The 144,179-nt window shown below is 42.8% G+C and overlaps 1 protein-coding gene across 5 annotated transcripts; it reads right to left on the bottom strand.

The window, feature by feature from the left end:
- Positions 1–25,978: 25,978 nt before the first annotated feature.
- On the bottom strand, positions 25,979–135,777 carry TTC7B (tetratricopeptide repeat domain 7B). Of its 5 annotated transcripts, XM_053376963.1 has the most exons (22): positions 135,590–135,777; positions 123,762–123,916; positions 121,855–122,023; positions 110,903–111,033; positions 106,624–106,745; positions 106,248–106,271; positions 89,775–89,853; positions 87,023–87,195; positions 82,490–82,553; positions 81,519–81,656; positions 77,295–77,378; positions 76,195–76,299; positions 74,210–74,327; positions 73,988–74,045; positions 71,315–71,387; positions 69,648–69,808; positions 65,562–65,678; positions 59,754–59,851; positions 56,080–56,247; positions 49,294–49,434; positions 42,863–43,065; positions 25,979–27,052 (listed from the first exon to the last, which is right to left on the bottom strand). In XM_053376963.1, the coding sequence occupies exons 1-22, from the start codon at positions 135,708–135,710 to the stop codon at positions 26,831–26,833; spliced, it is 2,724 nt and encodes a 907-aa protein (XP_053232938.1). In that variant the 5' UTR covers positions 135,711–135,777; the 3' UTR covers positions 25,979–26,830. The 5 variants fall into 5 exon arrangements, with proteins under 5 accessions (XP_053232938.1, XP_053232957.1, XP_053232948.1 ...); XM_053376982.1 differs by lacking the exon at positions 56,080–56,247; XM_053376973.1 differs by lacking the exon at positions 106,248–106,271.
- Between the last annotated feature and the right edge of the window lie 8,402 nt (positions 135,778–144,179).

Genomic DNA, 144,179 nt, shown 5'->3' with positions numbered 1-144,179 from the left:
GAGAGAGAACACAGAAAGGTTTAATTCTCTGGTTCACATAAAAGAGCTACGTTTGAAAAAAACAAGCTCTGAGAGCAAGCTTGCATACCAGGAATTCCTGTGGTAGATAAAGATTCCCGTCCCGAGAAAGGTTGCTAGGCAACGACAGCCAGAAGGCTTGGAAAGCAACTGGCTCAGTCAAAGAGCCTGGGAAGTGGAATTGTTTTGAATTCTGCGCAGCTGTGCAAGGATTTTGAAAACAGCCCAAAAGTTTGCCTGCCAGTGAAGCAGTAAACAGCCAAAAGACTTTTGGGTTTTACTGGCTTGAAAGTGAGAGCTGACCCTTGGATTCAGCATGAATGCCAGGAAGGGGGGAGCGTTACCTTGTCCACCTCCCCTGAATGCCGTGGTTCTGGATGAACACAGCTGGCATGCTGCACTGGAAGTAGAGGACAGGGGGAGGGAGGAACGGAGTTCTATTTCCCCCACCGATGAGGCTACTGGAGATGAAGCTGTAGCTTTGAACATTGTCCAATGTTACAATTGTGGACAGGCTGGGCATCTTCAGCGGAACTGTAAGAAGCCACGTCAGCCAAAAGGAGCGAAGGGCCGCTCAGCAAAGCCTGAGGCGTCAGGCAAAGGTCATACCAAGCCTTCGGTGAAACCTGGAAAGGCTTTGATGGCGAAAGGAACCACGCCAGATGTTGGGAACTCGTTTGTAATTGACACTGGATGCACGGTTCATATGTCCCCACACAGAGAACTCTTTTCAACGTTTAAGAAGCAAAGCTTCGCTGTGAAACAGGCCAACGGTCAGGAGCTGGAAGCGACCGGCGTAGGGACTGTCTATCTTAAGAGTCTGAACTTGACTATAAACAATGTTTATTTGGTTTCTGAACTGAAGTTCAATCTGCTGAGTGTTTCGCAGATTGCAAAGAAAGGACTGAGACTGTCCTATGATGCTGAGAGCTGCAAGATCTACAAAGATGGAGAGTTGTATCTTTCTGCCAAACAGAAAGATGGATTATATTTGTTGACTTTTGACAAAAGTGATTACATGGAATGTAATTCATCTGTGTCTAACCAAGTTTCTCTTGCAGGTGTTACCAAGAAGGTGACCGGGGTCAACAGAGCATTTCAGCGAGTGTATGCTGATGTGATTGGTCCTCTAGAACCATCTAGAGGCAATGCAAGATATTATCTTGTGTGTGTGGATCATTTCTCTAACTATGTCTGGATTTATGTGTTGAGAAAGCCACACGAAGCCTTGGAGAGGTTTCAGGAGTTTTGTGACAAGGTTAAGAATATGCATGATGCTAACATTGATTGTCTATTCACAGATGAGAAGCAGATTTTTCTTTTACAGGATTTCCAGAGGTTCCTGCAGAAGGGATAAGACACAAGATTGCTGTTTCAGAGGAAGCGTGGAACAGGGGTGTCTGTGTACGGGTGAACAGAGAATTGCAAAAGGGGATGAATGCGCAATTGCTTAGTTCACATCTGCCACATGAGTTCTGGGCCGAGTCTCTGATGTCGTATTGTTATACGAAGATGAGAAAGGTTTCAAAAGAGTTGGGAAGTTCTCCTTTTGAGAAACTGTTCCATAGAAAACCTTCTGTTGCCCATTTCAAGGTTTTTGGGTCTCATGTGAGGACAGAAGCTCCAGGTGGAGTAAAGAATGCCAGAGGCATTTTTGTGGGGTATGAAAAGGGTCTCTACAGAGTAATTTTGTCTGAATCTGGTCAGGTGACCGAGCAACGGGAGCCCACCCCATCGTGGGGATTTGAACAGCCGACCTTCTGATCGGCAAGTCCTAGGCTCTGTGGTTTAACCCACAGTGCCACCTGGGTTTACGGCGTTCGAAAACCAAAACGTTCGTCAACGGAAACGTTCGAAAACTGAGGTACCACTGTCTTTGCTATTAGAAGGAGTGGTTGTTGTAGGCTGCTGGGTAGACCCACAAAGCCCATCAGATTGGCCCACGGGTGTACCACAAATGTTGCACCCCTCATCCTATGGTAGAAAGAGGAATAACAAGGGGGAGGGATAAACAGGATTATCTTGGAGCTACTTACAGTTCTTATAGTATAATTCTGTGCACATTTCCTCACAGCTAAATCCAATCCCAGGAAAGTGTGACTAGGATTGCAGCCTAAATTATCTCCAGGTTACAGTAAAATGTCAGTCTGGCCTTGTTGTGTTCTACTGTGCTTTTTGTCAGTGAAATTATGAAATCAAGTCTTCTGGCCAAGCGACAGAGAGGAGGAGAGCAGCGATCATATCTATGAAAATAAAAAGAGATCGAGAGCACATGTTCAGTTGGAAGATGGCAGTTGTTTATTCTTCTTCGTGTTGTGGTTATGTTTTAATAACTGTAATTATAAGACACTGACATGGTAAAGCCACCGAGCTGCTAAGTTCCTCAACTGAATTTCATCACAACAATTAAAAGTTGGAGCATGTTCCTTAGTTCTAGGCTGCATGTTCTGTTCACCATGGAGACTTGGCATCTTCTTGGAGAGTATCCCACCCACCCTCACAGCTGCACGGCTCTGATTCCTGCTGCATGCCGATGGGGGTTACTAGGTGGGTGGTTGAGGAAATTATTTTCCAGGGAATTCGCTCTAGTTTATGCAGTGACTGGCATTGTGGCTGTGGGGAGGGAGGAACAAATCTGTCAACTGTGGGTTCTTCCAGTTTCTCACTTTTCCAATCATAAATGCAGTTTGCCACATTTCCACACAAAATAACAATCAGACATTCCTAGGGTGGGATTCATTTAATCACGCAAGTCCAATGGTTTTTCTAAACCATTTCCCCTAATATAATGTATTTTTATATGCTATTTTCACAAATATAGATTGTTTTTTAGGTATACTTTCCCCTAATATATACATTTGTTGTGCAGATTTTTGAGCTGGAGGCATGCTCTGAATAAACAGGAGAAGTGCAAATTTTGAAGGAGAGCTGCAGTTCCAAATGCCTATTCTTTTGGGAAATATTCATCTCAAAATATGAACCAAACCAAATCTCTTTCCTATCCCTATCTCTCTCTCTCCCCCCCCCCCTCTCTTTCTCTCTCTCTCTCTCTGTGTTGGAGGGAAAATTCATCCCAGAAATGTAACATGTAGCCTGGTCCTAACTAGTAGCTTTTGGAATTAGTAGCTTTTGCCCACAATTAATCCAGTTCTGTGTACACATTTTTGCACTGTTCCAGCAGAGCTGCTATATGAAGAAGAGTTCACAGTCTGACAGATGCGGAAGAAAGCCAAGCCATGTGTTTGGGACAGCGCAAATGGGTCTATTATTCATTGATACACTGAATGCGATTGTCCTTCGGAAAGCTCATTGTCCTTTGCCACAGTTCACTGCTGCTCACTGCTGCCACCTCTTCCAGTCTCAAAGCGCATCACGCTTATGTCTCTGTGTCGGAAGAAACTTACCTGGAGGTAAAGAAAACCAGAGTGTTTGTCAACCACAACTGCAGCTTACAATGTCCAGCATTCTTTTGTTTCAGGGCTTTCCAGAAAGTGGTTCAAAGCAATACAGTGGTACCTCGGGTTACAAACACTTCGGGTTACAGACTCTGCTAACCCAAAGCAGTAGCTTGGGTTGAGAACTTTACCTCAGGATGAGAACAGAAAATGCGCACCAGCAGCGCGGTGGCATCCGGAGGCCCCATTAGCTAAAGTGGTACCTCAGGCTAAGAATGGACTTCCAGAACGAATTAAGTTCATAACCAGAGGTACCACTGTACCTCATTCAGAATGGCTAGAAGCGATGGGAGAGTGGTTTGCCATAAAAGGAGTCTATGATAGCAGCTGCTTTCCCAGCCAAGTAACACAGAGGCAGGTGTGCATTGGGGACCCAACGTCACCATGATGCTGCAGCAAACCACATTGTGTTTGCAGTCCAAACAGACTGCCTCCATGTTTCCAGCTGGTCTTCCTTCCAGGCACTGAAGAGACAGGTCTGCTCAGTTTCAGAAAGGCTGATGCATTACATGCCTTCTGGTTCTTCTCTCCTATATTGTGCTTATATATACTGTATACATAAAGTTATAAGCACAGCAAACAGTCTTTGAATCCACTGTTTCCCTAGGACAATTTGAACACTTTCATGCATTTATATTTCACCTTTCTTCTCTCGTGGAACTCAAGGTGTCCCTAAATGGCCTTGGCCCAGTATACCTGAAGGAGCATCTCCACCCCCATCGTTCTGCCCGGACGCTGAGGTCCAGCACCGAGGGCCTTCTGGTGGTTCACTCACTGCAAGAAGTGAGGTTACAGGGAACCAGGCAGAGGGCCTTCTCGGTGGTGGCGCCCTCCCTGTGGAAAGGCCTCCCATCAGATGTCAAAGAAATAAACAACTATCTATTTGACTTTTAGAAGACATCTGTTTAGGGAAGTTTTTAATGTTTGATGTTTTATTGTGTTTTTAATATTCTGTTGGGAGCCATCCAGAGTGTCTGGGGAAACCCAGCCAGATGGGCAGCGTATTAATAATAATAATAATAATAATTATTATTATTATTATTATTATTATTATTATTATTATTATTCTACATGCCTCCAAAGTTGTTGAGCGTTGCTATTCAAATGGAGTGTCTGCACCATGCCCTGTGATCAATTATGCTGGGTGATGCTAGCCCCCCCCCCATATTCTCCCCCCCCTGCAATATTTTATTCAAGTTGGCACCCCTGGCAAGAGGGCTGTATTGCTGGTCCTTGGACTAGATTTTGGAATCAACATGAATACCAGTATATCCTTTGACCCTTCTTGTGCTTCTCAGTCTTTTCTTTATCAAAACCTTGAAATGATGCCCTAGTTTCTCAAAGTATAGACAACCCCATGTGAAGAAACCAAAGAGCTGCGCTTTCAACCCATCACTCTGCAGGTCCACACTATTCTGCTTTCACATCTCTCATCCTTTCAGCCTTGTTTTGCTTACTGCATCTTTCTGCCAGTTTGTGCCCTCTAGGTGCGTTGGACCACAACTCCCATCAGCGCCAGCCCACATGGTCAAAGATGATGGGTACCAGTTTGAGGGAGGCTGTCTTGTTGTCTGCAGTTTGGTTAATCCACGGTCTCTTGTCCTTCAATTGATTAGTTATGTGTCAGAGTCTATTAATAGATCTTCCATTGCCCTCAGCTGCTCAGCAAAACTACAAACTGGATAGTAGGCTATGGTAGTTCCGTTTTAATTTGCCAGTTGACACACAGCCCTTTTTGACATGCAAACACTGCTCCTTTTATTCTCTTCCCCCTCCCCCTCCTCCTGCACCTCATTGGTTGGGAGTGGGTGATGGTACAAGGAGTGACTAGAAATCAGGCGGAGCATGGTTCTGCTGGGATTTAAGAAATGGTGGGTCTTGTTTGCTGGGGGGTTTCCTAGCCTGCATGAAAAAGGATTATGTAGGTTTTACTGAGAGCAGAGACAAGAGAGGGAAAATGTGAGCTTACTGTTAATACCTTGCGAGATATTGGCTTTGCTTCTTTCCGAAACAATGGAAACAACTTCAAAGAACTTAGCCCAGAGCTTTGATGTGGAGGAGGAGCTGGGTTTGGCAGATTGTGCACTGATTCTGCTCCGGCTCTCTTACTTACTTACTTACTTACTTACTTACTTACTTACTTAGAAAGGAATCCTTTAGTGTAAGCCCTCGAGACCTTTCTTGCTGGGCCTCAGCAACATTTGATGCCCACCCAATGGCTAAACAGGGTGGTCCAGCTTTTCATACCAAGTGGCCACAAGAGTATTTCAACATGGAACAATGATGTCTTCTGCTGCTCCAGAGTGCAGGATCTGAACTAGTGAATGATGATGATGAATTAATTAATTTAATTTGTTTACTATACCCGCAAATCTCAGGGCAGTTACAGCATAAAATCATAATAGAAAAACACGGAATACATAATAGAAAAAAACAAAAAAACCAATAACCTAATATTAAATTATTCAAATTACAAGAAAAGAGATTCCAGCTAAACTTTAGGAAGACCTTTCTGACAGGAAGAGCTGTTCAGCAGTGGAACGGTCTCCCTTGGGAAGTTGTGGACTCTCCTTCCTTGGAGGTTTTTAAGCAGAGGTTGGGTGGCCATCTGTCATGGATGCTTTAGCTGAGATCCCTGCATTGCAGGGGGTTGGGCTAGATGACCCGTGGGTCCCTTCAACTCTTCAATTCTATGATTCCATGAAAGCATTAAAAAGAATAAATAAAATAAACAATAAGCTAAAAACCAAATTAAAACCCATGTCAACATTCTACATGGCTGGATAGCCTTGCCTAAAGAAAAACCCTTTAAGAAGGCACTGAAAATAGTACCGTGAAGGCGCCTAGACCACAAGTGGTGCCAATTCACACCAATGTCTTCTCACATGATCCCCACTTTTGATAGAAGCCACATGTGTGGTAATATCAGGAGGAGAGGGGTTTATATTAATGGTTAGCCAGTCCTATTTAGCATGCATGGAGCATGCAAACCAAACTGCTTGCAAGGATAAACGTACGGGATACTTTCCCCTTCTTAATAGAGATCTTTCAATACTTCTCAGTTCAGCAGCCAAAATCTTTTTTAGTCTTTTTTGTTGTTGTTCCCTAGAACTGTTGGAGCCCTTTTCCTCAGCTAATTTGTAATCCAGTTCAGTAGCCGCTTCTCGTTTCTTGCGCTTTCAGAATTTGTAAATGGTGCTGCTTGCTTGACTTGCATTCCTGACAAACTGGCTGTGCTGTTTCACCCCGAGGTGGTGTGGATCTGGGAGCTGAACAGCTTTGATCTCGCTTCTCTGGAAACTTCAAGCTGATGCTCTCCATCTAATTCATTAGAGGCAAAATATCAGATAATGCAATGTTTTCACTCCTACACTGACTAACAAAAAGAAAGGACATTTTATTTGAGGTTAAAAATTAAGAGTGGAGTCCAGTTGGTACTCTGGCACCCACAAAGGAGGTTTTTATTTTACTTTAATCCATTGGGTTCCTCCATTAGTAGAAGGAGTGGTGGAATCACTGTCTTCCTGCAGCCCAGAGAAATTGGCTCCGGAGAATGGCAGGGCCCTCCAAAACAGAATGATGGATGCCAACTTGAATTACTTTCAAAGAGGACTAGACAAATTCATGGAACATAAAGCTATCAATGGCTACTTGCTAGGATGGCTATGTTCTGTCTCCACTGTTGGAGGCAGTAATCTCTGAATACCAATTCCTGGGAATAACAAGTGGGAAGAGGGTTGTTGCATTCAGGTCCTTGTTGCAGACTTCCAGTTGGCCACTGTGAGAACTGGATGCTGGACTAGATGGGTCATTGCCTACATTGGCTCCCAGTACATTTCCAAGCACAATTCAAAGTGTTGGTGCTGACCTTTAAAGCCCTAAACAGCCTCAGCCCAGTATACCTGAAGGAGCGTCTCCACCCCCATCGTTCAGCCCAGACACTGAGGTCCTCCTCCAAGGGCCTTCTGGTGGTTCCCTCCCTGCGAGAAGTGAGGTTACAGGGAACCAGGCAGAGGGCCTTCTTGGTAGTGGCGCCTGCCCTGTGGAACGCCCTCCCATCAGATGTCAAGGAAATAAACAACTATCTATTTGACTTTTAGAAGACATCTGAAGGCAGCCCTGTTTAGGGAAGTTTTTAATGTTTGGTGTTTTATTGTGTTTTTAATATTCTGTTGGGAGCCGTCCAGAGTGGCTGGGGAAACATCATCATCATCATCATCAAGCAGCCTCTTAGAGGGTGCAAAGCTGCCATGGGGGGGATGCAAACATGAAATGGCAAAAATGGCATCTTCTTCTTCTCTTCTCTTAAGAGACATCAATGTACCCTCCCTCACCTTGGAGGATAATATCTAGTGATATCAAATGCCACATTTCTGGATATTCCGCCCTCAGTATTTTAAAACTTCCATCTTGACTACAGCACCCTTTGATTCACATCAGAGTACCTGAAGAAGGTTGGAAGCCTGTTTTTTTTTTTAATGCTTTAAAACTTTCTGTGTTTTGTTAGTCACTGTTATCTCAAGCGTGGAGAACTTCAGGCTGAGGAACCCATCACAGCATTCTAAGACTCTGCGTCTGGGACTCTCCCTTGGTTATCCACCCTGCCCCTGTCACACCTTTTATTGCCCCTGTTTCATGTTGTTTTTCATTGCTTTTGCTTGGCTGGAATGTATTCATCAACTCTGACAGTGCCTCCTGCTTCACTGGGATGGAGGACAGAGAGGTGTGTGTGTGTGCGCGTGCGCGCATGCGCGCGCTGTACAAAGGTAAAGGGCAATAAAATTGGGGGAGGAAATTTCAATGTGTGCAATGGAACCTCTCCCGCCCGTCCCATGACAACCCCAAATATTCCCAGAGGGTTGGAGGGTGTCCCCTAGGACAGTTATAGGGTCCCATAGAAGGGAAGAGAAGGGGGAAACATTCAGTTGCACTAGGATAAATCTTTGCACTGAGGGAATGCTTGTTATATTGAATTCCACCCAATATTTATATTAAGGACCACTTTTGCCTCAGACTCCACCTACCTCTGGCATGTGGTCTTCAGAAGGTTGCTAAGATGCTTCGGCCCTCAGACTGAGAAAGTTTCCACACTCCCGATAAATATGTTTGTGTGTGTTCACTAAATGGAGTTTTCCACAGTTCTTCATGGCAGTTCAGTTTTCTCCCTCCTCTGAGCAACATTTATGTTAACCAAGAACGCTTCACTCAGTCTCCTTTGGGCCAGCTGATACCGCAGGGGTTTGTTGCTGGGCCTCTTCTCTTCAGACGCCGAGTGATAGCAGCAGATCACTGGGGAATTTTCTTTCCCTCCTGTTTACAATGCTCTCGGTTCCTGTCACAGCCTGGCATGTTTATATCTGCTGCTCATTCTTCCAAAGCTTCCAGCCATCCTGTTTCCACATCATTCCCTATGTTCCACCCACCCAGGCACACGCTTTGGGTGGGCACATGAGGAGCAGTCCATTCTGCAGGCAACATTTCCTCTTAAATTCCAGCCAACCCTGGAATTTCTTTCTACACCTGTGATTTATACTACAATTATGGTTTGTCGGTTATTAATATTAATACAATTGAATTTATCAATAAACTGTTGGTTTATTAATTAGTTAGGCCCCTCAAAGAGTGAACAACATATCCATATAAATGAAAGATGCAATAAAAGTGAAATAAGTCAATCAAAACAATATAAAATAGCACACTTGCCAAATCTCATTGGTGAGCATCTGAAAGCAGCCCTGTTTAGGGAAGTTTTTAATGACTGATGTTTTAATGTATTTTTGTTGGAAGCCGCCCAGAGTGGATGGGGAAACCCAGCCAGATGGGTGGGGTAGAAATAATAAATGATGATGATGATGATGATGATGATGATGAGCTGCTCTCCAGCATTCACATTTTATTTGGAAACCAGGTATTCTCTCCCTGGCCCTCCTTCCCTTCCTCTCTCCCTCGCTTTGTCTCATAGAATTGTAGAGTTGGAAGGGACCCCAAGTGTCATCTAGTCCAACCCCCTGCAAAGCAGGAATCTCAACTAAAGTACCATGACAGATGGTCTCCTTGTCTCTCTCCCAACCACAACCAATTACCATGAAGGAATGCCCTTACCCACATTATAGCCCAAGGAGGTAATTCCCATTGACATTGTTCCCTTTGGAGCCAACCCATCAGTGGCAACCCATCACAAATCTTGGTCTCCAGATATATAGTGTCCCCTCTCCCCAGAAACCAGCCACAGTTGTGTCAAAGTTCTTACTCTACAGGGGCGGAGATAAATAGCCAACCCTTCTGATTCCTCCAACAGGCTGTTCTTCCGCAGTTGCAAGAGAAAAGGACAGAGGAAGCTAAGATGCTCTCCATCTGACAGCCAGCAAAACTTGTTCCCTTGCTTGTTCCCTGCTTCCTCTGTAATGACCACAGTATAACCACGATAGCAGGTGGTCTCTATGCTGCCAAGTTCAGCAAACTACAGTTCCCAGGATTCTTGGGGGGGGGGGAGCCACGTGCTTTAAATGTTTGGTATGCATTTGACAATTCTTTCCCTCCCTCTCTCTCCCCATGATAGTTCTCCTCTGCTTCCTCATTTTGTATCATCCTGTCTCCTTTTCATGTTAACCCTTCCCACCCACTGCAAAGCTGTCGCTCCTCCTGCAACAGCCGCCATGTTAAGATTGGTGGCGGTAACTAGCGTGGCATATAATAAATGGAGGGGGGGAATCATTCACAAATCTTCTCTTAATTTCCCCCCCCAGCGACTGCTTTAGATGTCAGGAAGAAAGACACTTCTGTTCACAAACAATCCCTTTGCATCATCCATCCTCCTCTGAGGGCAGCAGCCAAACTCCACAAGTTTCAGGGCATATTTTGCAAAGCAGAGTCCTCTCTGGAAAAAAACAAAACACAAAACGGTGCAGCAAAAGGATCAATCCGCATTATCGGCATCCCCTTCACTAATTAAAAGGTGCCATTTTTCTTCCGTTTGAAAAGCACCATCTCCCCATCACCTCTCTCTTTCTTGCTGGCGGCTTTGATCAGAATTGGGCTGTACTCCAGAAACTCATTAAAAAGAAAGTGCAGCCAACTCTTACTTTAAAAGAAAGTGTGTGTGTGTGTGTGTTGGCGGAGGTGGGGGGGGGAGAGAAGATTGCTCATCTGTCAGAAGAAAGACAAACAATGTCATACGATTGGCTGCTAATTTGCTGTCCCCCAGGAGCTCTCCTTTATTTTAACTTTTAAAAAATATATATATAAACACAGAAGGGAGCTGAGCTACTGAAAGATGCTGAGTCAACCTGGGATCTTACTCAGCTGAAAGCACTTTCCTTTCTTAGAATGGGCAGGGAAACGACATGCAAAACTCTCCACTGCAACACCATGTGGCCAAAGGTGCCAAACTCTCCTCCTCCTCCTTTAAAGCTTAGGAATGAGGAATTTTCCTGGATAACACCACTACCTAATGTCTCTTACAATATGCCACTGCAATGGAGTGTTTGGTGCATTCTGGGAAGTTTGAGGTCCAAGAGGCACAGCCAGTTCCCCTTATGAGCCAAGTGCGTGTTATGTATTCAGTGCTCTGTATTTGCCTAAGCTTGAATCTGGACTAAGGATTCTGAGCTCCTGTGTGCTGATTCGATACATGTTGTCCAATCACAGAACATTTCAGGATTTTAGCTTCTGCCATTGGCCCTTGAACTCTGAGTCGTGATTGGCAGCTTGGAAGTGGAGACAGCCAATCATGGTGGGAGTGGGAGTGGCTTTCAGAAATGCTTTGCCTCTGTTTCCCAGTTATGTAGTTCAATAAAGGCTTTTGCTTTTATCACTGTGTCTTGCCTCGTGGGAACCCACCCACACTGACCCAGAATCCTTCGCAAACACATTGGCATTCCATGGCTGTTGTGCGTGTCTACAGGGCTGGGGTCAAGAGTCAGCTTGGCTGGGTGCCTGCCAAGGACTCAGTCCCACTGGCACAAGCCTCCTGCTCCTCCTCTCCAACACTGCAACCTTGCTCTAGCCCAGGGGGGATGAACGACTAGGTCTGGGATGATGGCAACTACTGCTGAGTAACATCTAGAGGTCCACAGGTTCTCCCCACCTCTGCAGTGCCCACAAGGGAGTCCAAGCCTTTGTTCTTCCAACAGCTGCAAGGAATAGGGAAATTTGTCAAGTTTAATGTCTTATGTTATCACTCTGTAGGAGAGGCAAGCTGCCCCTGTGAGACTCCAGCTCCCATCAGACCAGCCAGCACGTCCAATGTTGGGGGATTGCAAAGGCTGGTCCATCAACATTTGTGTTTAGCGGGTGGTGCTGTGGGTTAAACCACAGAGCCTAGGGCTTGCCGATCAGAAGGTCGGCGGTTCGAATCCCCACAACGGGGTGAGCTCCAGTTGCTCGGTCCCTGCTCCTGCCAACCTATCAGTTTGAAAGCACGAAGGGAAGGTAATTGGCATTTCCGTGCACTGCTCTGGTTCGCCAGAAGTGGCTTACTCAAGCTGGCCACATGACCCAGAAGCTGTATGCCGGCTCCCTCGAACAATAAAATGAGATGAGCACCGCAATCCCAGAGTTGTCCATGACTGGACCTAACGGTCAGGGGTCCCTTTACCTTTACACCTTCAAATATCCCATGAAAGACTTTAGGACAGGGATGGATGGAACTGGGGTCCTCTGCTGCTTCCACTTCCATGCTATATAGGAGTGTTTGTTTTTGAAAAGGTTGGTGGGTGGGAGTGCCTTTTTATTAAAAGTCTTCTACATGCATGCATGCATATTGAAATCCTGTTAGTGAGGGAGCTTTTATTACTCATGCTCCTTCCACAGGCTGCAACTGAATAAGACAAATGCAAATTACAAAGTGTCAGCGACTTGGCCAAGGGTCAAAGGTAGCATAGAGGAGATGAGTCTGTGGTTTGTTATACATCGTTCCAGCGTACAAATAGTGTCAGGTGTTACATTAATGAAACAGATTCGTGAATCATTGAGTTTATTTGTTTGTTGAACAGGATTTCCATTTTGTGAAATTTAGCTAAACCAAGTAGTGCCCTTCCATCACTATTGCTATGTAGAAGGAGGAAGACACTTTTCAGGGCTAAACTGGGATATACACTCAGACCTTATAAATGTGGATGGGAAGGATAACCACGTAGCTCTTGGACTGCTGCTTTGGAAACCTGCCAGTGGGTGTAGCTTGCAGGAAATCTAGTTATCAGTTATATATCTGCAAGATTGCACCATCTGGCTGACTGCAGTGGGAAGCAGGATGCTAGAATTGCTGGACTATTGAACCTATGCAGCAAGGTTTTTCAGATGCTTTTATGACATGGCACTACTGAAGGTGTAGGTTTGCTGCGAGGAGTTAACAATTTTATTTTGTTTAAGTGTTTGCTAATGGATAAATCAAAAGGATCTAGACGTGGAACGAGAGAGGGCACAATGGTGCTTGGTTGACCTTGGGGATTCTAGCATGTGCTGAAGAGTGTGCTTAGGTAATCTGTGCTAGAACTAAATGGTACTCTTTGGCTAGTATTAGAGACATGATAGCTGAATAAATTATATCTTCCACTTAGGGAGAGCCACGTTCTTTGTAAACATTAATTGAAGACTAGAGACCTATACTGTGTATTTATCTACATTTACTGTAACTAAATGTATACATTAATTAATCAATGATAACGTCTTAGCGGTTTATTAAGTACAATCTAAAACGTTCATTAAAAATAACATGATCTGTCTATCTATCAGATCAACAATTTTAGACTGTTATAAAACAATGACACCTAATAAAAGTACATGTTAAAATTAATATCTCTCGTGAATCTCCCACTGTTTAGGTTCATTGGATGACGTGGGGTTCTGGTGTCACGAGCAAAACTTGCATGCCCTTTTCCCTTTCACATTCCCGCCCTCCCAAAAAAACTTAAAATAGACTACCTTCTTGAATTATCAATAGTCAAAACCCAAATAAGACATCTCTCCTCGTTTGTACATGCTCTTTCCATGCTGTATTTTTCTGCAAACTAGATATTCTCCTCTATTAGATATCAACGGTTATTGAACAGTGTGCAAATCAGAACTTTGTCCCTGAACTATGTATCTGTGCCCACACATTTCTAAGCCTTTTCCTCAAAACCATGAGGACTACAAATTCCTCTTTAAAGGGAAGAATGAAACCTCAGATTGGGACAGCAATAGTATTCTGTTATAGCATGCTCAAATGGCAAGCTGGAAAGCTTTGTGGTATATTCCAGGGTATGCATGGATATAGGATTGGGTAATCATCAACAGCTGTTGTAGGATATTAAAAATACAGAATTGTTGGAATATGAGCCTCAAATCACATGGTTTTTTTTGTGACTGCTTCTTAGTGTTTCTCCCTTAGTCCAAGGTTTCCTGCAGTTGTTTCCATGGAGATCAGGCCTAATGTGGCTGCTGACATGGAATATTCTTAGCCAGTTTACATCTGATAAAGAAAACTCCTCCCCCACACACTTCACTTTCTTCCCGAGTCCTTTGCAATGAGTTAAAGGCTGCTTGCTTGCTCTGAAAGTCACACAAAGTGGTGATAACTAAACTCAGAGAAAGAATGAGGAGGAAATCAATGTGAAGGGAGAAGATGGACACACTCTAAATTCACAAATTACACTATGCATATAAAATTCAAAGAATTTTTGGATTTCTTTGAATTCCTGGGCAGCGCTGGGCACTCCCCAATATTTGAGGGGCTGGGGTGTTGCTTTTGTTTGATACGAAGTTATGTATTTTTTGTGTTTTTATCTTGATCCTCGGATGGCGGGCAGAATAGGATTATGATTATGATTAAAATGATGCCTGGTTTCTGGAATGCTGGGGGAGGAGTTGCTTTAGTGAAAGTATTCTAGGTAGTTAGAAACCAGTCAAGAGGATCTGAGGGAGAGTGTGAGGCAAGGCCTTTTTTCAGCCGAAACTTGCCGGAACCCCTCAGGTGGGCGCCATTGTCATTCTAAGGGAATGAGGCAGGTGTTCACGGTGAGTTCCTGCGTCATCTCTTTTTTCTAGAAAAATAGCACTGGTGCAAATCCGAGCTAGTGTCATAGAAATCAGGAAATACAACTTGTGAGGATAAGGTCCAGTATAAAATGAAATTAGGGATTGACAAGGTTTATTTGTGTAAATAAATCTGTTGTTTATTTGTTTGTTGTAAATTTGTCTCACTAACTTGCACAGAAGGACTTGTCAATTTTGGTTCTTTTGGTTTCTCATTTTCTAATCTTAAATTCGGTTCTTCACATTTTGCTGCCCACTTGATCATTGGCTGAAACAAGAAAAGCAAAATTCCTTCCAGTAGCACCTTCAGATACCACACCTATCAGCCAATCACCCATTCCCACCACCCTTCTGAGTAATACCCCTCCCCACCCTCTCACTATATAGAAGGGTCTGGTGGCTTCTGTTTTAGTGTGCATGCACACAAAAGCTCATACCAATAACAAACTTAGTTGGTCTCTAAGGTGCTACTGGAAGGATTTTTTTTTTATCTTGTTTCGACTACAGCAGACCAACACGGCTACTTACCTGTAACTTGATCACTGGCTGTAGTTCAGTGGTTCTCCAACCAGAGCGAGGCTGCTGAGTCTAGACACTGTTTTAATTTCCCCCAATGCCAGTTGTGGGGGATATGTATTTTAAATATATGCAACTCTTTCCCTGGGGAGATCTGACAAACTCCCTCCCTCCCTGTTATTAGGTGGGTGTTGAAAACCTTTTTTTATTCATTCCAAAAGACATTTTATAATTGATTCTGCTGTTTTTATAGACCATCTGTTGTTGTTGTTTTTAACTGTTGGTTCCCACCCACCTCTACTTGTATGACTGCTCTGGTTATAGTTAATGCTCAGTGTGTTTTTGTTGTTATATTTTACAATGGTACCTCGGGTTAAGAACTTAATTTGTTCTGGAGGTCCATTCTTAACCTGAAACTGCTCTTAACCTGAGGTACTACTTTAGCTAATGGGGCCTCCCACTGCCACTGTGCCGCCGCCGTGCAGTTTCTGTTCTCATCCTGAAGCAAAGTTCTTAACCCGAGGTACTATTTCTGGGTTAGCGGAGTCAGTAACTTGAAGCATATGTAACCTGAGGTACCATTGTATTGTATGAAATTTAGAGAGCTGGTGTTAAAAATGAGATATTGATAACTAAATAAAAACATGTTGTTTGATACTGTCCTTTAGATTGCAATTCCCTTTCCTAAGTTTCTAGACATTAATATTTGAATGTGTGTGTATGTGCTTAGGGTATACATGCTCATTCATATTTATATTGTTCTACTGTCTTTTTTGGCTTTCCTCTTTGTGCTTCTCTGAGAGTCTCAGGTGAACGATTAGATGTTTTTATTAAATTCATAAAATACTAAGGGCTGCTCTCTTGCTTGCTCTGCTCACCAACGTCCCTGACATTCCCCCCTAGAGCTTTCCCTTACTAGCCCATGCAACTATTAAGCTTATTTTTCACCTTCCCAGCTCCATTTCTGAAGCCACTCTTCTCTTCTAGTCTTCTGACCATGTTCGCCTACCTTTTCACATACAGACCCCATTTTCCAGCAGTGTTTTGGGTAACTCAGGGATGGAGGGACACTGGAGTTTTGCTTTTGTTTTTTTAAGGAAAAATGAATTGACTAGTTTTAAGGAGAAATATCAGAGATGGTTGCAACACAGAAGCGAATATCAAAAAGCTAACACATAACAAAAATAACAAAAATAAAACAAAAATAACAAAAAGCTAACCTTCCCAAACTCCCTTCTCAATGTACTCAAATCTTGTTTTAAACTGCCACTTCCGCCCCTCCTTGTCACTCCCTGCTCACTCTACACGAACATCTGACATTGTTTTAAATCACTTTTCCCTGTCAGTGTCTCTTCTTCTGTGCTTTATTCAAATCTCTGTTGCTCTTCAAAGCGGCCACTTTCCCCTCTCAGCATGTATCCACCCCCCCCCTTTACTCAAACTTCTGACATGGTTTAAAACAGTTCATTTTCTCCCTTCCCATGTCCTGGCTACACTCAAATATCTCCTGCTTTCATTCCTCAGTAGCCTCATGTGCGAGAGAAAAGATGCGCAGCTCTCAAATATTAAATAAATCAATGTTAAGAATAATGATGCCGTGAGCAATTTGGAAGAAAGGTGAGAAATAAATGTAATAAAACTACATCAAAATTATGTTTCTATATTATGTCTTCAGATGAATTCCTCACATGAGTGAACATATGAGGGTAAGGCAGAGGAGATCTCCAATGTTGGTGCATCTTCCTAATCACACTCTCAGCTGCACACAAAAGGCCACCAACCCATTTATTTATTATGCTCAATGTCAGTATTAGGTGGCTGAGAAATTTAACAAATAAATGTAAGCTATTAATTGCTTCCCATGAGGCACCTCAAAGTGATTTACAATATAATAAAAACATATATAAAATAGTTACACATGTAAAAACAATTAAAACAATTGCACATATAAAATAATTGTTAGAAACTGTCTCTCTGTGTGTGTGTTCTTGAAGGCCTTCCCAAATGTTGTGTTTGATTATAATGTTTTGAAAGAAACCAAAGATGAGCTTGGCGATGGAGCACCACTCTGTTTTGCTTTATCTCCCGCCTTCTCTCTGTCTTTGGCTGCTCTGGGCTTCAGGCTGGCAAAGAGCCGGGTTCTACTCGGAGACTGGAGAGCTTCCCTCCATTTGTAGTTGGCATCTTTTATCAGACAGATTTCAGCAGCTCTCCTCTCTGCTTTCCAGGCCAAAAGCCAGTGACTGGCAGCTGAGGTCAGGGAATGCAGAAAATGTTATGGCAGGCTGGAACCCTGAGAAATAAATCTATTCTTTTTCCTTCTGTCCTCCCAGTGTCCCCTTCCTAGGAAGCTAGACAATATTTATCTGTGGCTGCCATCCATAACACAGAACAGACGGTACAGTTCTTCCCATGCTCCATTCTCACTCTCACACTCTCACTCACTCGTTGGGATGGGCGACTGTCAATTTTGGTGTCTCAGTTTCCCAATCTTAAGTTCTGTTCTGCACAGTGTGTGTGTGTGTTGTTTTGTTTCAAGTTTGCAAACTGTTATGGCAAAGCCCTCATGAAAATTCACCAACATTTTGACACCAATTTTTCCTAATATGCACATTTTAATATGCAGTTTTCCCCAATGTACACATTTTTGCAAACCACTTCAATATAATACATTTTGTATGCTAATTTCACAAATATATGCATGTTTATGCATAAGTTACCCTAGTATGTCCATTCTTGTACACATTATTTGACTGGAGAACTGCATTGCAAAATTCAGAGAAGTTTGAATTTCGAAGGATAGCTGTGTCTCAGTTCTAAGATCGCTATGGAAAGTGTGAATTAGGTAGGCTTTTGCTTGCCCACGAGGAATGTGCTGACGGCAAACATCTTGTAGGGATTTTCCCGCATCTATTTCACATAGGCTGTGACAAATGCAGGTGGAGAGCTGCAAGTTTCTGTCATATTAAGGCATTTTTGTCTGCATGTGTGAAATTCTGCTTGTGTTCCTGCAAAACACTCAGAACTGGTGATCCAGGAAAAACTAAGATCCTGCATTCATGTATATTTTCAAGGGGAACAGATCAAATATACACAAATTCTTCATACTTACAGCTTAACCTCATCCATGTTTACTCAGTAGGGCTTACTCTCATGTTAACTGTTGATGACAGGGCCATATATTTTTGCACAACACATAAAGTGAGTGTTGACACACATGATTCAGACCCTGCATAAAGGCACTGTTCCACATGGTACAGGCAGAGAAAGGCGGAGGCAAGCTGCTCTTACTACTGCTAGGTAAGGTGAGGGAGCCATCTCAGCAGGCCAGTTTACGGGTAGCACAGCAGGGGAGAAAATTTGTCTGTGTAAGCCCCAATGCAAGAAACAACAGTTGCACAAGAACCCATTCATTTCATTAAGAGGTTCACAGGAAAACGCCCCACTGCCCATGTCCTGTGCTAATTTGTGAAACTGCCATTTGGATTTGCTGGCGGCAAAAATGTCTTACTCAGCCTTGAGGGAAGCATTACTGTAAACCAACCAGAGCCAGATTGTGACTGCATTCAAGAGAGCAATCTCAAAATTAGTTGAAGCCAGCATCCAAATACAATACAGCTACATTTCCCCCTTGCGTACCAGGGCCCAAGTACTGGGGAAACCCAGTCAGATGGGCGGGGTATAAATAATAAATTATTATTATATTATTATAACCTGGTTGGTACACAGTGTCAGAGAGAAAGAAGAAGGTTTACCATGGCACCATCCTGTCAGGTACAAACCACATAAGTCATGAGGTTTTCTCAATCCAGAGGCTTGTGTGCTGTAATCATGAGCAAATTAAGAATGGCTCATTGCAGACACTGTCATTTGTAATCACAAACAAGTGCTTTCCCGTGTTTGGAACTTGCAAGGGAAAAAACACAACAAAGTAATTAACATTCTCCCTGTGTACCTTCCATTCGCTTGCAAAACAAAACAAAAAAAACCACCCATCAACGCAGAGGCATGACAAAGTGTTTGTGCTGAGTCAAATGAAGTCAACAGCAAGGGCCGTGGCTGTGCCCTAGTGAGCTTTGTGCTCCTTGAGCAAAAAGGCAGAGGGCACGTCTTGGAGGATTTCTGAAACATGCTTGAAATGCTGAACAAGCACTATAGGAAAACTTCACTGAGCGGGAGTTGAGAAGCGTCGCCAATACTTCCAACTGCTGCCAGGATGTAACAGAAGGGTGAATGAAGCCCATGAATCCGACGATGTGGAGGTGCCCCTGGAAGATGTGCATGCAATCCGTGTTTACCCAAAACAGCCCTGGTTTTTGCTACCTGTCCCAGGAAAGTAACGGTTCCTTGCTTTGTCCCTGTTTTGCTATTTGGCATCCAGGTGAAAATGCTGCAATGTGGGAGCGCTCCTGTTCAATGTGCCAGCTAGGCAGCCAGCCGGGCCCTACCCAACATTCCCATCTCTCTCACCCGGCGATTGCACAACAGTCAGCATTCCTTGACCACTCACAGTCCAAATTGTGCTGTGTGGGGCAGCAGTTGCACACCGCAAAGGTTGCTCATTTCCTGCAAACCTCGATGTTCCCCTGAGCATTCTGATACCCCCTCTCTTCTTTCTCCATGGCCTTATTTTGGCTAAAGTCTTAGTCCCCTCCATTTAGTCGGTGGATGTTAACTTTTCTGATGAAAAGCTGGTGCATCTTGTCTCCGGTACTGACATGCGTCTCAATGTGCACGCATGAGCAGTAAGGCACTCTGCTTGCCATTTAATGTGCTGCAATAATTCTGTAGCTGGCAGAGTTTTGACCGATGCAGAGCCACCAGGGATGACACAAGGCAAAGCCCGAGGGCCGGCCACATTCCTGAGGTGCGATGTTTCTTCCTGGCATGCCTCCCCTTCCCCTTCCTCTGTTGTGTCACATCAACATAATAACTAGATGCAAAGGGCAAACTGTACAAAGAGGAGGCTGAACAAAAGATCCAAAACTTGATCTTCTTTCAGATATTATGATGAGCAACACTATTTCAACATTTTATTTTGAAAGAGAATATTCATCACATTGGCCAAGAGTGATACAGGGGCTTAAATCTACCTGGAACTTCCTCCTTCTGAGCTGGGAATTCTACTACCTAGGGCAGGTTGGCTTTGCTCATTTATCAGCAATCTGCCCGTGCTTATGCTGGTGTTGATCCCCTGGCAGGTGGAAATAAGTACCATCACTCAGTGGTAGAATATCTACCTTGCAAGCAGAAGGTCTCAGGTTTAATCCCTGGCTGTCAGTGTAGACAATAGTGAACTAGATGGACCAACCAACTGACCCCCGTGTTCCTTTGCACATAGTGCTGAGCCTCAAATGAGAACTGGCTCAAATCAAGGATAGATGTTTGACATTACAACAACTCTACAAGGTCTATCATATTTACCAACACTGAACTCATTATCAGAGTGTTGGTTATAGGCAAAAAGGCATCATTCATGAGCAAGATAGAGCTATTAGAGGACTTGAGGGAACCCCAAGGGTTGCAGAGGTACAAAAGGGGGGAACCCTAAAAGACCCCCCCAAAAAAAAAACACAGCCTAATGAGAACTGAGCATCTTCTGTGGCTACAGAATGCTGAGCGCTTGTTGTGGGGTTGGGGGGAAGAAAAGGAAATGGAGAATGCCTAGAAAATGTTATGGCAGGCTGAAACCCTGAGCAGGACCACTCTACACTGCAACATTTTGTTGCAGTCCTACTTATTACTCTTATTTGAGTTGTGTAGCAGGGAAACAGAAATGGAGAGACCTTAGTTCCCACACCATGGCAAATGTTGGTCTATCCCACCCAGCTGAAAGATGCTAAATGGGGCCTCCACGTAGAGGGGCAGTGTAGCTGCAAAACCCAGGTACTCCTGGGAACAAACAGCAGCAAATGGCACTTTCAAGGCCTCCCTTTGAGCTTCTCAGAAATATAGTGCCAGCTGCTGTTCAAAGCAAGATGCAGCAACTTGGGCTAATCTAGCACGGCAATTCCTTCTGTTCGAGCCAAAAAGTCTCTCTCCATTGCATCCCACTGGATTTCAAGTGAAATTACATCACTTTGACTTTCAGCAGTGAGCAAAACTCCTCCAAGATTTACATGCTGTATAAATACCAAACAAGAATGCTGCTTCAGAACGAATCATCTCGCTTCCAAAAACACACACGCATACTTAATTTCCATGACTAATTCATAACGGAGTAGCTTCTGCATAACCCGACTGGGGCACAAGGCAGCAACCGGCTCCTTCGAACAATGTCATTCTTGCTGAAAGCAAGGGGAAAAGGGAGCATTTGATTCAAAGCCTTGTTGCTGTTTCTCCACTGTTACCAATGACAGCATGGCTTTGCAGAGCCTATGGGGGAAAGAGTGCTTTCAAAAGAGTGCTGCAAAGGTCTCTCTGGGGCAATTAGGTTCGCTGAAACCAGAAACCTGGGATGTGCAACGTTTATTTGGGCAAAGAGCACAGCGCATAAATGAGACAGTGACGTCATGAAAAGGATGTAAACAGGTGCTGCTTCAGTCTTTCTGAAGAGGGAGACCTCATGGAGCTTCCATTTTGCAGTGTTTTGGTGAGTGGTGTTTCGACGGTCTTCAAACCTTCCCCAACCCACCTGACCACTTGAAAATTGCTGGACCAGCTTAATGATTTTCCCTCCTGTTCTAGCAGTTGGAATGGGCTGCGCTACATGCTGTATGATTTTTCATTGCAGTTTTACAAAGCAGCTGAGTGAAGCTCTTCGGCCACAGTTTGGAAACCCCTGATCTAGATGAATATCCATTATCCTCTGCTGCTTGAGGGCAACGTTCCTTTGGAGGCAATTTGTTGGGGGCCACATGTTGGTGCTGCAGGAGCCTGTGGAGGGCAGGGCTGGTGCCAAGGGAGGCAATTTTAGGGTAGTACAACTAGTGCAGCTGTATTGGGCGCTGCACTGCAGGGGGTGCCACAACAGTGCTGTAGAACTGAGCACAAGAGGTAGGGGTGCCCGATTTTAGCATCACACAGAGTGCCGCTGAATTTTGAGAGCCCAAAGTACACCACACTCTCCTTCTGCCACCTGCTTCCTCTTGTTCACCTGCTGCTTGCCCTCTGCAGGAACGAGGGCCATATGCAATGAAGCTGAGGGCCACATAGAGTCATGGGACTGCATACTACCCAGCCCAGCCTTAAAACACCTGAGGACTTCTCTCCCACCTTTTGATACATAAAAGCAATCTATGTAAAAAAGAAATCTCATACAACTACAATGCCCCTTGCAACTCATGGCAGGCACTGCTGTGACAGCATAGTCACCCATTCCCCAAACCCAGCTCTCATTAGGCTGTTCCACCTCAACTGACTCTCATTCCAGTGGATTCCTCCCATGGGCTGGTATATGGGTGGTCCATTGCCTAACTCTGTGCTCTTAACACCGATCTTTTCTCTGTCTTAAGAGCAGGGAGGAGCAGCCAAGTGTCGCAACTGCATTTCTCACCAGCAATATGCTGCAGTGAGTCTCAGGGTGGGGCCACATTCAGTGTTTGGGACCCACTGCTTCCTCATACACTGTGAAGCCTCCCACAATAAGACTCGGTTAGTTCCACTTGTGCAGGGCTGGCTCCAAGTTTGACAGGGTCTGGGCCACATGCTCTCTGGTAGGGGAGACCCCGGCTGAAATGCTGGTGGGCTGCTGCCAGTCATCGCAGGGACAACACTGATCTAGAATCATAGAATCGTAGAGTTGGAAGGGACCCTGCCCCTGCAATGCAGGGCTATGCAGCTGTTCCATAAGGGGATCGAACCTGCAACCTTGGCATTATCAGCACCACGCTCTAGCCAACTGAGCTATCCAGACCTAGGTGAGCTGAAAGGTCTGTCTCAACATAAGGCAGATTCCTCTGTTCTTAGGATTATGCAATGGGAGAAGGTTGCAGCCTTACCTCTGGAGCCAGAACCAATGCACCGTAACCTCTACTCTTCCCTGAATTTGCCCTACCAACAAGAAACTATTTGGGCTGCTGCTGAGCAGCTGATATATTTCAGGCACAGCCTGGTCCTCCGAAGCCTGCTTTCTTCTAGGAACCGGAGTACAAAAAGCTACAAGAGCAGAATGCTTAGCAGCTCGCCATGAATCATGGAACTGAAAAAGGGGGAGAGTCAGTGTGGAGCATCGGTTCACGCTGTCCTCTGTCACAGATGCTTCCCTTAAAAGTGTCAGAATAGATGACCTGGATGTAGGGAGCAGGGGAAAGGGAGGGGAGCCGACCCTGGTAAAGACGCTGAGCATCTTTTCACTGTATCATGGAAGTTGCAGGCATCTCACACAAGGGTCCTACATTGCTGCTTCTCTTGTGCTAATCCTGTTTAGGCAGGCATCATTTAACAATCTGGGCTCCCCCCGAAGGCTGCAGCAGCCAGCCAGAGGAAACTGCCCTGTCAATCTGAAAGGAAGCTGAAGGGCAGCCACGGCGCTTGTGTACAAAGCAGATTTTGAGCCGGGGGCACGCAGATGCAAAAGAGAAGCGCAGAGCGAAAACGCAGGGACCCACAAGAGCGTTAACCCCATGGCCTGCTTTAGACAGCGATTCCCCTCTCAGCCTCTCCCCAGAGAAAAGCAGCTGCTTTAGCTCTGCCAAAATGTCACCGATCAACCTCTTCTTTTCAGCAAAGCAAATGTTGCTTCCCCATTCTCCAAGTCAGCACCAATCCAGATAGCACAGGCAACAATGCACCTGCCAGAGTCTCCCAGCAAGTAAGCAAAGCGGTGGGCTGGCAGGGGGAGAAGTGAGGGGGCGGAGAGGAAGAGAGGAAAAAGCTGGAAGACGCTTGTCAAATCCCAATGCCTTTCTGTGTTAAATCTGTAAGGCATCCGAAAGATCCAATATGAGAATCTTTTGCTAGGGAGACTCAAGGGAAATTCCAGTAAGTTGTAATACTGAGTACAAGGCAACAATGCAAGTCAAGTTCCCTGGAAAGATGATAGACCTTCATCAGCTTAAGAGCCATCTGTTTAAGGTTAGAATAATAGAATAATAGACTTGCAGAGTTGGAAGGGACCCCAAGGGTGATCTAGTCCAACCCCCTGCAATGTAGGAATCTCAGCTAAAGCATCCATGACTATTAATAATAATTTTACTATTTATACTCCGCCCATTTGGGTGGGTTTCCCCAGCCACTCTGAGCAGCTTACAGCACATCTAAAATGGCCACCCCAACCTCTGCTTAAAAACCTCCAAGGAAGGAGAGTCTACAACCTCCTCACTGAGTCCATTCCACTGTCAAAAGGATCTTACTGTCAGAAAACTTTTTCTGATGTTTAGTCAGAATCTCCTTTCTTGTAACTTGAAGCCATTGTTTTGAGTCCTACCCTCCAGAGCAGGAGAAAACAGGCTTGCTCCATTTTCCATGTGACAGGTTGATCATTGTGTCCCCCCCGTGTATGAAACTATTTCAAGTCAATTGCTCACAGTGACAATTCTGTCGTGGTTATTAATTTCCTTCCACAAAGTAGGGGTGGGCGTGCGCATTTGGTGCAGGTCGGGTCCTTTAGTGCAAATGGGGCACTGCCCCATCAAACTCAGTCTGCCCCCACTTGCCTGCTGCCTTACTTACAAACAGTCCAGGGAATGTTACATGGGCTACCACCTTCCTCTTCTTTAGCTGCCATTGTAGAACTCAGCCAGTCATTGGGTCAAGCTCTGCCAATAACTGATCTAGCTCCACCTACTGTTGACCTCTCTTCCTTCTGCCCTACTGGTCCCAATGGGCATCAGTCACCACCACTGCTGCTCCAACCGTGGGGTGGGGTGTTTCTTGCAAATCTGTGTTGCACTCTTCCCTTCTGTTTTTGTTTTCAAGAAGTGCACTGTTACAGATCATGTGCGGAAGTTAACTTACACGATCTACAATCCAAGCTGGATATTTTCCTCCCAGGGGTTCCACAACACAACCATAAACTAGTGGGAAATGAGTGCCGTGTCAAAAACACTCTTTATAGTTGTTGGTTAAGCTACAATTCCGGGCTTGTAATGTGACTTTTATAGATTTTGCAGTGTTTTAGCCAGATTTTTTAAAAGACAGGATATTAATGTTTTAAAGGACAACAGAACCTACTTCATTGCCCTCCGCCTGGCTGCTGCCACATGGCCAAAGCCCTATGCATGATGATCAAGCAAAAGGGAATTACAAGTAGGAAGGCATGTTTTTAGTTAATTTGCTAATGGCTACCCACATTGGTTCCATTTTCTGTAAATTACCAATTAGACCTGCTGTGTCTTGTTTTGATCGAGGGGTCTGTACAGTTGCTGGCCAAATAAGAGCTAATTCTTCAATGCTCCATAGCATTTGCCATCTCAGGGTCCAACAGTGGCTTTAAGTACCTTTTAACAAAACAGGCCCAGCTCCCCGTTGGAGACTAATTCAACAGGAATTTCCAGGCCAGTTGGATGAAGTTTTTGATTCAGCTGTGATCAAGGGCTGTTTTCAGACCCCAATTTAAAAAGGAAGACAAGCTGCTTGTATTGAGTATTATATAACTCGACATAAAAGTGGTCTATTGGTTTACACCTTCCATATACTTATGTGCAGCAAATGAAAAGACTGCTGGACAGCAAACTCTGAGCAAAGGGAAAGTGTGGCCAACAAGTGGCAGCTGTTTGTCACAGAGATTAGCCCGTCTCACATGGTATGCTCTAAAACCACTTCTTGGAGGATTCTAACATGACTGAACCAGCATGCTATGTGTAAGCCCAGTTGAGCCCCTGATTTAATGGTGGATCTCGACCTTTTCTCAGATCTGGCATTTGCCCTGGATTTTAGAATAGTTCAAATTAGATGTTCTTCTGAGCATCTTTTTGTAAAACAGAGGTTTCAGATTAATCAAATCTTCTACTGTGGCTGTGTTATGGTACAGACTGCCATTTTGGGGCAGCCTGATTATTTTCATCCAGCTCTCAAAACGAAGGACAAGCACTATATCCATCCAAAAATCATTTTTATTATTAACATAATCTTCCCATTGAGCCAAGTGGGTTTATAATGCATAAGGAATGTCGGTAAATATTCCGTCTTTAGCATCTTTTTACATATTTCCATTGATAAATAAACTCTGAATTCACATAAAAAAGTTAAACTTAAATAACTAATATTTTCTTTTCATTTCTTCTTCTTCTTCTTTTAAACAGGCATACATTGGTAAAATATAAATATTCTTGTACACAACCTCTCTTCTAAATAAAGGCAATAACAATTAGCTACACATCACAGTTATAAACAACTAAAAACATAAACCTTTCGGTTAATTTGTCTGCCTGGACTACTGCAGAGATGGAGCACAGCAAATTTCACATTTTGATTCCGGGCCCAGAGAGGTTGAAAGACATGAAGAGAACGGGTCTTTGACAGGCTTGGTTAAAAATAGGCTGCTCTGCCACTGACTTTTAACTCGAATCTATTATTCTACAGTTGGTGTTTGATTCTATTTAAAGTTTTACATAACACTCAGATGTCACCTAATAAAACATGGCACAATACGCATTTGAACAATAGCGTCAGGCTTTAAAACTACTATGGGGCCAAGATGCAGGTGATACACGGGTGGTGGCATGTGTGTGGTTCCCCCACACTTCTGGTTAGTTATTTCTCTGCATTAACAATAAGATGCTGTATCACTTCCACAGTCAGAATCTCCCACAGTAATGAGCAGATTGCCTGTTTTGTTGCATTACCTCTCAGCCTGAAGAGCCGCCCTTCGAATCAGGAGGAAGGCTTACGCAGCATGCTTCCTAACATTCTCACATGATGATTCATCAATTTACCCGGACAGCCTTTCAGAGGACTCGAGGGATGATGGTGAAAGGGACAATGGGGCTGCTGGCCTCGAGCTCCAGCGCTGTCAGGAAGCACTCGGTCGCCGCATCGTCATTGCCCTGAGCTTGCAAAACCACCCCGAGGCCATTCCAAACCTCGTGGGCCGTGGAGTTCACCTGGACAGCGTCCCTAAGGATCTTCTCGGCCAGGCTGTACCTTCCAAGCTGGTGAAGTATCAAAGCCTGCAGCGAGCAGAGAAAAGAGTGCCATGGGAAAGAGGTTGAGGGAACGGCAATGAAATACTGCAAATTTAAAAAAGAGAAGAGCACATTCTTCGGTCAGGGCAAATGAGAAGACCATGGCAACAAGGCTGGGCCGTTACCAAATCCCAAAACATTTGGATTCTGCACTCTGGGCAAATTCTGTAAGAGGAAGAGCACATGCTAAAATGGAAAATGAACGGAAGATGTATGTGTGCAGAGGCTGAGCCTCCGGTGATTTAGCTGAGAGGAACTCCTAAAGGGCAAGTGTAGGCTGTGCAATCCTGGAGGAAAAGGCAGCTATTCAACAGCACTTCTTGCAATTTTCCATTGCAGTTAAGGCAAGCAGTATGCATTCTTCATCAAGACACAAATAAACAGTTCAGTTGTACACATTAATTATTAGATTCAGTGGAAGGGAGGCATTCCACCTCTGTGTCAAGCAATTGTTAGGGAACCAATTTTTTTTTTTTGGAAGAGGGAAGGACACACCCATAAAACAGGATTATTTTTCCCAATAGGAAGTTTCCTCTTTGGTATTCTCAAACAAGGGCAAGCTTTTTAAACTCCTAGAATAATGAGATCATCAACTTATTAGTCAATTGAGGACTCCTTCCACTTCAAATTCTGGCAGGTAGAAGCTAGGCTTTTGAGAAAACAAACAGAACAGCAAGTGGCTATAAACTATGCTTTGTAAACATAGAAAACAAATTAAACGAGTATGTAAAGATCACGATACACTATGCATACATGGAACCACTCCCCTCCCTCCGGGACATTCACTCTAAGGCAAAGGTTTTCAACCTTTTTGAGTCCACGGCTCCCTTGACCAACTAGATTCTTTCTGCAACACCCCTGTGGGGCTCAGGAACCCAGTTGTGTCACCCCTTGCCTGCAGAGCTGGCAGCCTCTCACCCTTTGAAAAACACCCTTCCTTGTGGAGTGTTTCCTCAGCCTCCTCTCTTCTCCCCTCTCCTTGGGAGTCCTCCAAGCAGCTGCTGCCACCACCACCCCCGGTCTCTGAGCTGCCCCCAAAGAGAGCTGCCTCCTCACACTGCCCCACAGGGTGCCTGGGACTTGTCTGTCCATTCCCACCAGCTGGCGGACTGGCTGGCTGGGCTCCCTCACCTGCTTACTTGCTTACTCTGAGGCCGCCTCAGCTCCTGGCAACCAGCACCACCTGGCCAGCCCCAGAGGCACCATTCGCCGGGGGAGCTTGTAGCCAGGGTCGCTGCAACAAACAGCTGTGCAAGCCTTTGGGAGGCAGAGATGTGAGAGGGCATCAGAGGAGGGAGAGAAGGAAAGAGGGACAGAAGCCAGCGTTGCCTGCAACACCCAAGGGTGCCATAGCACACTGGTTGAAAATCACTGCTCTAAGGTATATAGAGGTGACATTTCCCATTCTGTTGATTGTTCTTAATGAGCAGAATGTACTTTAGTGAGCTGTGTTTATACACAGTATACCTTTAAATAAAAAGAGTTCTTTTCAGTCAGCCACTATACCTAAAGCACCATTAGATTTTATTTATCCTTCAGAATTCAACCATACTGGATAACTAGCATTTTTTAAAATAACAATGCCTTTATAACAACTCTGTAATGTGACTATGCTTGGAATATTAGTATTCTAAATTAGTATTAAGGGGAGGGGTATTCCAGCTGTATCAGTTGCACCTACAGAGAAAGGTACAGGTTTCGTACCGACTGTGAGGGCAAGGTTAAAAGTATATCAGCAAATAAATGAATCCAGACATCTCCTCCTTCTTAGGGATTTTATTGTCTATTTAGCGGATTAAAAGGGTAGCAGGAGTAGCATGGCTGCTTCTCTAAAGGAAGCATGAAATGATCCAGGAAACTATTTATTAGTGCTTTCATTTGAAGAAAGGGCACATGTGACATTTAATCTGTTTATTCTAATCAGGCAAGTGCTTTGGGCAAACGAGATAAAATCTTAAAAGCGGCATTCAGATTTGAAAATATGAATGTAGTAAAGAAAACAAACCCAAGAGGGTTTTAGAATGCAAACATTCCTTGCTAATCCTTCATCTCCACCTGACTCACAATAAATGAACTTTGCATTCAAATAATAAAAACTGACAAAAATTAACGGGTAGTTAAACTATATTTTCGTGCCAGTTAAGGCTATTGGAATATAATATCCATTCTACATTGAAACACAATATATTTTTTACATTATTGGGTATTAGTGATCCTACTTTATCTTGGATCTTCAAGAATCCCTCTGGTCAATGGCAAAATTACAGCTTATTCAAATAGTTCTAGATTCTACATCTTATATTTTGGGCAAAACTTCACCAGATAATTTATTTTGAATTCTTTTATTAGTGGATTATTGATAAATATAAGGAACCATCTCTCTCTCTCCCCCAGGTCCAAATCCTCAATATGCCAGGGGAAGGCTATCAACAGAATATATTATTCGTTTAGAGATGGAAGGGTTTCAAAACAGTTACTTGTTTATCTTCTGAAGGGAAAAAGAAAAGGATTATTTATTTATTTTTAAAAAGTAAACTTTGCAAGGCCTCACAATAAAAGAATTGAACTGAACTAGACAGTGGAACACTGTTTGTATGCAATGTATGTCTTGACTATATTATGTTTGTTTTTCATGCCTGTTCCTGTCTATTTGATTGTACAATGCAAACTCTCTAGTACACTACATAAATGCAGCTGTGCTATAGTGAAGAGTCCAATCCTCATTGTTCTTACCCTCCCGCCCTGTCGCCCTCAAACAACCTTGGAGCTAAGGTATTGAATTGCTTTTCCTTGCTGCAAAACTCTTGTTGCTAAGGGGAAAATGCTCTTCTGCTTGGCAACAGTGTTTTCATAAGGTCAGCCGTGGTTGTTGCTACACGCTGAACTTTATTTTGCTCCAAAACAACAACAAATGAATGCATGAAACAAGTTAGTGCAATTCTAGAAGTATTTAAGAAGAAAGCAGCTCCTTGTGGAAGAAAGAAAAGCTTTGTAATGAGGAACACTTGAAATGGCAAGAGTGTACGGTTTGTTTTAAGCTGCAGCGCTCCGGAATGGCAAATATGTATTTTAAACATGACAATCAATTGATGTTCCCACTGATTTCAAGTAAACTAATTTAATCAATTTCAAAAGAAACTAAAAGGGACCTAGATATATTTAAAGTATAGAATGTACCAGTGCTGTTTTAGGCGCACCATTGGCCTAACTGGGCATGAGGACGCTTGCTGCGTTAAAACTCATCCTAAATTCATACTAGCCATAACAGCTCGTATCAAAGGAAGAAGAGCTGGAGTAAAATAAAAACATACTTCTGTTTCATTGTTACTGAATTCTAAATCATTCTCTTTCTTGCTGAGAAATCTTTGTTTATTCCTTAAATGCCATGCTGATAAAGGGAGGCTCATGCTGCTTAAAGAAAACATTTGCCTTCCCCAGCCTCAAGCCCTCCAGAGGTTGTCAGATATTACAACTCTGCACGGTCCCTGACCATTGCTGAGGCTGAGGGAAGCAGTAGAGAAAAAACATCTGGAGAGCACCAGGTTGGTGGGGGGAAACAGGGGCATAGGAAGGAGGGTGGCGGGGGCAGACCGCCCCGGGTGTCCTCACTGAGGGGGGTGAGATTCAGCCCGCCGCCCGCCTGCGACTCCCAAGCCTACCCCGAGCCTTTGGGGTAAGGGGGGGAGCTATGCTGCTTTGCTGGCGGCATTTGCCCCTTCTCCCTTCGTTTTGACAGCTTGGGAGTCGTGGGTTGTTGGCGCGCCGAATGTCCGCCATGGGCAGCTTGCTCCTCCCCCAGCTTCAGGGCGCGCCGCTGGGGGGAAGCTGAACTATTTATTTACTTATTTGCTTGAAAAGTTTACAGTCGTACCTTGGCTCCTGAACACCTTGGGAGTTGAACGTTCTGGCTCCCGAACGATCGAAAACCGGGAGTGGTTTTCAGACATTTCGGAAGTTGAACAGACTTCCGGAATGGATTCTGTTTGACTTCCGAGGTATGACTGCATAGGCTGTCCTAAAGCAGAGGCTTACAATAAGGAAACAATTCAAAATTAAATAATAATATGGTAAAAGTATGCTACAGAAGAAAGACAAGTTGCAGAGATTTGATTTAAAAAATCTTAAATAGATTAAAAGGCCTGGGAAAATAAAAAGGCCTTCGTTTGGTAGCGAAACACCACCAAAGCAAGTGTCAGGCATGCTTTTCTGCTGGGCATGATTCAGGTGATGTATCTTATTGGCCTAAAAATTGTGAATGCACAAAGTAGCACAACAGTCTACATCATTTTGGCTCTGCAGCATGGGCAGGTTGAAAAACCAAGCCCTGTGGCCTATTTTAACAAGATGTGTAATTGGCCTGCGGTACTGCCTCCAGGTTCCTACGGCAAAAGAACACAAGACCAACTGCTTGCCGCCCTTAGATATCTATTTCTGTTTAAATCATAACACTTCTCTTCAAATGCAAGTTGCATCCACCCACACAACTCAGCTGCATGAGGCCTGAGTCACACACGGTTTTAAAATGCATCTCTGCAACAGTCATCGAGCTAGGAATTTGATCGCAGCAAAAGGAACAGGAAAAGAAACCTTAGATTTTTCAGGAATCCAGCTGCACCAAAAAGTCACAGTTTGTACAATGACAGGACACCTTTGTCAGTAATACTACCAGACAGACAGTTTCCCTTGGCCTCTTTTTTTTAGTACATCCTGCTTTTACATAGGTTTTCTTGATCAACTCCAAAGCTCAAGCATCATCATTGGCAATTTTTCTGCTTTTTGTATCATTGCTCCATTTATCACCTCACCTCAGCAGGGCAGTTATTCATTTATTTCTCAGTAACTAATGGCTGGCACAAAATGAACATGGTGGTGGCAGCAGCAGCAACAACAACTACTGTATACCACAATTATGTGCATTTGGATGAACATTTCTGCGGTTTATGAGAATGCTGGTGCTGTAAAAAGGCTGCCCGAAAAAGTGCCTGTTATCTCTCTGTGTACACACAACACAGGGCCCTCCACAAAGTGTGTGTTGCTTTCAGTGCTTTTTTTCTTAAAAAAAATTTAGGGGTACTTTCATTTTCCTGCTCGTATTGAAATACTGCCCCTCAATGAGGCCAAACTTAGATTCACAAAATGTTTAGGGGTATGTGTACCCCTGCGTCCCTGTCCCCCTCGGAAAAAAAACACTGGTTGCTTTCATAAAGGGTGATATGAATCTGACATATATGGAATAAATTCATGTTGAATGGCAGTAAATCTGTTTTCTTTTGAAAATTGTGCTTTGTTACAAGTGGGTTATGTGCCAAGTCAGAAACACTTAAATCCATTAAAGTTCATCCTGAGCTGCCAAGAAAACAGTAACATTCATGGTTTTGAACCTGCGGTAAAGTGGGGGGAAATCTGAAAAGAAGAAATGGAGTTGGCCCTGATGAGTCGAGTAGGAGAATTATTATTTCCACATTGGCACAACTTCTCTGTCCTTCATTTCTAAGCTTATTTTCTCACCTCCTGCTGGCCCTGCTGTGTATTTTACGAAGCCATTTATTTCATAGGTGTATAGATTCAACTGAGTAGCTGCTTTTAATTAAAAGCGACAAAACAAAATGAGATGCAATGTTTTTGCTTTCTAGTACAACAATACTGGTTACTTAAGTCATCCTTCCCCAGTATAAGCAGAAATAATTACAGAGAAGCATTTTCAATCTGATATGAATCTAAACATTTAATCAGAGGAAGAAAAAAGTAAATAATATTGATACAAGAGCCACAAAACATGGCTCATACAAAGGATGATTGAGCTTTGTTTATGCAGAATAGATCTCTGGGTAACTTGCAGTAGAGTACCAAGGATTTCCAATTACCAACTGTTTAACAACAGAAATAGCCTTTCTTTCTATTTCCAAATTAGGCTACTGAAACAAATCAATTGTTGTTGTTAAAAAAACCTGTTTTGGATCTTTTACAGGTATTATACAGAACAATATAAATGGTGTTTTCTGAGCGGAGGGGGATCAAGAATCTTGACTTTGAGCCCTGGAAGACCTGCTCCCTGCCTTACAGGCCTTTTTTCACCTGGCCTGGACTGACTCCAGCTGCAAAAGCTGAGGCTGCTGAACAGAATATTGTTTAGGGGGTTTTGTTTAGGGGTGGGTGTTGCTGTTAATTTTCTGTACTTTCATTTTGGATCTTACGATTTATGTGGCAATTGTTCAATTTGGCTGTTTACTTTTTAATGTTTTCTTTATGACTACTTTTGCTATGTTTGTAGTCAGGTAATTTTTTAATATGTTGTAAGCTGCCTTGAACATGGTTTTAGCTTTGGAAAGGCTGCATACAAATAAAATGACTGACTGATTGAAGAACGGATTTTTTTGTGACAGTTCTAGTACAATCCCCCTCCAAGAAAAAAAATTCTAGGCAGAAGAGGTGCTCTGGGCAGAAGAGGGTGTCTCTGCCCGTTTTTCAAAGCCACCATTTCAAATCTGGCTCCAGGTGATGGATCTCTGGCTGCTTAGGAAGTAAAAGGAGACTATGTAAGCTTCAATAGTACAGTAATATGTCTTATATAATTGATTAAATGTATCCAAAAAATCTATTTTCAAGTCAAGGTTTCTATGTTTTTTGATGTCCTTTCATATGAAAAACACATTATTTGACAGACCAAGATAACACCAGTCTTGAAAGACCTACACTGGCTCCCAGTATGTTTCCGAGAACAATTCAAAGTATTGGTGCTGACCTTTAAAGCCCTAAACGGCCTCGGTCCAGTATACCTGAAGGAGCGTCTCCACCCCCATTGTTCTGTCCGGACACTGAGGTCCAGCTCCGAGGGCCTTCTGGCGGTTCCCTCCCTGTGAGAAGAGAAGTTACAGGGAGCCAGGCAGAGGGCCTTCTCAGTAGTGGCACCCACCCTGTGGAACACTCTCCCACCAGATGTCAAAGGAAAATACAACTACTAGACTTTTAGAAGACATCTGAAGGCGGCCCTGTTTAGGGAAACTTTTAATATCTAAGGACTATTGTATTTTAATATTTTGTTGGAACCCGCCGAGAGTGGCTGGGGAAACCCAGACAGATGGGCGGATTATAAATAAGAAATTATTATTATTATTATTATTATTATTATTATTATTATTAACATTATCACCATCATCATCATCCTTCTACAAGTACCGTATTTTTCGCCCTATAGGACGCACTTTTCCCCCTCCAAAAATGAAGGGGAAATGTGTGTGCGTCCTATGGGGCGAATGCAGGCTTTCGCTGAAGCCTGGAGAGCGAGAGGGGTCGGTGCGCACCGACCCCTCTTGCTCTCCAGGCTTCAGGAGAGCCCCACCGCCAGCCCCACAAGCTCGGGGGACAGCAGGAGGCGCAGCGCGCCTTTCCTGCTGTCCCCCGACTTGGTTAGAAGGCTGGCGGGGGGGGGGGAGAAGCCTGCTCCTCCCCATCGCCAGCCCCGCAAACTCGGGGGACAGCGGGAGGCACAGCGCGCCTTTCCTGCTGTCCCCCGACTTGGTTAGAAGGCTGGCGGGGGGGAGAAGCCTGCTCCTGCCCATCGCCAGCCCCGCAAATTCGGGGGACAGCGGGAGGCGCAGCGCGCCTTTCCCGCTGTCCCCTGACTTGGTTAGAAGGCTGGCGGAGGGCTTTCCCCTCCTCCAGCCCCGCAAGCTGCCAGAGCAATGCCAAAGCTGCACGCAGCTTCAGCATCACTCTGGGTCCCGTTCTGGGGGCTGGGGGAGAGGGAAGCCCCTCCTCCAGCGCCGCAAGCTCCCAGAGCGATGCCAAAGCTGCATGCAGCTTCGGCACGGCTCTGGGTCCCGTTCTGGGGGCTGGGGGAAGCCCGAGCTTCCCTCGCCCCAGCCCCGCGCCTGGGGGGGAAAAATAATTTTTTCCCTTTATTTCACCCCCCAAAATCTAGGTGCGTCCTATGGGCCGGTGCGTCCTATAGGGCGAAAAATACGGTACTTTTCTGGTTTCAATAATGAAAATGCATAGAGGCTATTCAGAAGCCACACACAATCTACCTTGTTATTGTTATCCTATATCCAACTTCAGTGTACAAAGAGCATCACAAGCACTCTCAGGTGAGCTAGGCTGAGCAACTTTGCCCAGGGTCACCCCAGGGAACTTAGTGGGCACATAGGAATAATGAATCCATATCTCTCACATGCTACCCACCTGCACCAAAACTTCCCCTCTCTTCCAATAATTGTGCTTTCTGCCATTCTGAACAGACATTTTGCCAAGATTTTCACTGCTAAGATTCTTTGTACAGCAGCTAAATAACTGCAAAGATTTCCAAGAAATGAGTTACACATAAATGTGAGTGATGCGAGGAGGCACTTTCTTTCTTTTCCATGCATTTTTGTATTTTGGGTCAAGATAATTACACATGGGCACCAACTGTCAGCTCAACTGACAGGTACTTCCCCTATTTCTTCTTCTACTGCTTAAAAAGAAGAAGCCAAGCTGAATGATGCTTTCAAAAAGTTAATATTTCAAAGTATTAGTTTGTGCTAATGGTTCAGCTTCAAGGCCATCATGCTTTCACAACCACAAAACCTAAAATACTACTTTTAAAAAAATGAAAGTTGGTACTCCAAATCCAAAGATGACCCAGTGGGAGAAGTCACAGCCTGGGAAACGAAAATGAATGAACTTGAGATGTTTAGGTCTGAAGAATGGGAAAGTATCTGAAGGCAGCCCTGTTTAGGGAAGTTTTTAATGGCTGATGTTTCATTGTGTTTTTAATATTCTGTTGGGAGCCACCCCGAGTGGCTGGGGAAACCCAGCCAGATGGGTGGGGTATAAATTATAATAATTACTGCTGCTGCTGCTACTACTACTACTATTACTACTACTACTACTACCAGAAGGTAGAACAGCTGGATGTCAGCCTAGAGAGAATATTTTGAATAATTTTTTTGTATGTAACTGACAGATGGAAATTGGAAGTTCCTTCCTTCCTTCCTTCCTTCCTTCCTTCCTTCCTTCCTTCCCTCCCTCTTCTATTCCTCTCTTCTCAGAGTGAGAGACTCCTTGGGAGAGAGCTCCACAAACTGGATGCCACAACAACAAAGACTGTAAGAAATAAGAAGGGAACATCTAGTCCAGGATTCTGTTCTCACAGTGGCCAATCAGATGCGTATGGGGAACCTGCAAGAAGTACCTGGCTGCGACAGAGCTTTCCCTACTTGCGATCTTTAGCAATGGGCATGGGCATAGCCAAGGAGGGGCAGCTGCCCCCCCAATCAATAAAAACCAATAAAAATACATAGCAAACTTGAGGTTCTGCCCCCTCAACAAAAGGCCTGCTCCCGCCAACAAAAATCCTGGCTCCACCCATGGCGATGGGTATTCAGGGGCACACTGCCTCAGACAGCGGAAACCACTGACAGCCATCATGGCCAGCGGCCTTCTCCCCTCTTACCACTTGCCTCACCTCAGATGGCAGGAGGAGAAGCAAGAGCGACTCCCTTGAAAAGTCAAGCCCTGGGTAAAGAATATATACTTGGGGTTCTCACTCCATTATTAACTAGCTACATGTAAAACACATTTTTATCCAAAGCAAAAGTGTAAAGAAATGTGCGCACAGCTCCTGGGCTTCCTGTGCATGATGCTTTCTAGCATCTCCCAAAGAGGACTGCATGATGCTTAAGCTTTTAGCTCCCTTGTAACGCTAACAGGGCCTTTTGTCTCTGCGCTCTTTCAAGGTTGGTGGTTTGCTAATGGTCTGCTTTGCTCCCCTTTTAAAACCTGACCATTAAGTGCTATAAAAGACCCTTTCTTCCAGGTCAAATGCTTTATGCGAGGAAATGTGGCTTTGGGGCATGGAAGCTTCCTTTTAGCATGCCGAATCCTTGTCAGCGTAACTTCTCCATCCAATTTCCTAAGCAAAAGCCCCAAACAATGCCACAGAGCTATATTCCCAAAGACAATGTCAGGGTCTCAATATGTATAATCCGGATGCTTCCCTAAAAGCCTTGCTTTTTGAAATAATGCCACAATATAAACTATGGGTAAGCAGAAGATAGGGCATGGGGATCCAGCCAAACGCACTCAGAATCCCTCTTCAGACCTTCTTGCTCAACACAGGGGAAAAGCGGGTGGAGAGGTGGAAGCAGATCATGGAAGACCGAAGTCAAAATATTGCAGTGTGCAGTGCTCCTGTTCAGTGTTCCTTCCAGGCAGCCATCCTGGAGCACCCTAGGATGCTCCACCGAAATCTCCCCTCTCGGTTTTCCACCCCTAGACACTACTCTGCATTCTGTGGCCATTGAGTATGCTCAATCCTTACTGGTTTATTTTGGTCTGAAGATTTTTCATACTTCAAAATGCTAGGGCTTCCCAGGATGTGCTGATACCTGCCAGTTTGGCTACATAAGGATCCACACTTGGAGAACAAGTTCATTATTACACATGGAATTATTTATTGGCCAAGTTTTTCTTTTAGACAGCTTAATTGATAATCGCTAAGCACTAAAAATCTAAAACTAACGAGAAGCAAAGAGCCAGAATCACTCACCCAAGGGGCACTCCTAGAGAGGAAGGTCTTTGGGAACCTTCTGACATTCACCAGGGAACTTGCCTGGTTAAACAGGTTTAACCAAGAGGAGCCACCATTGAAAAGGCCCTGTTTCTTCTCCCCACTCCTTTTATTTAAACAGGACCAAGTGTCCAGATAAAGGCCTTAACATTTGACAAAGTGAGTAAACACGATAACTATTCTGCTGCATTCTGGTGTAGCGGCTCAGTGCAAGGAAAACAGCATGCTGGATTTAAGTATAGCATCTCACAAGGCTATGCAAATATTACAACTGTAGAACTAAACAGTGACAAAGATCAGAGAGAGAAAAAAGATATAGGCAAGCAGCAAAGAAAATTACTACTTTCATTGAATTGCCTGCAGCTCACCCAGTCCTTAAGGATCATGGGGGGTAACGGAATATAATTTAATCACATTCAACGTCACATCTTCATGGCCAATTTTGCAGCAAAACTGATAATCAGTTCTTAATTAATGTTATAACATTAAATTGTTTTAAGAAGCCTTGAATAGGAGAGCCACTCACCAAATTAAAAGGTAATACAGTGTATTATCTGACTGAGCAGACACTATAAACACATTATCAAGCTTCCTTATATATATTTTTTTAAGATGCACGTTCTTCTTCTAAAACCAACAACCCATGCTATACTTAGTCAAAATGAAGTTACCATCAGTTAATATTCAGGAAACAGCACTGCTACTGAGCATTAGTCATGATTTAATTGGCTAGCTGATTAATCAGTTGATTTACTAAAATTCTTAGTTGGATCATTTCAGTTTCTATACATGATCTATACATGATCTATACATGATCATTTCAGTTTCTATACATGATCTATACATGATCTATACATGATCATTTCAGTTTCTATACATGATCTATACATGATCCAACTAAGAATTTTAGTAAATCAACTGATTAATCAGCCAGCCAATTAAATCATGACTAATAATTATGTCTGGTTCAGAAATCATGGAACACCAGTTAAATTGGCCTATATACTAGGCAAATATTGATACTGATACATTACCAAAAAAATTGGCAAGCTGATACAAAATTAGTATGTTGCTGTACCAGTAGGCTGAAATGCAGACATTCAGGATCTCCTTGAATTCTGTGAAATAGGCTATGTTTCTTGCATCCTCAAGAATTCTCTGCCCATCCTTTTAAGGCAAAACTATATGTCAGGCTAAAGGTGTTATTAATAACTACATGAAGTCTTTAAAGCAATTTAATAGCAGTTTCACCAGGACAGCAGTGTGCATGGAGAATTTAAGTGTTCATTCCCAAGCTGTGATCTCAATGAGTGCTCCCCCTGGCTATGAGTCTTAGGAAAAAGTTTGAAGTAGTTACTAAGTACACTTTTAGCATCCTGTGTCATTTGTCCTAGTAAATCGGGGGGGGGGCGCTACACCTTGTACATCATTATTATTTTAAATGATGAGCTTGGCTTGACCCTCACGACAGAACACTGTTCTGTGATACGCACAATTTGACAAAACATTAAATAAAACACGCTATATAACTCTTTTTAAGAATGCACCTTGTTAGGCCAGTGAAGTTCAACACTAGCACTTTAACCAGATACAAGATGAGCAAATCGCAATGACATCATAAGTTTGGATAGAAACAATCTACTTAGTTCAATGCAATTAGATACACAAGTCGTTGCCACAGCTCTAGCTTGAACACTGCCATTAATTTATATTTTCCAAATCATAGAAGTGCTTCTGTTTAACTGATAAGCAATGGAAAAGAGTATCTTTTCCAACGCTAACACACAAAGGAGACAATAAAATGGAAAGCTCACATAAACCTGCCACCTGCCATTTCATCTTCAAAGGACCCCTATAAAAACTGTTTCATTACGAGACGGAAACTTTGTTTCAGTACCATTTTCCAGTAGATTTTTAAAAAATAAATACTTAATGGAATTATCCATTCTGCCAACAGAAAGAAGAATATCAAACAAGATATTCTGACCACTGGCCACTCTCTTGCTCCTCTATGCTGTTCCGGGTTTCCTCCTGACCCCCTTGAGCCAATATCGGGAAAGGCGGGCTCACTATGTATGCATAGATGCTCAGCTGGAGCACCAAGGAATCGCAACATAAAAAAATATACTGTAATTAAATGTTTTTCTTCTGGAGAAATGGGCTCTTCGAGCAGAATCTAACTCAAGTTAGCATAATAATGGAGCAGAACTGGGTGAGTTTGTTCAGACTTAAGTAAATGCCGGTTCACACAACAAGGCGGCGTACAGCAATGTATACAATAAAATATAATCCACCATAAAAGCAGTACAAAATTACTGATAAAAGTGAATTCTTACAAAAGTCCTAGCAGAGACACAAATAATACCAGCATCCACCCAAAGAAAACTTAGCTATAGGAAACTAGAAACACAGTCAAAAAATCCTCTCTTCAAAATTTTGGGAAGTGTGTACATAAACCTTATGCCACTGATCTCTTACTCGTTCTGTTATTACTATGAAGACTTGTTATTCCCATTTTACAGACGCTAGCCCTTAGCAAATGCAAACTGTGACTGCTCACTTGCATATATTAAGTAAACACTTGACACTGAAAACGCGTACGTTTTTCGGGCAGCGTAGGACCCAGCCTGCTATAATTGGCAGGGGCCCAAAATGTAAAGGGGGAAAACATAAAGGGGAAAAAAGGCAAAAGGACATGGGGAGGGTGGGGAAGAGGGCCACACTCTTGTCTAAATCTTGGAAATTTGTGTAACGTTTGTTATGGAAAGGGGGGGAGGAGGCTTCTCCCCAGAATTAAGGGAAGTTATCCTAGCCCATTTTCTGTCAGCTGAGGACAAGAGCCTCTATGGCGTTCAGAGGAGTCTTTACTGGAAATATAATAGAAACTGCTTCTTTCAAGTTGAATTCAAGTGGGCAAGGCAGGGGATTTTAATGTATGGCTTTTATTTTAACATAAGTGTGCTGCTTTCTGTCCACCGCCCACGTGCTTTACAAGGTACCTTTTAGCACTTGCCAATGTGCTTAATTATCTCGAACAGCCGGAGAACCAAAAAAGAAAAGAAAAAGAAACCTTCCCCTGTTCTGTGTTCCATTTTTCGGGATGCAGGGAGGAAAAGCCTCTCTGAATAATTCATAGGGGCCTAGGCAGAAACAAGCTCCTACTTTTGAATAAAAACGTTGGGTACAAGGAAGGGATTATAACTTTTCCACTGAGATCTATTTGCAGCAGAGGTACTTTGAACAGCTATGTTAAAATGGGACAGTGGGGTTTTGTTTTTTGGGTTTTTTTGCACAGCAAAGCTACACTGAAAAGGCTACTCTGCAATACAATTCTAATGGAACAGATCAAAGATACCATTCCTGCTGGCCGAAAGGAGATTCCCAAACTTGGGCCTATAACTTCTGTACCACTATGAACCGTTCGCTAATGCCAAACTAGACATGGCATTCTTTAGTCCCTCCTGGCTGGTTTTAACAAATAAGACAAATAAAACAAGACACACACCCCCTCCAATAGACTTGGACTGTGTTGTTGTGGAATGAGGCAGAGAGAGCATGAATACCTTGCCATCCTGGGGTGCCTTCTCCTAAGTTATTACATTTATTTCTTTGTATCACTGGTGGTTGGGGTCCCCCCCAGTTTTGAAAGATTAGCATTCTAGCCGCCTTGGAAAATAATATCAAAAGTCTTGCTGCCCCCCCTTTTAAATAAGACAGTCTTCCAAAAGATCTATATTGTAGGACATCCCGTATTGTTGGAAACATATTTGCATTGGGTGTCTTATATCTTTGTCTTGAATTGTATATTATATATTGGGATGTTGTGTGATTTTTGGCACCATCCACATGTTTGAAACTATATAAGGTATCACATTTATTAGTGAGAAAATGTAGAGGAAAACCAAGGGAATTTCACTGTTGTGCCCAAATATTTCAGACTCCCCTTCCTCTGTTAATAAATGTGAAACACACACACAGCATTTAGAAAGAAAACTTATTACAAAACTTGCAACCACTTGAAGAACTGAAAAAGAAATTTGAAATCAATACTAATTTCCATCCACATGAAGCAGAAGACATGAATAGGAAAGAGGTAAAAATATTGAGTTAAGTTGTACGAAAATCAGATGCAGCGAAATGCCTTATGCAGCAGTTAAATGCCTTATAAGTAATTCATACTGTGAACAAAATCAAAATGAGCATGTCAGCAGGTCCAGTGTTGTACTGCAATCTGGGAGAACAATCAAAGCTACGCTAACATCGGTGCAGAACCTACAGCCCACAGCCTAATTAGGCTCACCAAGGCAGGCATGGTGGTTTGGGCTTAGTCAAGCCACACCCACCCAGGGCCACGCAGAGCAGGGAAAGCTGAGTACATTTGCCTGGGTCTCAGAGGGCTAAGCTGACAGGGGCACCTGGGACTTGCTGCTTTTTTGTTTGAGTTTATAACTTCATTCTAACAAGACTCCTGCCCGGGCCTCACACAAGCGCTGCATGGGCCTGCACCCACCTGCCCAAAATCTGGCAGCATATATATGGACATGAGCTTTTGTGCAGATACAACACATGGCTGGCCCAAATGTGGCTTGTGGAGGTTGCTAACCAGCTGATAGGTGTCACCTGCAGAACCCTGCGCTTAGTGTTGCATGGGACTTTTGGCGCTTGCAGAGAGCTGTGTTCCTGTTGGGTTTTCTAAGCACGGAGCAAAAATGGATGACTTGACATAAGGTGATTGAAAGGGAGACACCCACCTCTCCTGGCTGTCTCACCTCGCCTCTCCTGGGTTCCCCGGCTGGCCCTGGGAAAGGCCCCTCTGTGCAAAAGGCCACCACTGACAACTGTAAGTTGTGCGAGTCAAACTAGCAACCCCAAGAGAAGTCCCCCCTCTACTAGCTAAATGCGGCTGATGCTGCAACTGTGCTGTGCATGGGTGGGGGGCTGCCAAGGAGCAGCACTGGAAGTGGTTTGTTCCTTGTTTATTATTTTTACCAATGTGGTTCTGTCCTCTCTTTCTCTTCTTCCACCGCAGATAGCCTCACAACAGTTTTGAGACCAATGCCCTAAGGCCCCACATTAACTGAACTTACGGAACATCATTGCAGACTGCTCAACAAATTTCTAATTATCCAACTGTTTGTATAATTGGGGCGCAATAATAATATTAATCACAAAGCACTTGACATATGCAAAGCCTTTTCCAGTGTTCAAGCACTTTGCGTGCATTCTGTGGTATAAACAGGACTTACCAATCTCTGCATACTTTTAACATGCGTTGGGCTAATAGATAAGGCCTCTTCATACCAGCGTTTGGCTTCATCAATATTTCCCCGAAGTTCTGCCACTTGACCTCTCATGTACAGAACGTTGTGAGACATTGGAAAGAGGTTAGCAGCTTCCTGAGTACATGCTGTGGCTTCTGCAGGCTTTCCAATTCCTATGTATACTTCAGCTGTGAGGAGGAAGGAGAGAGACGAATGAGTGGTCCTCCCTAATTAATATTCTCTCCATTGATAGTTATGGCTAAGTTCCCCAAGGAAACTACCTCAAGCAAAGATTTTCTCTCTCAATTACCGTATTTTTCGCTCTATAACACGCACCCAACCATAACACGCACATAGTTTTTAGAGGAGGAAAATCCATAGGCATGCCACCCGTAGGCATTCCCTCCATAAAACACACAGACATTTCCCCTTACTTTCTAGGAGGAAAAAAGTGAGTGTTATGGTGCAAAAAATACGGTATATATATTCCGATCTTCATTAATTCTCTTGAGATGCCAGCTTTTGTGAATCCAAGGGTACAAAGGGTAGGGTGGGAAAGGAACAAAGGGAAACTTGGGCTTAGCTCTGATGTGGGACAATCATGAGGTTACACGGGTTGTTTCAGGGCTTTTTCTCAGCTGGAACTCGCTAGAAATCAGTTCTAGCACTGATTTCTAGCCATTAGAAGAGAACAAGGGAGGCGTTCATGGTGAGTTCCAGCACCTCTTTTTCTAGAAAAATAGTGCTGGGTTGTTTCCATATGAAAGAAAACAACCTTCAAACCTCTCCCATCTCTATCCACGCTATTTCTATCTCTATGAGTGTCCCCACCCCCATCATTCAGCCTGGACACTGAGGTCCAGCTCCAAGGGCCTTCTGCCGATTCCCTCACTGCGAGGTTACAGGGAACCAGGAAGAGGGGCTTCTTGGTAGTGGCGCCCGCCCTGTGGAACGCCCTCCCATCAGATGTCAAGAAATAAACAACTACCTGATTTTTAGAAGACATCTGAATAATAATAATAATAATAATAATAATAATAATAATAATAGTAATATCTTTATTGTCATTGCCCCCTCTCGGGGACAACGAAATTACTTGACTGCTCCATAAAAACACTAATTAAAACAATACAGTATAGTACAGCAAGGAAGATTAGATGACTTTCAAAGTCCAGGCTTCCCATTCAGGGCCGAGATCGCTCTGGAGAAGAAGCTGTTCTTAAGACGGCTCGTTCTTGTCTTCATCATCCTGTATCTCCGTCCCGACGGCAGGAGCTCGAAGAGACAGTGACCAGGATGCGATGGATCTTTTACTATGTTCAGTGCCTTCCTATGGCACCTTGTGGCATAAATCTGCTCTAAGGTGGGAAGTGGGCAGCCAACAATGCTCTCTGCTGCCTTAACAACTCTGCACAACCCCATCCTGTCCTGGGTAGTACAGCTTCCGTACCACACACATAAGCCATAAGTGAGCAACCCAGTTGAGGGAGGTTTTTAATGTTTGATGTTTTATCGTGTTTTTAATATTCTGTTGGGAGCCGCCCACAGTGACTGGGGAAACCCAGCCATAAATAATAAACTATTATGTTATTATTACGATCCTTGAACATATTTTTTTAAAAAAACAACAACATGGCCCCGGAACAGGAGAATTCAGACAACATGCACTAAGGATAACATGAACTTTGAGACCCTTTAAAAACACAATGGGTGGGATTCAACTAAACTGTCATGTGTGCTCAACAAGGTCCAGTCACACAATTTGACTCCCCCCCCAAAAAATATTCCCCTATATCAGCTCCAGGTTGGGGCAAAGAATCAGGCAACTAGTTCCATATACTCAGGGGAAAGTTGCACTTTTATTTCTAAGAGAGCAACCCCTCTCTCTACTATAGCAACCGCTTTTGAAACCGAGGGACAGTTTCATAAACTGTTAGCAATATGGGATGGGGAAGTGTTCAAAGGCGGGGGTGGGGAATCTGAGGAGCACATGCAAGCCTTTGGGGATTCTTAAAGTAGCTGTCTGGATCCCAGCCCAGTAAGTAAAGATTATTTTAACCAAAGGTGTGAAGGCATATATTAGCACTTCGATCTGCTGGGAACCAGCAGAGGAAGAATAAAGGAAAATCTGAAAAGTTTGATGAACCCCTTCCAATAATTGCATAAAAACATCAAGGACCTCATAAAAGCATTTGGTAATTTTAAAGCCAACGTTTAAGTAAATTGCAGCCCAGGCTACAGAGCAAAATGCCTTATGATTAGGCTCAGACGGGCACTCAAGTATGTCTCTCAATGAGTTATTAATGATGAGGGACTGCATGCAATTTGTTTCCATTGACACTTTCAGGCATTTTCTCTCCCTCTCTCAAATTTTGCCTGATATCATTCATACTGCTCTGAGCTACCTCAATTTTCACAGAAGCAGTAAAGATGCTGATTTATAAATTCCCTATATATCTCCCCTTTCCTGCTCACTTGTACTTTAATAACCAAACAACATCTACATGCACACACACAATTGTGTTTCCCCCTACCCATTGCTGTAAAATAATGTGGCTGATATATAAAAAACTGCTTCCATACGAAGGTTTTTAAATAAGTGCTATTTACTATCATCAGCATGATAGAAATAAGTGAAAAAGTGACAGCCGGGATCCCAAGGGCCATTCATGATGTACCACAGGGACATTTACTTAACGTACTTTCCACTGTAGTAACAGTGCCTTACAACAAAACAAAACAACACCATACTGTACTTGTCAGGCCTATCCTTCTGATGACAAACCACCTCTTACTTTCTCTCCCACCCGCCCACCAACCCCAAATATTATGGGACCATCCAAGGTGGCGCTGCATACAATGCAAAAAGTGGGGTTCTGGTATTAAAGTTGGAACCCCTTCTGATCAAAGTGTGGAAGAGAGGGAGAAAGACAATTTAACTCAACGGCATCACCCTGGTTCTATTCAGGTGAAACTCAAACCAGGGCTGAGGAACATCTAGCTGCCCAGGTATGCCAAAAAAGCTTGGGAATAGGAGGGTTCAAAAGAGTAGCCAGGCTTAAAAAGGTAAAGGGACCCCTGACTGTTAGGTCCAGTGACGGACAACTCTGGGGTTGCGGCCCTCATCTCACTTTACTGGCCGAGGGAGCTGGCGTACGGCTTCTGGGTCACGTGGCCAGCATGACTAAGTCGCTTCTGGCGAACCAGAGCAGCACAGGGAAACACTATTTACCTTCCCGCCGGAGCGGTACCTATTTATCTACAGTGGTACCTCAGGTTAAGAACTTAATTCGTTCTGGAGGTCTGTTCTTAACCTGAAACTGTTCTTAACTTGAAGCACCACTTTAGTTAATGGGGCCTCCTGCTGTCACTGCGCCGCCGCTGCATGATTTATGTTCTCATCCTGAAGTAAAGTTCTTAACCCGAGGTAATATTTCTGGGTTAGCAGAGTCTGTAACCTGAAGCGTATTTAACCTGAAGCATATGTAACCCGAGGTACCACTGTACTTGCACTTCATGCTTTTGAACTGCTAGGTGGGCAGGAGCAGGGACTGAACAACAGGGATTCAAACCGCCGACCTTCTGATCAGTGACCTTCTGATCAGCAAGCCCTAGGCTCTGTGGTTTAGACCACAGCGCCACCCACACCCCTTGTAGCCAGGCTTAAACAAGGCCAATTATGCAATTCCAACTCAAACAGATGGGAGGCAGAGTCTGTATGAGTCACAGAGTAACTCAGGACTGACTTGGGACATATTAGGTCTTGTCTGGATGCCATGCTTTGGAATTTCACGCAATGGGGAGCTGGTCTAGTCCCACTGCAGATGGAATTATTCCGGCAGGCCTTTGACTCATAATGTAGTCTAGGCCGCTGCAAAATAGGTGCCATTTTACTGGTGTATTTTATCTTCCTTGTTTAATGTTTTCACTTTGCATATTATTGTGCTTTATTTTATTTGCATTTCATTGCTTTTGGCCACCTTGAGCACCATTTGAAACATGTCAACCAACCAAAGTACTTCATTTAAAGGCCACTGTCTCAGGCTTGAAATAAGCCTCAAGGCTTTCTGAGGCTTACAGAAAAATGAAAAATAAAAAATGTATTTGAAGGACTGTTGTTCCAAAAGAAAAGCTCCCCAAACACACAAGCATGCGTGTGCTACTATGACATCACATTTTTCTTCTCAGAACTATTGGGCATACCCAACAACCTCCACTAGTTGGAAGAAGTCAGCACAGAAAAGGTATTAGACAAGTTTGGTCTTACAGAGGACTGAAGAACAAAACAAAAAAGTGAAACTTAAGCTGCCGTAAGACTCTTGTGACTTTTTGGTTGGTTCTAACAAAGGTATTGCTCAACTATGGATTTAGGAGTTACCTTTGTTTTTTTTAAAAAACCTAAACACAATCATTCTAATTCAAGGGGGAACAAACAGAATTTGGAATATTTAAATATGGGAAATGTGTAAATAATACACCTCCCACATTACTGCTCCAATTAAAAAGGAGCTTTCAAGTTGGAAAGTAGGGTGGAAGACCCAAACACGTATCATACACATTGTGACTGTTTTGCACTATGTCTGGAATTAGTAGGTAAGCATCTAATTTATTTGGCCTGATAAAACATAATTAACAACAAGATGTTTTACAACATAACAAAGTTTAAACAAATCAAACTGTTATGTAACTCAGTACCATAAATTGCTCCCATTTATCTGTCCCTTTTATATAGCATAAAAAGTCACACCATACACCTTTATATTTCCAACCTCAAGGCTCAGTTCAGATCTGAGGTCAAGTACATTCTTTTCTTCCCTGCAGCATTCTTCCTCTCTTTATTTATCGTTTTAGGAAGCAGACAAAGGCTTCTGTCCTAACCTTACGTACCTGGGAGCACGCCCCACTGAACTCAGTGTGATTCGTTTCTGATTAATATACATAGGATGACAATATACAGTTGCAAACCTATATGCCCTTACTGGGAAACTGGTAGCTGAGATTCCCTATTCTTGTTTTTATCATCCTGCTACTCCCACTACTAAATATTTTGGAACGGTATTTGTCTGCCTGTCTGTTTTCTATGCATTTTGGACACTTCTTAATGAAATTTTTGCATGATGGTTTCTGAGATCAAGGAGCAGGTATGGACATCATTGGGTGCCATTTTCAATCAAGATGGCAGACCGAACTTTGCAATACGGCACTGAGTTTTTGCTTTCTCAGCATTCTGGAGCAACGCTGGGTACAAGGCTGCAAGTTTCTCATCTTTGTATCCTACTAATGCACTCAGGACGGTGTACATGCCCTGCCCCACCCCACCCCACCCCTCAGAACAACCTTATGATGAAGATTAGCGCAAGATGGGTTCCATGAATGAGTGAGTAACCAGCATTCTAGTTTCTGTATTTGCAGACAACATCTCATTTGGGAAAATAATCTGTGGATCTGATTCCTCTAACTTGCTGTCTAAGACAATACAGCGCAGTTAACAGATACATCATATGGGTCTTCAGCTGATTTGTTTTGGGGAAAAGTGATTTTACTTCTAACCTGTATTTCAAAAACAGCATCGTTTCTTGAAATAGGTACATTATAGTCTCTGATAATAGCTTGCCACCTCATTTGTGGGTCAAACTGCCTTAAACGTTACTCCATAACTCTGTAATGTCGATATCTCAATATACCTCACGTATCTGAGCTTTAACACCAGAAGGTTCAGTCAACCTCTTTTACTCTATTAAAGCACATTTACATGAGTTTGTTATTGACACCTCAAGTCAGAAGAGCATGAGGCTCTTAATTTCAGGGACTTGGGTTCGAGCCCCACGTTAGGCAAGAAGATTCCTTCATTGCAGGAGGTTGGACTAGATGACCCTTGTGGTCCCTTCCAACTCTACAATGTTATTATTCTACATAAAAAATGTATTTCAGATTCTCCACCCCCCTCCCGAAATTAGTTTTAGCTTGCTATTATCTTTTGCAGTCTGAAAAGCATACAATTGCAGATGGCATTTTATCTTTTTTGCCTGAAATTCATGGTTTGAGCTGCCCAGATTAAAGTTCACCAAAACAACGTCACTCTTAATTTTCAATGAGGCACTTTAAATTTCCATGACTTAACACAACCCGAGCAGCGGATGGGAAGGGGGAGGCGGGGGTGGGGTGGGGAACTCAACCTCCTGACAAGGTTGTTAAATACTAAATGCCATCCTCCCCTAGACTACTGTTTCATAAATTAAGCATACCATGTTCTTGTCTTGAAATGTAACGAAATGCCACATTCCGAATAAGTGTCCTTAAAAGCTGTGCTTTTAGCTGACATACAATAAAAACATTCTGCCCCGCTGAAGGCAATGACTACAGATTCCTGTAGCTAATGAGCAGGAAAAAAGAAAGCAGCAGCTGTGCCCTATTACCTGCATGAAGCCAGATTTGAGCCAGAGTCATCCAAGGATGCAGAGGACCTTGCTTCGGAGCACTGCTCTGCAAAGACGAGGCAACTTCAGACAGTGCCTGCTCCACTCTAGAGGCTGCTATCGACGTCGCATGGATCGAACCTGCGGAAATAATAGACACAGCTTGCATCAGTAGACAGAAAGAGAAAGCCTGGGCTTCAGCTGCTTGCTGTTCTGCTTTTTAACTCTCTGCATGTAAAGGTGTTGCGAAACCTTAAAACATCTACGTTTGCCAGGCTCCCCCTTCCCCGATTATAAGGATGTTAGTGTTAGTGAACCTGCATTAAAAGCCTATGACATTACTAGCGGAAATGACAGATGAGATTGGAGCAGCCACTCGTGAAACACAAAGCTTTCGACAACCGACAGCAGGTATACAAGTTCCACGCACACACATACAAGCTGTAAGACTCAAAGAGGTTTGGGGATGATGCTTGTATGATGTAACTCTTACTACTTACCCTTCACTGCTAGTTATCACTGAACACCCCACCTCCCTGGAGGGGTAATTAGAATACTATTTTAAGGATAATAATAGAGAGACTAAAATAAGCGAAGAAATGCAGAATGATCTCAACATTTCCCTGAACAGAAACCAATTAAGCTGCAAAGACTATAAAGTTCACTTAATCACCAATATTAGCAGCTGGGGAAGTGAACAGAATGAGCACTTCGTCCAAAATGGAGTTGATAAATCTAAGGGGGGAGGGGGGAATCTAACCAACAGATTATTCTTTTCCTTGATATTTTTCTATATGTTACGGTTTATTGCTGTTAGCCAATTTCTATTTGATATGCATGTACAAATAAACAAGTGGCTCCTGCCATAATACTAGGTATCTTCACATATCAGTTCTGCTGTAGTTCCTAAACATGTGGGACACTCACTGCAGCTCTCTAACGTGGTACCAATCAAACATGATGTTCCAAGACTTAAATGCACACTTGACAAAAGCGGAGGTCACCGAAGAATATAAACGAAGACTGAAGCATCAGAAATGTTTGCAAGGAGAAGCAGAGAGACGAATGCCTTCTTTGTCAAGCTACAAATAAACTGGCACACTCATCTAATCACCTTCTAATATTTCCTTGATGGCAATTTTGGAACAGAGCTGCTAAAATGTACCCCGAATAATGTCAGGTGTTTACATTGTAACTTCTTGTTCACACATAAAGTTATCGGCGTCTTAAGTCTGGCAAGAGCTCCTGGGGCTTTAAGACTTGTGTGACAAGCAGAACTTAATCGACTGAAACTTTCCCTGGCATGCAGAAAGGGTAAATGTCATCTGCTGAACTGCTTGCCCCACAGAAGCTCCAAAAGGAACAGCTTTAAAAGAGAACTAGACAAATCAATGCAGGAGAAGGCTGTCGTTAGATCTCAAGCCACAATGGCTACGTTCTGCCTCCGTTGTTAAGAGTCTGTACAGTCGTACCTTGGTTCTCGAACTTAATCCGTTCCAGGAGTCTGTTCGACTCCCAAAACGGTTTGAAAACCAAGGTGCGGCTTCCGGTTGGCTGCAGGAGCTTCCTGCACTCAATTGGAAGCTGTGGAAGCTTCCAAAAAACGTTCGCAAACCGGAACACTCACTTCTGGGTTTGCGGTGTTCGGGAGCCAAAATGTGCAAGTACCAAGGCGTTCAAGAACCAAGGTACGACTGTATGCCTCTGAATACCAATTGCTGGAAATTCCAGGTGGGGAGATTGCACTTGAATCTTGCTTATGGGCTTCCCATGGGCATCTGATTGGCCACAGTGAGAACAGGATGCTGCAGCAAATGGGCCTTTGGTGTGATCCAAGAGAGCTCTTTTATTTTCTTATGACTGGAAATGCCATGGGCACCATGAATTCAAGATATTGCATTCTCATTATTGAAAAGGGGACTGCTATGAGAGGACATTCATACGTTTTGGCACATATAAATGTGGTGAAGACTAACCAGGTCTTCCCCCCAAACCAGCTTTGATACCTGATTTAGTACATATATTATCCCTGGCATCTAGGATTATGGCCCCTATAAAGCAGCATTCAAGTCAAGTGAGCCCCAACTGCAGCGAACCAACATCACCCTGATATGGGCTTAGCACCTCAGTGAAAATGAGGCCTATGTGGGAGATGGTAGGGATAAGGCAAACATCTAATCTCCATACACACATCTATCACAACAACTGTTCCAATACCTCCCATTTATGTTTTTCTAGTCAATCGCCAACTGGAGATTTTCTGCTATCAACTATGGCTTGCTTGTTTAACTAGAACACCCTTTTCATGGTCAGGGCTTAACTCTCTGAAAATAGCAAAAATCCAATATTCAGCTGTGGCTTCAGCCACCAAATTTGCTGCCTCGCTTCTTATTACGCTGCATAGCTATTTGTGTACCACTTCACCCTATACCCGCTCCAGGAGTCATTATAAACTTAACGAAAGTAACTGAGCTACGATTTCATTCACTGGGATGAACCAGTGCTTTGTTTAAACGGCTTAATTTTATAGTGCTTTATTTCAACAAGGGACACCTGCCACTATTTGAACCATCGACAAAGGAAGCCTGTCATTGTGACAAGATGATTATTAAATTTCCCAGCATTTCTTGCTAGTGTTTACTTTGAGAAGGCCTTTTGTTTCTGAACAGCTGATAAATTGGCTGACTCCAGCACAAGGGGGGGGGGGAACAAACCAAAAGAAGACAATTCTGTATTGCTTTTCTACTTGAACGTTTATGGGATGGGGGGGAATCCCCTTCTTAATATGATGAGCATGTTGCTACTTCCCCTGTGTTTATCTTTAGGATTGCCAAGTGAATGATGAAATGGTAAATACTTGACATAATGCAAATCCTTCAGAGGCTCACCCCTCTCCTTGCTGCAAAATGGAAAGTTGCTTTTCAATCAAATTTCATGAGAACAATGTCTTAATTAAAGGAAAGGAAATGAGCAAAATCATGCAAGGTAAAAACACAACCCGATTTCACATGCACACACAAAAAAAGCAGGTGCCAGAGCATGTAAGAGTGCCAAACTGTGATACATGCAGAGATCTGTATGCCGGTGCGAGTAAAACTCTCTCTAGATGAAGAGACGGTACATTCTGTAGGACCAAATAAAACACGTATGTGTACGTCTAATCTAGGGGTAGCCAAGTTTGTGCCCTTCAGATGCTTGGACTACAAAGCCCATTAGACCAGTCAGCATCATCAATGGTCTGGGCTGATGGGTGTTATAGTCCACAATATCTGTAGGTAATACCGCACTGGCTGTCCCTGGGCTAATCCCACAAGACGGTGGGCGATACCCAATGATAGTCATACTAAGAGTAAGAACCTTGACATCAATGGTGTCCACTGATTTCAATGGATCTAGTCTGAGTATGATGAACATTGTATATCACCCTTTATTAGCAACTGCAATAACTCATCCCCCACCTCCAATATGTTAAAAGGCTTCTCAACGTTTTCCAAAATGGATGGTGTACATCAACAAAGAGGAGCCTGGGGCTTCCATCAACAAACAAAACTTTCTTTGTTCCATAGGGTTGGTACATGAAACAAGTATCATGAGCTTTTTGCTAATTGATCGTACACTGCCATCAATATCATTTAGAATGGTGCCAAGACCACATAAATGGCTAATAAATAACAATACAGTATTAGGCGTAAGAATGCCAACAACGTATCCTAAATAAATTTTTAAAAAGGGCTTTTTTTTTAAAGAATAGGTTAACCTTGCTTTATTTTCTTTTAAAATCTTTTTATTACAAGTTCCACCCCTTATTCCTTCCAGAGACTAGAAAATGAACTAACTGATCTGGAGAAATCATAAATATGGTGGATTACGGACTTATCCAATGGATTTTATAAAGTCAGCCCCTGCTCCCAAGAACCTTTATTTGCAGCCCTCCAGAAATTAATACTGCCTCTTTAATAACAGAACTCTAGTCCTAGCTGAGGGCATTCAGATCTCACAGGATTGCAGCCTCAGGGGTGACTTGAATGGCTAAGGAGCAGCAGCCTCGCTTTGCACAATGTCAAACCTCCATGACGAATGGACACACATTTACATTCTGTGGTGGAGGGAAGGTGTTATTACTAAGCCTTTAGAAGTTTAAAAATAGACCTGTATAGTAAATACTACTTACAAACTGAAAAAAGGGAGAAAAAACCATGAAAGTAAGCATCTGGAGGGTTGCCTTTAAACAACAGATCAAACCACAAATTAAAATCATGAAGGATAACAGCTATAAAACAGAACTGCACAAAAAAAGCAAAATACACTTCTGATAACCTTCAAACTGTAAGCTCGTTTTCTTGTTTTTCCAAAGGACAGTGAGCATTTCGAAATAAGAAGTTTAAAATCATGATGAATTTCAGGTAAGAATTTGGAGAAAGTTCTTGTTAAATAAATCCCTTTCATGTCATGTTAACAATCAAACTGAATATAGAAAAACAACAGAGTATACATATTGAGAGCAAGAAAGCTACAGAGGGTTTGGACCAATTCTATCCATATGGATTCAATGGGGGAATGAAAGTGCATAAACAACTGCTCTGAGGTCAAATAATTGAGGCTCCTACAAAACTGTCACATAACTATATTCCCCCTCCCATAAGATATTGCAGCTCTCGCTGGAGGTAGAAAAATCACAGCCAGCTTTTGTGCTTTCATTTCTGCAGCATCTCATGACTGGTCCTCCATCCCTATGGAAAGCTAAATAAGTTCGCGGCTTCAACAACAACAATTTAATGCTACGTGGGCTATGCTCTGTAGAGGCTCTGTTTAGAAAAGGATATTGTCTATCACACTTCCCCAGCTGTTAGCTAGCATCTAAAGTAATAACCAGTCCTGAATTTTTAAAGCGTTTTTTCGGGGGGGGGGGGAATAAATCCCCAAAAGTTCCTATCAGCACCCGTAAGTGCAGACAGCACGTGATTCCAACCACTGCAAAATGAATTCTGACACAGATCCATCAGAGACCAGTAGACAAAGACCAAATTACAAACTACACCTCACAGCAATTTTCTGGGCAGCACCATTTCAGACAGCAAAGACATTTTTTCGTATGCTCCCTCATGAAGAAACCCCACCTTACTTCAGGTAGTAAACTAACACACCAAAACAGAAACGTTTAGCACAGCATCCTTTCAGATGCACTACTTGACTGCCTGGCCTGCAGCCCAAAGTAGCAGAGCCCAGAATTGTATCACCTTAGCTATGGCCTCACTTTCTGTAAGGCGCAGTAGGGCTCTGAGGGAGGGGTGATCTTTTTTTTAATGTCCCATTGAAGAACCAGGATCACAGAAAAGCCACGACAAAACAAGTGGGAGCAGAATTAACATCAATATGAAAGCACAAGTGCTATCCTTTCAAACAGCATCTTGAATAGGATCCAACCACATGGTGACCTGATTAATTTGCACTCCTTTGCTACTTATTTTCCAGCACCTGTCATCTAATTCTGTGCCAGAGACAACGATTTACTCACTCTACTCCTACGAAACGAACAGATTAAGCCAATTTACGATAGCCAAAAAAAAACAAAAAACCCAACAACCACCACAGTGCAAAAGAAACCTTTCCTGTCTTGAAGCTAGCGTCTAGGAATGAAAATTGTTGCCAATTATATTTAATTCTGTCAAATAAAGGTCCTAGCATTTCAAAATTGCATGGATGAGAACAAAATCCAGTAAAAAATAAAAAATGTTGCACCTATAGTACAAAAGGAGAAGTAGGAGCTGAGTTCCTACCACTCAAGAATCCGTATAGTACAGTGGTCCCTCAGGTTAAGTACTTAATTCGTTCCGGAGGTCCGTTCTTAACCTGAAACTGTTCTTAACCTGAAGTACCACTTTAGCTAATGGGGCCTCCTGCTACTGCCACGCCGCCGGAGCATGATTTCTGTTCTCATCCTGAAGCAAAGTTCTTAACCTGAGGTAATATTTCTGGATTAGTGGAGTCTGTAACCTGAAGCGAATGTAACCTGAAGTGTATGTAACCCGAGGTACCACTGTACTGACAAATTTGGGCGCATACTTATAATACTAACAGCGTGTTTTCCGAGTGCTCCATCACACATGATGTGGAGGCACAGGCATGTAGACCAAGAGTTGCCATGCCCTAAGAGGGGCCAGGTTTTCTCCAGCTTGAGGCTTCAGATCCAGAGCTGTGAGGTAAGTTGGGGAGTTAAAAAGGCAACCCCATCGCTTCTTCTTTCTTCTCCTGGCTCACAGCCAAGACATGGAAATCTTCCACATCCTGGTACACCCCCAGCGTTAATCCTCGCTCCACAGCACTGCATCGACAATGGGTACCAATCCTTGTGCAACAGACTCTTGGAACAGCTGTGCCACTGACCCATCGCAATATTGCTAAAATGCCTTATGGCAGCACTTAGTCGGTGCTCTCAGGGAGGCAATGGAGCCCCCTGGTGGTCCCTCGATGTAACATTTCATGAGCCTTCCAAGGGTATTGGAGTGAGGAGACTGATTTAAGAGCATGCCCACTTGAAACCATCACTGCTTACTTGAAGAAACATGGAGTATTGCAGCCTAAAACTCTGACAGTTTCAAATGCCTAATGATTTTTTTAAAAATAATATTCATCATCATATAATCCAAACAGGTAGATTGCACTAATACCGATTACCTTGATGTTCAACAACATTTACGGGCAATGGATGCTTAGCAGTTATGGAGATTATCAGAAGCACAAACAGAGCAAACTAGCACGCCTATCAGAAAGAGGAAATCAGTTTACAGAGTGGCGCTTCGCAGGGCCCAGGAACGAGGTCACAGTATGGATTGGTTGCATAGGGCCAGACAAAGGTATCGGATTTGGGATGAGGGTGAGGAGATTGAGGAGACATAAACAGGTGGAGAGGAGATTCTGTTCTTGAGAGAGGTGAAGATGTGGAGGAATCAGAAGCTAAAAAGTGAAAGAGAAAAATATAAAGAAAATGCCAGGAATAGGTTTTGAATGGATTAATGGATGCCATGAAAAGAAAAGAATAATCCTAATAATGTATAGCTCATTTAACCACCGCTAAAAAGGAAGCAACAGTTTACCACACAAAATATATTTTCCTACAAGCACTGCAAAAAGGTCACTTTCCTTGCATGAAAAAGAAATTTTTAAAATGTTTACTGAGATTTAGCAAAACCAGTTTCAATCAAGTCAAGTTATTTTGGAAAGGAAAACTGATATAATGGAAACATTTGTAAGGCAAGCTATTTGGCACGTCCAATAGGAATACAGATGGCAAAAATTATTTTCTGAAACGGGGGTAGCCAAGGTGGTGTCTTGCAGATGCTTCGGACTCCAACTCCCATCAGCCCCACCTAGTGTGGCAATGCTCAGGGATGACTGGTGTCATAGTCCAACATTTGCAGAGCACCATGTTGCCCACTGTGTCCTAAAACCTGAGTGCCTGAAGCTGCCAAATGCTTGTCCAAGTTAGAAATAAAACACCAACTGTCTAGGTAAGTGATTCTGAACTTCATTTAAAAAATAAATAAATCCTTGAACGACAGGAGACAGAAGGTCCGCTTCATCACCCTGTTCCATGAAAGGACGGCAGTCCTGGTGTCATTTCACTGGCAAAGCATCCTGGTCCATGTGCTCAGGTGCGACTCGAGAATTTGTTGCTCACACCCTCCCTTGACAATATTGAAGGCAATGTGTGTATTTATTTTTATTAAATCCAGTTCTTTCTCCCGAGAATTTACAGAGGCATATAAAGGATTATCCCCTTTTATGTAAATAAGCCAGGAAAGGCCTTGAAATAAAGAGTCGCTTCAAAGTAACTCCCCAAATCCTCCCTATAATTCAAATTCTGTAGTGGAACTAGACTCCCTCTTGCTCTAGATGAGCCATTTTGCTTGAAAAGGCGGTGGGAAAACTTGTCAGAGCTGGTAGAAAATGAGTGGGTGGAGACAGCCTGGGTATGCTGGGCTGTGCACCACTGAAAACAGCTCTGCCGGATAACATTTTGTAGATTGAAGTCACAGGTGATTGTTTTAAAGAAGAGATCTATGAAACAACTGGTAAATTGTCTATCAGCTCTGATCTAGTTACAAACTCTCATACTTCACTTTTTTCTTTTTTTCTTTTGGCTCTTCGGTAAAACAATGAATGAAGCAGCAGGAGAAGTGGCTATTTTGCAGTTCATGCATGGATGGAGCAAGCCGTCAAGGATCAACTTTTACATTTGAACCTCCGTTTTGGGAGGTCCCTGAAGCCTCAGTGAAGACCGGAAGCAAAGTGCTTAAAGAATGGCTAGCTTGCTAAAACAAGCACAAGCAGGAGTTTGTTCCAGGTGGGCAGCTGGCCAGAGCCACTATCAAAGCAGCCTTTGACACATGAGCATAGGTAGGTTGAAAACAAATCAAACTTAATCTTCAGTTCTGTCCTAAAACCAGATTAGCAGCCCATAGTCAAAAAAAAAAAAAAAGTCAGAATAAGGCCCATCGATGCTTGTAGTTTAAACTTGCCTCTAAACTATGATCTGGCTTTGTTGTACCTAGATCCAGAAAAGTACTTCTGACTCTGAAAATAAGTGAGGGGCATGGTTATAAGGTGGGTGGGAGGAATCTGGACCAGTTTAAAAGATTGCAAAGAAAAAAGTGAAGGCCATGCTAACTTTTAACGCATGGTCTACTATCCTCTGGCCTGGGGGAACATAGAAATTTACCTTACACAGAGTCAGACTACTGGTCCATCTAGTGCAGTATTGTCTCTACACTAACTGGCTGCAGTTCTTCATCATTTCAGATAGGGTTATCTTCCACTCCTACCTCTAAATGCCAGATAAGGATATGTTTGCTCACAGCAAATTCAGAGCCCACCCTCTCCCCTTGGGGAGGGGCTGTAACTCTGTTGTATGCTGAAGGTCCAGTTCTGACCAGTCCCTGTAGCTCTTTCATCTTATACTGTGCAATTCCTCCCTCTACCAACCCTGCCATTCTCCCAGTCCCAGCTTCCAAACTTGCCTGAATTTGGACATTGGACATCGAATAGGGGGGAATGTGCAAAGGTCCATAACTGAACGTGAAATCATTGCTTTAATATCACAGAGGTCCAGAGCGGCAAGAGATGGGCCCAGCTAGTGTGGCCAGATTCCACCACTGTGTATAGATAGGCACTATATTGCCTGCAAAGAGCTTGTGAACTTTTAGCACTGAAGCCTGCCTAAATAGCAACTCATGTAAATAACAACACAAAACATTTCAATTTCGACGTGAAGACTGGGAAATGCACCTCACTGCCAATACCCAATTGGAAAGAAAAAGAAAACCAGAGACAGATAGTAGATTGGGTCTTCATTTAGAAATTTTCTCTTTAATATGGAAACTTTACTCTTATCTGTTATGGCAACACTGTATGGCTTCTGAAGATCTAAAGTGGTTTTATATGCTAATGAAAACAAACGGGCATAATAAAGAGACTGCACAGAGATATAGTAAGGACCAATATGGATAAATTATGCAATTTAATTTTGCCCTGTTTTCAATGATAGGCTAATGACTTGGCATGTTGAAAAATATATTTTTTAGTTAAATGTGTCCCCATTACATTATGTGGCCATCCCTAAACTGAAGTATGCTTTCAATGAGCCAGTAAACTAAAAATAAACGAATTAGAAGTCATGCAGGAAACCTACTTATGATGAGTGGAACTACTTACATTACTTTATATTTTAAAAACATTAAAACTTTGTTCTTCAATATTGTTTACATAATGCAGCAAAAACATCTTTAGGTGTGTAGAAGGGCTTACAGGTGAAAAACAAAAACAAAACAGGGCTCTGCCTGAACTTAAAGACTTCATGAGCTAATGTAGCTGGTTCCATCATGAGTGTACTTGTGGGATAGATATGATTTTCAAACATCTGCTTCCCACATTCACCCTTTTTATATCATACACTGAAATATATGCCTAAAAACAAATGTGTGAAGACGTCTGTACCATCCAGCCCTGTGTTTACTTGATACTATGCCCCAAGGAATTCTGTGCTTTTGGCTCTACATGTGAGGCTGGACTACACATGTCTGGTCTGGGCTGATAGGGATTGGAATTAGTCACCCCTGCAATAGGAATTACTCTTCAGTAACAATGCAGAGGATTGTAGCCCAAGGCGCAAAGTTTGGATTATGAACTTTTGGCCCTTAGTATACATGGATATTTATGTTAAGCATTTAACACAGGAGAGGGCTAACACACAACTCTAGAGTATGTGCCTGAACTGTTATTGCATATGTATAAATTTAATATATGTGTGTGTGTGGAATACAAAACTAAACATAAAATAAATAAATATACCGCAGCAAATTTCTTATCTTGCCTCAATTGCTTTGATAGGTTTTAGATTAAGGCATCTAGCAGACAACACATATCGTTTCTGACACTTTATTGTTGTAGACAGTAATCCTCACCTGTTTCAGGGTCACTGAAGTCTGGCAAAGTAATTGTACTAAGTTGTCGCCTGTCGGCAATGGCTCTGTCTAACAAACTGCTGCCCCGTCCAGAATCGCTGTAGGAAACAATGCAAGGCATTTGTCATTTAAGGCTTTAAAAGTGACTATTTAGCTTACTGTACAGCTCTTCATATACAGAGTTCAGTGCTATGTGTACTTTATCTACCAACGGGATAGACAGCCCATATATCATATAAAAAACACTGCATTTTATGCTGATTAAAGTCTTTTCACACTATGGTTCAGATCACTTCAAAGCACTTGTTTAATTGTGAGTGGATGTCTGCCCTACTGAGTCACTTGTGGCATGAAAATGATTGGCTCCACTTGGCGGATCTGAGAGACCAAGCTTAAAAAAAGAAGTCTTTCCATGAATGACTTCCACAGAATGAGATGATGGATACCCTCCTCCAAGGGGTTTACAATCTAAAAACAGACACAAGGGAAACAACAGAGAGGGACGAGAGGGAAATCAAGGCAGGGATGCACGCCGGAAGAAAATGCAATGACTACACATATTTATGGAACATTTTACACTTTATGAATGTGAATACTGCCAGTGTCAGCTCAGGAAAAGGGAATTATTTCCCTCTTGTTTTGGAAATACAGTCATACCTTGGATCTCAAACACCTTGGCTCCCAAACAAATCTGCTCCTGAACAATCGAAACCCAGAAATGAGCGTTCCAGTTTTCGAACGTTCTTTGGGAAGCCAAATGTCCAACGCGGGTTCCGTGCCTTCCGATTGGCGGCAGGAGCTTCCTGCAGCCAATCAGAAGCCACACTTTGGTTTTCGAATGTTTTGGAAGTCAAACGGACTTCCGGAATGGATTCTGTTTGACTTCCAAGGTATGACTGTAAAGTATAGTGACAAAATGGTGAGGAATGATTATATGGATGATGTTATAATTGCGCCAGTTAAAAGCAAATACTATCCGTCTCTTTCTATAGGGGTGCAATGTTGCATAGTGGCATCAACACTGCTGTCATCCCTAGTGATCTGGTTTTTAAAGTAGTAGAAATCCTCATTTCTTCACATCTATCCTAAGCTGGAAAATGGCTTCCTGGTTTTGAATCTGAATAAACTCAAAATTTCCTTTCGGTGAAATGTCTAAATCCATTTTTTAAGCAATGTGTTCTATATACAGAATGAAACTATTTCCTTTCTTTGTCTGGCTGCTGTTAAAATGGTGCAAAAAAACAAAAAACTCTGTAAGACACCACCACAGCTAATTCCTTGTGCAATGATGCAATTACAGTAATCCACAGGAAACAGAAGGGACCTTCCGTAGTCCATTTTATCAACCAATAACTATTACATCAGTCAGCACACATTTCCTGGAAACAGCTCTATTAATTACTTCCTTGATACATGAACAATGCTGTGCCAAACGTCAGTGAGGAAGAAAATGAAGCTGAAGGTAAATAACCTCTTGTGGAGGCTCGGCTGGCTAGCACAGATCTCAGTTGCTTCCAGCTGGGCAGTCCAGGCAGGAGCATTAATGGGTGAGAAACATGAGCTGTTGTAGTCCATAAAGATGGTTTATTATTTGCTATGCACAAATCAGACACAATCCATTATAAGTGTGTGTAGTCAGTAATAAGGATTCGGTTGGTGTACCAACCACTGCACAACTGGTTCTGAATCTTGACTGACCTGGCAGAGAAGGTGCAATAACTGCATATTGAGACAGACTACTTGTTGCTACTGCCACCATATAACCCTGAGCCATCCCAATTTTCATTAAGCACAGGTATGCAAAAGCATTTCAGCACTGAAAGCGGAGATGAGCGCCACACCCCAAAGTCAAATTTGACTGACTTAACTATCCAGGGTTCCTTTACCTTTACTGGTGATTATTAATTCATGTGATGCAGGAAAGTTCTCTTCTTATATATTCCACAGCCAGGCCCAGTGTACCTGAAGGGGCGTCTCCACCCCCATCGTTCTGCCCGGACGCTGAGGTCCAGCGGCAAGGGCCTTCTGGCGGTTCCCTCATTGCAAGAAGCAAAGCTACAAGGAACCAGGCAGAGGGCCTTCTCAGTAGTGGTGCCTGCCCTGTGGAACGCCCTCCCATCAGATGGCAAAGAGATAAACAACTACCTAACATTTAGAAGACATCTGAAGGCAGCCCTGTTCAGGGAAGTTTTTAATGTGTGACAGTTTAATGTATTTTTAATCTTTGTTGGAAGCCGCCCAGAGTGGCTGGGGAAACCCAGCCAGATGGGCGGGGTACAAATAATAAATTGTTGTTGTTGTTGTTAATTGTGTTTTACTTTTTAATAACTGAGTTCTTACATTTATTTTTTTTAAGTCATCAGTTCTAAACTCAAGGCAGAAAAAGCAATGTTACAACTGCCCTCTACCTGACTTAGTAAGAAGCAAGGAAACGGAAACAACTAACAAGTGATGTCATTTGAAAATTATATACAGTACTTTCCACTGGAATGGTATAACTTCTCTGGTTCATTGCAGGTCAAAATGCACACTGCTCTCCAGGATAATCACTACTAAAAAATATTTTTAGCCAAGAGTGCATCAAGCTCATCAGAAAAGCACTGGCCAAACATGATTAGATTCTGTGCCGACATCAAGCAAGCTGCAGAAGTTTGAAGGTTTAAACATATTACTGCAATTGTGTGCACATAGATATCATGCTGAAATTAGGTGTAAAAGGAAACTATCACCACACTGCTCAAATCAGCACTCTGGAAACTCAGATAAGCAGAACATTTTGCAAATACAGAATGGGGAAATAGCTTCAAAATGTGTTTAAGATGAAAAAGGCTGCTTCTGAGTCTACTGATTCTATCAGCAACGGCAACAACTGTAATCCACTTTTTACTTAATCAAAATACAATTCGTAGACTCAGATATGACTGAAACCAACTTTTAAAATTTAGAGGCGAGCAATTGATTTAACTATGTATTTCCCAGATACCTACTGAATGAGGACAGGGTATTTTATTTTGGGGAACATTATTAATTTAAAACAAAATCCCAAACATATGTTCTCTGAATTAAAAGTTGTGCACAGAAATGTGAAATTACTGGGAACTGGGAAAAATATTATTTACATAGTAAAGGTAAAGGTAAAGGTACCCCTGCCCGTACGGGCCAGTCGTGCCCGACTCTAGGGTTGCGTGCTGATCTCGCTCTAGAGGCCGTGAGCCGGCACCGTCTGAAGACACTTCTGGGTCACGTGGCCAGCGTGACGAAGCTGCAGCTGGCGAGCCAGCACCAGCGCAGCACACGGAAACGCCGTTTACCTTCCCGCTATAAAGCGGTCCCTATTTATCTACTGGCACTTAAGAGTGCTTTCGAACTGCTAGGTGGGCAGGAGCTGGGACCGAACGACGGGAGCTCACCCGCCACCGGGATTCGAACCGCCGACCTTACGATCAGCATGTTCTAGGCACTGAGGTTTTACCCACAGCGCCACCCGCATCCCTATTTACATAGTAGTATTGCATTATTACTATTATCATTATTATTATTATTACTACTACTACTATCATCATCATTAACAACAACATTTTTAGTATTCTTATTAAAAACAGGCCCTGCCCACGCTACTGCTGTTGTCATGGGCACACGTTATAATACCTAGAATCACTCATAATAGGATGGGTGGCAGGCACAGAATAAGATGCCCTTCACGCTTGGTTCATTGCTGTATCTGGTAACTGTTAACCAGTCATAAAATGAACCCTGGGATGCCCCTAAACCTTGCTTTAGAGCTCTGATTAAACTTAATACACTTAATACATCATTTAGTAGCACCCCTAGCTTCATTCAGCCTCAGTAAGACACACTGATAAGTTGGGCAAGGATGTATGGGAGGTTGCAGCCCTCTCTGATGATGACACCATCTGCACAGCCATTCTACTTCCTGTGTTTTCTTCTTCTCTCTACCTGCTGGAGGGTCATGGCACAAACTGCACACAAACTACAGAATTTGCAGCCACAAAACGTGGTGATGGCCACCAACTTTGATAGCTTTAAAAGGAGATTAGACATAGGGGTACCAATGGCTAGTAGTCATGATAGCTATATATTACCCTCAGGATCAGAGGCAATATGTTTCTGATCATCAGTTACAAAGGAACTGGGAGCAGGCTGTTGCTCTAATGTTCTTCCTGTGAACTTCCCCCAAGCACCAGACTGACCACCGTGAGATACAGGATGTTGGACTTGATAGGCCATTGATCTGATCCAGAAGGACTCTTCTAACATTCATAAGGCTTAATAAACTTTTATGACTTGCCACCCCACAAGGAAATGTAGTGGTAATGAGGGGAGCAACCAGGTCTGCAGAGCCACAGCCTTGTAATCACGTGTACCAATGACAGCACGGGTCCTTCCTAAACATTTTAGGAAAGCTGATGTATGAAACATCACTTTTCAATGTGCCAAATCTCAAATGGGGGGGGGACCCAATTATCAGTGAGTTTGTCTTATAATAAGTGCATAATCCATAACCGGTAGGTTATACTTTCCCCTCTGCCTCATTTGCCTGCTTTATGTGCTTAAATGAATCAACATTTTGAAGGGGCGGAGGGGAATCCATAAAATCCACAGCCTTTATGCAGAACATAAATGTTTGTCTCATCTTGGATCATGCATTTGAAGTCTGACAGTGAATGACATCTGCAAGACTGCTGAAGTCGAGCTGGGCGCATATGCAAGCATTTACTCCGAGTCAGTTCTCACCTGGCATAAAGAGAGCGCCACATGAAGGTTGTTACCTCACAGCGGGGCCACAGCTATTACATGCTGGCTTTTACAGAATTTGAAAAGAGAAATGTGATATGCTGCATGGGGGACCTTGCTGATCTGATAGCATCATACAGGATGGAATATTACTCTGATATGCCTTGCTGCGGCATAACGTCACTGTATCTTTTCATTTACTTGACAGGAATGTAGCAGTAGAAAATTGTAAAGTACTACCAGGAAAAAAACAGTGTTTCTACTCTCAAGATTCTCATTTTGCTTTGCAAAGCTGAATGAATCCTCTCTTTTTACTGAAAGCAAATCAGAATTTCTGCTACTTGTACTGTACTTCAACCACTCTAGAGTTTCACTCACTCAAGATTTTCATGTCTTCTTGGAGCAGATTGAGCATGCAGGGGGGATGGGGAAAAGGGAAGGGAGAAATCAAAGAAAACCGTTGCCCTACAATCTCAACTAATGGAAGCCTCTGCCGAATCAAAGAGCCCTCTGTCAGCAGAATGCCACAACTGGATACAACCCAAACTTCATTTTTGTTTACTATCTTGAAGGTCAACTCAAGTGGAACAGTTCGGATTCTTTCCAGTTAAATAAAGAAATCAAGCCGGTCCAATGCACAAATGCCACACCCATAACAGAAAAGCAACTAACATGGTAAGCAAAAATATAGCCACACAAACCTCACATGAAATATAAACTGGAGTATGATACTCCCCCCCCCAACAAGCTATGAGCAGAATTCACCTAACCAGTCAGCAAAATCCCAGCACAAGGACTTCCCATTGTGCAACAAGGCTGCCCTGACCTTTCTTCCTCCTGCTCCCCCATTGGGGGGGGGGGAGAATACCCAGAACACAAAACGGTAGGAGGAGACAGGACTGTTCCATCTGGCAAACTGCAATGCTTGCACAGGCAGAATGACTGGAAGAGGGTGATGTTGAATTCCAACCTTTATTGACATGCAAAGGATTCGCTCCGACCCCCTGCACACACAAACAGAATGCGTTCCCTGTTGTTCTGTATTGTCCTTACCTGGGGTTAGTGAGATTGTAACAGGATTTCCAGATCTGCAACATGTGTTTACAAGTGAGGAGTGCCTCATCTGGGCCCCGGCAGAGTGATTCCAATTTGACTTTTGAAAACAGTAATCTGAGAAGGAGAAGAAATCAAACTGTAATTCAACAATAAAGGACGTTGAAAACATGAATGCAGCCCTGATAGACAGAGCAAAGGCTATCTACTCCATCATCCCACTTCCTCCAGTGTCCATCCTAGATGCCTGTGGAAAGCAGACAAGCAGCCTTGGTTCACACCAAGTGATGCTAAGACTTAACAAGCCTAACGGAACCTTTTTTGTGAACTTCAGTGCTTTCACAATTACTCTAGGTTACCCACATGAAGGAGTTTCTTTGTAGGCAAGTCAATATGAAAAGGGTTCCCTAAAGATAAAAGGTTTTAGATCATGGTTCTAGAGCACAGAGGCAGACGTTCTCTTTGAAAACAGCAAACAAGCATCATTTTTCTTCTTCACAAAGTAGCTCATGAAAGTGGACTCAAAAACCAAGCCAACATGTACACTCTAACTTTGAAAGAACTCTAGTCAGCAACCAAAACTAACCGATTTTCTATTAAGCTTTATGGCAACGAAAAAGGAACCATTTCGATGCTGAAGAAATTATACTTGAATATTGCAACGGTTTTTTCTGCTTACCAGTTTGTTTTGCTAAAGGTTGCGTGCCTCTGAATTATATTGGAAGCAATTAGGAGGAGCGAAAACTAACTGTTATAGGGAAAGCAAGTGTATTAGAGGTGTACCAAATGAGAAATGTGTTAAGTCAACTAATCTGTCAATTCCATCCACCAAAATAGAACATTTTGAACTGGTTTGTTGGCGTAATTCTAAAAAAGGCAAGCAGCCCAGAAACACGAGGAGGGGATTTGTGAGGGTTTTGCAAGTTTTGCTTGGAAGTGCACAATTGCTTTCAGCAATGGACAAGAAAGTGCCTGTGGGATTGTGTCCAGTCAGCTGGTCTGATCAAGTTTTAATTATGCTGTGGTAAAATGTTTTCAGAATTTCACAGCTGTTTTCAAACACTGAGAGAGATTCTGCACCTGACTGTTGCATCACTCTTTTCAGTAGATTTAAATAGTGGTCCAGTCATGTACCACCCCTTAACCAAAACCCTCTCTATTAGAGGGCATCAATTCTACAGACTGTGGGCTCCAACGAAAACACCTATTTGTGTATCAAAAGTATGTATCAGCCTCCAGACAGCTGTTTGCAGAATACAGACGTAGCTAAAAAATATAGAAGTTACTTATCCAGATCTAGGACTTAACATAATATATCCCACCATTCATATGAGAACATAAAAATGTAATAAAATAATACACTCAAACAATAAAAGCAAAATAATAAAAAGCAGAAGATAAAACAATCAACATTCCGTTTCATAAGTCCACGATGCAGCAGACTTTTGATATAAACAATGACACTAATTGTGGAAAGTCAACAGCTTGTGAATTCAGTCATAACAGCAAATCATGGTTACATTTGCAAAATTGGCAGCCCCTTGCAAACCATAGTTTGTAAGCTGGCATAATACCTAATGACAGTTTTGCTTTACAAACCATGGTTTGGCATTATGGCTGATTGCACTTGCAGTTTGGGACTGATCCTGTAAGTCCCTTCTCTGTTGTTTCAACAAGCAACAAACAGTATGGAAACTGGCATGGTCCCCACATAGATTGCAGGTGTAGAAATGATGATTTTTAATTTTTTTAAAGAAAGCCTTCTCAAAAGAAGCATTCTGAGAGACAAGGGCTATACTATCTTCTACTTATTTATTTGACATTATTTATGTGGCACCACATAATGATGACTTATTCTCTGGCTGGCTCACAAAATAAAACAGCTTCAAAAACAATTATAATACAGCATTAAACAACTCCAAACTAGTATCAAAACAAAGTAAAAAAGCAAAGAACTGTGTCCTTTCACGTGTGTACTATCATTACAACGCCTTATGCTGGATTAAAGATTGTTACTACAGGTCAGTATTCCTATAGTTCAACAGTAGGATGGAATATTACTGGGCTGGTTTTTGGTAATGGCTATGAGCAGGCAGAAACTCTCAGCACAAGAGTCAGATAAACAACTGGAACCCAACCAGCATGACTTACATCTTTAGCATATGCGAAGAATGTGACCCTGTTTTTTTGAGAAATTTAATACTTGTAGAAGGAATTTCAGACACAACTAAAAACCAGTTAATCTTAATGGCCCTATTTCAAAACAGTTATCTGCTTACACGAATAAGGAAAGGAGTAATATCAATGAGAACCAACAGTGATGCCATGTAAATGTGCCCCTGCTCTGCGATAATAGCTTTAGTGAGAAATCTTCAGTGTCCTAAAAAATATTTGAAAGCTATGATGGAAAGCAAATCATTACCCATTCTTTCCAACAAGTATTCTGTTGCTTCTTCATAGAGACTTGGAGCAATAAAAACTGAAGTAAATAAATGTATTAAGGGTCTTTTTAAAACAACACAAGCAACATCTGACAGATGTCTACTTGAAGCAGAGTTTGTAGTTTGATATTTGTCCACCAGGAGACCATATTTTTCTGATGTTCATTAGTAATGATGACCATATTTTCTGATAGTCATTAGTAATGAAAGAAGAAGAAAAATTAATACAAGTTTAACCAAAGACAGAATGCCATGATAACACTAAGATGGAAAAACAATAATTTTGCAGTAGAGTAGTTCATTTTCCAATCCCAAAGCATCAAGCTGTTTCCCTTCTCTCTACCAATCTCTAGAGATGCTGCCGCAGCCAAATGATATAGTGACTTTTTAAACCCAAGAATCGCATATGGCCACTGAACAACTTGCAGTGCAGTACTATGCAGAGGTTCAATAGTGTAAGGAGAAGCAACAGATTGCAGTTGTCAGGTCTGAGCCCAGAGTCAAATCTGAGCCGGAGGCCAGCAGAGAAAGAGAATGAGCAGATTTGGGCTTTGAAAGCTAACAGTGTTTTGGGATCTTGGCTGTCTCACACTGGAGATCTGATGCTGCCGTTGGGAGCGTTTATGCTGTGCTCCCACGTATGCTCAACCTGAATATCTGTAAATAAACCCAAATCTTATAAACTGCCATAGCCCATCATTAGCCAGTTCCCCACAAAAAAAAGCAAGCTTATGTAAGTACTGCACCCTGATCCAGCAGGGCTCTTATGTTCTTATACTGGGGTTTCCTAGAGCTCTGCCTATCAAGAAATTCAGCCCTCAGAAGCAGAAACAGAGATTTACACTTAGGGGGGAGGTGGTGTTTCAGTATTTACATTTATTTTAATAGTATTACACTACCACCAGGTAGAAATATAGCACTTATTGCTAAGCACATACATTTTTCTGGTAATCATTACAACACCCCTATAAGGCAGGCCAATATTACTACACACAGCAGGTTACAGGGATAGGGAATAAAGGTGGAAGATGGCGGCTTGCTTAAAGCCATTAAATGAGCTCAAAATTGAGTTAATATTTGAACCAGGAACTTCTGACTCACAGATCATGTTCATAACCACTCTGATACACTACCTGTTTTTACAGAATGATAAGAACCAGTGACATTTTAAGCACACCGATGTGCACACGTCTGCTGAATGAGTGCTATTTGCCACTCAGCTGTTTTGTGATGTGGCTCTTTATTCTCATTATTTATCATGATACATTGAGAAAATATAATCTACTCCATGGAATCCATCAACTCTGCAAAGGGAGGTAATGACGTTTCTTTCAAAAAAAGAAAAGGAGAGGACGAGAGCTTGTCGTTTTCATTCTATGTATCATGTAAGGTCTGTGAATATTACTTTGCAGCAAAAGCTAACCAATACAATGAAAAATAAGAATTGAGGAAGCAGAATATCACATTGCTATTCACCAAGTTTGAAAGCTATAGCCTTCTGCAACATGGAAAAAGGGAGAAACGCATTGCACAAAAATTGCAAGGCCAAAAATGGCTCAGTCATCTCAAGGGTTTAAATTTTGTCTCATACTAAGCACGCATATGCATAGAAACTACCAAAAAGACACAAAAAACCCCTACTCACATAAAGTTCTCTGGGTATTCGCTCAAGGCCATGTCAATGATATTCAGAGCATCGTGATAGTGTTTCTGAGCTGACAGCAAGAGGGCAAGGAGATGCAGAGAGTTAGCATCGTCTCCTTGAAGCTGAAGAGCTTGGCGAACATATCCTAAAGCTTCTGGTATCTATTTGAAAGAAAAGTTGAAATGGGTTATTCTTATCACATACAGTATAATTCCCCTGCTTTTCGAGATTAGGAAGAAATGAGAATGGAAAGTGGCTCCACCAAGGAAATATTCACTGCTAGGGGGAAAACACAGACAGACAGACAGACAGACAGACAGACAGACAGACAGACACACACACACACACACACACACACACACAACTGTTCACTAAAGTGTCAAGAGGCACTGATGATCTTGCCGCTCACTGGCAATGAAAAGTAGCCAAAGTATGTGACTCCTATTAGCTTCCTAAAATAAACTTTAAAATGTTCCCTTTGCACTCAAAACACAAAGCAACTTGGAACAAGCTTTGGTGTTTCAGGCACCGGGATTTTTGCAACTTAACAGATTTTCTTCTGACTAAACAAAATTCAGCTTTGTTGCATTTTATGTAACAAATTAAAACATCAAATAATCTTCAAGAAACAAGCATAATTATACAGGGAGCCACCATTTTGGCTGGTGTTGATAGTCATCCAAAATTTTGTCCTCGGAACAAACCCCTGCCATCCAAAAGGAGTAGTGTGGTTTTGTTTCTGATGAATATGGAGTGGTTCTAACTACACCACATGGTTGGGGAAGAGTGAGGTCTCAAGAAAAACACTGCTGGAAACATCAGTGGTGCCCCTTGCTTCAGTGCTACCACCACTGTAACTGTGGAAAATACATCAGGCTTTAATACAGAGGTTTTGCGCAAAACCTCTTTAGCACTCATGCGTAAGACCTCAGTTATTTAAAGGAGCACAGATATAGAAACACCTGGACACATATCCAGAATGGAATAAAATAATGGTGGGGGAAGGGGAGACAAGAAAAAAATTCCACCCATACAAAAATGCCAAGCTTTAGACACTGGTATGGACAGCAAGAAACAGAGCAGCCATGAATATCAATGGCTGAAAAATGAGTATGTGTGGATGGTAACATGACAGATGCACACTCAGAAAAATTGATATGAATGACCCATTTGCAATAGAAGGCCCCCATCTGGCAGCATCCTACAACTCTCTCGAGAGAATGAGAGGGGATTTCCTTAAAATAGAACAACAGCAAGGGGCTGGATTTCATGTTGGGACGGGGCTTGCGGGACAGAGAAGAAGGCTGAGTAAAAATATCAAAGCCTTTGTGCTTCTGGACTCTGAAGGCTAGATGCATCCCAGAGATGGCTCCAGTTCTTCTTAAACATCTCAGCATAAGAGCCTTGTTTTCAAGGTATGAAGGACCTGAAGCTGTTCTTTGCACTTCTTGGTGGACGAAGAAAACATTCATTCCACTTCTTAGAAACAGGAAGATCAAGAATAAATATGAACATACAGATGATCATTAACTATTACAGCTATTATTTATACTTCCCTAATTATCCCCCTGTAGGGATTTTTTTTGCTGACCCCCTCCCCACCAGCATATAGATTGTGCTGAAAAATATGGGGAAAGCCCCAGTAACGTGACAATTTCAGAACTCACCTGTCGGGATATAGCAAACTGTAAAGCTAGATAAAATGCTGCCAGGTGATCAGTTGGAGACAAGATGTGAGCCCTGAAAAATAGTAAATGTATTTAGACCACCAAGTCACTTTAAATGTCCAGGTTTACCTTTGTATTTGTCAATTTGTACTGCTGATAACTGACCTACCAGTGGAATTTTGTTCCTGAGCAGGAAGCTACCTCTACTTCTCAGCCTTCCTAGCATCCCCATCTTAAACCATAACATTACAGTCATCAGCCTAATTATTAACAATACAGTTCGTGTGAGGATCTCTGCTTTTATTTACTCCATCGTTTTGCATGTGGTGGGTGTTAAAAACAAAAAAAGGAGCAAATTGACAGGGTGTAAGGCAGGAGAGGCAAAGGTGAATTAGAAGAAAGAGAGTCCTCATATTTCTCACGACTCTCCACTGGGTCTTCTACCACAGCTTTGCAAAGTAAGTCTCTAGTTCAGAGTGGGGAACCTGTGGCCTGCAGACGTTGGAATATTTGAGTACATACATAAATGCAAAATCAAATATTTGGAACATCTGGGGAAGATGGGAGATGAAGGCACTTTCACGCATTTTCCAGGGACCATAATAATAATAATAAATTTTATTTATATCCCGCCCTCCCCAGCCGAAGCCGGGCTCAGGGCGGCTAACAACAATAAAACCGTACAAAAGTACAGCACAAACAACACTCTAAAATCATTCATTATAAAATTAATTAATTCAAGCCACTGGCAACCATTGGGCCAGAGCTCCGCGAAGATTGCCGAGGGAGGGAGTCAGGCTGTGCCCTGGCCAAAGGCCTGGTGGAACAGCTCTGTCTTGCAGGCCCTGCAGAAAGATGTCAAGTCCCGCAGGGCCCTAGTCTCTTGTGACAGAGTGTTCCACCAGATTGGAGCCACGGCCGAAAAAGCCCTGGCTCTAGTTGAGGCCAGCCTAACTTCTCTGTGGCCTGGGACCTTCAAGATGTTTTTATTTGAAGACTGTAAGTTTCTCTGTGGGGCATACCAGGAGAGGCGGTCCCGTAGGTACGAGGGTCCTAGGCCGTATAGGGCTTTAAAGGTTAAAACCAGCACCTTAAACCTGATCCTGTACTCCACCGGGAGCCAGTGCAGCTGGTATAGCACCGGGTGAATGTGATCTCGCAGCGAAGACCCCGTAAGGAGTCTCGCTGCAGCATTCTGCACCCGCTGGAGTTTCTGGGTTTCAAGGTTTCCATTGTCTAGTGCTCACAAGCAAAATATGCAGTGAAGTAATAATATTCCTGAAGAAAAATACCTTCTGCTCTGAGGTTAAGGGAAAGGGGACCTTTAAAATTTTATTCTATTTTTAAGAAGTGAATTAAAAAACTGATAAATAGGCAGCTCATTGAATTAATAATGGGATACAGAGATTTTATCTTGTAGGTTACTGTTTCAAAAATCCAGTTAAAGCTAGGACTGACTTAAAGTTGTTACCATCTGGCAGCTGCCCACTGATCTATATGACACCCATCAATTTCAGACCTCTGTAAATAGCCCAGAAATAATCCAGACTTAATACTGCTTGCACAAATGCCTGCTATGGTACAAGAGATGACAGAGGTGATGCCATCTGTAGCAAGAAAGTGTATATGATAGCTAAATCCATATTTTCCACTGCTGGAGGGTCATGAATAGAGTCAGAAAGGAATTTCTCTAGAAGCCTTCTAACTCAGAACATTTTTTCCCCATAAAAAAGAATGTTCACCCTGTCCTGTAGCAAACATTACTGCCTAGTCCTTATGCCTTAATTTCAGCTGTGCTTTACTAAACAATTAAAACATCAGAAAGAACAATTAAAAGAATTAGATCAGGAAGTTCAAGTTCTATCAGGTGTGGGGCCTCTATTTACATAAAAATGTAAATTTATTTATTTATTAAGGGCACCAATCAGTCAATCAATATCTTGCTTGAGGTACAAATTAAATTTAGAGACGGCTCACAATCCTGTTACTATCGAATGGATCTGTCCTAATTCTCTGCTCATGCAACTATTCTGCATGTGTACATAGTTAAGGAGCTAGAAGTTGTGATTGAAGATTATATGTCTCTAGGAAGCTAATAGAGAACCAATAACGCTTAAGTTATTAAAACACAACTTGATTGCAGAAATATACTATTTTCATCCTTCTGCTTTATGAGAATTCATGAGCCACATTACAAGTCATGGTGAAGACATTGCATTTGCTCATAACCTCTTAGAATAAGAGAGTTTAAGTCCCTGAATGAACAATAAATACTTTAAACCAATCCAATAAAACAACATCAATATCACACACAGTATGTTCTGTCAATTTTGTGACTGCTACTCAGAGCTACATTTTCTTCTTCTGGAACAAAATGTGTATTCAGACAAAGAATCATTCTTTAAACAGATGTTGCGCAAACATTATTCTCTACTAGCTGATAACAAAAATATCTTTAATAATGAAATCAGAGGAAATCCAGTCTGATTCCAAAGGATTTGCCAGCACTACTTGATGAAGCAAATGTTAACGCAATATGTTCTGTACTCATGCACGCAGACTCCCAGAGGTAAAATCCGCATTACATAATCATTTATAAATATCTCTTTTAAAAAATACACATAAGGTTTTTTCATTATCTACAGCTGAATGAAAAGATTAACACCCACTCACCTTTGAAATGCAAGAAGAGCCTTTCGCTGCAGGACCTCTTGTATCCCTCGCAAAGAAGCTAAAAACAGGATTTAATTAGTCATATTAAGCAGAGGCTTCAGACCAAGCATTTTTTAAAAATAAAAAAAAAAATGGACATACAATGAATCCTTTTGACTGTTTGACATATTTCTAAATGCTCTATGTTGTTGACACTTTACCCTTATAAACTGATATACTTACCATCTGTAGCTTGTAAGCTGTAAGTCAGTCCCAGGGCTAAGAAACCTTTCGCTTTGAATTCTGATGTTTTGTCCCCCATATCAACCACCATTCTGGAAAACCGTTCTGCTTCTTCTAACTAAAAACAAAAGGACAGATTTATACGAGACTAGTTAATAGACAGAACCATGTTCACTCCCAATGGTCACATATCTATTTCAAATGGGGTCTGCTTAAGGTAAAGGGACCCCTGACCGTTAGGTCCAGTCGTGGTCAACTCTGGGGTTGCGGCGCTCATCTCGCTTTATTGGCCGAGGGAGCCGGCGTACAGCTTCCGGGTCATGTGGCCAGCATGACTAAGCCGCTTCTGGCGAACCAGAGCAGCACACGGAAACGCCGTTTACCTTCCCTCCAGAGCGGTACCTATTTATATACTTGCACTTTGACGTGCTTTCGAACTGCTAGGTTGGCAGGAGCAGGGACCCAGCAACGGGAGCTCACCCCGTTGCGGGGATTCGAACTGCCAACCTTCTGATCGGCATGTCCTACGCTCTGTGGTTTAACCCACAGTGCCACCCGCGTCCCAGGGTCTGCTTAAATGTTGGATTAATTGCACTGCCATCCTCAGTGATGAATGGGTAGGCATAAGTATAGAATAGGGTATTTATAGAAGGCTGCCAGGATGTTTTTCTGTCCCGACTTTATCAATCAGTTTTGCTCCGGACTCTCCAAGTTGGAAATGCTTGCATCCACCTTAAAGGGGAGGCGGGTCAGAGTATGCATCATGTAAAAGTGGCCTTTAAGAAAGAAAATCTAGCTGACTATGCACAGAGGGATGGGGTTCTACCTTGTGAACAATAAATCAACTATGAAACAATTTTGAAAACTGCTACTTTTTTGGAGATTATTCTCATATGGTTGGTTAATTGTGGATGATCTGTAACAGTGTGCTTGGTGTGGCATGCATTTTTTTAACTGATAATTTTTTATTAATCTTTTGAGCAATCAGATGAATTTTTAAGAATCTCAACCTTTGCCTGGGCAATACAGAATGATAGGGTTATCTAACCCAACCAACATGCTGCTTCCCAACTTGCACACCCCAGTTCTTGAGAGTATTCATGTATTCCAAAGAGTCGCACATGCACCATAATTGCAAGTCAATTTACAGCTTTTATCAACGTATATATTTTAGCATTCTCCAATGCTACCTGCAATTAGCAACCTGTTTCCAATCTGAACCAAGTTTACCCATCTTGACACTCAGCTCAGGGTGCTCAAAAATTCTAAAATTATCATGGCAGTGGTTGGGGATCTCAACACTCTAATAATAATAATAATAATAATAATAATAATAATAATTATTATTTTTATTTATACCCCGCTCTCCCCAGCCAAGGCTGGGCTCAGGGCGGCTAACAAGCAATAATAAAAACAAGTTGAATGAATACAACTTAAAAACAAGATTAAAATACAACATTAAAATATTAAAATGCAGCCTCATCACAGGAGGAGAAAAGGAAAAAGAAAAAAGAAAGAGGGGGAGGGAATCAAATTGGCTCCAAGCCAAAGGCCAGGCAGAACAACTCTGTCTTACAGGCCCTGTGGAAATAAATCAGATCCTGCAGGGCCCTGGTCTCATGAGGCAGAGCGTTCCACCAGGCCGGAGCCAGTGTTGAAAAGGCCCTGGCTCTGGTTGAAGCCAATCTAACTTTCTTAGGGCCGGGACCACTAGGGTGTTGCTATTTATGGACCTTGGGGCTCTCCATGCAGCATACCGGGTGAGGCGGTCCCGTAGGTACGAGGGTCCTAGGCCGTATATTTGAAAGTATATTCTTTTCAATCTAATATATTCTTGGAATTTTGATATTTTGACCTGGCAGAAGGAATCACATTTCCATTGAATATAAATCATGCTGGATCAAAAGCAGCAAAGCAACGGCATGTGTGCATATTTCTTTAAATACCCATTTTTCTTGACTCAAGAGAACTTATAAACAACTTACCCAATGAAGGGATCCCATACATAATTTGGCAGCAAGAAGTGGGATTGTGGCATCGTCCGGTTTCAACCGTATACACTCTTTCAAGACCTTCACAGCTCGAGCAGACTGTACAAAAACATGTCTCGGGATAAGACAACCAGGGTAGCGGAATATAGTAAGAATTGTGCATTTTGCCATTAAGCCCCTTTCCAAGCTGTAACAAAAGAATTCTAAACAAATTTCAAATAAAAGGCATTAGTTTAATTCCATGATAGGATCAATACCCACAAATCTGATTGTGGGCATCTTTTTTTTAGAGAATGGAACAGGTATTGCCTCCTGTGCAACACAGCCAGGCTATCAAACATGGTGGGTCACAGGCTACATGTTTAATTTCCAAGCCGCAGATAAGCCAGAAAGTTGTATTTAAGAGATGGAGCAACACTGCCACACTGGATTAAAATAAAATAGTCTGGTATTTTTTTTAATATTATTTAATATTATTTAACAATATTACCAAATATTAGCAAGAACTACCACCAAATACCTCCCCTTTATGGCTGTTTTTTCCCCCAGCACAACTTATGTTCCATTTCTCTCCCATTTATGAGTGAAGAGGCTGCTCTAAAGAAAAGGGAATGGAAGGGAGGGAATATTAAAAACCAGGGAACCAACAAATGCCATTTCATTTTTCTATCCATCTAGTTATCAACCTTTTTCTCAATTAAAAGAAAATAGGGCACAATTTCTGAATAACACTATGGACAGAGACAGTGACGGAAAACACATCTCCTGCAGGGATTAATTTTAGCAGATTATTGCTAAAAAGTTTCAAGGCACTTGAAATAAACAAAACAAAACAAAAAGAATCCAACCTCTTTCAGCAGTATGCTAAGCTAAACAGTGAGCATATAAAAGTGTTTACCATACTGAAATTATATTCAGTCTTGCACAAAGACAGTAAACGTGGCTTAAAGTTCTTTGGTGTTAAATGAAGTTAAAGCTACAATCCTGCACCCAAGTACAACCCCCTAAAACACCACTGATTTAGCATGTGCAGGATTGCAGCCCACATTATAAGCAGCAGACCTCAATAAAACAAAATCTGCAAAGAGACCTACTTTTCCTGCTGCCATCAAGGACAGTGCAAACTGATACCAAAGATGGAATTCTTCAAATGCAAATTTCATTGCTCTTTCCAAGCACTAAAACAAGAAGAAACAACACCCAGTTTCAGTTAAAGTAATAGCATGCATCTTTCCAGAAGTAGCCTGGAAATAAAGAAAAGTTGTAAGGCACTTGGCTTCTTCCAAGTGCTATATAAACGAGCAACAATTAAACAAACCTCTCAATAAAATAAAATTGCAATAAAAGTAATATTGCAGAATGCAAAAAACTAAGGGCTACTTTTACATTTTTATGACTCATGAAGTGCACATCCCTGCATTAACCCAAAGAAGGCAAATTTATTACAATTGTAACTTGGGATTTTCTTTTTTTACACGTTTTCGGCTAACCTATTTTTTTCTCCACAGCACAATATGAACCCATCTCTCAGGTCTCCTCCACAGTCACTTACGGACTCATTGTTAAAACCGTGTTTATGGAAGACAATCTTACTCGGCTACGAGTGATCGCCAAAGAAGAAAGATGTAAGACAATGTACAGGAGAGAGAATGTGATGTGTGAGAACGGAATGTGTACAAGAATAGGGTGCATGTTTATTCTGGCCCCACCTACTCTGGATGTGCAGCCCCTAAGCAGTTTCTTCCAAGGGTATTTGGCCCTAGCATTGGAGATAGAAAATGGATGGGCTGAGCATACCGCAGATCTCTTGCCTGGGGCCCACAAAATATGGAGTAAACCTGCTTTCTGTTGTTAATACTTTTATTTTTATTATTACTATTACACTTATTATCTGCCCTTCACCAGCAGCTCCCAGGAGGGGCTACAACCATTTAAAACAGCCCTAGGAATAAGGCAGGTCCTGAAAGCACATGTATCAGGTGTCAGAAGCAAGGGAAAAGACATGAGTCTTCTGCACTCCCCAAAAGCTGTACAGTGGTACCTCGGGTTAAGTACTTAATTCTTTCCGGAGGTCCGTTCTTAACCTGAAGCTGTTCTTAACCTGAAGCACCACTTTAGCTAATGGGGCCTCCTGCTGCCACCGCGCCACTGGAGCCCGATTTCTGTTCTTATCGTGAAGCAAAGTTCTTAACCTGAAGCACTATTTCTGGGTTAGCGGAGTGTGTAACCTGAAGTGTATGTAACCCAAGGTACTACTGTATAGGGAAAGTAAAATACACATCTCTGTGGGGAGGGAATTCTACAACAGAAGATGTCACAGAAAATGTCTTCTTCCAGGCTGCCACTCCCCCCCGCACCAAGCTTCTGAGAGTAGAAGAACAACCAAGAGCACCCCTTCAGCTGCTTTTAACTCTCAAGAGGGTCTGTGGGGAAGGAGGTAGACTGGTTTGAGGGCTTTAAACAATATACTACTCATGCCTCTCCTTCCTCTTCCCTCTTTTTGGGGGGTGATTCTGTAAAATTACAGTGGTACCTCGGGTTAAAGACTTAATTTGTTCTGGAGGTCCGTTCTTAACCCGAAACTGTTCTTAACCTGAGGTACCACCTTAGCTAATAGGACCTCCCGCTGCTACTGCCGCACAATTTCAGTTCTCATCCTAAAGCAAAGTTCTTAACCTGAGGTATTATTTCTGGGTTAGTGGAGTCTGTAACCTGAAGCGTCTGTAACCTGAGGTACCACTGTACGTGCAACTTAGCTTCTCTTTATCAAAGAATGCAAATCCTCCCTTCTTTTGAAAATTTCACATTTAAAGTACAGTAGTACCTTGAGTTACAAACGCCTCAGGTTACAAACGCTTCAGGTTACAAACTCCGCTAACCTGGAAGAGTTACCTCGAGTTGAGAACTTTGCCCCGGGATGAGAATGGAAATTGTGTGCCGGCGGCGCACCGGCAGCAAGGCGCCCCATTAGTGAAAGCATGCCTCTAGTTAAGAACAGTTTCAGGTTAAGAACAGACCTCCGGAACGAATTAAGCTCTTAATTTGAGGTACCACTGTAAACCCAAACTTAATTTTCCCAAGTGGAACAGATTGTTCATAGCATTGGGGAGATCCTCTCTCGTGTCTCTTCTTCCCTCCCTCTCTTTTCCCCTTAACTCCTAGCATATTCCTTAAGCCACTTCATAAAAACTCTTCACGCTGAGATTGATGCAGCTGGGGGGCGGGGGGAGCCTCTCTCAAACACTTTAGGTCACAAAGTGCACAGCTTCTGAAATCTCTGATTTATTCCAGTTCAAAAGCTCTACTGATCAAGACAACGGAATCAATAGAACACAGATCAGGAGGACAAAGCACAAGCTGGCTTTATCTGTGTCCGTAAAAAGAGTAAGGTAAAAGGAAAAAGTCAAGGGAAGTGTAACAAGAAAGTTCCAAAGTAGGTTCAAGGTTACAGATACGACCTTTCAAAGCAACAGTGCATGATCCAAATGGGAAAAGTGAGAAATGTAGGTCATCTCTTTGCAAAAAGGAAACCAGCTACTGTAACCATCATGGTGATCTCCTGGCAAGTATACTCTGAATATTTTCATGCAAAGTTTTGCTTGAGTTGCTCAGTTCCTCACAGCTGCACGCATCAGTCCAAGTTCTGCATCTACTTGCTGCGAACCATTGATTTGTTTTTAAATGGCAAGATTAAAGTATTTCCCCTCGCAAGTATTTCCCCTATATTGTTTTTCACAATACAGAACTTAAAGTTGAAATATTTGATTCACCAACACTCAGCCATAATAACAAAACAAAACAAAAAAAAGCCAAGCTAAAGTAGTGAACTGGGAGCATTCAAACTTGCTGATCTCATACAGTCATTTCTCCACATCTTCATCTTCCAGGTAGGCCATTTATTATATAGTCACAGAGAGAAGTTCTAGCATGAGTAACAGTACGATGTTTTTACACAGTTGTTAGTAATAGCATCCCTGATGTGTGTACAGCATACCATTTTCCTCCCTTGCTTTGAGAATTCAGGGGAGTTAAATAATTTTAACTTGGTCTATATATATATATTTGAATATCTATTCATACACACATAGACTTAACTTAGCTTTTTAAAGAAAAGTTGATAAATTTTAATTTATTTTTAATAAATGCCAATTTAAAAGTTACTTCAAATACCCCAAAACAATGCTATACATGTCTATTCTGAGGCAAGTCCCCCAGAATTCTGTAAGTATTACTCTCAGGTAAGCTTGTATAGCATTGTAACCTTAGAAAATAACAGGACTCTGCATGTGTATGATTTTTTTCTTAAAACAAAACAAAACAAAAACACCCTAAGAATTCATTCGCAATATTGTTTTTATCACAGAATCTAGTTATAAGAAGGCAATGAAAACATTCAAGTTGATTTTGCCTAATGTGATGGCGACTTTTTCTTCAACCAGGCTTTGAATCACTATGGTGATTCTCATAAAATAAAGGTCGGACATACAATGACTCATTTTGGCAGCAAGGAAACAGAAAAGCCTATCAAGGTAACATGGTTTCAAAATCTCAACTTTCAACTCACATTACTTTAAAAATGTGCAGAAACTGCATTGAGGTATACATGTTGACACTAGCCAGACAGAGAATTCAACTAACAATCTATGGGAAAAGCCAGAATGTAAGATACCTAGGTTCAAAACCATTTAAGCCTTTAAAGATAAAATTCAGCAGTTTGAATTGGGCCTGGAAACAACTCAAAAGCCGCTGAAGTTGGCTCAATATTAGTAGAAACGGTCTTTAAAAATTGGCTTCTGTTAAGCTGTAGCTGCTAAATTTTGCATCAGCAAGATAGACAAAAGCATTCCTGTTACAGACTGAAAAAACAACAACTTATCTGTCAGCTCTCTCACCTTATTTGCTATAACATCTTAAAGACAGTCATGAGGTGGGATCACTCAAATACCCAGCTAAGCAAAATTGGTACTGAACAAGTAATAAAGTCTCCTAACTATAGAGCAGTGTGAACCTGAATCCAAATGTTTAATTTGGGACAAAGCATGCCAAACAAAAACACTACAATCATCTAGTTGAAGAAATGTGTAGCTGCACTGATTATGAATTACATTCCATTATTTGTGTCCACATTACACAATGACTGTTATCTCTAAGACAGTATTTGTATTATATCCACCAAAGTCAACGTTCAGCTGAATGATACACAGATTGCGCCATGCTGTGCTGAATTGGCGAGTTAACTTTTCATATGCTCTCAACCCAGAATGTCACCTAGGTGAACCTCTGGGCCTTGGATTCATTGGTCAGTTGTCACAGCCTACCTCTGATAACATTTCATATTGACCTCTTCTTCCCAAAGCAATGGTAAGCAAGTCATAGACTACAGACGCACTTTGCAAACTGATGATGCGATCATTTTTATGTTCTGGTATTCTGCTCAGCACAGCATCGCGATTAGCCTGGATAGCAAGACCAAAAACAAGAAGAGAGGATCAGTGAAGCAAAAACATAAACAAAATGGAATAGCAAATTCAAATTTTCGTTGCTGTGGATGAAGGAACTACATTTCTCAAGGGATGCTGCATCACAACTACCATAAATACCTGAGATGCAAAATACCTGAGATATTTAAAAACATGAAAAGGCGCTGAACAACCTCTCTCCACAAGAAGAACAGTACATATGGCATCTGTTTATTTACCTGGTGGATGCATTAAACAATAAAGATGAATTTTTCTAAACATATTCCTCTGTAGGGTTTTAGATATAAATTAGTAGATAATTTACTTTTATAACCGACCAGGGGAGAAGATCACCATGTCCCTTACTTTTCAACAAGACTTCACACTCATAGTAGTCTGGCTTTTTAAAAAGACGCTGATGATGGCCAATGGTTCGAGTCAATAAAAATAAGTGAATCAAGGTAATCAGTCACCAGGGTAGGTTTTCAAAGTGGCTGATAAGGAGCACTCTGCTTTTAGAAGCTTAACTACTCATATATTGCCTTGAAAACACATCTTCATAGATCAAGAGTATAATTCCCCTTGAACAAAACTGACATTTCCTTTCAGCCCTGGAACTTCTGGCAGCTCAAAAACATACACAGTTGCAGACACCCACGATGGCAATGCCAGCAGCAGTACGGATCCTACAGAGTGCCTGAAGTATGGTACACCATATGCTCGTCTTCAAAATGGAGTAAATCATGGTGTGAAAAGGTTGACTAAGATTAATAATGCAACAGCAGGAATGTAAATGAGGGTTCCTTCATAAAGAAAAATGGCTCACTTACCATAGATTCACTAATCAGCAGCAGCAAGAGCGCTTCTTCAGTGTTCTCTTGAGGACAGAAAATGCTGTTAAAAATTGAGTATTCATTACTGTAAAAATCAAGTTATTCGAGATTCATTTACATACAGTAATTAACTACTGTGTCATATTTTGTGCTATTAATGATTTACCGAAACTTTGTTTATGAAAACCTATTTTGGGTCTCATATAATCAGCAAATCAAATAATGAAAATACAGCTATTTTTAAAAGATGTTTTGAAATTTAACAAAACTGCAGTAATTAGGATCAACAACTAACAGCTCAACCCACTTTGCTATTTTTGACAACCATAAATTGTCACATTGCATTTGTGCTCAAAGGCACCACCTTCATATTTCTGGATTTATAGCAATACACACTCAAAAGCCAACACTAAATTTTCTCTCTAGGCTTCTTATATTTGGATCACAATACCTTGAATTTTTAGCTGCTCTCCAAACCCTTAATAGCATTAATTTGCTTAAACCACTTTTGCATTATTATATTCTTTCTTAGAAGATCTACAAGGCCAGTCATTCTTCTGCTTAACTGGGAATATGCAAGGTTGGCAGGAGCAAGGGGAATGCTCCTGAGATAGATAAAACTTTGTGGAATGCCCACCGAAGAAACAATAAACTCAGATTAAATTACGTGATGATGTTTCTCCTCTGCCCCACACTACTGAGTTTTTAGAGGTACAAAGTCAATTCCTTTTATTGAGTGACTAAGTGATTTAGGGGAGGGTCCATAACTCAGTGCTTTGCATCACTGGTCCTAGGCACTTGTCAGTCACTGATATCTCCAGTTTAAAAAGATCAAGAAACAGGTGATGGGAAAGGCCTATGTCTGAGGACCACTATATTTCTGGTCCACATCAATTATACATGTGTTTATTCCTGTCCATTCTACCTCATTTCTGCATTAATCTGAACATTAAAAGAAAATCTGTATGAAAATTTGTATTGAACTACAGTCATACCTTGGAAGTCTAACGGAATCAGTTCCGGAACTGATTTTGGAAGTCCATTCGACTTCCAAAATGTCTGAAAACCAAAGTGCTGCTTCTGATTGGCTGCATGAAGCTCCTGCAGCCAATCAGAAGCCGCAGAAGCCCCATCGGACGTTAGGCTTCCAAAAATAGTTTGTAAACCGGAACAGTCACTTCCGGGTTTGCAGCGTTCGGGAGCCAAAACATTTGAGAACTAAGCTGTTCGAAAACCAAGGTACGACTGTATCTACTTTTATCTTTATACATCTTTTAAAGATAAAGGTAAAGGGACCGCTAACCATTAGGTCCAGTCGTGACCGACTCTGGGGTTGCGGCGCTCATCTCGCTTTATTGGCCGAGGGAGCCGGCGTACAGCTTCCAGGTCATGTGGCCAGCATGACTAAGCCGCTTCTGGCAAACCAGAGCAGCACATGGAAACGCCGTTTACCTTCTAGCCGGAGCGGTACCTATTTATCTACTTGCACTTTGACGTGCTTTCGAACTGCTATGTTGGCAGGAGCAGGGACCGAACAACGGGAGCTCAACCCGTTGCGGGGATTAGAACTGCCAACATTCTGACCGGCAAGTCCTAGGCTCTGTGGTTTAACCCACAGCTCCACCCACATCCCATACATCTTTTAGAACAATATTATATTTATATATATATCTTATCTCAATGTACATATTTATAAATGTATTTTTTTATTTATAAAATATGTATAGACCACTATTTCATTAAAAATATCAAAGCAGTTTACAACAAAAAGATACAAAACTGTATTTTGAAAAGTTAAAATCAGACATCAATTAATTATTGTGGAAAGATGTATTCTTAATTGCGTGCATGGGCCTGGTGGAATAGAAGTTTTCAACAGGGGTTTAGAAGTTAAAACAGAAGGCGGCTGCTGAATCTCTATTAGCTGAGTATGCCGCAATCCTGGGACGACGACACTAAAGGCTCTATTTCCTGGTATTATCAAGTGACCAATGACGCTGCTGCAGACAATTTATCCCAAAGTTCACAGGTTTCAACTCATTTTTGTATGGCTATGAAGTGATAAATATATCACAAGATTTAGAGAAGTGCAAAATCAGAAAGGTAATTGTATCCCACCTGCGTATCAGTGCAGGAGGTGCAAACAATTCAAAGTGCTGGTGCTGACCTTTAAAGCCCTAAACGGCCTCAGCCCAGTATACCTGAAGGAGCGTCTCCACCCCCGTCATTCAGCCTGGACACTGAGGTCCAGCTCCAATGATCTTCTGGAGGTTCCCTCACTGCAAGGTTACAGTAGTGGCTCCTGCCCTGTGGAATGCCCTCCCATCAGATGTCAAGGAAATAAACAACTATCTGACTTTTAGAAGACATCTGAAGGCAGCCCTGTTTAGGGAAGTTTTTTTAATGTTTGATGTTTTATCGTGTTTTTAATATTCTGTTGGGTGTCGCGCAGAGTGGCTGGGGAAACCCAGCCAGATGGGTGGGGTAATTAATAATAATAATAATATCTAGATCAATTCACTTGAAAGTGCAGCCCAAAATGGTTTTCCACCATTCCTACTTCTGCCCAAGATCTTGGAGAGATGCTACCTGCCAGAGTAGGCAGTATAAGGCTTCAATGACAAATAGTCCTATCCGCTGTAAGACCTACTTTCTGTACTTCTGTTCTTCTTGCTTTTTCCTCCCTTCCCATAATATTAGCAAAGATCAAGGGATGCAGCTATTTAGGAATCCTCAGAGGTATTAAATATAGAAAACAAACTTCTTTATGTAATAAGGAAAGGAAGACCAGAAGAACATTTCTTCTTCTTCTTCTTCTGGGAATTTACTTTTGTTACGCCTTTAAGGAAATGCTTCACTAATATTCTACTCTATGCATAATTCAGTATATCAAAAAAGTCAGATAAAACAAATTTCACTCCACTTACCAGGTCCAAAGTGCCAAATGATAGCAAATGCAAGTGAGTGCATTTAAACGTGCTCGGGGAAATCTTTCAGACCAAAGCTAAGGGAAATGCTTAGAACCAATTTTCCCCTGCAAGTTTCTGCATTTGAAAAATCTCTACCCAGCTCAAAACAACATAAATACAGGTCCAGTCTCTGTACTGTAAGAATCGTTTCTGGAATGGCTTTGCAAATTATTCCTGTGAAATATTTTAAAACACACATTTCAATGTTTTCATTATCGCTAATAAGAGACTGGAAGCACTGTCATTTTAATTGCTCTCCCACTGTTCTGAAACAACGCCTAGAAAAATACAGCTACACATCGGCTTTTCTTTTCTTTTTTGAACTTGGACACCTTTTCATAAGCACTGTGGGTGTAACTCATGGGTAGGCAAAGTAAGGCCCGGGGGCCGGATTCGGCCCAATCGCCTTCTAAATCCGACTCGCGGATAGTCTGGGAATCAGCATGTTTTTAACATGAGTAGAATGTGTCCTTTTATTTAAAATGCATCTCTGGGTTATTTGTGGGGCCTGCCTGGTGTTTTTACATGAATAGAATCTGTGCTTTTATTTAAAATGCATCTCTGGGTTATTTGTGGGGCATAGGAATTCGTTCATTTCCCCTCCAAAAAAATATATATTCGGCCCCCACAAGGTCTGAGTAACAGTGGACCGGCCCCCTGCTGAAAAAGTTTGCTGGTCTCTGGTGTAACTCAATGCTGTGCTCTTCCAGTCGTTCCCTCTGCACAAGCCTTTCAGCCTGTCAGACAGAACAACCCCCCTCTCCTTCCCACTGTGTGTTGTTCTGGGATTCTCCCAACCTACCAGAGCCAATCTGGGAGATGGGCGGGGGGGGGGAGAGGAGAGATGGGACAGTCCCATCGCGCAAGTGTAAGTCCTTGCACAAGGCTTCCTCTGATGGGGCTAGTTAGGTGAACCCCACCCTGGGAACTTAAATGCTTTATCATTTTAGAAAGCCTCTTACATGCTACTGGAGCAGGTCACAGCACATGCAAATCATCAACAGCATTGCATTACAGCAATAACAATTAGAAATTTTAATATTGGATTGTTTCATTACTTCATGGAACAAAGGCTCACGGCAGGGAAAAATTCTGAAGCTCCAAAAATAGTTCTAAGGTAGGAAAAACTTCTGCATGATGTTCCAAAAAATGGTGGGACCTGCCAAGAAAACACTTCTGAAGATGTTCATGCTATTCTAACTCGACAAGCAGGTGACTGGGAGGCGGGGGAGATTCAAGCTACCACCTTTTGGCAATTTTAAAGAGAGAGAAAGAACAGCCAAGACCATGCCACTGGCTGGAGGACTCCAACTTTTTAAGCTAATACACTGCAGCCCACTTAAAGCATCTCTCAACAAAACAGGCATAATATCCAAATAGCGTTAACACAAACCAGAAAGTATGGATTTTGTTCTCCACTATTCTTTCACTCATATGCGCACTGGCACAGTTTAAGAGTTGCGTTCCTACATTTTATCATCCCAATTTATATTTCAGCAATACTGGTGCAATTTATAGTAACGGATTAAAAAATAATCATTATCATAAACAAAAAGCTTACTTTTCTCCAGAGTACACCCGTGGTCTTCTGCTAAGCGCATAACTCTTAGTATTTGCACCTTTCCATAGGGGATCATTCAGGGGTGACTCGTGAGGAGGGTCGTCCAGTGGATTCCAGTAACTTTGTTCACACATGCCTCGTAGCAAGATTTCAGCTAGCTGCCTTGCTATTGTCTGTCAACAAGGAAAAGTAATTTCCCGGAAGTTAAGGGTGTACAAAAAAAGGGTGTACAAAAAAAAGACTGCAGCAGTAGGGACGTAAGTAGAACTGTGTAAAATTATGCTTATGAGCACAAAGCAAAACAAGCAATTGCAACACGTAACTTCGGTACAACAACGGAATGTGCCATCAACATATTGCATTTTGCTCAATGTGTTCTATACCATCTTACAATAGTACTCAAAGCAGTTAACATAAGATGTCACTGTTATACATATTAGAATGAAACTGGCTAACAAAAACAAAGTTCTCAACAGAATCAACTGAGGTTTAAAAGAGCAGCTGATGAAAGGTAGATCATTCTCTGAGTGCGGATCCTTACACAGCTAAGAGGTCACTCTACATGTGGGTAGAGATGGTGCCAGGTTTGAGGAAGGCCCCAAAGACAGTGCATTCCATCCTCTGGCCACTCCATCCTTTTCCCACCTTACCTTTTTAAACTTTCCCGCGTTTGAGTCCGTAGTGGTGGCCCAGAACTTCTCACTCTGTGCCTGGCTAGCTAGCTGGGTGAGCAAAGCTCGCAAGTGAAGGAAGACTGATGGATGGCACATTGTGAAGCGCTGCGCTGACCAGATCCTTGAGGATCCATGCGTTTCCTAACTCCCACAGGGGGAGAGCGGCAGCAAGTTCAGCCAATGAGATGTCAGCTTTGGAGTTGTGGGGCTCCTGAGGCCATCTGAGTAGCAAGGGGACAGGCCAAGCCTCCTCATCCCACCCACTTCATGCTCTCATTTGCCTCACAACCCCAAAGGTGGAATCTCATTGGCTGAGCTCACACCACTTCTGCCATGGGCTCATAAATTTTAAAAATCAAAATGGGAGATATCTAACACCTCTGGGGCATGTCCAGGGCTGTTCAGGAGCTCCTGGGGTGTGTGGGGCCCCAGAGTTGTGCCCAGAAGTCCATCCATAGTAGTCCCACTATCAACAGGCGTAGGACAACCTCAAGATTACAAGAAATACCAAAAAAACAAACAAAAAAACCCCAAAAAACTTAGCAGAACACTCCCCTCCCGGCAAAAAGCAGGCCACTGAGAATTCACAGAGGCTATGAATGGTTATGCTCCACTTCTAGTTTTGGAGGCACTTGGCTGGATTCAGCTACCCTGTTCCAATAGTGGAAGCCACTGCAAGGACTTCCACTAGCACAACAGGGCTTTCTTCCTCCCCACCTCTACCCAAATCCTCTTTGGAGGGTCAAGAGATCCCCCAGAATGGCACACACAGAAGGAGGAGAGGGGAGATTGTTCCGTCAGGCAAGCAGAAACGCTTGCACTGACGGAATGATCTCCATAGTCAGGGATCGGCAAACTAAGGTCCGTGGGCCAGATCCAGCCCAATTGCCGTCTGGATCTGGCCCACAAACGGTTCTGCAATCGCCGCTTGGATAGGCGCGATCGCCATTTCCCCCCTCTTTTTTGGGGCACCATTTTTTGCAATTTCCCCCCTCCCTCCCTGCAGCGGTGTCTCCTCCCTCCTCTCTCCCTCTTCCTGGCTTCTTCCTGCCCTGCAGAGGAAGGGGGCTGGGCTTTGATAGGAAGCCTCACCACCCGCCCGCCTCTCCCCATGGCCGCGCTGTGGGCTGGAGCTTGGCACGCCTGCTGGCCACACACCTGGGAAAGCTGGCCTGAAAAGGAGAGGCGCCACCACCACCGCTGGCTCCCAACTGCAGGCAGAGCAGCGGAGGAGGTAGACCGGGGAGAGAAGGGGAGAGAGAGAAGCCCCCTCTGCCATGTGTGTGCTCCCGCACGCGCAGTCTGGCCCCATCACTAGGTCTGGGGGACGGTGAACCAGCCCCCTCCAAAAAAAAGTTTGTTGACCCCTGTCCTTGGTGCTATGAAGAATTCCATCCAGTATGGGAATTGCAGGTGTGTGGGGAGTGTTACTGCATCCAGGTCCTACTTGTGGACCTCCCATAGGCACCTGGTTGGCCAATGTAAGAACAGGATGCTGAACTACATGGGTCATTGGCCTAACCTAGAAAGGTTTCTCGTATGTTTTTATGTAACGTTCAATGCGCATGAAAGGGTGGCTGTTGGGAGGGCCCAGAAAGTCAGGTGGTGAGAGTGAAGGAATGGCGTGGCTAGAAACATGAACAGAAGCACTTCACACTGCATGGTTATTTAATTTAACAAAATTTATGTACCGCCTGAATGTAAATGGAGCCTCTTAACAGCTTATAAATGCAGGTCCCACTTGTCAAAATTCTAATAAATAGCAAATGCTGGTCAAAGTTCTTCTCTGAACTGTTAACTTTTATTATAAGCTTGTACAGGCATGCATGTTAACCAGCAATTGTAACATAATAATATTTTTATCTGCTGGTTACAGCAAGGGTCATTGCATTGCAGTACATCAAATATTACTACAGTGCATTCTTATGAAAATTCCCACTTTTCAAAAAAAGCCCCACTTTTCAATGTGTTCAATAGGGACTTACTCCCAAGCAGGAATGTATAAAACTGCAGACTATAATAATCACTAATTATCAATTTCTAACAATCTGTAGTTAATTGTAGTTATGAAAACTTACCATGCGTAAATTTTGTGTAGTTCTCGTTTCAACAGCTCGTAGGATCTCTCTAAATCTACCGACTCCTCTTGTCAAATTCCTGTATGTATACACAGAATTCCACAGAAATAGTATTTCCAGCTAATACGTTAACATTTAATACTTTATAAGGAAGCATCAGTCCCATCCCCCCAATGCCCGCCCAGTTACTAAAGTCGATTTATCCACTTTTGTAAAGATCAAGTAACCTTTTACTCTGGATCACAAAAAATACTATTTCCTCAAATCCAAAACATAACATATATGTTTCAGAGAAGGCAAAAAACACTAACACAAGAAAGGCCAAATGGTTTGTTGACATTTGAGCTTTCACAGTCTGCACCCCAGATATGCCCAGATTGCAATTAATTTGTCACTGGACAGCAAAGCAACGTTTGTTATCTTGATGCTTTTGCAGCTATTTTTCTAGAATAATCCAGAATATAAATCTGGGCTGAACAAAAATCCCTCCCATCCCTCAGAAATGTAAAGCAACCATAACGCTGAGATGGAAAAGTAAAGAACTGGATGGCATATCTTTAATATACACTTGTTCTGAAAACAACTTTACAACCAACTTTAATTTTCAGCAGTACAGGGTTTACAGGAGAGGTAGCAAGTTGAGCAGAAGGGTACCACAAAATTTAATTCACTATTCTTTCTTAAAATGAGAATGAACCTCTCGTCATTTTTTCTCTCATAAAAAATGCATTCCCATTACTGCTAAATAAACGGAAATAAATGAGGGACAGAATGAGCGCAAGAAGTGCATGTCTCAACCATATAAAAATAGCCTTTTCTCCAAGGTCAAATAAATCTGAGCAACAGTAACATGAAATTAAACAGCAGGATTGACAGCAGACTTGGACACTGGACTTTGCAGTAAAGCTGCAGTACACAACTTCAAGTTCGGCTTGTCAGAATGTGAAGACTTCTGCAGTGCTCCGAACGATTCACAACAATCCATAAATGGAAGCTGTACATGGCAGAATATCCTGTACCCACCCCTGCTAATTTACAAACCGTTTCCCCTTTCAAACAAAGCATTTCCCCCTTCTAACACACACAATCCCATATCAGTTTTAAAAAGGAAGTTTAGTTCCTCCTTTATTGCAATGCATCATCATGCTAAATATTATATATTCATTATTATGGGCTTCGTAGCAGACTCAACTCAGCACCAGCACTAGAATCCAGAAGATGTCATCATATATCACCAAAATTATCCATGAAGTTCATATGGAGGATTGTTCTATGCCTATTTTATGCCCCCCAGCTAACTGATGTCTACAATATTCCAATATCAGGAAAATACTCATAGCTGCCTTTCCCTGCTTATGGAAAGTTCTTAATACTTGCAACCATGTTCATATCCATTTACTTGGAAGTTAAACCCTACTTTGTTCCATACAACTTGCTTCCAAATAAATGTGCACGGAATTGCAGCCTTCAATTAACCAATTATGCTCAGTATCCTTGCATGCGTACAGAGCCCAAAAACTGGCTTCATGTTTTTGTGGGTCTTGAGGATCACATCACCATTTGCCCCACCCAGAGTTAGAAACTGAGATATGAAAGCTAGGAGCTAAATGGCACCTTGAACCTAGGTTATGGGCGCAACAACCGAATGTCTAGGCGTGCTTCTTTTACAACAAGAATACAAAGCTGAAAATGAATGAACTGCAGCTAAAATCTTACACTCATTTTTCGCATGGTCTAGTCCTCATCAGAAGACTGCAAAAAGTAAAGCCATGCTTCCCCTGCCTGCCCCACTAATATTCTTAAGAGACCCTCTTCTCCAGTTTTCAGAGAGTGGCTGGAAGCGGGGAGGCAGAAAAAGGTCCTCCTTTCCATCCACTCTGCAGTTTTAATCTGAAATCTTAGGCGCAGTACTGTGTGCCCAGAGCTCAGAAACTGCTCGCACTAATGAAATTCCCTGTCGCAAAACGCACCTAGAACAACAGGAGTTTCAAACGCTCGCCCCACCTTCCCCCTTCCTTTTACAGAAGCTGCAGCTTTTGTTGATTCTCCTCGTTGCCTCACTGGCATCAATAAGGAAGTGGATGCTAGATGCACACCCTCCATTCTTCTCCTCATTGGATAATAGATGATCATCCTAGAAGCTCCTATATCAACATCACATTGTGCTCTTGTTAGCCCCATAGCAAGTTAAGCTCTGCTACCTCCAGGTACCTCTTTGTAAAAATGACCTATGATGACCTCTAGCAAAGCAGAGGCTTCTGGGACATTTTCCTGCTTCTCAGCAGGATGTTCCAGAAGAGAACACAATTAATTCTCTTACACTCCCTTTATCACTAGGCTTAAAAAGAGGAAAATTTCCCCTTGGAAAACGGCCCAAGAGTTTTGGGGGCAAGTGGAAGGGATGCCTTATATATCAACATAAATAAAGATGTAACTTAACACTGCAATTTCTCTGAATTACACGAGAGAAGAAAAGCAGGAGAAAAAGAAAATGCTATTGACACAAATAGAAGATCTGAGAGAAGAAATTGTAGTTCCTGGAGTTATCAAGAAACAAACTAATTATGCAAATTCCCTATGCTAATTCTAATGTTTGTGCAAAACTTGAAAATTCAGACACTCTCGCATTATAAAGATGGCTATCTTGATTACGCAAACCAGGCAGATATCAAAATGGTGCAGTTTCGTAATTCAGGGGAGGAAATGCAGACTTTTGCATCAGTTAATGGTCCAGCACACCAACTCCATTTGGCTGAGACAATTACACTCCAGCATAATAAATACTGATTTACACTGTGCCAGGGCACCTGTGACCCAGGCAGTGCACTGATGCAAGATTAAAATGCATCACAAGTTAGTTAATCAGCACTTTTGCCAGGATAAAAACAATAATTTTGCAGTGCAGTGCACATTGGCGTGGCGTCAGGGCTTACGATATTTTCTTCTGCAGTGTCTCTGAATTGCTTCATTAAACTTCCTAGTGCAGAGTAGCATAATATCTGCAGATCATCAGACCCAAATACTTCTACACTTAACAATAGAAATAAAACAGTGAAATTAACCTGCTAAGCATCTTCTCACCTACACTGTCTCTTGCTGTCTGTTCTAACTCCCTGTCTGAGCTTTTGGGCACTGTTTATGGAAAGGGAACAGAAAACCAAGGGGTTCAAAAGAACCGAAAACCAAAGCAGAAGTACGGAGATAGTAGTCGCCAAATCCAGTTTTACAAAACATTAGTCATTTCATCCCAGGCAATAGCTAAACTAGCAGTGTATGAGCAATATGGAAAATTCAATACTGCCATCTAAACAAAAGTGGTCTCTAAAGTAAGCTGTCCCCCATTCTGAAGGTTAGTTTCTTATCTTAGATCCAAACTCATAATAATAATAGATGGCTGTGTGTGTGTATGCGATAGTTGCAAAATACAGGCATATATATCTTCTTGAATGCTAAACAAAATAAAAATTTAAAAGCACCCAAACCAAAAGTGCAGCTTCTAGTTTCCTACTGTTCTTATAAAGGATCGATCCTAGCTCTGTAGCAGAGCTGTGCATGTCTCAGATTCAATCCCAGGTATCTCCAGGTAAAAAGGATAACGTATTAGGTAGGCGAGCCATGACGCTAAGGGGCTGGTCAAAGGCAGCTTTCTATGCTCCTAATGGCTTGCAAAAAATCTTTCTTATTTCAGCTGGGACTCCCTACACGATCCATGCAAACAAATATTGTTGGTGCTGGAAAAGATGCTTGGATGAAGGGCGGAATAATAAATAATAATAATAATAATAATAATAATAATAATAATAATAATAATAGATGGTTCCAATATTACCTCAGTGAGATGGGACTCAATATCACCTTCCTGTGCTACTCTGCTATGTCACAGGTTCCTGGTCACGTGGAAGGTATAGCTTCTTTCAGAACCATAACTGGCCCATCTTCTCGGAGGAGCAACATTGGCAAAGACCTGGGGTTTCTGATATTGCCAGAGTGGTGTGGGAAGGAGACACCTTGTAGTACTATCCATGCTGCTGAGATAAAAGGCCCTATTTGGAAAGGGGCGCCATGGTACCAACTCTGCAGCTGCTTCTACCCTGACAACCAACAACTCCTGGCCGCTCTCTCTCAAGCTGCTTTGGGATTGGACGGAGGGTTATATGCCAGTTTGGGGCGCATCTAGGCTCCATATCACCATGGGAGCAAAGAGGGAACAAAAGGGTTTTGGTGATGAAGAACTAATGCAACCACTTTACTATGTAAGATGTACTATCAATTTTTGAAAAGGTTTAAATATGAATCAGCATGCCACAAAAGGGATTGTTCTGTGAGAGTACTTTATTCAAATGGACAGCCATAGTGGCTATTGAAACAGAGCTTATTGTTAAAAAAATAATAATTCTGAAAACTAGTATACAGGAACAAACATTCTCTAATTTAGAAGGGACTTCTGGAATCAAACATTTGGCTTCAGGACATCAATGTACTCTAAACTGCATCCCTATCCTGCGCTATCATCCCACACAGCCGGTATTTTTAGATATTTTGGATTTGAGGATTTTAGGAAGAGTAGACTTCATTTTAAATGTACCCTGGCAACGGAAATGGAGGGTAGCTATAATTGTATTCTAAAGAGTCGCATCACACTGGCCTGGTTCGCCTGTCACATTAAACCACTGTTCAAAACAATGTTTTAATGTGATTAAGAAATATGCACTCTGCTCAAAAGTTCCTGTGACACTCGTTCCCGATTCCTGTTGCTGCCATGCCATGAGTGAAGCAAGCCAGAGTCTGGTTTGTTATGCTGTCTAAAACCAGGTTCACGATTTGTTTCTCCCAAACAACACACAAGCAGTTAGCAAAGAACAAACCTGGTTGCGACTCTTGTTTATTTTGGAAAACAAACCACAAGCCCGTTTGGATGGCATGACATGCCAGTAGAGTAGTACCTCAGGTTAAGTACTTAATTCGTTCCGGAGGTCCATACTTAACCTGAAACTGATCTTAACCTGAAGCACCACTTTAGCAAATGGGGCCTCCCGCTGCCACCACACCACCAGAACACAAATTCTGTTCTCATCCTGAAGCAAAGTTCTTAACCTGAAGCACTATTTCTGGGTTAGCGGAGTCTGTAACCTGAAGTGTATGTAACCTGAGGTAACACTGTATCTGGCTTGTTTCATTTGTAGCAAAGCAGGAACAGCAGGATAAGGGAGGAACACCATGGGAACTTTTGAGTAGTTTGCACCAGTGCACTGTTCATTCAAATTAAAACATAGGCTGTTTTAAACCATGGTTTAACATGGGCTGTTCTTCTCGTGATAATACAATTTCTGTTCCTTACACAAAGCTTGCAAAAAGCACAGTCACAAATGTACTACTGTAACAACTGGGACAAAGGTCATTTTAAGAGGTTTTTAGTACAGGAATTTTCAGGAAATCTGGTTCACCAGATAAACTCCCTGCTAATAGAGTTTCCATTTAAAAGGAAGCTGTGAATCAGTTCGCATGTTTTCATGCTCACTTACTGCCAGGCTCCACAACTTCTAATGACAAGTGGCCCACTCTGCTTACGTAGGACCCTAGAAACAAGAATGTGAAAGTGGGAGTTTAAACTTTAAAGAAAGGATTTATAACCCCATGAGTTTAGAAGTTCAGAAATGCCTCCAAGGTTACCATCTATACAAATGTACATCCTTCGCGATGAAGCAAAATTCAATATTGCACAGGGCTTCCTCTAAGGGGACTTATTAGCTGGATCCCACCCAAAGCCATCTAACAGTTTCACAAATATACAGCTTTTGTTTTCAAAATCACCAAAGGGTCCTGATATGCTCATCTTGCTTAGCACAACAAGCCCCTCAGCAAGGTGAGTGTCTATACTTTCTCCTGTATATGACGAGCCTCCACCCTCTCAGGAGTTTGGACCTGGCGAGGCAGGCAGAGATCACCAGGAAGTCATTCTGACTCTGAAGGAACACCCAGGACTTCTAAAGCTCTGCTCTGACCCTCCACTATTCCTCCAGGCTTGGAATCACAAGCAGGCCAGGGGGTTACCCCTGCCAGTTTGGTGGAGAGCCAGTTTGGTGTAGTGGTTAAGAGCAGTAGACTCGTAATCTGGGGAACCGGGTTTGCGTCTCCACTCCTCCACATGCAGCTGCTGGGTGACCTTGGGCTAGTCACACTTCTTTGAAGTCTCTCAGCCCCACTGAGAGTGGGGTGTTTGTTGTGGGGGAGGAAGGGAAAGGAGAATGTTAGCCGCTTTGAGACTCCTTAAAGGGAGTGAAAGGCGGGATATCAAATCCAAACTCCTCTTCTTCTTCTTCTTCCTCCAAAGCCGGGGAAAGGGATCGTGGCAACCAACAACAATCTAAATCTGGGGAAGTCCTGACCAGAGGGCATTTTTATACACCATTGAGATGGACTTGTAATCTGCCAATGGTTCAGTGGACATTGGAAAAGGAGCAGCTGCTCTTCGCAGCTAAATGGGTGGATCTGGATATACAGCACAGCATTATGTGGACTGCGCATGAGCAGCCTGTCTTTTTGTTTTAAAAGGAAAGAAAAGGGGGATGAAAAAGTCACAGTGCAATGCGCATACAGCATGCAAGGAATTATGAACTCCCGCAACATGCCTCTAATCCAGGAGGCTCCTTGACCTGAGAAAGTAGCAACTGATCAACCTCTGTGCTGGACTGATATGGCAGAAAGTAGTATACAGTGGTACCTCGGGTTACAGACGCTTCAGGTTACAGACTCCGCTAACCCAGAAATAGTACCTCGGGTTAAGAACTTTGCTTCAGGATGAGAACAGAAATTGTGCTCCGGTGGCGCAGCGGCAGCAGGAGGCCCTATTAGCTAAAGTGGTACTTCAGGTTAAGAACAGTTTCAGGTTAAGAACGGACCTCTGGAACGAATTAAGTTCTTAACCCGAGGTACCACTGTACTCAGCAAAACATTACAGTGCGTGTTTGTGTTGGGTGCAGTGGTGGAACCTAAACCTTAGATTTGGTCAACAACTTCATTTTAAAGAACAACCACCACCTGCTTGTCCAGATGTCTGATTGTTCCACATACTTCACCTCACATAAAGGTATCTACAAATGCTTCCCCGTTTTTCCAAACTGCAATCTTCCTGAAAATTGTCTACAGTCACGTATACAAAAGGAATTGGCGTAGCAGGGTAATTCTCCCCTTGGATTGGACATTTAACCTTGTAACCTCATTAGTCCGGTTTGTCAATTCTGCCCTCGATTGCGTGAAACGCCATTTTCCACCCAGTCAATGGAAACATGCATTTGCCATCCATTTTACGTGTTTTTGTTTTAAAGAGAGGGAAATGGTGGGAACTAGCTAGATCTCTTCTTGAAAGGAAAACAAGCTGTTGTGTTTCCTTTCTAGGGCTGGTTTAGGATTTCTCTGCAATGGGGGCACATAACTGACAGAGAAGGGGCAGGGAACCTTCTTTTTCAGCCAAGGACCACATTTCCTTGTGAGCAACCTTCACGGGAGGCGGGGGGCACGTTTCAGCAGCGCGCAAGACCACAGGTAAAAATGGGCAGAGTATGGATGCCACTGTTCCCTTTCTAGAGCAGGCGACAGTCGAGACTCACAAAAGGCAGAGCTTTCTACACATAAACCATTTCTCCAACCAAGAGGCATTATTCAAGGACACATTCAATCCCATTAAAAGCAGTGTCTCCTTTTCCATCTTTCAAATGCTTGTAAACTCTCTCTCTCTCTTCATAAATTTACCCTTGTCTAAAATAGTTTAATTCTACAGCCTAGCCCTACGCACCGACCACATTGTCTCATATCACAGAGATTGAGTTCCTTGAGAAGTAATTTTGCCCCCCCCAGAATCACTTGAGCCTAAGTGCTTTTGGAGAGCCTCTTTGAAAAGTAGGGTGATGGCAGCTCTGATGCCTTTGTAAGCTAAAGTGAGACCCTGAGAAGACTTCGGCACCTCAAACAAAGCAGTGCCTTTCAAACTCGGAAGCTTCTAAGTTGGAAAAGCAGCAGCAATGGCACATAGGGGAGATGCAAGTAGGCAATCAGAGCAATGGGCTGAGAGCCACTTCTAGCCTTAATCTGTATTAATTACAAAAGAGTCAGAAAGCTTTCACCAAAATTGCAAAGATTTACCGTATTTTTCGCTCTATAACACGCACCAGACCATAACACGCACGTAGTTTTTAGAGGAGGAAAACAAGAAAAAAAATATTCTAAACGAAATAGTGGATATATGATTTTTGTGGTTCATGCTGTGGCCACAGACATGTGATCTGACAGTGAGTTTGGAGTAGCCCAATGCAAAAATCCTGAGGATCCATGTGGATCCATGCTTTGTAACCACGGAGGAGGGAAGGAAGGGAAACCATGGATCCTCTGCTCACGACTGCAGCAGATCCCCCCCGCCCCCCCGTAGGCATTCGCTCCATAACACGCACAGACATTTCCCCTTACTTTCTAGGAGGAAAAAAGTGAGTGTTATGGTGCAAAAAATACGGTACTACCTTGCCATTTACAAACAAAGACCAAAAACAAAAAACAGCCTGCAACCACTTATTGGCAGCTGATTAGCTGGAAAAAGGAAACAAGATTGCTCTATGTAGTACTGTCATGGACTTGCCACTCTATTACAGGCTATATGGTGGAGCATTAACATTTAAATTAAAAATACTTAAATTGGTGTTTAGGGCATTTTACAAACTTCAATAAATATATATAAGCACTCAAAATGCAATTCCACAGTGAAAACCACAGTGAATACAGAACAGAGAAAAGTGAGTACAGGAAGAAATGATGTGCTGAATTGGAATTAATGAGTCCCCTAAAAACACTAGGAAAACGGAAGTGCCTTCGGACATTTTTCAAAAGGTTAGAATGAAGGAGCAAGTTCAAGAGGGCCAAGACAGGTCTGGTACAGGGTCCATGCCATCCGCAGCTCTAACAGCTTGCAAACTGGGAACCAGCCATAGTACACTTGTTCCTTTTCCTTTCCTCCTCCCGTCTCTGGAGTAATATCCGCCCTCCCTCTCCAGCATTAAACATTGCTTCACAGTGGCTCAGTTCATGCTTAGCCAAACCATGGCTTAACATGAACATGTAACTGTGTGGGTTCCTGAAGAAGTGATAGTGATTGCTACACTCATCCCCTGGTGCTGGTGCTGATGTGCTGCCAGGGGCTAAGCCAAGGTTTCGTTAGCAGGCCATCCAAACCGAGCTCATGGTTTGACTCCTCCTTGCAACCATGGCTGCCACATACAAACCAGGTCGCTGCCTGTGTACCAACATAAATTCTGGTTAACGCAAACCAGGATTCCCCATAAATCATGGACTGAAACAAGTTCAAAATAAGTTTGCAAACCAAGGTTGTAAAGGATCACACTTTGAGATAACCATAATTTTCAACAGTAAAATGACAGGGAATGTTGGGAAACAAAGAGAGAGAGGCGTCACTTGTGATGATAGAAGTGCAAATCACCCTGTGAAATCTTTAGAGGGAGGAACAGCAATCTGTTCACCATGTAACTAGAGCTATAGTCCACCATCTACCCTTACTGTAGGAGCTGCCACATAGCTAGCAGTCTCAAGATGGAGGCTACTGGTTTGCAACCATTCTAGTTGAAATAAAACAGAAGATCTTGCTTTTTAAATAACACCATTGCTATTGCTTAAAGCATATCTTGTTTCTTCACAGCCTTTAGAGAGAACCCCAAATCAAGTCCATAGTGTCAGTCAATAAAAGACTTTTACAATCCAAATGACCCTGCACAACAGCAATTTAACAAATTTGCAGGTTCAAACTATTAACCACACAAAAATGTGGAAGTCATTCAAACACTGAGCATAAACTTGGTTAAAAAAGTTAGAAATTAATGAAAGGAAATTCTGTTGTTGTTCACTTGACTTTATAGCAGAAATGCTTCATTCTGCATTTAAAAAATACAGTGTTGAATTTCATTGTGAAACATCTAGGCATTATAGTATAGAAATTTCTCATTGGTATTCCATTCCAAAATCAGCTTCAGACAACACTGAGAATGCATGACATGGTACAAGCAGCTTTAGGAGATGCAAAACAATATCCCTAACAGGTTATCTTCCCTGAATGTCTAAGGAGATGTTCTGTTCCCTTTGATCCAGACGTATTTTTCTGTTCACTGCAGTTCTAATGAAAGCGTTATCCATTAAGGCAAGGGAAAACAACTGATTTACTACCCCTGTTAATAAACCAGCCTAAAAGTTGCAGGGAGTCAGTCCAGGTATATAAAGTCATACCCAAGGATATAAAGCAAAGGGTGATGCGATCAGAGCAATGAGAAAGAATGATGATCGTTGCAGAAAGAGATTCCAAGTTAATTAAAAGAGAAAGGCAAGGAAGGAGGTAAATGCCAGTGAAGAGTAGTTTGCAAAAGATAAAACAATATGGCTCTCATTCTCCCCTTGAGCCAATTAATACAAGCTGGGCTATGCCTGAATGCTGAAGTTGTTGATAAATTGTCACTCATGTGAATGTGACTGCAAAGAGTAGCTTTGCACACTTGGTCATCAGCATGGTGATAAATGAGTCCGAATTCAGTATAGAGAGATAGGCATGATATTCTTCTGGCCTCACGTACATTACCTCTACATGGAAGGATCCCTGCAGGGCTCAACAGAGCTCCCATTTCCTCTCTCACCGGTAAATGAACAAGAAGCAAACTAGGAAGGTTGTGGGTGACTCTCATTTGCCCAATCCAGGCTTCCCTTTCTAGGGGGTGGATATTATGATGAGCAGAGCTGCGAGGCATACATAGATTTCTCGTTTTCTGGATTGGTGTATTACTCCCATGTGTATCCAGCAGGAAGGAGACAAACAGGGTTCTACTAAGTCCTGTGGAAATCCAAAACTATGACATCCCTTCCTTTAAACTGTAAAACAGACCTAGCTCTGACTTGGTGCCAGGCACTGGGTCTTCAGATGATTAACTAGATATTCCATTTGGGGAGCAGGTGGGGTATTCTAGAACCAGTGCTGAGGATCACCTTGATAGGTCTTCTTCTTGAAGACCAGTTGAAGACCCCTTGGAACTGTCAGAGGGAGACATTGGGCCACCCAGTTGTCCTCAAGAATGCCAAAAGGCCAGGGCTAGGCCCAAGAACAACAACATAGCATAAACATATGGACCAAGATTTGTCACTCCACTTGTGAGGAAACAATCCTTGGGTCGGTATGGGTATGGTCTAGGAGGCCACAGTATATCAGGTCTCGCTCTTGAGTTTGCCAGTTGCTGGAAACAACATAGGCCTCTAGTTCCTTTTTCTCCATTCTAGTTACCTGCCTTACTGGGATATTCAACCTGTGATATATCAATGTGACACTGACCACTTGACTGTTTCCTGATCTTGCTGCTGGATCACATTGTGGACTTACAACTGATTCTCCGTGCCAGACCTTGAACCCTGCTCTCTTGGAAAAGTGCTTTGATAAAAGACTTTTACCACTTTGGACTGAGGGTCGGAGCAAGACCCCCTGGGCAAAGTGACAACTGGATAAGCAACCAAAAAAGTTGCTTATTATGAATAATAACTCTGCTCATAGTCGAAACAAAATAAAATTAAAAAAATTAAATTAAAAAATTAAAAAAATTCCTTCCAGTAGCACCTTAGAGACCAACTAAGTTAGTTATTGGTATGAGCTTTGTGTGCATGCATACTTCTTCAGATACCATAGTCTTTAATGTAATTTTAATATTCAGAATACTGTTATGAAAGAGATTGCATTTGCATATTGGCACCAACCCATAGTTTCATATGATGTGCATGAGCAGGAATGAGTCACCACAATCCTTGAACTCACATGATCCGCTCTTCCCATGCAGTCAGGAGAGGGAGTCTGGAGCTTTCCCTTCTGCTGTGATTAATCCTAACTATGTTTAGTTTAAACAAGCCAGCTTCAGTAACTATAGTATGACAGTGACAGGATGAGAGGGACAAAGCACACAAGCCTGAGGCTCACTATGGCTCATTCCCGCTTGAGCATGTCATACTAAACTATGGTATAGCATGACATGCGACCGCAGCCAGTGAATACAATACCGTTATTTTTTTTCATTTTTCTCTTCTTTTGGGGAGAAGAAATTAATGACAACTTGAAGTGTACAAATTATATATGGTTATAAAACGGGGTCAGACTTCGAGAAGATAATTGATTTTCCATGTCTACTTGCTGTTTCAGTTTACATAAAAGGTAATGGATCTTCAAAGTTTCATTAGTGTCTCTAACAGCAGGTTAACATTTCTGTTTAAAAGAAAACCTTCACAGAAACAGCTAATAATGGAACCAATTAAATGGATCACTTGGTCCACCTTAAGATAAATTATTCTGCTTCAATAAGCAACAATATACAACACCCACCAGTGCGATGAGTCTAACCTTTTTTACAGATGCTAGTATCTTTGCATATTTTCCAAGTAGTGTTTTTCTCCCACTCATACACACTCCCATAAACACAGCAATAGTGATCAACATGGTGAGAGTGCAATCATTCACATTGTTCAACAAAGTTCAAATGCATTCAGACAGACTCAACTGCAGGGCCTTTGCCCAAAGAACTCTGGAAGCCAAACCTGTGAGAAATGAGAGTTTTCACTCCTAAATCAACCCTGCATTTAATGCTTTTAAAAGTATCTCTTTACATGCAATCAAATTTTCAATGGTTTATGAAATATACTCAGAGTCGAGAGTGGATTTCATGCTCTTTATTCAGCTCATAGTGGTGAGGAGGAATGAAAGTCCCCTCAAAGTATCTGCTTTATATACATTATTTACACAATGGGCTGCATGTGATTGGCTAATTCTGGACTTCTCCTGAAGGCCAATCAGGTTGTGGATTCACTTCCATCTGGAGCTGTATTGGGTGGCTCCTGCAGACCAATCATACTGCTGCATTCTGAATCCTATTGTTCTAGGACCAATCAGACTGCTGCATTTTGGATCCTATTGTTCTAGGACCAATCAGACTGCTGCATTTTGGATCCTATTCAACTCAGTACATAACAGTTTATCATTTATGAAAATGCTAAAGCTGTGCCAAACTCCTACTTCCATTGCAACCCTTCCCTACAGACAGCTGGAAAACACACATTTTTAAAAATCTAACATGTGTCACAGCTGCGAATACAAAGAAGCACCAGCAGAAAGTGTATGAAAACATCCTAGGATTTTCTGTGTTTCGGCCCATTTTATGTTGCACCCAGGTAGACAAGTTTGCCACCAAGGACACACTCAACAGGGAACCACAGTCAATAACTGCTCTGTGACACATTTGCTGCATTCACATAATCCATTTCAAGTGTGCATTTAAAACAGATGAGTTGTGCAGCTAAAAAAACAGAAATGTGTGAAATGGCCCAAAATATAATATGTTTTTTCCCCCATTAGACTGGCCATGTATGAAAAAAGAAAGCAATGACCATCTTTATAAGGGAAGACAATGAATGGGGTATTTAGGAGAAAATAAAGATTCCTGCACAAAGGGATATCAAAACAATGGGCCTAAATTGGAATAGCCAAACCAAGTGCCATGCGCCATGACTGTTCAAGATTATCACTCAGAGTAAGGATTGATTTGAAGACCTTCTTCAAAAAACTTATTTGTGTTTGCACTATGGCAATGAAAATTGTAAGTTACAAAACAGATATACCTAGAAAAACACGCTACAACGAGACATAACTGCAATGCATAACCTCAATTCCTGGAATGGTGTACAATCCTAAATGATTGACATGCTGGCTAGACCAGGTGACGGAAGCCAATGGGTCTCAAACCCTCAGTGAGTTGGGGATTTTCCCTGCATGCAAATAAGGGTTCAAGCAGAATGAGCAGATTGAGACCAAGAGAGGGTCCAACAGTCAAGAAGGCGGTTTCTGCATATGCTGTAGAGGGAAGTGAAGGACAGATGAAGCTCATCAATCTGGAGAAGTAGCCCATCTAGGAGAAGGAACACTCTAAACCTGCACTGCCTTTTGAGATACCTTTGGGAGAAGAAAAGCCTAAGGTGTAACCCATACACAAATCCAGAGTGGAGTCCCTAAGAGGGTGGGATGGCACCTTCTATGCTTCCCTCCAGCATCTCCTGCAGCCAAGCTGGTGCCAAACAGATTATTCTGCTTTTCTTTGGAGCACATCAGCAAGACTGGGGGGGGGGGGGGCTTGTCGTCTGTGCCGCCCAGGATCTCCATGCACACTGCCCAGACTTGCATCCCGTGAAGGTCACTTCCATGCAGAGGTTTGATTTCACCCCCAGAAGTGCACTCCATTGTCTCTTGAGGCAGATGGATTCCAACAACATATAAATAGCATGTTATTTGGTTGACATGCCAGTCATTTGACTAGTCAAATATTTTCAGCTGACCACTTATTATTTGACCATAATCAAATACTGTGAAATATTCCAAAAATGGAATGGAATTGTGTAGATGGTAACCTCATTCTCTCTCTCTCTCTCTCTCTCTCTCTCTCTCTCTTCTTTCTTTTTTTCCTGTAATGATGGTGTAATTTGCAAAGGCAGAAGCCATGGGCAAATATAGCAGCAAAGCAAAGCTTCTCCTATAGCTGCAAACAAACAACCATCAATGGTAAAAGACACTGCCTAGTGAGAAGATGTCTGACTAAGATCAGGGAGAACAAGGTTCATGCCCACTTTCCACCCTGAAGCTCGCTAAGTGGTGCTGGGCCAGTCTCTCTCTCTCTCTCTCTCTCTCTCTCTCTCTCTCACACACACACACACACACACACAGGCTAACCTGCATCAGGTTGTTGTGTGGATAAAATGGGGGGAAGGGGAACCCCCTTCAGGTCTCAGTAGAACAGAATAAAAATGCAATAAAATATACAATTCATTACATTTTTAGAATTAATGTAATTATTTCACAATAGCAGCTGTGGTTATTTGTGTGGTTAATTTGCAATTAGTGCCAGCATATAATCTTATTTCTTGCCATGATGTTGATACTTTAAATACACATGATCAGGCAAATGTTTTTGAAGAGGTCAAACAACCAACCTTCGCCACTTATATTGGTAACGTATCTACAAGCCACTTCTAAATCTAGCATTTTCACGTAAGATTGCACCAAGTTACTTCCAGAATGAAAACTGGATGGTTGAAAGGGCCATATTCATAGATCTTGGGTTAATTAAGTATGAAACCGTCACTCTGAGGAACAAACACAAGAGTGTAGGAAATGGCCTTAATTCTTCAGAACAGAAGCCAGCTAGTAATTGATGTTTTATAGGAAGAAATGAATTCTCAGGGTGAATAATTTACCAAGTAGTAGCCATGATAGTCTGTTTCTGTTGCAGCAAACACAACAAGGAGTCTTGAGGCACCTTAAAGGTTAACAAATTTATTTTGTGGACCAGAGTCCACTACTAGTTTCTTCAACTGGAATAAAACTAGTTCACTGTGATCAGCCCACCAACCCTAAGCCCAGACTATGCAAACTATCTGTGTACAGTGGTGCCCCGCAAGACGAATGCCTCGCAAGACGAAAAACTCGCTAGACGAAAGGGTTTTCCGTTTTTTGAGTCTTTCCGCAAGACGAATTTCCCTATGGGCTTGCTTCGCAAGACGAAACATCTTGCGAGTTCTTGCAAGTTTGTTTCCTTTTTCTTAAAGCCGCTAAGCCGTTAATAGCCGCTAAGCCGTTAATAGCCGCTAAGCCGCTAATAGCCGTGCTTCGCAAGACGAAAGAACCGCAAGACGAAGAGACTCGCGGAACGGATTAATTTCGTCTTGCGAGGCACCACTGTACTTAAATAAGAAAACTCCTATATTTCTCCTGTGCAAAGTTTTAGGAACATGCATTCTGTAGCTCATTCTTTTCCAGTATTTTCCACTAAAAATTGAAATAGAGCACAGCATTTCCTTCCTCCCCTTCCCCCCTGGCAACCTTATTTACTAGGGGTACTCGAAAAATGAAATCTTAATATTCCATTTTTCGTCCAATTAAATAATGGCATCAGAACTACAGTACAACTCAGAGGCCATGCATTATTCCATATTGGTTCTCAAAACACTAAAAATGGGACCTATAAAACTCAAATGAGCAATTACATGCTATGTTTCAAAACTTGGAGTGCTTTTCACCAGCTACGACATTTATATCAAACACAGTTTACCAACACAGCAGGATATTCTACTCTTCCTATAAAGGTTTACTTGAATCTAAAATGTTATAATAGTCACATCTTTCAGAGGGTTGTGGGAGTAGCAAACTAATCTAAAACCTAGTGCACCAAGTTTTGAAGCCTTCAAAAATGAACAGAGGCTTGAATTCCTTTCTTCATTTTCTGTAGCATTTGGATTTCTTATATACCTTAGTAAACTATTCTTAGGGAAGGTTATTGCAAAATTATGGATGACCTGACATGCAGAGTCTACAAGGATCTACTGAGTAGTCACAAATGGAAATAGGCATATACATACTGTTGGTCTTCATGCACGTTTATCCTGCAGCACAATATTAAAATAAGTGGTAACTGAAGAGATTTGGAAAAAAAGTTTTAAGATCAACAACTCTTCTTTTTCTAGCATTCTTCATTACTAAAACCTTACCACCAAATGGGGAAATCTTTAATAATTTTTTTTGTAACCGATTACATTCCCATAAAACATACTGAAGGATCTATTTTGCACACAATTCAAATTATTGTGCAATGAAAAATTGACTGTCACGAAGGAGTTAATATTTTCAAAGTATCTATACTTTTGAAATATTAAGACATAACCCAAGGCTGGCCTACTTCACGTTCTGGCAGATTCTTAAATTTATGATCAAGGAGAATATTGAACTAAGTCTTACCCATTTTTGAAGTACAAGACATGGGCTCTCTGAAGTCCTGTTTCTAAAAAATATCCAAGTTCTTGTTCATGTGCCGCAGGCCCTGGCTTAGGGCTTCTGTTCTGTATATTGGCCATGATTACCTGGGTGATCACACAATGGAATAAATCGAAATTACCCAAGTTACTACCTTTCTCCCAAGTCAACTTACACACACAGTACTGATCTTCATACGTTCCTTTTATTCATCTCAATGTCTATTTCCTGTTCCATATGTGACAATAGTGGTGGGTGCCCAAGAGAGGCTCTCACACTTCCTTCGTTGCGCAACTGCAACACAACAGTCCTGGTGTGCTGCCAGTAGGTTTTACTCCACAGCACAGGAGTTGCTGCCACCAACCTCCCACTAACTCTTGCATCCCCAGATGGGAGGGAACCTGGGAGGCACTAAAGAAATCACTTTTTTAAAGGTTCTGAGCCACTGTCCCAGCACTTCTTCGTTCAACCTACACCTTTGGGGCTTACTGTAGAGGCAGCTCACACTCTCTGAGTCTTTCCCAAACCTCGGAATAGTGTGCTGGTCATTACAACTCCAATCCTAAACTTCTACTGGCCTGAATATCAAGTATGAGTATGTGGGGATTCTAAAACCCTGAGGTTGGCAACCACACTCTCACTCCAGCAGTCAACTCTTGGCTTAGCATTACATACCAGCTGCAGATCTTGGTTAACAACAAAGCACTGGTTAGTTGCTAAACTGTGCTCCTAGTTAGCTGCTCCTGTGCTGACCATTGCTTTGTTATAAACCACAATCCTCAAGTCATCCATAACGCTAAACAGAGATTCTTTGAAAGTGAAACTAAACTAAATGCATGAGCCCCATATTTTGCTCAGGCTCATGGAGTCTCATCAAGTTAGTGCTAAACCACGGTTTGGCATTACTTTCAAATGGGCTCACTATTTAGCCTTTGCCAACCTGAAACCCTCCTGCCAACCTAGCAGTTCGAAAGCACATCAAAGTGCAAGTAGATAAATAGGTACCGCTCTGGCGGGAAGGCAAACGGCGTTTCCGCGCGCTGCTCTGGTTTGGCAGAAGCGGCTTAGTCACGCTGGCCACATGACCCGGAAGCTGTACACCGGCTCCCTCGGCCAATAAAGCGAGATGAGCGCCGCAACCCCAGAGTCGGCCACGACTGGACCTAATGGTCAGGGGTCCCTTTACCTTTACCTTTAACCTGAAACCACTCCAGATATTCTGGACTCCCAACAGCATGGGTGCAGCCCCCCCCCCGATTGAGTAAAACAATGTCCACTCACCTCCTCACACGGTTTGCGACACCGCGTGGGATTACCTGGCCAGGTGCCACCCACCTGGTTACAGGGTGGCCATCGCCCTGCCCCCATCTCGGCAGGACAATGGGCTGCCAGCTGGGGGTGGGGCAAGGGCCAAGAAAAGGCCGATGCTGTTCGGCCCAGACTCACTTGCTCTTCTTCCTGGAAGAACTCCAGATATTTTGGACTCCCAAGAGCATAGGTGCAGCTGCCCCCCAAGTAAAACAATAGAAATACTTAACCAACTGACCAATCACGTCAGTTATGCCCCTCCTAATGAAGTCCTGCCCCCACAACAAAAATCCTGGCTACTCCCATGCCCAACAGCCCCAACCAGCGCAGCTGATGGAAGGTGTAGCCCTAATCTGGTTGGCAAAGGCTAATCTAAACTGCTATAGCACTCAAAGCTACTTCCATGCCCATCCTGTTCTCCCTTGCCTTTAACTGCATTTTATGTTAATGTGATTCCATTTAATGGCCCAATTTGCTGCTTTCATCAATTTTTCACTTCCTGGTCCCACTGTCCTGTTTTTATTTTACGATTTCTGTAACTGTTGCTTTCTTACTCTATTTTAGTGTTTTATACCTAACTTTGAGGCTAGCAAAATGTTATAAACAAAGGTAGCAAGAACCCAAGTTGCTTAAACAAGCAGTAAACAGCTGTTGAGACCACTGAGGAAAGAATGGATTAAAAAGTTCTTTCGGAGGATTTTTATGTTTTAAAAACCAGATAAACTCCAGTACATTCCTATGAAGTCAATTTAATAGGTTGGGAAAATGAAACACAAGGTCATAAATAAAAGCCAGGAGTCTGCATATACTTCAGGACTACAAATTCTGTGTTATAGTTTAAGATTACACAACCAATAAGCCACTCAGGCATGCCAGCTTTCATTAAGAACAAAGCTGCAACACATTTTCCACCACACACTACTGGTACATTTTTGGTGAAAGATTCTTTTTACCACGTGAACCCTTAGGAGTTTTCCTATGAGTTACGCAAGCCACACTGTCATAACCTTGAGACAGTGATAAAAAGTCACAGCATTCTGAACAAAAAGTGCTGAACAGCACATGAGGTTGGATTATTTTCAGCTGGAATGTGTAAAGAAATGAGCCATCAATAGGAGCTCAGTTCCAGCAAATAATGAGATATCCTATTCTGGCATGCAGCCAGATTTATTAAAATAATGCACACAGGGGTCAAAGAATGCGTTATTTAATCTTCAGTAAATGTCTCCAAATAGTGAATTAGGCATTAAAGCTGTAAATTAATGCTTTACTTAAAGAAACAAGAGGTGCTCTATTTTAGATGGCACACAAGTTTCTGGAAATTTCAGGAGAAAAATAAAGTGCAGAATTGCATTGCTGATCACAATATGCTACTGATAATTTTTTTAATCAAAATCATGCATAAATCAAAACTGGCATCCTCTGAGCATCTCACCCAGGTCTTTCTCTTTTCACGAATACCTGGAATGCAAAAGCCAGGACAGACTGACATCCTCGAAGTAACCTTTTGAATTTATGGCCAAGGTAGGTTTTTAATCAAGATCAGTACCATACTGAAGCATACCAACACTGCTACTTTTCCCTGAGGTGGTTCAGGAATCACAAGAAACTACTGAGCTACAGCCCTTCTCAATGTGAATATGTCTTATTAAACAAGAAAGCTTAATAACCTATGGTTCGAAGCTGGTTTGCTTAGAAACTAACCATGGTTCGTTGTAAACCGGTGTCCCCGTTTCCTATGTAACACTAAGCAGACATTCTCCCAGCAATGCAGAAGGCCAAGGGGGTATGTCTAATGCTTTGTTTGAGTGCACAGAAACTCATCCACACAGCACAAAACAATAATTTGTCATTATATGCTAATGTGGCTTGTGTGAAGGAACATTTTCATAGCACAAGTGTTGGCCTAATGGAACGATCCAGTCCTTTCCAGTTCTATAGTCCTCTTTCACAAACCAAAGTATATACATGAATTTATATAGTTAAAACTAGTCCAAGTAAGTAAACATAAATTTAGTTTTTCGATCTTTAGGTTTCATGAATAAACATGATGGCCAATACTGCCCTAAGTTACCGTATTTTTTGCTCTATGAGACTCACTTTTTCCCTCCTAAAAAGTAAGGGGAGATGTGTGCACGTCTTATGGAGCGAATGCAGGCTGCGCAGCTATCACAGAAGCCAGAACAGCAAGAGGGATTGCTGCTTTCACTGCGCAGTGATCCCTCTCGCTGTTCTGGCTTCTGAGATTCAGAATATATTTTTTTCTTGTTTTCCTCCTCCAAAAACTAGGTGCATCTTGTGGTCTGGTGCATCTTATAGAGCGAAAAATACGGTATATAAAAATGATGTTAATAGCATTTTATACCAGTGAATATGTGCAATGTGCTTTATATGTATTTTCTGCAATCCTTATGATCTGGGAGTATGGTATGGTTTGGTGGTTAGAGCAGGAATAGGCAAACTTGGCCCTCCAGATGTTCTGGGACTACAACTCCCATCCTCCCTAGCTAACAGGACCAGTGGCCAGGGATGATGGGAGTTGTAGTCCCAAAACATCTGGAGGGCCAAGTTTGCCTATGCCTGGGTTAGAGTGTTGGGACTCTGGGAGTCTAGGGTTCAAATCCCTACTCAGCCATGAAACTCATTTGGTGACCTTTAGCCAGTCACTGGTTTTCAGTCTAACCTATCTCACAGGGCTGTGATGGTGGCTGTTATTATAATTTATTACCTGCCCTTCAACCCAAGGTGGCAGGGTTGGTTACAATAATAAAAACACAATGTTAAAAACAGTTTAGAACAATGTACAATTTAATGTTGCGAGCATTAAAAGGGGAGGGGGAGAACCATGCATATCACCTTGAGCTTACCTTAAAGAGGACTGCTGCACCTGGCATTACATCCTACTATGGAATAAATCACATCCAATATTTCAATTGAACTAGATATTCCATCTTACCCTTTCTATCTCCTGGAGGTACAGAAGGGCTATATCCCCAGCCTTCTCATAGCACATAATAATTTCTTGTTCACGATCTGCATGGAGGTTACTTGTTGAAGAGGAAATTGGCAACTTTTCTAGACAAAGACCTAAAAACAAAAGATATTTCAATGAAAATAAAATAATCAGGGGCTAAGGCAGTCTGTTAGGGACGCGGGTGGCACTGTGGGTAAAACCTCAGCGCCTAGGACTTGCCGATCATATGGTCGGTGGTTCGAATCCCCACGGCGGGGTGAGCTCCCGTCGTTCGGTCCCAGCTCCCGCCCACCTAGCAGTTCGAAAGCACCCTTAAGTGCAAGTAGATAAATAGGTACCGCTTTATAGCGGGAAGGTAAACGGTGTTTCCGTGTGCTGCGCTGGTGCAGGCTCGCCAGAGCAGCTTCGTCACGCTGGCCACGTGACCTGGAAGTGTCTTCGGACAGTGCTGGCCCCCGGCCTCTTAAGCGAGATGGGCGCACAACCCCAGAGTCGGTCATAACTGGCCCGTACGGGCAGGGGTACCTTTACCTTTACCTTTAAGGCAGTCTGTTTTCACTGGCCAAGCAGAGAAACCAATACAATAGTTAATTGTGCCGTAGTGTCCTTGTAAACTGCTGTACCTAACAGAAAAACCAGGGGTATATCTGATTTGAGAAAATCCATGGATAAAGCAAAGCATGTCTTCCCCCTGCTGCCACCTTTTTCCAGACTGTGGCAGACCTGCTGTTTGGAAAACTAAATTAACTTCTGTGCATGTAGTTTATTGGATGATAGTCCAAAATGTATGACTGCATACGTAACAGTATCCATTATATATTTTGGAAGGTGGTTTCTCTGTTCACTATGCATTTGGACACCCGTAAGGAAACCCTTAGAAACCCCAAGTAGATAAATAGGGACCGCTTACTAGCGGGAACGTAAATGGCGTTTCCGTGTGCTGCTCTTCGTCACGATGGCCACGTGACCCGGAAGTGTCTGCGGACAGCGCTGGCTCCCGGCCTCTAGAGTGAGATGAGCGCACAACCCTAGAGTCTGGCAAGACTGGCCCGTACGGGCAGGGGTACCTTGACCTTGACCTTTTAAGGAAACCCTTACAAATTTTGCATGACGGTTTCTGAGATCGAGGAGCAGGTTTTTCTCTATGTTCAGGTGGTGGTCTGTACCTTTCAAAACCGACCTGATTTTTTGCTTTCTTCGAATTCCCAAGTGATGCTAGGTACAAGGCTGCTAGTAGGTATGTTTGTTCTGATAGAGGTAAATTATTCTATACTTACTGAATTCAGGGAGGAAGATACAACACTGGAGGAGGCAGTGCTGGGCTTAGGAAACAACAAACTGTAAAACTGAATTCCTTACTCCTTATTTATTGAATAAAAGAAGGCTTCAGTGCTTAATAGGCTATCATTTGTTTCTGGTAATAAAATAAGCGTTTTTAAACCTATCATAGCAGTGCTAAGAGGTAAGAAATTAGAAATGATGGGAAACTCAGTAACACTTGTTCTCATCATATTTGGACAGGAAAGTGAAGTGGAGTAAAAGGCCAACAGCCTCTTAAGGCCAAGAGACAGATGGACGGAGGTTTCTCCAAGTGTGCAATCATCATGGTTTACAGGCAACAGTGGAAAGGCTGGAGGGGGGAGCACTTAATGTGTGACGTAGGTCTCTAGACAGCTCCTAGGAGCAACACAAGTGTCCTCATCCTATCTGACCAGTGCCAAGCTATCTCTGGGCATCAATCCATAACAGTGTTACCCAGACAGATTAGGGAAGCGCCTGTCAATTAACAATGCCCTATTTGACAATATTTCAGTTCCTTGTGACCCCTTATTAAGGAGCAAGTTTTCCCAGAAACCTCCCTTTTGCCAGCATGTCACTGCCAATACCTCATTTTGCTTGTTGCAAGTACAGTTGTACCTTGGAAGTCGGACGGAATCCGTTCCAGAAGTCCATTCAACTTCCAAAGCGTGGCTTCTGATTGGCTGCAGGAAGCTCCTGCAGCCAATCGGAAGGCATGGAAGCCCCATTGGACATTCAGCTTTCAAAAGAACATTCGAAAACCGGAACAGTCACTTCCAGGTTTGGATCATTCGGGAGCCAAAACGCTCGAGAACCAGGCTGTTCAAAAACCAAGATCCGACTGTATAAGGGAGAGTAGGTTTTCAAAACAACTTTGCAACATTAACTTGTCTGCAAAAATCTACTCATTTTACTCAAGCCAAACAATCCTTTCACAGGGTGACTTTTTCCTTAATCTTTTTCCTAGATCAGAGACATTTTAAAAAGCATTAAAATTAATTTTAACATCTACCCACCCCTTCAAACTCGAATTCTGTTAGCCTATCAAGTATTCTACACTTCTACCATGCTAGGCAGCAAAATCTCTTCACTGCTATATGACTAGCAGTTGGACTGAACTGTGCAGGGCATGCAAACGCTCAGATTAATTTTAGACATTATTTAGAATCAGTTGTCAATGCTGCCACTGAGTCTGCTCTCTCTGAAGAAAAACAAACCACATAGATGGCAAATGTTTGCTCTTCCAGACAAAAGAAGCAATTCCAAATGCATCAAGGCATGAAAAATTCTATACCCCAATGCACAGAATCTGCTGTGTTCTCAAAACAATGACCCAGCTTTCTGTTATGCACGCACACTGCAGAACACATCTTGACGCTGGGGCAACACTGCCACCTATAGAAACTACGTCAGTATTGCACAGGGGGAAACGACCCAAACCTATCCTTGCCTGTTTTTAACTTCTAGATGCTGTTCATAATGATAAAGTACGTCAGAATGAATATAGAAGGAAGATACTTTTGTAGAAGGGAACATCAAGACATATTCCAAAAAAGAGTTATCTGAAATCAACATCCCTGACAGGATGGGCTGCAGGAAGCCTTGAAAATGTACAATTCTCAACTCAATGTTTTTGCTGGGAGTCTGGGGTATATTCCTAAATCACAGATGAAGGTTTGATTAGACAACCTACTCCTGCAAACTTTCCACCCTTGTCTATTCCTAGACTATAAATAATGGCCCCAAGCACACAAAGTAAAGCCATACATATCCTACCATGCCTTACTATAAATACCAATAATTTACAATGGTGCAATTGTCATTAGAGCTGTTTATTTCCATAACCTGCTTGCAGAAGGTACCTACAACTGATTTTCTGGGATTCTACATTAAATGTCCCCATTTAATGGGACACCTCATCCTTGGAAGAGACTTTTCAAGGGGGCAGGAAAGTCAGCTCCCACCAGGCCCCTTCAGTGCACTTTTTCCTGGATCCAACCCATATTAATCAATGTCTTCAAAGAACAACAGAGTAATAATAATATTTCATTATTTATACCCCACCCATCTGGCTGGGTTACCCCAGCCACCCTGGGCGGCTTCCAACACATATAAAAACATAATAAAACATCAAACATTAAAAACTTCCTGATACAGGGCTGCCTGAATTTGAGTTCCTTTGCTGAAACAAAAGCATGTCTCTAATTCAATGAGTTTTCACCTTGTAGTTTTAGTGAACTTAAACTAAATTAAGCATAACGTTCCTCAAAAGTATTCCTGATAACATGATCAAAATAACTGCTTGTAAATGCCCATCTACTTGCATGAATAGTGTAAAGTCAGAGCCACAGATTCATACTAGATCGCGCCTCCCCTTCTGTGAGATGGAAAAACCAAAAGTTGCAATGTACCAGTTTGGGGGAAGAGGTGTGATCTGGTGCATATCTATGGCTCCAAGATGATGAAACACGTAAGATGGACTCAAGGGCATCCTGATCAAATTTGCAGATGACACCAAACTGGGAGGGGTGGCTAACACCCCATAGGACAGCATCACACTTCAAAACGACCTTGACAGATTAGAGAACTGGGCCAAAACAAACAAGATGAATTTTAACAGGGAGAAATGTAAAGTATTGCACTTGGGCAAAAAAAAAATGAGAGGCACAAATACAAGATGGGTGACACCTGGCTTGAGAGCAGTACATGTGAAAAGGATCTAGGAGTCTTGGTTGACCACAAACTTGACATGAGCCAACAGTGTGATGCGGCAGCTAAAAAAGCCAATGCAATTCTGGGCTGCATCAATAGGAGTATAGCATCTAGATCAAGGGAAGTAATAGTGCCACTGTATTCTGCTCTGGTCAGACCTCACCTGGAGTACTGTGTCCAGTTCTGGGCACCACAATTCAAGAAGGACACTGACAAACTGGAACGTGTCCAGAGGAGGGCAACCAAAATGGTCAAAGGCCTGGAAATGATGCCTTATGAGGAACGGCTAAGGAAGCTGGGCATGTTTAGCCTGGAGAAGAGGAGGTTAAGGGGTGATATGATAGCCATGTTCAAATATATAAAAGGATGTCACATAGAGGAGGGAGAAAGGTTGTTTTCTGCTGCTCCAGAGAATCAGACACGGAGCAATGGATCCAAACTACAAGAAAGAAGATTCCACCTAAACACGACAGTAAGAGCTGGAGAAAAAGGTCAAGATGGCGTCGTTAGTGGAAGCATTGACTTGAGCTCCGCAGCAGTTGTGCGGTTTTTATTAGTTTTTATTAGTTTTATCAGTTTTTATTCAGCTTTTATCAGCCTCATTATTTTATCTACAACATTTGGCAGCTGCTTCTTAACTAATATATTTACAAAGCGGAGAAGGGCCTCGAACAAACATGCTAAAACAACAACAGGATAAGGAAGATTAATAGCTGAAGGAAACCTGCTGTGAACTTTTACTGCAGCTGAGCGGAGAAAAATCTTTGAGCTGCACGAAGAGAAACTCCCCTGTTTGAGGTGAGGCCTTTGGGAGTTTCCCTTTCATCTGGGACCGAACCGCGGTGGGCCCTGCGATAAGCTTTGAAGGAGATTTATATATTAGTCTTAGTCCTGGTGGGAGTAGGTCTTCAAAGGAATGGTCTGTATTGCTTACCGGTAGTCTCCTTGTAGACCTAAATTGCCGGCCTGTAAAGGTAGAGGTGAAGACGCCGACTTTGAAGTGCTGTCCCCCCTCTCCTCGATATCTGAATTATGGGATATGGGAAACGTCTTAGAGACTCCGAGGAGATGGTCCCCGTTCCCTTTCCGAGATCGAAGCAAACAAGGGTTGAACCATGTCACTTTAAAGAAGGGAGTAATCTGCTGGATTGTTCCTACATGGTAGAAACTCAGAACCGTTTCAACCCACTGATTGATTGCGCGTCAGCACTTAAAGACGAAGAGCGAATAATTCCACAAATAACAAGCGATGTGGCCAACAGTAAGAGTGTAGTCTCTCCTCAGAAGGAGGAACTGGTCCTTGGCACGGCCAATCATATGACATTTGAACAGTCCCATTTAATAATCAAAACCCTGCACTGTATATTCAAAAGACTAGATGATCTTTCGTCCCAGCTGCACAGCCTCCAACAAAAGTTAGTTACTACTTCCCCAGCGCCAGCCGGTGTTAAGTCCCTTGAAGAGAGGAAGGGGACGAGGAGTTTGTCCCTATATAACAAACGTACTGACAAATTTAAATACAACCTTAACCCTCAATTAGGTCATCAATCCCTGATCTTAACACCAAGGAAAATGAGCCTAACCATACAAAATGGGGACCCAAGATGGAGAACTCTGGGTGGTGCCAAGGAACTCCTAAAGGTGCTTTTAAATATGGAAGCAGCACAAATTGACCTCTGTGCAGTCCTCCCCCTTGTCCATCATCATAAATCCCAGAGAGTCCTGCTTGCGTTCCAATCCACAAAAATTCCCACTATCATATTACGAAAGAAAGCATTTTTGTTTCGCTGTGGGATAGCACCAACGAGAGCCTTTATAGACCCTACGCCTAAACCCCTACTGTTGGAGGCAATAACCAAAGAGGGCTCAAAATCTGCTAAACCCGATCCACCAGTGGACACCGGAGTGGGCGTTCAATCCCAGGAGAAGAGTTATGTGGCCCCCACTCCCCTAGCAAAGAACAATGACCATCCGGAAAGTGGCATGACACCACCAGAAGAGATCGAACTCATTGCCTCCTTTGCAGATTTACCAGTGGTGGAACAAAAAGAAATTATTAATAGACTGGAATTGCTTAAAACCCAACTTATTAGGAAGCTCAGCACCAGAATACTCACGTACAGCGAACATGACTCCCCAGAAGAACCAGATCATATGGATCTCTCAATATCTAATGCTAAATGTATGTCAGCAATGGAGGATAAGATACAACCCCAAGAAGCAACTACCAGTCCTTCCCTCCAAGCAGAACAATCCTCTGTGCTTTTAATAGATTTACTTGACCGTCCATTGAAAAACATACCTGAAGAAAGCAACACACAACAGGAAAAATCCCCTTCTACACATTCATCGATGCCAGACCTGGAACCTTCTTATAGCACTGACCAATCAAGAGAAGAGGTGCCTTTGCCAACCTTCCCAAATAGCCCTCTCGCCCAGCCTTATCCCTCTTCGCGGAGTATTATGGATTCAGCAGCAAGACCAGTGACGGAACTGATTGAAGATCCAACAGGCCACATAAATCAAGTAGCCCAAAAGACCAGTAGCAGGCTACAGAGAGTCCAAACTTCTGACGAGATAGCTGGTCCACCCCGGGTGGCCCACCAATCTCTTTTGGAAAAGGGGTCCGCCCCTGTTCAAAGTCCTACTCCTAGTAGATCGAGTGGCCAAGCTCAACAGCCAGATGACCTTGTAAATCCCACTCAGCCTTTACGAGAGGTTTTTCATCAGAGGAAGATAACTGATTTCTTTAGTGGCTCCCCTCTTCCCGTTTTAAAGTTGAGCCAATTTTCCGAATGACAGTCAATTGGAGGAACGGGGAAACCCCAGCCTTCAATATTAAGTTGGAACATTGCTGGATGGAAAAGTAAAAAATTAGATCCAGAATTCCAAAAATATATTAATTCCTTTCTTATCATACTATTACAAGAAACTTGGGTGGAGGAGGAAATTGAGTTAAATGGCTTTGAGTTTATATGTCTGCCTGCTAGCCCGTCAACGAATGGTGGCCGCCCTAAAGGTGGCCTTACAATTGGTATCTCCCTCAAACTTCGGGCTAAACTTTCACTAGTGCATGCATTTCCGCCTTATGCTATTACCGGACTGATCTCTGGTGGAAACTTCTCTTTATTGGTTACAAATGTCTATTTCCCTCCGGGAGGGTTAGCAGCTGATCTTACTGCTAGATGGGAATCCCTAGAGGATTTTTTACTTTCTTGTTATCTTAAATATCCCAATGTCCCCTCCATTACTGGAGGCGATTTTAACGCTCGGATAGCCTCAAATTGGGAGGCTCTTAAAAAGTCTAAGTGGTGGGTTGACCCCGGCGCTCAAACTTACGATCTAGTATACACCCCCACTAGAATATCAAAGGATGTAAAAGTCAATAAGGCGGGAGTGATGCTTTATCAGATGACTCTACGCCTTAATTTAATTATACTAAATGGCAGGTGTCCTCCAGACATACCAGGGGAGTTCACCCACCTGGGGTTAAAATCAAACAGTGTTCTCGACTATGTATTGGTTTCCCAGGATCTATTTTTGAATGTCACCTCTTTTAAAATTGATAATGCCCAATTTAGTGACCATCTTCCCCTGATAACCAAGTTATGTGTTGACTGGCAGTTGCTCGACCGCTCCCACCCAATCCCGGTGATTGTGGAGTCGTCCACTAAAATAAAGGGGACTAGATGGTCCCCTGCCCTCGCTCATAGATATACGGATTTTATCCGAGAAAAGTTTTCTGGTGATCAGCCGGACGTAGGAATAGTCCCGAGTGATCCTATTACCTGTATGAATTTTTTTTTCTTGCCTGATAGAAGTTTTAACTCGCTTTTTTACTTCTCCAACCTATGGAGTTAAAAACGATTATTTTAAATTTGGCGCCCCTTGGTTCAACTCTGCTTGCAAACTAGCCAGACTCCATCTACATACAATATATAATGACTATAAACTTTCCGGCGCTCCGGCCTTACCTCCATCTTATTCCCTGGCTAAAAAAGCATACAAACAGGCCCAGAAATCGGCCAAACGGGAGTGGCATTTAAATCGCTGGCAGACTATAATTTCTGCCTCAAAATCTCATAACTCCCGGAAATTTTGGTCCTTAATAAAGGGAAGAAACACGAAATATCCCTTAACGGTGATCCCGGCCCCTACATGGGAGCAGTTCCTGAGAAAATATTTCTCAGTGGCAGAAGCTCCGGCCACTCATTGGAGACCTTCTAATCCCCTTCCCATCTGGCCCAAAACCGACCCTGCTGAAATCCTAGAATTGATAGCTGAGCTGAAAACTGGTAAGGCCCCTGGGCCAGATTTGGTCCCTGTTGAGGCTATAAAGCTTCATTCTGCATGGTGGGCAGGGATTTTAGCTAAAACGTTCGATGCAATAAATGCCACGGGCTTAATACCAGGAATGTGGAAGGAGGCCATTATAATTCCTATCTACAAAAAAGGCCCTCCCGGTGACCCAGGGAGCTATCGGAATATCAGTCTGCTATCGTCCATTGGGAAAATATATGCCCGTTTCTTGCTGGCAAGGTTGATGAAGTGGTCAGTTGAGGCTGACCTGATTGGACATGAGCAAGCTGGATTTAGATTAAATCGATCCACAACAGACCAGGCAATCATTCTTTATCACTTAGCCCGGAAATACTCGACACCTCGACGGGGCCAACTTTGCGCAGCTTTCATAGATTTGAAAGCTGCGTTTGATAGTATTCCGAGGAAATTACTATGGGATAAACTTGCCTGTTGGGGAATAGATAGAAGGCTCCTGTGGCTTATCTCCCAACTTCATGCCGGGTCCGTGGCCAGGGTGAGATTATCCCCTGCTGGAGACCTGACTAAGCCAGTGCCAGTAAATAAGGGTGTACGCCAGGGTTGTATTTTAGCGCCTCTTCTTTTTAACTTATTTATCAGTGATATGAGGAACCCATTAGCCGCCTCACAAAAATTTATCCACACCCCTCGTATAGCAGATTACCGTTGTCCTCTACTTCTCTACGCAGATGATGCGGTACTACTCTCTTACTCCAGAGTGGGTTTAAGGAGGGCACTAAAGATTTTCGCGACATATTGCCATTCTAATCATCTGTCTATCAACCACACCAAGTCCAAAGTACTGATATTTTCAAGGAGTCGAAAACTTTATTCATGGAAACTGGAGGGCACGAAAATCGAACAAGTACATAAATTTAAATATTTAGGAATTTATTTTCAATACAATTTAGGGTGGAAAGCACACGTTGAATATCTTCAAAATAAGACAAAAGCCCTATCACACTCCCTCCTCCGTTTTTTCTACTCTGAGGGGGCCTTATTCATCCCTGCGGCCTTGAAAGTGTATAGCATCAAAGTGATGGCCACAATGGCCTATGCTGCACCTTTATGGGCTGCCTTTGCAAACCTCTCACCTTTAGAGTCACTTCAAAGCCAATTCTTACGCCGACTTCTAAAATTACCAACATGCGTAAGTAATGCGGCTATTCGTTTAGAAATGAAGATCCCCTCAGTGGAGCTAGTTATATGGAGGAGAGTTTTGATTTATTGGATATCCCTATGGCATAAACTCCCGAACCACTATCTCATTCAATGCATGTGGCGAGATGACTTCACAAATTTGTGGTCAGGAAAAATCCATGCCAAATTGCTGTCCTATGAGATCTCGCCCACTGAATTGCTCAAACTGGATCTAAATGTGGCTAAAAGGTGTATAAATCAAAGGCTGGATGATGTGGAGCTATACCAAAATTTCGTAGCTGGTGGTGGAGCCTGCTCGCCGTTAAATTTAGGCATAACCCCTATCTACCGTGCTCCGTCCTACTTAACTTCGCTTATGGCCGCGTCTCACCGATATGCCTTCATTAGAGCTAGGTTCAATGTCTTTCCAACAAACGTACTGAGACATAGATTTACTAAGGGCCAAGTCCCTTCAATGTGTGCTTGTGAAATGAAAACATCTGAATCTCTACATCATGTTATGTTTATCTGCCCTTTGTACAGTTCAGCCCGTGCTAGTATACTAAACTCCATAATCCAGCCTATGGCTGACAAACCAGTAGACCTACAGCTTGCCTGGGTTCTTCAAGATGTGGATCCTTATATTACCCAACAGGTTGCTAAATTCCTAACAGCCGTCCTCTCGTACAAGAGACGGAATGGAATGTTAGCTGATTATTGATAGTTATAAGAATTTTCTATAATGACATCAGATATTGATTTTAGTGTAGTGCCGAAATTTTTTAATCTTAATCTTAAATTTTTTAAATGAACGGCTAATATCTGTCCTTGTGAGTTGTGAACTGTGTTATACTACTTGTGGTTTGTATGAGTCCGCTGTTTTATTTGATTTGTTTTGTTGTGTTGTGTTTCATGATGGGCGTAAAGCCGAATAAATATTTTGGTTTGGTTTGGACAGTAAGAGCTGTTCGACAGTGGAATTTGCTGCCAAGGAGTGTGGTGGAGTCTCCTTCTTTGGAGGTCTTTAAGCAGAGGCTTGACAACCATATGTCAAGAGTGCTCTGATGGTGTTTCCTGCTTGGCAGGGGGTTGGACTCGATGGCCCTTGTGGTCTCTTCCAACTCTATGATTCTATGATTCTATGATCACACAAGTCACAGCTTGCTTGCTTGCTTGCTTGCTTGCTTGCTTGCTTGCTTGCTTGTTGGAACCAACCATGGTGCCTTTTGAATTAACAGGTTAACACTGAGAGTGGGACATACTTTGACCAAGATGTGTATGCATTAATCTGAATTACTAGTTTTCTTATCTTTGCTTCTTGCAAAGAATCGTGCTTCTTCCTATGCAGCCAAAATGTTAACAGAAACAAGCATCACCAAGTTTCAATTTGGTCACATGTCCAATGTATTTTATTTGAAGGGGATGCGGGAGAAAAATCATGGAAGAACTGAAAGTCGTCTTACCTTTGGTAGAATATGCTTCGGCTATCATCCTCAGCCGATAAGGAGGTACAGCTACTAGCTGCAAGCCATCGAGACCCACTCTCGCATATATGTTAAGAGCTTCTTTGTAATCACCTTCCATATAGTTTGATTTGGCCATAACCAAGTTGGCTTCTTGTAAGAACTCTGGCTGGAGGAAAGAAATTGCATATACTTACTCCAAGAAAACACAGCATTATCTGCATTCTTACCTTGTCCAAACACTCTATCTAGCATTGTGTATAGTTTTATATTCTAAAGATGAGGAATCGTTGCAACTGAAAACACAGGAAATAACTACACTCATGAAATTTATTTTTAACAGTCGCAAAAACATCCTACATAACATTTCACCTTGCAGCAAAAATGCAGCTGTGAAAATTGCATAACTGAAATAAAAATACCAAACAAGAGGAAGAAAAATGAATTAATTAGCTTTTTCCCTAAATGAACGGTTGCTACCATTAATTTTATTATTTCAAAATACCAGCTAAATAGCACTTTTATGCCCTGTTCCCAGCTCCTTTCTGCACAGCCCAGCCCTTTATCTGCATAGCCCCATCCTGGGTTTTATTCCTTTGACCATTAGTGTGCCGCAACACTGGGGGGGGGGGGAATGCTGGGAATTTGCTGTTAGATTGCTGGATGAAACTGTAAGGATGAAACTGTAATAAAATTTAACAAATGACCATTAAAGGTAAAGGGACGCCTGAACATTAGGTCCAGTTGCGGACGACTCCGGGGTTGTGGCGCTCATCTCGCTTTATTGACCGAGGGAGCCGGCGTTTATCCGCAGACAGCTTCCAGATCATTGGCCAGCATGACTAAGCCACTTCTGGCCAACCAGAGCAGCGCACGGAAACACTGTTTACCTTCCCGCTGGAGCGGTACCTATTTTCTACTTGCACTTTGATGTGCTTTCGAACTGCTAGGTGGGCAGGAACAGGGACCGAGCAACAGGAGCGGGGATTCGAACTGCCGACCTTCCGATCAGCAAGCCAAAGAGGCTCAGTGATTTAGACCACAGTGCCACCCGCGTCCATTATTGGACACCAAATACCTACTGTAAATAATTCTAAAGCGAAATGAAGCCTGATGGGCAGAGCCATCATCATGATTGCTCCCCCTCCGTCCTCAGACAGCCCAAAAAGGAGCTCCTGGCAATGAACTGAGCCAGCCAACAGGTGGAGCTCAATTCTTGTAGCAAATACAACCAGACATGAGTGAGAGCACAGAACTGAACCTATCAGATGACATAGGCAGCAAGAAAGCCTACTTTGCTGCATCATCAGTGAACCACCCAGCAGAGCCTTCTTGAGTGGTGAATGGGATACTGAAGTCCAGGCAGAAACAGCTAGTCACCCAATAGCCTACGTGATAGATTTGTAAAGCACTTTGAGGTGTCAGGTTCATATGCAATTGGAACTCAACGCCACAATTGCTGCCAGTCCAGCGGAAGGTAGTCAATCACTTTTTTGTCATATTTTGTGGAATCGGTTTGCTATAGTAACCCAACGATGTGGACAGGATGCTTGCAGGGGTCAGGCAAGCCATGCACTCTCTTGATCCTTGCACAACATGGCGGGTGAGATTCAGTAGAAAGGGATAGACCGTGTGGATCCAGGAAGTGGTTAATGCCTCATAACGTTGTGTGGCGGGTTAACAGAAAGTTTGTGGTTTAAGACATTTTAAGGACTGTGTACACTATTCGGAGCTCCCAGCTGGGAAGAAGGGCAGTATGGAAATAAGAATATAGAAAATGCTTCCACCTCGCAAAATCCAAACACAGCAATGGAAAAATATTTCTCAAACCTGATTCCAAAAGCCTGATGCAGACTTTATTTGTTAACTCAAAAATTCCCAGATACTGTTTTAGAAGTGGCAAGTACCTTTAGGTTTCCTCGGTCAAGCGCTGCAGTGAGGTGCTTCCTGACTTCAATTAACTTTGGCCGGGGACCACAGGGGCTCGCGCCCTGCTTAAGAGGGTTCTCCTTCAGAAAAAGTTCCAGCTTGGATTCGCCAAGGAGGAGCTCTGCCATGTCATCTATGGAGAGAGACGAGATCATTAAGCAGATCAATGGTCTGCACATGCTGCTAACACCAGACGCCGATCACAAGAGGACACAGAAAGCCTACAGCCATGTTTGTGAAACACACAGCGGCAGAAATTATTTTCAAGAGAGTAAATAATAATAATAATGCTTTCATTCCCATAGCTTCTCTTGCAGCATGAAACACTTCTTTGAACAGAGTTCTTGACTCATAGTCCAAAAGGAATGTTGCATGTTACATATGCACAGTGGTAGCCCACTAGCCCTTATAGAACAGGAAAAGATTATTTATTAATTTGTTAATTAAATGTGGATACTGCCCTATACCCGCAGGTCTCAGGGTGGTTCACAGGATAAAATCATGATATAAAAACACAGAATACATAATCAAAATGAAAACAACAACAACCCAATAACCCCTACACACACACACATTTTAAAAGGGCATTGAACGTCAGTCAACCAAAGGCCTGGTTAAAGAGGAACGTTTTTGCCGGGCACAAAACTAGATGGAACTAGATGGAGAGCTCAAGGGGAAAGGTGACAATTAGGGTGCTGTTTCCCAACTCCAAATTGCCTCTTCCCAAGTGTCTACACAAACATTCAGAGAATTGCATGGCTTTTTCCCTGCAGTGAAAAACATGGCTGGGGGGGGGGCACTGCAACAGGGACACAGCAAGAGGGAAAACGCCACTCTCCCTTCTCTGCTCTTGTGTCTCTCCCCTAGGAGTGGCTTTTCCTGTTCCTTAAAAAGGATGTCAGGATATCAGTAGTTCTATATTTAATGCGCCATTTGAACTGAAGAAACCTTGTAAAATGCATCTTCATGGGCGAGGAGGGTCATGCACCTACTTCAGTTCTCTTCTTCCCTTCTAATTTCATATATCTTCTACACTTTTTTACCCGCCCATCAACTGCCAAGTTATAACCGTGTACTTCTGCAACAGAGGACCGCACAACACTGTGACCAACAGCTTGCACAGCCCATATTGATTTAATGTACGGTATTTAGGCTCCTTAAAAAAATTCCACAGACAAGCACTGATACCTGAATTTGCTTGCCCTCCTCCTCATGCTTTTCCGCACAGTATTGCATCTATTAGATAATAAGCCTTTGGGCAGGTATTGTATTATCCTTTAAAATCTCTGCATTGCATTTAAGCAAATTTTGGATGCTTTATACAGTGACACATAATTGCTGTACAACAACTTTCAGAATTAAGCATGCATAACAGAATTAGTTATGTATGCAAAATAGAATAGGGCATGCATAACTATGTGTGTGTCAAATCTGCTTGCTATACCAGTAGCGTTGTTCCAAGTATATTGGTTCTAGGGGTTTTAAGATTCTAGACAGAAAAAAACTCAGAAATGAATTTTATTTGAGTCATCTTCGACCAGCATACAAACAATCTTGGTTAACTGTCTGTAACCACACACAGGTGACAGACACTTTGAGAACTTCAACTGTCTACTGCGTGAACATTCATTTAATGAAAACTGTAATACCAGAAAGATTTATGCCCATGTCTACTTGCCAGGAATCTGAGAGAGGCACATTCAGCAAACTCCTATCTGATTTGTGGGTAAACAAAACCGTAAATCCATCTTGTTAACAGTGTGCATCATAGCCCTAAGACATTCTGCTATGCAATAATTACCAAAGTAACGGGAACTGCTGTTCATATATTACTGAAGGAAGGAGTGTTCTACAGCTTTTGTAAACATAGTTGACATCTCACTCTGGCCCATAAGCCATAGTTATAATTTCTAATAACTGCTTTGCCCAAGCAGAAATTATTAGCACGAAGAACGCGATGTTCGGCTCTAAGAATGAGTTGGGGAGCTACTGGCATAAGTGTGGAAATCAATCATTCCAATAGATAGGGCCCCAAGAGCCATAGCTAAGTGTAAATTTAATCTAACAGCTGCTTCTCCTTTGCAAAGGGCCTTCAGGAGGCAGAAGATTTGCAGTGGTTGGAGGCAGGAGGCTTGATCCTGCTAGCCCATTTGTCCAATTGTCGAATTCACTTCTCTACAAATGCCCTGACCTATATTTACGCTGCAAACTGGTGCCTTATCCATAGGAGAAAAACAATTGGGAGGGCAGTTTCAGGCAAGAGGATTGATTCCCCCACTAGTAGTGGGCCACAACAAAAGTCAGGCTATCATTAAATGCAGCTAGTTGTAAATGTTTACTTTGGACCCTAGACAGTTTGAAAAGCCATTTCCACTTTGAGACAAAAGGAACTGATTTGCCTTACTAACTCTTAGCATTTCTAGGTTGTTGTTTATCAAGTCTACATTCCAGGCTGTGCACAGCCAATAGCTTTATAGAGATTTAGAGGAAGACTGTAGAGCCGTCTTTCCTATACATATTTCTGTGGCCTCTGGTCAATCCTGTTTTGCACTCCAAACTGCACCCTAGTAAAGCTGAGCTAAGCCCCATGACAACAAAGCAGGGCTGTTGCAAGAAATATGATTGTGGCCTATTAAATAATAATTTTAATGACCAATTCGCTCCCCTACAACAAAATAAAATATAAATCCCTGTATCATTTTGTAACTGTTTGAGGCCGAGCTGAACTACAGTCGTACCTCGGAAGTCGAACAGAATCCATTTCAGAAGTCCGTTCGACTTCCAAAACTTTCAGAAACCAAGGTGCGGCTTCCGATTGGCTGCAGGAAGCGCCTGCAGCCAATCGGAAGCCACGGAACCCATGTCGGATGTTCAGGTTCCAAAGAACATTCACAAACCGCAACACTCACTTTTGCGGCATTCAGGAGCCAAAATGTTTGACTTGCAAGGCATTCGAATTTCGAGGTACAACTGTACTTGCATCCGCCATGAAAATTTCCCCTCCTTCCAGCACTAATTAGATAAGCAAAGGTGCAAAAATTATCACAATGTGCCTTCCACCTCAAGCCCCATTCAAAGAGAGGGTAACACTTCTAGCTTTGACTCTGAGTTGACTTTGTGATGTCATTTGAATGAATCTGACTGGCTAGCAGCATGATGTCATTGCACTTGCAATGTAATCCTCAACTGGCTGGGATAATTTAAGCAGAAGAAATCAGAGCCCAAGGAACAGTAAAGAGATGGAACACTGGGACTATGAACAGGATGGAAATAAAGTAACATCGGGAGGTTTTCAGTACTGTACTTGACATTATTCGTACTAGATCAGTGGTTCCCAATTGGCAGTCTGTGGACCCCAGGGAGTCCGAAAAACGGAATCTGCATTACTGAGCTATTTGGGAACCACCGTACTAGATGATAAACTCTAAGTACCTAAAAGTAACCAATAGAGAGAGAAAATTATTAACCTGGAACAGCCAATGAAACTTGTTTCATGCGATCATGGTATAAAGGCCATTCTTAGACACCACCTTACCATATACTGGAAGCTCAAAACACCAAAAAGAATCTTCAAAGCAGCGATTGCCAAAGAGTGAAGTCAAGAATTAATGAGTCGGGGAAACCAGCGGCTAGTTGTTATAGGGCATAAAGTTAAAGACTGAGAAAATGTCTATCGAGATTTCATACTTTACTTAACTTTTTTTTAAAAAAAAAACAGTTCTTAACCCACTGCTGATTTTGAATAGCTTGGAAGTGGCCAATTTCCTTGTATACTGAATTAGATAACCAGAAAAATCCGCAATCAAATATTTATAGAACAGCATAAGGAGTCGATTGTTTAGTTGCACAAGAAAGCCAGCAAGGACAGAAGGCTACCAATACTGATTGCATCACTTGCGAAGGTTAACAAATTGCCACGTCTCAAGCTTTAGAATTGCTCAAAAAATGCATGTGGCATTAACAGGGGAAAATACGTCTATACCAGCAGTGGCATTTTCTCCCTACATACTACATGACTACTTTTTATGGAAACCACATTGCTGTCCCCTGCCTTCCTAGTCAAGTGAGGTTTCCTGACACTGCATTTTCTGAAGAGCAGCAAAAACACTTTAAGATATCCACTCTGAGAAGACAACAGCAATGAGGAAAACAAGTCCTGTAACAGTATTAAGTAGAGAAAAACAGGATTATCTTCAACACCAAAGAATGGCTATACTAGAGAAATTGCAGTTCACTCTAAGGGAGAGGCATGGATGGAAACTGAAGTAAGCAATTTGCACCAATGTTCCAGTGCATAGGTGTTATTGAATAACTGCCTGCAGTTCTGATTACTTTAATATAATTGAACCAGAGAGAGGCAGGGTCAAGAAAACAGAACAAATTCATGTTTTTATCATGCACAAAAAAACAGCCACTTTAGGGCAGTCTACTTATGAGATTAGTTGCTAAGAGATCTGCATAACTGCTTCATAATGCTATTTAGAAAAAGAAACAGGAATATCACAGAAGGTTATGGCAACAGCTAAGCAGCAAAGGAAGGAAATTCTTACCAATTTTGGTTCCTGGTATATAAGAACTACACAACATTAAGGTGAATGCTGCTGCTCATATCCCTAAAATACTAAAAAAAGATCTTGATTCGTATAATTATCAAGAAACAATAGATTTCAATAGCCTTAACAATAGATTTTAGGGCTGTTCAGCAATGCCGAATAATGTCCTGTGGTGTGGGGCAAGGGGGGGGGGGCGAGAGAGAGACATGTAGACAGACAGACAAGGGAGAAGACTTATGTCTGAACTGCTAGTACAGGGGTTTGCCAATTTTGCACCTGCAGATTCGCATTGCCCATAGCGTTCCCTGCCCCTGCTGAAATTAGGATTTAAATAAGCATTTTATTGTAGCCAATAGAACAGTTTGCGGTGTGTATGGTGCCTAACATACCGTATTTTTCGCTCTATAAGACACACCAGACCACAAGACACACCTAGTTTTTGGAGGAGGAAAACAAGAAAAAAAATATTCTGAATCTCAGAAGCCAGAACAGCAAGAGGGATCGCTGAGCAGTGAAAGCAGCAATCCCTCTTGCTGTTCTGGCTTCTGGGATAGCTGCGCAGCCTGCATTCACTCCATAAGACGCACACACATCTCCCCTTACTTTTTAGGAGGGAAAAAGTGAGTCCTATAGAGCAAAAAATATGGTACTTTCTAGGGAGTATGATTTTATTAAATTTCTATGCCACCCCTATTGGGGGAGAATGGTTTATCTTGTCTGCCCACCTGTTTGTTCTCTGCACGTTTGGATGCCTCTTGAATATAATGTTGCTAAACATGGCATGAGGGTTCCGAGGTGGGGCTGACGCACTTCAACCATGCTTGGATGCCGGGCCACATTTGAATCAAGATGACAGGCCAAAATGTTACTTTGCCATGATTTCTCCCACTTTTTGGTCATAGGTTTGGCCACCTCTCAGTATATTGTTGCCAAACCTGGCACAACAGCTCCCCATGAACCCTCAAAATCTCTTTCATAGGATCCCTCCATAGAATCCCAGATTTTGGGCTATACAGCAGCAGGAGGAGGAGGTAAAACCCTGTTTGATCTCACCCTAAGGCAGCGTTTGAAATTCGCCATGCGCCAGGCACATTTTGCACCTGGTTACCAGCCAGGCGCATGCCTGAGGATCCTTGGGTCTTGCTTGTTTTCACACACTAATAAGGCATCCTTTAGAATTCTATCCGTGATCAGAATGAATGTCAGGAACCAAAAAGTCAAAACAAAAAATACGACTTCTGAGCTGTTTGGCCTCAAATGGCAACTAGACATTCTGTTTTGGCGACTGTAACCCTGGTTTAAGGAGCCATTTGGCACCTAGCTTATATATCCGAGTTTCTAACACTGCCCTAAGGCTACATCCTATACCCACTTATCTGTAAGTAAGTCTCTTTGAATTCAATAGTACTTACTTCTGAGTAGACATGGTTATGATTACACTGGCAGAGTAATATCCAACATTAAGCATACTCAGAAATCAGAAATCAATGAACTTACATAACTTAAGTTGGTTATCACCCCCAGGCTGTAATTCTGTGTGTGTGCAAAGGAGTTAGCAATATTGTATGTGAATGAAAAACTTTGTGGGCTTCCTTTCTCAGATAAAATACAGATGGTGACCATTTTGTGCACCTTCAACTGATGTGCGACCACCAATGCTGAGGTCCTTCTGGACTCAGAACAGGGAGGAATGGGGTGGAACATGGGCAGGGCAGAATGTGGTGGGATTGTGCTTACACACACATAGGGGCCAGGAACGGAAGCCCCCACACAAAATGGTTGCTGTCTGTATGTCAAAAGGTTAAGCATTGGATATGGCATGTCCTCAAAGTTTCTCCTTTCCATTTTCAACTAACCACAGCTTCACATGAAAAACTGTGGTTAGTTTCATAGCCAAAACCAGCAGTTTATTTCTTCTATCTCAGCCAAACCCAGTTTGTCACCAACTATGCAGTCCAAGAGAAAGTTGTACCCAATCACAGGTCCTTAACAAACATGTGGCATGCTTTTTTAAAACACTGGTTTGTTGCAACTGTGCTTTCCATGGGGGGGGGGGAGTGAAGCAGCCCTCCTACTCTAGTACTTGTTTTATTTCTTCCAGCTACCCAACAAAACCATTTCTCTGACAGCTTCTCAGTCATAAGAGTTCAGCACCTTCCAGATTTAAACTTCACCCTATGGTCCAAAACTCTATATTATATTTCTTAGCTTAACATCTACAAGCAAACTCTGCTGGTATGGTATGTACTCTCAAATAAATACATTTAGGACTTTATGTCAATCACATTGCTTTTTAATCCGTGATAGCCAGTGGCAGCAACAACATACCCCATTCTTTAATTGTAGTACACCACCATATCCTGGAACCATGCTTTCCCTTACTCCAAAACATAAACAGAGAAGCTTACTTAAAAGAATGCCTGGAGGGATATCGTAACTAAACGGGCAGCAGTACTGGAATACCACAGAGTGCTTTGCTACAAGAGAAGTGTGGTATCTCAAATATCCTCTAAAAGCCTTTAAAGCCATTGGTATGAGAATCGCTGTTGATGGAAAAGCTCTCAATACCCCTCTGCAGATAGTACTGCTAATAACCACAAGCCTGGAATGCTTCACTAAACCAAAGCACACTGGAACTCAAAATATCAAATGCACACAATCAATGAAGACAGGTTTAATGACATATTCGTATCCTCTAATCTTGTCAGCACACTTGGTGTTTTTGGCTTTTTAAACAGTTAACAGACTTGTTTACAAGAAATAAAAGAGCTAGTTGGGGAGGGAGTAACATGTAGATATGAAGATGTAAAAAAATATATGATCAAATGCTATGGAAACCTCATTCAAGCCTTACTCTTTTTTGAGCAGAAAACTGCCTCCTTCTACATAGAGATTCATAAGTTATATCTTCAGTAGTAACTACTGTACTTCTTGGTTGGTGGCAAGTGTGTAGGACCTCGTGAGTGCACATGTGAAAAGACCAACATAGCTTTAGTAAAGCTTGTTAGGTTGCTTCCAAATGACCAGTTTATTGGACATTAATCCAGATTTATTTGCACATATTTGCAGGAAGGTTAGATAACAATAAATATTTAGTTGTTCATTCATTCCAATTTGTTAAGGTTATATTAAGTTATCCCATTCATTCCAGTGTCGTCACCCCAATCACTTTCCTTATCACAAAACGTCTGATTTGGGGGGAGCAATGCAATTTGAATTAGCCGGTACATGATTGAAGGCCAACCAAAAATAGTGACAATCTGGAATTTTAAATAATCATGTTAACAGAGGTTTGTGGTTCAACTGAAGTGATAGCTGCAAATGTTTCTTTCCGCACTAACATTATTTTTATAGCTTGCAGATGCCCACTACAAATTATTCATTTCAGTAAAACTTCTTTCCAAGTATGTACATATAACAATTAGAGCCTGTCTGACCCAAACATGCTTATTCAAAAGGAAGTTCTACTTTTACTTCCAAGTTAATTGTATAAGCTTGCAACCTAAGTCTGCTAAACAAAACACGTGGACTGGGAAGCAAATCCCACTGGAAAAAGTGGGACTTACTTCTTCATATACATGCTTAAGGTTCTTCTTTAAAAGTTGTTCCTTCTTATTTTATTTATTCTTTATTAAGAATCCCACAGCTCCCTGTAATGCATTTTGAAAGACACTGTACTAAAGACTGAAAGTACTACACCACAAATGTTCACAGTAGCTAATGACCACCTTGCAATTTATAACAGCAAATGCTACATTAACATAGAGGACTTTTTTTTAATTTAAAAAAGGTTATTTTCAGGACTTACAATTGCATATAACAACACAGTCTTAACCATAGGGCTGACAAACTGTGCAATTGACCAGTCTAATATTGTTAAATATTCCAAAAATGCCACTGTGTAGATGGCAGCTTACTGTGCTTGTAAAAATGTCATTATGGTGGAATTAATCGTTATGGCAGCAATCATGGGCAAGCCTAGAAGCATCACACAACTTCTCATATTAGCTCCCTGATATAAATACAGGTACATAGTCGCCTTTGACCGGACTTAACCGTCCAGGGGTCCTTTATCTTTTACCTTTTTACACAAATCCTTATGTGCATCCTTATGTGCACAACTGCATTTATGCAGGTCGCTGCAAAATGAATGAATGAACAGGCCTTTCCTTACTTGGAGAAGAAGAAGAGTTTGGATTTGATATCCCACTTTACCACTACCCTAAGGAGTCTCAAAGAGGCTAGCATTCTCCTTTCCCTTCCTCCCCCACAACAAACACTCTGTGAGGTGAGTGGGGCTGAGAGACTTCAGAGAAGTGTGACTGGCCCAAGATCACCCAGCAGCTGCATGTGGAGGAGCGGGGACACGAACCCAGTGCACCAGATTACGAGTCCACCGCTCTTAACCACTACACCACACAGGCTCTACTGGAGTAGCTCCCACACTGGAGCTACTGCCCTGAAGTTGCTCAGGAGAGGGAAGGCGGCCTTTGATCAACCAGCAGTGCGGGGCAGGAGACTCCTTCTCCCCATCTCTGCTGCACATCCACACCCCCATCCTGGCACCAGTTTTGCTGGATGCCCTTCTCGGCATTCTCCCTTCCAGCCAACGCCACATGCAGCAGCTCCCCATAGGCAGGCAGGCAGGCTCGGGACAGGTTGAACAGTGGCCCCAAGCAATTTCCAGGATGAGTCTCTCTCTCTCTCTCACTCTCTCCCCCCACACGCCCTCCCTATTATAGTGGGGAGCTCCACACTTTAAGGACATTTCACTTATGCACCTGGGGGCCTGGTACATAAACCCCGTGTTAAGTGGGAGGACGCCTGTATAGGCATATTCAAACAGGAACACAGCTATAGGTGGCAATGGCCACAGCATAGTGAACAAAGGATGAGGCTGGAACCAGGGGGCCATAGGCTTAAATCCTCACTCAACCATGAAGCACATCAGACAGTGGTTAGACTAGTCACCTACCCAGCCTTAGTCTAAGCTACCTCACAGGGTTGTTGTCAGAATAAAAGGGCTCCATAAGGTATCATGAGCTTCTTGGAGGAGGGGTGGAATAAACATGAATTAATAATTACTGTTTTACAGCAACAGCTCTCTCTCTCTCTCTTTTGTAAGAAGCTTATATATGAAACCTGTTGATAGTTACCATCTTTGTTGATTCCATACAAAGGTTTTTAAAAATGCATGACCAATATTGGACCAAATCTTTTTAGACTGATCAAATTCCCAATTCCAGTACCCTGCTTACAGAAAGAAAGACCATTTTACGTCATAGCTCAATGCATCAGAATCCCATCAAGGGGTGTTCAGTATTGTATTCTGTTTCCACTGGGACACGGGTGGTGTTGTGGTCTTAATCACTGAGCCTCTTGGGCTTGCCGATCGGAAGGTCAGTGGTTCGAATCCACACGACAGTGATGAGCTCCTGTTGCTTTGTCCCAGCTTATGCAAACCTAGCAGTTCAAAAGCACACCAGTGCAAGTGGATAAATAGGTATCGCTGTGGTGGGAACGTAAACAGCGTTTCCGTGTACTCTAGCACTCATCACGGTCCTCTGTATGCCAGAAGCGGTTTAGTCATGCTGGCCACATGACCCGGAAAGCTGTCTGTGGACAAACGCCGGCTCCCTCGGCCTGAAACGAGATGAGCGCTCCATCCCACAGTTGCCTTTGACTGAACTTAACCATCCAGGGGTCCTTTACCTTAACCTTATGGTTCCACTTTTTATTAGTTAAAGCAAACATTACCCAACACATGAAAGAGGAACAGGTTTACCATTGTTTCCTCATGTTAAAACAACTCATAACTTTCTTTTCATAGGCCCTGGCAGTACAACCTGATAGGAGTTTTTGGTTGTTGTTTTTAGGTATTGCTTTCCCCCTACTCTTCAATGCATGTATTCCTATTCTAGGGCTCATAAATGTCTGTGTCTATATAACTTTATTGCTCCTCAGTATGAACATTGTCAGATTGTCAATATTAGCTATACTATATCAATATTGGTGATACTATGAGATCAATTTCTCAAACAGGGAAACCATTTAGAGGGCCAGTCAAAATGAGCAGATCCAGCCACAATTTCTCTGTGTGGGGAGTACTGAAATTATGGCAATTGAAGCTAAGGCATGAGTAAACCTTGGCTTCTATGGAGCTGAACAAATAATGAGCCCAGGTTAACACATGACGCTAAAACAAATCATGGTTTAGCTCCTGGTATTGCAGCAGTACCAAAACCAGGGGAGGAGTGAAGTGGCTGTGATTTCCTCCCAGCACACTTGCTCACTTATGCTATTGTTACTTGCCAAGCAAGCCACAGATTCTCAGGCCTCCCTGGAAGTCCTTTTTGCTAATGTCAAATTATGGAGGCACTAATTCTGGTTAAGTGGCAGGAAACTCTACCTGGTATTCAGATGAGATGCAAGCTTAAAAAGCTTTAGCCAGAAGTCCTTAGACCTCTATTAGATAAAATCACACAGGTGCACGCTATTTCAGCACCATTGTCAAAGACCTGAAGGCATAAATACTTATACGCAACTCCTCGCGTGCATGAAAGAAACAAAACGGAAGCATTAGAGCATCTGACCAAACAAACAAACAAAAAAACCAGAACCATCAGTTCACACCCTAACGCTGCTCTTCGAGGCTTAAATTTGAGGCTGGCCTAACACCACAAAATTAACCGCAGGAAATTCCCTGCCAGTTTTCAACCCAAGATACTTCAGACTTTATGCCAGGGGACTATATTAAAGGAGAGAGAGAGATACCTGAGAGCATGCACAGACTACCGACATCACTCTGCAGCATCAACATGCAAAAACACAAGACACCTCAGGTGGCAGGGTACCACCCACAGCCTCGGGGAAGGGGTCATAGAAGTGCCACCCCCACCCCACTCAATTGGGCACCCAGAGCCTCCTCTGTGGGGAAGGGCAGGACGCCGACGCCGTCCCCTCCGACCTAGGAGCCTCTGCCCTCAGGGGCGCTCATGTGGCCCGGCGGCGGAGGGCCGCATTCTGGACATGCCCAGAGGCTCCCTTCTTATTGTTGTGCAACCGAAGGCGGGCTACCCGCTGCCACGCGAGGGCACCCATCCCCTGACGCACCGCGGCTGCCTATTTGGGGGGAAGCTCTGCCTCCACCGCCCCTGCGCCTTCCACCGTCGCCGGAGGAGGAGCAGGTGGGTCGGGGGGGGTCCGGCCCCGCGGCTTCCCTTCCCCCCGCCCCCCCCCCCGCAGGGCCGCACCGTTCGCGATGAGCTTGGCCGAGAGCTGCTTGACGAGCTCGGGGATCCTCTCCCACTGGCACTCGGAGCGGCACCTCTCGATCTCGGTCTCCAGCCGCGAGCCCCCTTTCTTGGTGGCCATGGCGGCAGGGGGAGGCTGGGCGGCCCCCGGGCGCCGCGGGGGCCGGCCACGGGTGGGGGCAGGGGGCGCGGCGGCGGCGGCGGCGGCAGCAGCAGCGGCGGGCGCCTTTTCGGCGGCGGAACGAGCCCGGCTGCGGCCCCGGAACGGGAACCGGAGGGGGAGCCGAGCGCCGCTCGCTGCAGCGCCACCTGCCGGGCGCTCGGTGGAACGAGGCGGGGGCGGCGCGGGCGGAGGAGGAGGAGGAAAAGGAGGAGGAGCGGCTCCTTGGGCGGGAAAAACGGGACGGGCGGGAGAGCCAGAGCGGATCGCCGTGCTCGGCTCCTGCCTCCTTCAGGGCTGGGGGAGGCAACTAATATTGACCATCTGACGGTGTTCATATTGAGAAGAAATAAAATTATATAGACGCAGACATTTATAAGCTCTAGAATAGGAATACATGCCTTGAAGAGTTGTAGGGGGAAAGCAATAACTACAAACAAACAAACAACAACTAATAATAATAATCACTGGATGCCTCGGTTCAGTACATATCCTCGGGTCTCCATAAAAGGCGGATCTACACGGATCCTCATGGATCCTCCACTTTTTAAAAAATAATTCCAACAAATGCAGTGTCAAATCACACCTAGAAGGCACGCCTACAAACTGGACTATAAAAAACGTGGATCCAACACTTTGCCGCGCTGCAGCACCACAAAAACATGGATCCAAGGCACGGATCCTCATGAATTCATATGATTTTTATATTGAAACAAAATGAAAACACCATGCTACTGTAGACCACATCTTAATCTGTAGGAGGAACCAAAGAAATCACGCATCCACTGTTTCGTGGTGCCACAATGGCGCAAAAACATGGTTAAAAAACACGGATCCTCATGAATCCTAATGATTTTTGCACTAGATCAGCCCAAACTCACTGTCAAATTACACATCATGGCCAGGGGCACAGCATCCACCACAGAAATCACAGGTCCATGGCTTCCTGGCCATACCGTGGCCCAAAAACGTGGTTTTCAAACACGGATCCTCATGGATCCTCACACTTTTTGCATTGGGCAAACCCAAAGTCACTGTCAAATCACACATCATAGCCAGGGGCACAGCCTACACCACAGAAAACTCGGATCCACTCCTGCCTGGCCATACTGTGGCCCAAAAACGTGGTTCCGAAGCACAGATCCTAATGGATCCTCATGATTTTTGCACTATATCAGCCCAAAGTCACCATCAGATCAAACATCATGGCCAGGAGCACAGCATCCACCACAAAAAACTCGGATCCACGGCTTCCTGGCCACTCCATGGCCCAAAAACGTGGTTTTCAAGCACGGATCCTCATGGATCCTCACGCTTTTTGCATTGGGCCAACCCAAACTCACTGTCAAATCACATATCATAGCCAGGGGCACAGCCTACACCACAGAAAACTCGGATCCACTCCTGCCTGGCCATACTGTGGCCCAAAAACGTGGTTTTCAAGCATGGATCCTCATGGATCCTCACGCTTTTTGCACTAGATCAGTGCAAAGTCACTGTCAAATCACACATGATTTCCAGGGGCACAGCTTACACCACAAAAAACTCGGATCCACGGCTTCCTGGCCACTCCATGGCCCAAAAACGTGGTTTTCAAGCACGGATCCTCATGGATCCTCACTCTTTTTGCATTGGGACAACCCAAACTCACTGTCAAATCACACATCGTGTCCAGGGGCACAGCATCCACCACAAAAAACTGAGATCCACGGTTATCTGGCAACGGCATGGCCCAAAAACGTGGTTTCGAAGCATGGATCCTCATGGATCCTCATGATTTTTGCATTGGGCCAACCCAAACTCACCATCAAATCACACATCATTTCCAGGGGCACAGCCTGCACCACAAAAATCACGGATCCACGGCTTCCTGGCCACTCCATGGCCCAAAAACGTGGTTTTCAAGCACGGATCCTCATGGATCCTCACGCTTTTTGCATTGGGCCAACCCAAACTCACTGTCAAATAACACATCGTGTCCAGGGGCACAGCCTGCACCACAAAAATCACGGATCCACGGCTTCCTGGCCACTCCATGGCCCAAAAACGTGGTTTTCAAGCACGGATCCTCATGGATCCTCACGCTTTTTTCATTGGGCCAACCCAAACTCACCGTCAAATCACACATAATTCCCAGGGGCACAGCATCCACCACAAAAATCACGGATCCACGGCTTCCTGGCCATACCGTGGCCCAAAAACGTGGTTTTGAAGCACGGATCCTCATGGATCCTCACGCTTTTTGCACTAGATCAGCCCAAATTCACTGTCAAATCACACATCATGGCCAGGGGCACAGCCCGGACCACAACAACTCCGTGGCCCAAAAACGTGGTTTTCAAGCACGGATCCTCATGGATCCTCACACTTTTTGCATTGGGCCAACCCAAACTCACTGTCAAATCACACATCATGTCCAGGGGCACAGCCTGCACCACAAAAATCACGGATCCACGGCTTCCTGGTCATACCGTGGCCCAAAAACGTGGTTTTGAAGCACGGATCCTCATGGATCCTCACACTTTTTGCACTAGATCAGCCCAAATTCACCGTCAAATCACACATCATGGCCAGGGGCACAGCCCGGACCACAACAACTGACATCCACGGCTTCTTGGCCATACCGTGGCCCAAAAACGTTGTTTTGAAGCACGGATCCTCATGGATCCTCACGTTTTTCGCATTGGGCCAGGCCAAACTCACTGTCAAATCACACATCATGTCCAGGGGCACAGCCTGCACCACAAAAAACTCGGATCCACGGCTTCCTGGCAACTCCATAGCCCAAAAACATGGTTTTGAAGCACGCATCCTCATGGATCCTCATGCTTTTGGAGCATCTCCACGCCCATTGTTCTGCCCAGACACTGATGTCCAGCACCAAGGGCCTTTTGGTGGTTCCCTCACTGTGAAAAGCAAAGCGACAAGGAACCAGGCAGAGGGCCTTCTTGGTAGTGGCGCCTGCCCTGTGGAATGTCCTCCCATTAGATGTCAAAGAGATAAACAACTACCTGACATTTAGAAGACATCTGACGGCAGCCCTGTTTAGAGACGTTTTTAATGTGTGACTTTTTAATGCATTTTTATTTCATTTTTTTTTGGGAAGCCACCCAGAGTGGCTGGGGAAACCCAGCCAGATGGGCAGGGTACAAATATATTAGTAATAGTAGTAGTAGTACTTTGTAGGATTTGATAATCTTTATAGGTCTTTTAAATTTCTAATCTATCTATATATCTATCCCCTCCCCCTTTTCCCTTTCTGTACTTCCCTATCCTTATAAAATTGAATATATATATATATTTTTAAAATTTACGGCTCCACAGTTTTCTTGGTCGCCCCATATTCATTACCCGACCACCTATGCTGCTCATGGCCAGATCACTTTGGGGCACTGCCATGCTGTAAAAAGATTCTCATGAAGCACAGATCCCCATGGATCCTTAGGTTTTTTATGTTTGGTGACCCTGAAATCACTATCAAATCACACATGATGTATATGACCACAGAATGAACCACAAAAACCACAGAGCACAGCCAAGGAACAAACACTATATTAAATACTTTAATCCTCATGGATTGGCATGATTGTTAAATGGACTCCACCAAATTATATTGTAAGATCACACCAATGTCCATGGAATGACCGAAATACAAACACTATCTGAAATGGTTCTGCATTAGCAAGAACATTGAATTAAAATGACATTCATATTCATAGCTTCCACTGTGAAGAACAGCACCTGGAAATTTTTGACGCTGCTAAACCTCAAGAATATCCAAGGCAGAGATTGTGATGATCTTACCTGTGAATGTAAATTATCAAACCAACTAGATGGAGACCACCAAAGTAACCATGAAAAACAATCACCTGTCTTGCGTCAATTCAGCTACAAATGGTTCTGGGACAAAAGTTGGTTGCTTTGCGGGGGTGGTAATTATAAATGGAGGTTTAACTGCAAGTTTTCTTGCCAACAGATTTTGTCAGTGCAAACTTTGAAATAGGAGGTTTCCAACGTGGTGCCCATGGGCATCATGGTGCCTGCTGACAGCTTTCCTGGAGTCCACCACGTGTTTTTAGAAAAAGAACAGGATTAGTGGTGAATTGTGCCCAGCATGACTTCAGATTGTTCATAGTACATTTGATTGACTGCAGGGACATATGAAGGGGCAGCGGGGTGATGGTGCCCCGGGGTGCCATGCTGGGGGGAGAGTGACAGTACGGTCGCTGTACCGGCTGCCGCTTGTGCGGCGTCCATGTGGGCTGCCGCTCTTGCGGCAACTGTACAGGCAGCCCCTCTCGCAGCGACCGTATGGGCCATATGGGCAGCTGCTCTCGCGTTGACTGTACAGGCTGCTGCTCGCGTAGCGTCCATACAGGCAGCCCCTCTCACGGCGGTCGTACAGGCTGTATGGGCAGCCGCTCTCCTGGCGACCATACGGGCTGCCACACGCACAGCAGCCATACGGGCTGCCATGCATGCACAGTCCGTACAGGACATTGTGTGCGCACCCATCAGCCAGGACTTGTTACCATATTATAGCTGCCACAAAATCTATCAGCATGCCACCAGAACCAGGGAAGCCTTGCCAGTTGCAGCTCACACAGTTGAAGTGAAATAAAAGACAGAAGAGTAGATCGGGAAGAAAGTTCCCCAGGCTGCAGGAAAAGATAACAGTAGCTCCAGCAGCTGACTCAGTGCAGGCTGCTGAGGGGTTTGACTCCTTAAGATCACCAACTGACTATGAGACACCTGGAAAGCACTCAGCCTCAGATGACCTCCACTCCAAAAAGTGGGGAAGAGGATTTAACAGTGACCAATATTGATTCTTTTGATAGCAGCCCCATATTCTCAACACAAAGTGATAAGTGTTTGGACAAATCACTGATTTGTACATCAGTTTCCCCATGGCACAACTGTACCTTCCCCACACTCAGTCTACAAACCATGGGACTTGTGGGTTCAGTTGGCAACATCCGTGTGTATGACTATGACATAACCACACTGAAAGGATCAAACTGGATAAATGATCGCATAATAGATGCCTTTCTTGCCTCCAGGGTGATCATGGCCAAAGAGCTAGGTCATGATGGAACAATTTTCCCACTTACCATACTTGCCACTTCATGCAGATATGTCAAAGATTGCCAGTGTAAGCTCTGAAGAACTGTTTGAGATTTGGAGTGCTAAAGAAAGATGTTTTGATTATTCCAGTAAATGACAGAGAAGTCCACTGGATACTGATAGTAATCATTTTTAAAAGGAAGACCATGTTCTATCTAGATTCCAAACATGGATTGAACCACTCTGTGATTGATGCAATAACATCCAATTACAGTTCATACAAAAGGATATGGCTGCCATTAGACCCTGGATTGCAAAAGAAATAATACAGTACTGTGGGGAAACCTTTTTTTTAAAAAAGTAATATTTATTAATAATTTCAAAATTACAAAAAAAAAAGAAAATAGAGAACAACTACAGTACATGAAAAGAGAAAAAAAAGAGAGAAAAACGCAAAAACATAAAAACCAAAACAACAATACGGCAAAAAAGGAAATAAAACAAAAAACACAAATCCCGGGTTACATATCTCCAACTTCCATTTGCTTGTTTCATTTACCTCCTCACACCTCCCTTTTTGTATTCTAGTTTAGTTAATTATTTCAGCAAATTCTTTCCATCTTTCTCAATTTTTGTTAAATAATTTATCTTATCAATTTAACCTATTATTTAACTCAACAGATCCTTTCCATCTTTCCCCATATTCTGTTATTCAAATTACCTTAATTTATTTAACCTTGTCTTACCATAAAACGCCTTAAGGCTTAAAACTTAATGCTCAGTTATCTATAACTCCTGATATATTCTGCTAGAGTCATATAGTTTCCTTCCAACATTTTCCCTAATATTCATTCATTTTAGGCTAATTCCCCCAATAAAAAGTTTTCTTTATAAATTTTCTTCCAATCTTCATCCAGCGTCTCTTCTTCCTGGTCCCGGGTCGTGTCAGTCCTTACTGTCCATTCCATCTAGTCCATCAACCTGGAAGTCTTATGTCCGAGGCTCTTAAGTCTCTTCCATGCTCCTTCTGCAAATCTTCTTCTTTTTGTTTATACTTGCCCTTTTCTTTGTCGATTGTTGGTCTCTTTCTTAATTTCTTCCCTTTCTCATTGGGGAGCAGATCTCTGGGGGATTCAAATCCAAAATTGTCTCCATCTCCCTTCATCAAAGCCGCCCATTCCCCACAGTTCCACTCTCCACAGTCATCAGTGTACTCCAAAAGATATTTAAAAGCATATTTCAAAGTCTCTCCAAAGTTAAGAACCTCCTCAGCTCCAGACTCCCCCTGGCCCACTCCAACTTCAATCTTCAATGACAGCGGTTTATGCTCCTGTAGGGCCTCGGGTCTCTCCATTTGTAATGTTTGAGATGCGGCCACATCCTCCTCCATTATCTTCTGCACTTGCCCAGTCAATACAGGTTCATAGGTTGGTCCTTGAATGGTTTCTGTCTCAATATTCCCTGCTTGTCCACAGTTATTAACCACAACAGTCACCAAGTCCATTTTCTCATTCATCAAATCCATCTTTTCATGCATCTGTTCCAGCAAGGCATTTGTCTTGCATAAAGCAAGCACCCAAACTTCCTTCCTGCTCATACTTAATCAAGGTCAAACAAGTCTGGTCCCATGATCTTAATCTGACAGTTGTTGAGTCCTCAAGTAGACTGTAGCAACAATTTAAGAGGTTCCCTCTAGAGGAAGCAATTTCTATTTGTATCCATTTCTTTAAGGCAAGTCCAGCAAAGGAAAATTACTTTCATTTTTCAGATATTTTGTTTCATTAGAATGCAAAAGGCAACATTGGAATCAGTTTATTTCTCTTCTTTAGTTATCTGTCAAAATATTCCATTCACAGTCAATGAACCTCTCCGATTATTTCTGTCTCTGACACCCCGTTCCTGTGGGAAAACCTATTTCGAAAGACAAGACAAATATTTTCAAATGGAAATTGATGCTGTTCCTCCCAAAGAGACAAATCTTGAACGAGAGTTACATTACTGTGTCTCGATTATGCCCAGAGGGATGGAAGGATACACTAACCTATTGCTCAGATATTTTACCTTCCTTGTTCGAAGGCTGCTGGTCACTATGTTTCTTGAAGGAAGGGTGCAGGAGGCCCAGTGGTGACCTAACTATGGTTTACTGTGAAGGAAACTGCAAGGACTGGTACCACTGCTTTCGCATAGGCATTGATTCAAAAGATCTTCCAGAGGTTTTCGTGTGTCCAGACTGTCAATCCACTGTGGCCAAATAGATTTTGAAACTGCGAACTGTCATATTCCACAGGTTGGTATAATACAGCAAAATCCAAACATATAGTTTTCATCATCATGGCAGGGATGGTCCTTTTCCATAGAATTCTTATTTATGGAGTTAGTTTTTATATCCTGCTTTTCTCTACTTGAAGAAGTCTCAAAGTGGCTAAAAATCTCCTTTCCCTTCCACCCGCACAACAGACACCTTGTGAGGTAGGTGGGGCTGAGAGAGTTCAGAGAGAAGTGTGACTGGCCCAAGGTCACCCAGCAGCTGTATGTGGAGGAGCAGGGAAGCGAACCCAGCTCACTAGATTAGAGTCCACCCCTCTTAACCACTACACCACAGAAACGTATCTCTTAAAACTCTGGAGCAAGCTGTTCAGTTCAGCCTCGTAGTGATACTGATTTGTGGAGGGAAGGTTGGTGATGAGCAAGATCTGTTCCCATTTCCCAACACAGAGACCATAGAGCAGTTTCTTTTGGGGGCTGATCCTGCAGAGTGTTTCTGTTCAGAATTTCTGTGGCAGAAATTGGCTAAGTGCCTTTATAAACATTCAGCTTCTCAAATCGAACCCCATCATGAATCTGTCAGGTGTAGCTGTTGGAGGTGGAGGGCAGAGAAAGTGCTAGTCCTTACCTCCCTCCTCCCAGCCCCATGATCCATTGCCCAATGGGCTGAATTTCAGAGCTTTTGCATGTAAAGGGCAAGCTTGTTCTTTACTTGTTTAGATCTTTAAACTTGGGAACAGATATTTGGCTCCATGACCACAATGACCAAAAGGGTCAGCTTCTAGAGGACTGTAAAGATCATGATTGTACTTCCCCTACCCTCAGCCCTAACTCCGTTGAGTATTTTTTGTTATGAGACTGAGTGTTTGGGGCTGATGCCGTAGCATTCTTGTCTGGGGGCTTGATGGAAAAACAGAAAAGTGACCCTCACCTAACTCTCCAATGCCCTTCAACAAGAATGCTGTAGGAAATATTGCTAAGCCCAAAGGGAGGCAATAATTTGCTTCAGCTCACCTTGTTAATGGCAGAGCAAAAGCTATGAGTGTGTCATTCTCAATCAGTCTACTTTCAGGACTGATTTTAGAACCCTCTTATATCAGG

Source organism: Podarcis raffonei, chromosome 1, assembly GCF_027172205.1.
Source record: "Podarcis raffonei isolate rPodRaf1 chromosome 1, rPodRaf1.pri, whole genome shotgun sequence".
Classification (NCBI taxonomy): Eukaryota; Metazoa; Chordata; class Lepidosauria; order Squamata; family Lacertidae; genus Podarcis; species Podarcis raffonei.
The sequence above is the reverse complement of the archived record's forward strand: the minus strand, read 5'-3'. Positions and strand labels throughout refer to the sequence as shown.

What these genes read in the sequence shown, in the direction of transcription:
- TTC7B (XM_053376963.1), bottom strand. Translation starts at nt 135,710, where the DNA reads ATGGCCACCAAGAAAGGGGGCTCGCGGCTGGAGACCGAGATCGAGAGG. An exon ending in GTATGGGATCCCTTCATTGG is followed by an intron (nt 74,328 to 76,194) that starts GTAAGTTGTTTA and finishes TTTTGTTTTTAG; the next exon opens with TTAGAAGAAGCAGAACGGTT. An exon ending in GAATACCCAGAGAACTTTAT is followed by an intron (nt 65,679 to 69,647) that starts GTGAGTAGGGGT and finishes TCTCCTTCTCAG; the next exon opens with ATTACTGTTTTCAAAAGTCA.